The sequence below is a fragment of the Vicugna pacos genome, chromosome 22 (genome assembly GCF_048564905.1).
Source record: "Vicugna pacos chromosome 22, VicPac4, whole genome shotgun sequence".
NCBI lineage: Eukaryota > Metazoa > Chordata > Mammalia > Artiodactyla > Camelidae > Vicugna > Vicugna pacos.
The window spans coordinates 23,029,857-23,172,596 of record NC_133008.1 but is presented as its reverse complement, the minus strand read 5'-3'; the positions used below and the strand labels follow the sequence as shown (position 1 = coordinate 23,172,596).

The 142,740-nt window shown below is 44.1% G+C and overlaps 12 protein-coding genes across 12 annotated transcripts; 6 read left to right on the top strand and 6 right to left on the bottom strand.

Moving 5' to 3' along the window:
- The first annotated feature begins 6,446 nt into the window (after positions 1 to 6,446).
- LOC140688543 (olfactory receptor 10H1-like) lies at positions 6,447 to 6,890 on the top strand. The gene has a single exon (XM_072948204.1). It carries the CDS (start codon positions 6,447 to 6,449, stop codon positions 6,888 to 6,890), a length of 444 nt encoding a protein of 147 aa, XP_072804305.1.
- A 2,836-nt stretch (positions 6,891 to 9,726) lies between these two features.
- Positions 9,727 to 23,273, top strand: LOC140688450 (cytochrome P450 4F2-like). The gene is made up of 13 exons (XM_072947502.1): positions 9,727 to 9,785; positions 10,124 to 10,322; positions 12,413 to 12,557; positions 14,064 to 14,117; positions 14,211 to 14,338; positions 15,607 to 15,728; positions 16,473 to 16,743; positions 17,798 to 17,864; positions 18,047 to 18,176; positions 20,994 to 21,127; positions 21,221 to 21,285; positions 21,474 to 21,556; positions 21,980 to 23,273. Exons 2-13 carry the CDS (start codon positions 10,125 to 10,127, stop codon positions 22,155 to 22,157), a joined length of 1,575 nt encoding a protein of 524 aa, XP_072803603.1. The 5' UTR covers positions 9,727 to 9,785; position 10,124; the 3' UTR covers positions 22,158 to 23,273.
- Positions 23,274 to 35,450: 12,177 nt separating this feature from the next.
- On the top strand, positions 35,451 to 36,386 carry LOC140688451 (olfactory receptor 1M1-like). Its single transcript, XM_072947504.1, has one exon. It carries the CDS (start codon positions 35,451 to 35,453, stop codon positions 36,384 to 36,386), a length of 936 nt encoding a protein of 311 aa, XP_072803605.1.
- A 13,758-nt stretch (positions 36,387 to 50,144) lies between these two features.
- On the top strand, positions 50,145 to 51,122 carry LOC102533565 (olfactory receptor 10H1). Its single transcript, XM_031689774.2, has one exon. The coding sequence runs from the start codon at positions 50,145 to 50,147 to the stop codon at positions 51,120 to 51,122; it is 978 nt and encodes a 325-aa protein (XP_031545634.2).
- A 2,411-nt stretch (positions 51,123 to 53,533) lies between these two features.
- Positions 53,534 to 54,472, bottom strand: LOC140688355 (olfactory receptor 10H4-like). The gene has a single exon (XM_072946988.1). The coding sequence runs from the start codon at positions 54,380 to 54,382 to the stop codon at positions 53,534 to 53,536; it is 849 nt and encodes a 282-aa protein (XP_072803089.1). The 5' UTR covers positions 54,383 to 54,472.
- Positions 54,473 to 64,213: 9,741 nt separating this feature from the next.
- LOC102525774 (olfactory receptor 10H4-like) lies at positions 64,214 to 65,149 on the bottom strand. The gene has a single exon (XM_072946987.1). It carries the CDS (start codon positions 65,051 to 65,053, stop codon positions 64,214 to 64,216), a length of 840 nt encoding a protein of 279 aa, XP_072803088.1. The 5' UTR covers positions 65,054 to 65,149.
- An 11,202-nt stretch (positions 65,150 to 76,351) lies between these two features.
- Positions 76,352 to 88,817, top strand: LOC102533808 (cytochrome P450 4F2-like). Its single transcript, XM_072947503.1, has 13 exons — positions 76,352 to 76,381; positions 76,717 to 76,915; positions 79,009 to 79,153; positions 80,650 to 80,703; positions 80,797 to 80,924; positions 82,194 to 82,315; positions 83,060 to 83,330; positions 84,383 to 84,449; positions 84,632 to 84,761; positions 87,654 to 87,787; positions 87,884 to 87,948; positions 88,137 to 88,219; positions 88,643 to 88,817. Exons 2-13 carry the CDS (start codon positions 76,718 to 76,720, stop codon positions 88,815 to 88,817), a joined length of 1,572 nt encoding a protein of 523 aa, XP_072803604.1. The 5' UTR covers positions 76,352 to 76,381; position 76,717.
- Positions 88,818 to 96,883: 8,066 nt separating this feature from the next.
- Positions 96,884 to 97,837, bottom strand: LOC102534072 (olfactory receptor 10H2-like). The gene has a single exon (XM_006218341.4). The coding sequence runs from the start codon at positions 97,832 to 97,834 to the stop codon at positions 96,884 to 96,886; it is 951 nt and encodes a 316-aa protein (XP_006218403.2). The 5' UTR covers positions 97,835 to 97,837.
- Positions 97,838 to 104,490: 6,653 nt separating this feature from the next.
- Positions 104,491 to 105,441, bottom strand: LOC116285108 (olfactory receptor 10H4-like). The gene has a single exon (XM_031689775.2). It carries the CDS (start codon positions 105,337 to 105,339, stop codon positions 104,491 to 104,493), a length of 849 nt encoding a protein of 282 aa, XP_031545635.2. The 5' UTR covers positions 105,340 to 105,441.
- Positions 105,442 to 118,557: 13,116 nt separating this feature from the next.
- On the top strand, positions 118,558 to 119,535 carry LOC140688354 (olfactory receptor 10H1-like). Its single transcript, XM_072946986.1, has one exon. It carries the CDS (start codon positions 118,558 to 118,560, stop codon positions 119,533 to 119,535), a length of 978 nt encoding a protein of 325 aa, XP_072803087.1.
- A 5,103-nt stretch (positions 119,536 to 124,638) lies between these two features.
- Positions 124,639 to 125,616, bottom strand: LOC102533323 (olfactory receptor 10H1-like). Its single transcript, XM_072946985.1, has one exon. It carries the CDS (start codon positions 125,614 to 125,616, stop codon positions 124,639 to 124,641), a length of 978 nt encoding a protein of 325 aa, XP_072803086.1.
- Positions 125,617 to 133,512: 7,896 nt separating this feature from the next.
- On the bottom strand, positions 133,513 to 134,448 carry LOC140688353 (olfactory receptor 1M1-like). The gene has a single exon (XM_072946983.1). It carries the CDS (start codon positions 134,446 to 134,448, stop codon positions 133,513 to 133,515), a length of 936 nt encoding a protein of 311 aa, XP_072803084.1.
- Positions 134,449 to 142,740: the final 8,292 nt, after the last annotated feature.

Here is a 142,740-nt window from a genome sequence, read left to right as displayed (position 1 = left end):
TCCCCTAGTCAAATAAAATGTAGTAAAACTAGTAAATTATGATCAAGTGGTGTTAGTTTATCCCGCAAATGACAAGATGCTCCAGCAGCAGATTACCTGCCATGTGATTCATCACATCAACAAACTGAAGAAGAAAAATCACATAATTATTTTGATCAAAGAAGGAATATATTTTCCAAAATTCAACTCCTATTTACAATTTAAATTTTTTTCATATAATTGACTTGCAACATTGTATCAGTTTTAAATGTATAACATAATGATTTGATATATGTATGTGTATTATGACTTTTTAAAAAAGTCTTTTTGCAACATGAAATCAAAGAAGACTTCGTTAGCAAGACAAATAATATATACTACAAAACTAGCCAATCATGTACAAAGTGGGGACATTTACATGCACTATTCTATGACCAGCAAGAAGCCAAGGACAGTCACTGTCTCTGTTGTTCCTTAACATGGAGCTGAAAGTCATGAGTGGCGCTACAAGGAAAGAAAAACAAAGACGCTGTGTAAGGATGATCATCTATCCAAAAAGATAAAAGAATCAAGATATAATATGTTAGAACAGTCAGAGGGCACAGTACTGCAGAAGGCACAATCACCCTTCAAAACACATAGCATTTCTCATAGCGTTACACCAGTAGTGATCATTCAAAATATAGAATTTAAGTAAAAGTAAGGTGACACTTCCAATGATGACACAAACAATAAAGAAACAGCTCTTGAGCATTTTAATCTCAGGATCCTTTTAAGTTCAAAAATTATTGAGGCCCCTAAATGACTTTTGTCTGGGTGGGTTTGTAACTGTCACTGTTTACCATGCTAGAAGTTAAAACTGAGAATCCTTAAAAATATTTAGTTATTAGGACATTTAAAAGATTGCTAATAGACCTGTTACATGATGATATTAGTAATGTATTTATAAGACTAGTTACATTTTCAAAAAACATTTAGTGAGAAGAGTGGTTTTTACATTTTGGCAAATACGCCTAACCTCTGCCTTGCAGGAGACAACTTGATGCTTGAATCTGCTTCTTCATTTAGTCTGTGGTGACACATTGTTGTAGTTGAAGTATACTATGAAAACACACTCTGACTTGTAATTGGTAAAGTAAGGGCCTCTTGGAACCCCAGAAAGGATCTCAGAGACCCCCAGGGTTCCTCATATCAAACTCTGAGAACCTCTGTTATACAATAGCTAGAAATTAACCAAAAACATACAGTACACCCAAAACCAAAAATTTTAGCCATTAATAAAATGCAGATGATCTGAATATTTGAAGAACTCTGAGATGAGTTGAGCTAATATTGTAATGAGGTCAATGCTATATCCAAATTATATCATCAGTGCAATTGCACTTAAAATTCCAGTAAACTGACTGAATTTGATAAAACTACCCTAAAACTCCTTCTGGAAAAAAAAAAGGTCAGTAAAGAACTATACTAATCTTATGAAAATGGAGTCACCAGGAGAGATATGCCCTCCTGGGTACTGAGACACATTATTATGTCAAAATCATTTTTCAAAGTATAAGCCTAGAATAGACATAGACATAAACTAGATTGACTGGATATCTCAGAAGATATCCCTTTATTATTCAAAACCTGAAATATGATAAATGTAGCAGCACAAATCAAAGGGAAAAGATAAATTGTTTACTAGTTTGTGGTGCAAAAAATCTTCATGTTATGAAGAAAAGTAAACCTGAATTTCTGCTCAAGACCACAGGTGAACATAAATCCTGATAGATTCAAGATATAAATATGTAAGACAAAGTATAATGTTTATAGGAGAAGCATAAGAGAATTATATTATTGACTTTCAAAAGCACAAACGTTAAGAAGATTTTTTAAAACATGAAAACCCCAACATTAAGGATTTTTGTTTCACAGAGGATATCCTGGATAAAGTTATCAGGAATATGGAAAATTGGAAAAAATAATTTGCATTATGTCAAAATGACAAGGTTACACTATCTAGAAAAATGAAGACAGAGTAGGAACCTTGATACAGATATGAGCAAAGAGTATGAGGAGAGAAATCACAGAACGAGTTACAGGCAAATATAAAGATGCTCAGTAAAGAAGAGCGAGAGGGGAGAGCGAGAGAGGGGAAGGAAAAAACAGAATTTCACTGTATGCTTATTCAGTTTCCAAAATTAGAAATGCCATGTTGATTGGCCTCCTACATTACTACTGAGAATGTAGAATGGTGAAAATACAGAGTATACATGCTCTGTACACCAGCAAATTGGGTCCTAAGTATTATCTCGATATCTCAAACCTATTTATAGGGAGCATATAAGAGGGTGTTCCTTGTAGCATTGCTTTTGTGGGGGAATTGGACAAGCCTGCTTATCCAAAATTGGGGAGAAAGCAGGTAAAATGATTAGATGCAAACATTGAAGCCCCAAGCAGGTGTTAGATGTACACATTGCAGTGTAAATGGAATTTTAAATAATATTGAGTGAATAAAGCAAAAAACCAAAAACCCATGATGAACCCTCTATCATAATTCCATTTGGACACATTAAAAATATAGTGCATGAGACTATGCTACACATGCTGGCCCACAGAGCAAGCCTCGGTAAATTTTTAAAAATTGAAATCATATCGAACATCTTTTTCACCCACAAGGCTATAAGAGTAGAAATCAACTACAAGAAAAAAAAAACTGCAAAAACCACAAACATGTGGAAGCTAAACAACAGGCTACTAAACTACCAGTGGATCACTGAAGAAATCAAAGAGGAAATAAAAACATACTAGAGACAATTTCTTGAAAAGGTACAGTTTGCCAAGACTAAGTTCAGACCTCTGAACTCCTTGTCTCTGGGAAGGGCCCCCTCATAGCTGCACCTGCTCGTAGTTTGTCTAGTGCATTGTCTCTAAGTTTCCCCCACAGTAGGGCTCAGCCTGGAAATCGAAGGACTCAGAATCATCGGGACAGTGAGGAAATTCCCCAGAGTGAGGATGCTCTTTGGAGACAGGAAGATTGCATTTATGACCTGAAAAACAAATCTGAACGCCTAAGCACTCGACCCAGAAACCAAGACACTGGCATCAACTGCCTCCTGGGCTTCACCTCTCCCTTTACTCAGCACTTTCCTTCCCACCCAAGTAGTTCTCAGTTCTCCCCCTCCTCTCCATCCGTTTTCCATCTCCTCTCTCCTGGACCACAGCCTCCGGCTCCTCCCATGTCCACTCCACTGCTCCCACTCCAATCTGGCTTCCAGGGAGAATCTTCTTAAATTTGTACAAGGTATGTAGTTATCAGATCCAAGGTTCAAATCCCTGCTTCCACTGTGTCTTTGAGAAAGAACTTTTCAGTGCCAAGCCTCCTCACCCCAACTGAAAATGAGAGTACCCAGAGAACTGCCTTTGGTGGGTCCATGAGGATTCACGTAAAGGGCTCAGAATTACCTAATAAATGTTGTTATCACTGACTTTGCGACTGTGTTCCTTCTTCTGAGCTGGCTTGTTGTCATCCTTCTGCACCAGATGACACCAATTGGCCCCATTCTGAACTCATGGTCTCTGACCCCAGTGGGGCACTTGGTACCTCTGGTAACCACACAAAACAGTGTCCCCTAGAAGGCTGATCTCCTCCAGCCCCTGCCTCATCCCTGCAGTCCACCTTCCCACCTCCCGCTTGGTGGAATGGCCATGGTTCTTGAGGCTGAGATCTCTGAAATCCTCTGACAGATGGGCAGAATTCTGTCTCCTCTGGTCTCATGTAGGATGAATTGTACACAGGTGCTAAGCAAAATCACACACATCACAGAAGTGCACCCTGCTCACACCTGCCTCCCTCAGCACCTCCCCTCCAGCTTAGCAGTTGCCCCAGACTAGGACACAGCGACAGAGACATGATACACCTAGAGCAAGATTTCCCAACCTCAGCTCTGGGGATATTTGGTGTCATATCATTCTTTGGCTCTCTTTTTCATTGTGCAGTGTTTAGCAGCATCTCTGTCCTCACCCACCAGATGCCTGTAGCATCCCCTCCACACCATAAGACATGGCAATCAAAAATGTTCCAGACATATCCAAATATGAACCGTGGGACAGAGTCACACTGGGCTGAGAAACTCTGACATATAAGCTACAAAGAGCACTTAGGCTGGATGAGAATCAGGGACACAAAATGAGCAAACTCAAAAGACCCCCAGAAACCTCTGAAGTCTAAGAAACCCTTTTTCTACCCTTCTCCCGAACTGTGACCCCATCCCCAAACTGAACAGTGCTACCCACAATTGTATTATCCTTCCTTCCTACCCTCTCCCTCCTGGTCCCCCTCTGCCTGGGCTGCTTCTTCTAATAAACAGCGAGCAGGGGAGAGCAGAAGATGCTCTCCTTCTTGTTTGATGCTGTCCAGCCACAGACAAGACCTGATACTGTGAGCTTTATCACTGCTGCAGGATTCCCAGCAGGCTGTCCCCAGGAGCCTCTCCATGAAACCAACCTGAAAGGGCAGTCCTCAGGGCCTGGAGAGGCTGGAGGGACCTCAGGGGGCCTTCAGGGATCTGCAGTCCCTATTTACTCCTCCAGCTATCCACATGCAACAAAGACTCCCTGCTGCTTCTCTCTGCCCAGAGAGACACCAGCCCCTGCTGAGGGCTGAGAAGCTCTCGGTCTTGGGGGAGATAGGGCTGGATACAGATGCCCTCAACCTCCTGGGGTCAAGGTAGGGTCAGAGGGAAGGCAGGAGCTGGAAGAGCCCAGAGTGGGAATCCAGTGCTGAGCCCTCGGGTGAGGGCAGCTGGAAAGCTTCCCAAGTAAGTGTAATTTTGAGCTGGGTCTTAGAGAATGGTGCCTCTTGGGTAATATGAGCACTCAGTGTTTTCCAGCCATGCTGAGTAGCCCAACTTCTCCTCTCCGTCAATTTCTACCCTATCCCTGTTGTCCTGGTGATTCAAACCATAAGTCTGACATTACCTTACAGCTCCCTGTGATAATTCATAAATATTTGGTCTTTTTGTCTTTGTCCCTGGTTCCTGATACTCAGCTCCTGAAACTGTTAGTATCTCAGGAGCAATATGAGTGTCTTCTTTATGGTGATGAAATGATTAGTGGGCCCTTAGGTAGCTTCAAGATGGGGGCTGGTCTCCAGAAAGACCAAAGCATGATTTAGTATTAGAACTTTCAGCTCTACTCCCTAGACCTCCAGGAGAGGAGAGGAGAGGGCTAGAGGTTGAGTCAATCACCAGTGGCCAAAGATTTAATCAGCCATGGCTCTGGGATGAAAACTCCATTAAAAACTCCTCAAACAACAGGATTTGGAAAGCTTCCAGGTTGGTGACCACATGGAAGTGCTGGGAGAACGGTGCATCCGGAGAGGGCAAGGAAGCGTTTCACTCCTTCCCCAACCCCTCGTCCTGTGAATCTCTTCCACCTGGCTATTCCTGGGTTGCATCTTCTGTAATGAACTAGAAACAGCAGGTAAAGCACTTTCTTGAGTTCTGTGAGCCATTTACACCAAGTGTGGAGCCTGAAAGGGGGTGAGTTGTGTAAAATTCCAAATTTGTATCCAATTCGGACGGAAGTGTGGGTACCCCAGGCACCCAATACCTGTGACTGGTGTTGAAGTCGGAGCCGTCTTGTGGGACTGAGCCCCTCCCCTGTGGAATCTGATATTAACTCCAGGTAGTTAGTGTCAGAATTGAACTGAACTGTAGGACACCCAGCTGGTGTCCAGAGAGAACTGATCTGTGGTGTGGCAAGAAGCCACATAGTTGGTGTAATAAGAGTTATGAGTAAAAACAGTTGACCCTCTCTCCCTCTGTCTACTCTGCAACGTTGTTCATTCTCCCTCTGTAAACAGCTTCAATTCTGGACACTCAGTTCAGTCCAGGGTGCCCATACTTACCTCTCTCCACCTCTCCCTACCCATGTCTGGGTCGCCACACACCCCCCTGTGCCCTCAGCAGCTACTGGAGGTTAGTAGGAATTTGAAGGAGGGGGAAAACGAGGCAGCTTAATGGGTACAGGGTTTATTCTGGGATGATGAAAATGTTTCAGAACTTGATACAAGTGGTGGTTGTACAACACTGTGAATGTACTAAATGGCACTGAATTGTTCACTTTCATTTTATGCTATATGAATTTCACCTCAATTTTTAAAAATTATATGTTTCAGATGGGAATATTTGAGACAGTTTGTGACTCAGGCAGAGATGGGGCTTCCTAACTTAGGGAGCCGGATCCTCAGATGCAGGGAGCGCTCGGCTTGAAAATGGGAGCTACAAATGGTGTGTGTATGGGGGGGACACTGAAGCTAGGGGTCTTCAGGACAGTGTTATGGGAATTGGAACTGGGAGTGGACCGAGGAATAAGGGTTCAGGTTTGAGATGACGAATTTATCGTAGTTCATTGGTGCCCCTTTCGTGAGGGGTGAAGTCGGCGGGCCATCAGCAGCCCTCCCACCAGGAGCTGAGCTCTGCATGTCACACCTCACTTCAGGCACAGCTTCCATGCAGGGAGCCAACCTCTCAGCAGTGACTGAATTCATCCTCATCGGCTTCTCCACCTTCCCCCACCTCCAGCTGATGTTCTTCCTGCTCTTCCTGCTCATGTACCTGTTCACGCTGCTGGGCAACCTGCTCATCATGGCCACCATCTGGAGGGAGTGCAGCCTCCACACCCCCATGTACCTCTTCCTGTGCGCCCTCTCCATCTCTGAGATCCTCTGCACCTTTGCCATCATCCCGCGCATGCTGGCCGACCTGCTCTCCACCCACCGCTCCATCTCCTTCATGGCCTGTGCCAGCCGGATGTTCTTCTCCTTCAAGTTCGGATTCACCCACTCCTTCCTGCTCACCGTCATGGGCTATGACCGCTATGTGGCCATCTGCCACCCCCGCGCTACAAGGTGCTCACGGAGCTGAAACCCTCTGGGCACTGGCGGCTCTTTCTCCTGAGTGTGCCACGTCTTCACCTGGTTTATCATATTCTGACCTTGCCCACTTGACTCTGATGTGGGTGGACCTGCCAGGAGGCTAGGCCTGCCCCTGTGGAGGCTGTAGAGATTCTGCAGGGAGGGTGCACCTAATGCCTCAAATCAGTGTTGTGAGGAGGGGGCCTTGGGTTCTCCCTAGGGTCCTACCAGTGTCAGGAGGACTGTCTCTCCCCCACTCTCCTGCTCAGTAGTTCTGCCAGGAGCCCATCCTTCAAGTTCTCAGTCACCTGAGGACACACCCCAGGGAAATTCTGGACAGGATCAAGAGAGGGCCAGGAGAGGGGCTCTAGACCCGCTGGGTGGTGCATTCTGCATGTGGGAGGATGGTCCATGTGGTGACACAAAGGCCTCAGGATATCTGCCCACTGGCATCACCATATTGCCTGAGATTCCACCATTATAAATGTCCCTGGGTTAATAGGACACTTCCACCTATGAGTAGGGGAGGAGGAACATGGCAGAGGGAAAGGCACAGCTTGGTGGCATGGCAGACCTGGATGCCTTCTGATACAGGAAAAATGGGGCGCTAGAGGATGGCCATGTCCCAGGTGTCAGGCACGTCCCTGGGACACACCGTGCCAAGTGAGGGTCCTTGGCTCTGTGCAGGAAAGAATTCAAAAGCGAGCCATAGTTGAGTGAAGGTAGATTTATTCAGAAAAATACATTCTCCATAGACAGAGCGTGGGCCATTTCAGAAGGGAAGAGAGAGAGACCAAGCCCTAGAAGACACACATTCCGTAGGCAGAATGCAGGCCACCTTGAGAGGGAGAGGTGGCCCCAGAGCTCGCGGTGTCGTTCAGGAAGGTGAGATCGGCCACAAGGAGTGGGGTTGTCAGCTTTTATGGGCTCATAATGTAACAAGTGGGAGGATTATTCCAACTTTGGGGAAGGGGCCAGCATTCCCAGGAACTGGGCCATCACCCACCTTTTCACCTTTATGCTCAGCATTGAAACTATCACGGCGCCTGTGAGAGTGTCATGCAGCGTGCTCTTGTATTACAATGAGCACACAGCGAAGTGAAGGGCCTGCTGGGAGTTGACTCTTTTGCCATCTTGGTGCTAGTGGCTGTGTCATTCTTTTAATGGTTGTGCCCTGCCCCCTTTCCTCCTGTCTCACGTCCAGCTCTTGCCCTCTTTGAGCCTCCGTTTGCTCTCCTGTTATGTGGGTGTCTTCCCTCCTGCCATCACTTGGTTCTTTCTGCCTGATCCCAGGGTGCTGGCCCAGAGCACTGAGGGGAGGGTACTGTATTATCTTACTGGCAGAACATGTGGCACACAGTGGGTTTACTTTACGTAGAGCACCTGACACACAGAAAGGATTTTATGTACACTACCTGGCACACAGTAGGCATGCTTTATGTAGAACACCTGGGATATGTAGACAGGATTTGTGTAAAGTATCCAGCATATAGTAGGTACACTTTATGCAGAGTACCTGGCACATAGTAGGTATGCTTTATGTAAAGTACTTTGCACAGAGTAGGTTTACTTTATGTAGAGCATGTGACACCGAATAGGTGTGCTTTATATAGGGCATCTGGTGCACAATAGGCATACTTTATGTAGTGCACCCAGCACACAGTAAGTGTGCTTTACACAGAATATCCAGCACTTAGTAGGTGTCCCTTAGGTAGAGCACCTGGCACTTAGTGGGCATCTTGTGGAGCATCCCCAGCACACAGTAGGCATGCTTAATATAGAACACGAGATGTAGAGTAGACAGGATTTATGCACAGTACTTGGCACACAGTGGATGCACTTTCTTTAGCATACTTGGAACATAGTAGGTACTCTTTTTATAGAGTTCCTGAACACTAAAAGATGCATTTTGAGGTACCTAGCACACAGTAGGCACTCTTTACATATAGTTCTCTACCCAGAGTAGATTTACTTCATGTGGAGTATGGGCACACACTAGAACGAGTACACCAGCCCCTTTCCTTCTCTCCGCCTTTTTTGGGGGGATCCTGATCCTTCCCACCTTCCTGTGGAACCCTCCTCTGTCCTCTAAGACGCTCATCCAACAACCAATTCCCCAGATGAAAAGACTGAGCCCAGAAAGGGTCAGCACAGATAATAGTCAGAGCAAGGGCGAGGCAGAACTCCACTCAGGATCTCCCAGCTCTGCCCTCCCCTGCCTGGACCCTTTTCTCTCACAGCCCCTCACACAGCCTTACCCCTTGCCCCTCCAGTTGCCCTGTTCTACCTGGGCCCTTTATCCTCTGAACTGGTGTGGGTAATCCACAGCTACGCTGGTTTATCCAGTCCTGCTCCCAGCAGTCAAATCTCAACCCAGGCCCTGGGCTTCTTGGAAGCAGGACTTGAACTCCTGCACAGTGTTTACCCCAGAGATCGGAGGCTTCATGTCTCTGAGGTTCCTGATTCTGTGTCAAGAAATGGTGCGTGACACTTTCCTGGCTCATGTGTGGAGAGGAGCCCCAGAGATGTTTGGCCTGCTCAGCTGGCACCGGAATGTTCACGCTTACCTGCTGCACCTTGGCCTTGGAAGTGCAGGGCCAGGTCTAAACTTGGTGACCCAGAGTCACATTTGCCCCAACTTGCCCCTGGCTGAGCCCTGAGGATCCACCTTCCACACTGCGTGACCCTGGGCTGGTTCACAGGCCTCTCTCAGTAACACTACCCCCATCCCCGCCCTACCCATGGATTTGGGCAGCTACCGGATGGGGTGGAGGTAAGCAGGCTGCTGGGATTGGCTGGCTTAGTCCGGCCCCTGGCAGCTTCCCCTAGATCAGGGGCCAGGGGCAAGGACATCCCAGGAGGAGGGGAGAGGAAGTTGTGCAGGAAGAGCTGCTCCTGACAGAAGGTACCAGGCTGGGGGGCAAGGGGCTGGGGGTCCTGGCCTGGGGTGAGAATGCTGCCCAAGGCAGGGTGGCTCCAGGGAATGAGCTGGCCTGGGAGATGACTAGATCCCAGTGGGTAACTAACACTCTCTGTCTCTGTCTCTCTCCCTTGTCCTCTGGATTTCCCTGGGCCTCCCTCTGCTCTCTGGGTCCCTGTCGGCCCATCTCTGAGCTCTTCTTGTCCCATCCCCAGCACTCACTATCCCTGCCCCTCACTCCCTCCTTCCTCTCCTGCTATCTGTCTCTGCCTCACCCTCCCCACCCGCCCCTGTCCTCACCCCCAATCCTGTCCACCCCACAGAATGCTGCAGCTGAGCCTGTCCTGGCTGGGTCTCGGGCCGGTGGCAGCCTCCCCATGGCTGCTGCTGCTGCTGGCTGCAGTCTCCTGGCTCCTGGCCCGCGTCCTGGCCTGGACCTATGCCTGCTATGACAATGCTCGCCGCCTCCGGTGTTTCCCGCAGCCCCCGAAACGGAACTGGTTCTTGGGTCACCTGGGCCTGGTGAGTGTGGGCAGCAGAGTAGGTCTGGGGATCAGGGAGAGGTCAGGAATGGGGCTCAGGGGTTGGGCTGGGATCTAGGAGAGCAGAGAAGCAAGGGAGGCCAAGGGGAGCCCCCTCTTTCATCACTCATTCATTCCTTTCTCACCTCCTGTCTTTCCACCTCTAGCTGCTTTGGGATCCATTTCCTGCCTCTCTTCCACACAGCAGTGCACCTCTGAGGTCGGGCTGCACAGAGGCCGGTCCCCTGGCCTTCCCAGTCTCCGTGCCGGCTCTGGGGCCTCTTCAAGGGCTCTGTCCAGGGTCTGCTCTGCATGTGGCCCATTTCCTTGTGTCTTCTCCTTCTGGGCTACAGCTTCTCCAGAGGAATCAGCTATTACCTCTCCATACCCACTTACAGGGTCCCAGCTCCTCATCTCCTCCCCTTCCCAGGACATCTTCCTCTTATCTCCCCCCAAGATGTCCCGGTGGCCCATTGCCCAATCTGATAAAGTTGGCCACTCATTTCCCCTTTCAGAAGCCTTCTTAGACCCTCCTCCCCCACCCATCCCCAGCCACGTACCATAGACCTTGACCTTTGATTTGGCCCTGCTCATGGTTAGTTAAATAGTTAACTGTCCAATTACTTATTACCCACCTTTCTAATCTGATGGAAGCTCTGGGGTAAGGATACTACAGTGCCCAGTTCAGGGCTGGTGTACAGGAGACACTCAATATAAATGTTTGATGACTGAGGTGATGAACTTGCCGTCACCGCTCTCAGGGAAGGTCACAGGGGTGGGCATTCAGGTCCTGTGACCTCTCAGACCAGCTGAGAGATGAGCACAGCTTCCTTTCCTGCCTGGGGTGAGAACTGCAACTTGGGGGAGGACTCACTGCAATTTTACTGTTCACTACAGCAAAGTTCAGAACAGGAGGAAGGTGTAGCTCAGTTGTAGAGTGTGTGTTTAACATGCACAAGGTCCTGGGTTCAAACCCCAGTACCTCTATTAAAATGAACAAATAAATCAAATAAGCCTCATTACCTCCCATCCAAACAACTCCTCCCCCAAAACCAGAGCACGGGTGCTCTCAAACTCACCACGAGGGTTTCCTGAGATTCCGGATCTTGAAATGGCCTCAGTCAGCCCTGGGGGCTGCAGGAAAGTTACACAGTTACTGCAGTTCTGCCTTCCCCTTCAAGGGCTCAGCCATGGGGGCTGATCTTGGTCAATTTTCCTTCCTCCAGCCCGTCTTGCTGTGTGACCTCGGCTGAGTCACTTTCCCTCTCTGGACCAGTCTCATCAAGTGCTTTGAATCCTCACCTCAGGGGCCTCTCCCCTCGGGGAGAGGGGAGCAAGTCACAGAGGTGAAAAGTGACTTATGTTCACCTGCTGAGAGCACCTGGGGGTATTTGGCAAGCTTGGACAGGGCATCCTGAGGGACTGGAGAGAATGCTTCCCCAAGAGGTAACCCGCCCTCCTTCCCCTATGGGGGGACCTGGCCTCAGTTCCTTCATCTGTAAATGGCACAGTTAAGGGGCATGTCCACAGGACGCAGAGAAATAGACAGGACGCCCTGTGCAGAGAGCATGGCCAGCCGAGGGGGTTGGTAGGTCAGAGCTGCTCTCCTGATGGATGCGCAGAGTTCCTGTCTGTCCCTGGGAGTCTGTCAGGGTTGGAAGGTCCCAGGACTGGAGACCCTTTACTATGCAAGGAACTGGAGACCATGTGGACCAGCCAGAACATGAAAGAATATGCGCCCAAAACCCAGGGACAAGTCCTGAGGCCACCCCGCTACGCACGGCCCTCCCCATAGAGATCTCCTGTGGCTGCCCCTGGGGCTGGAACCACTCCCACGATGAAAAATTCTGTATTTTTGAGCCAAGTTCAGCCTCCCTGTGGGCAGAGTGCATGTCTTCTCCCAGCACCCTGGGACACACCCTTGGGAGTCGGAGAGGCCTCCAGGACCCTTCCTTTTCCAGAGGGAAGGAGCGGGAAGAAGCAGAGATTACTTCCGTCTGTGGAGAATCTGACACACCGTTCACCACAGTGGCTGCGGGGGTACCTGCTGTGGCTTCTTCTGGGAAGTGATGGCCCTTGACTTTCTTGCAGGTACAACCCACAGAGGAAGGCTTGAGGGTCTTAACTCAGCTGGTGGTCAACAACCCCCAGGGATATATGATCTGGATTGGCCCTTTCACCCCCATGGTCAGTTTCTGCCACCCTGACTTGGTTCGGAGTATCACCAATGCCTCAGGTACCCATGCACAGCTTGTGGTGGTGGGTGCGGGGGCACATCTGAGAGCTTCCAGCCCCTCTCTGCCAAATTCTATGTGGCCCTACAAGACCCCAGCCCCTCCTCCCTTTTTCTCTCAGCCACCTTCCTCTTTCCTTCACCAACCCCCTCCCACTACCTCCTCCCTCCTCCCACCCTGGTGTCCCCTGGTGTCCTGGGTGAACGATGCCCCCAGTCTTGAGGAAACACATCTGGACAGAGAAGTCCCTGACCTGGTGTGGTCAGGAATTGAGCAGAGGGAGACGGGCTGTGGCAACCCAGAGGAGAAGCAAGTTTCTCTGCTAGGGTGTGCTGGAAGGCTTCCTGGAGGAGGAGTTGCTGGAACTGGATTTGGAACGATGAACAGAATTCTTTTAAAGAAGAGAGTAGAGTGATGTAGTAGGTATCGATAGCCTCTCAGGTCCCCTGCCTGCCTGCCCCAGTCCCACTTGTCCCCAGACGATGAGTAATGAAGGCTTGTGGCTGCTGGAGGATCTGGGCTGTTATTTCCATGACATCCACCTGTGGTGGGTTGGTTTCTTTCACCCTGTCCCATGGTTCAACCAGTTCTAGTTCAGTGTCTTCTTTTTCCAGTCCCCAGGAATCTCCCTGAGGACGCTGCACCCAACCCTGACTCCCTTCCCTTGCCCTCTGCCCCTCCCACCCCCAGACAGACCAGGCAACAGGGAAACAGGTAGCATCTACAGAGACTTTGGCTCCAACACCAAAATGCTGGGTGCCTCTGGGAAGGTCCCTGGCTCTCTCTGGCTGCTGAAATCTCTTTCAGCTGTTAGTGGTGGAAATCTAACCCTGTGTGGTCTAAGCAAAGAAAGGGAATAAATTGACTGCAAAATCCAAGGAGGGTTGTCTTCAGGCACAGCTGTATCCAGGTCTCAAACAATGTCATCAGAAATCTGTCTTTACCTTTTTGTTCTGTGTTCATCTGTGATGGCTTCACTCTCATCCTGGTAATGATGAAACCCCAAAACTCAACCTTCATGGAAAAGTGACCTCATTCCAACAGTTCCAGGAAAAGCTGCTGGATCTCCTTTAATGTTTCCTCGCTTGAGTCATAGAAGTGATTCCTGAGTCACTGAGACTCTGGGTGCCCAGTCTTGGCAGGCATAGGTGGTGTCCTGGGTCCCGTGAAGGTGTTGGTAGAGTGCTGGGGTATGCTTGGGCGATTAGAACATGTTGGGCTGTGTAGGCGCTGTGTCAAGGCACGCTGGGGCAGGTTGTGTCATGTTGGGGGTGTCTAGCACACAGGGTTGTTTCTATGGCTCTGCATTTGCTCTGCTCTGTGTTGCAGCCTGTCCTGTCCCCTGTCCCTCACCGTCTCCTCCTGGCTTCCTATGCTCATGGCCACATTCCTACTATGCTGGGCTTGGAGTGGGAATGCAGACTCCTGGCTGGGAGCATTTACCATTCTCCTTCAATGTCCCTCTCCTCCCCTTCTCCATGGTCCGTGATGGTCCTCATTCTCATCAGCTACTGTTGCACCCAAGGACATGGTCTTCTACAACTTTATGAAGCCCTGGCTGGGTGAGTAACTGTGAGTCAAAGGGGTTGAGGACAATCTCGGGTGCCCAGGGAAAGGGGCAGCCCTTGCTCACTCCCCGTGGCTTTCCATGCTAGGGGATGGGCTCCTGCTGAGTGCCGGTGACAAGTGGAGTAGACACCGTCGCATGCTGACACCTGCCTTCCATTTCAACATCCTGAAGTCCTATGTGAAGATTTTCAACGACAGCGCGAAGGTCATGCACGTGAGTCTTTTCAACACACAGTCCTGGCTGGAGATTCGGGGACGATGAAGACTGAGACATCAATGCAGGAATTCTGGCCCTTCTTGGTGGCTTTGAAGGCATTTAGCTTCCTTTCTGAGCCTCGGTTTCCTTGGTTGTAAATGGATAATGTGATCCCCGCCTTGCAGGATGGTTAAGATGATGTAATGGAGTCATGACCCTGGCACACAGGTGCTCAGTGTTAATTTCTATGTTTCCGTCCCAAAGCCTTTCAGTCTTGAGACAGGGATCATGAAGATTGTGGATATTGTGTATCAGTTATTCAGGAGTAACAGGTCATTTCAAAACAACAAGGAATTAGTATTGACAAGAAGTCTGTGAGTCAGGTGACTAGTTCTTCTGGATGTAGGAGGGGTCACTCATGTATCTGTGATCAGCTGTGGGTCAGAGAGGAAGCTTAGCTGATCTGAGGTGAGTCCTCTTATGTGTTTGGGGCTTGGCTGGCTGCAGGCTGATCTGGGATGGCCTCACCTGGGGCAACTGGACCTCCTTTCATGTGATTGTCTCCCTTTAGAAGGCATCTCAGTCTTGCTCACACGGCAGAGGCAGGTTTCCAAGAGGCTGAGAGAAAGCTGCAATGCTCCTTGAGGTCTAGCATTGGGATAATCACCCCATCACTGTCACCACAGTCTACTGGCCAAAGCAAGTCCCAGGCCAGCTCAGAAACAAAGGGTGGTGAAATAGACTCCAGCCCCTAGTTTAAGTTGCTGAAAAAATCACATTGTGAAGGGTTTGGATATATACATAGGGAAGTGAAGAATTGGAGGTAAGAATTTTGTGAAGGATTTTGTGAAGTGCCTGTGAAGTGAAGTAACAAGAGAGCTTGTTACTCTTTTGTGAATTCTACTGAAGACATGATACTTGTGGGGTTAGGGACAAAGGACAGTTTATTTATTTATGAGGACATAAATTTCCTAATCAATTTATAACAGTGATGGTGATGAAAGCTAACATTTGTTGCATACTTACTTCGTGCAATAAGTTGACCAAGGGTTCACAAAGTGTAGGAGGCAGAGCCAGAATTAAACCCAGATCTCCTGACTCCCAGGCATGGAGACTTGATGTCCTGATGATAACAGCCTTGACTCCCACCCAAGCCTGGACTTCCCTGGGGATAGGTGCCCGAGACCAGGAGGCAGGGTCTTGGGTGTCCATCTTGGTGGTTGGTGTTGAGGAGAGGCTCAAAGGAGGTAGTTCCCAGCCCCAGCTCTGTCCTGTTCTCTGTCCAGGCCAAGTGGCAGTGCCTGGTCACTGAGGGCCACACCTGTCTGGACATGTTTGAACACATCAGCCTCATGACCCTGGACAGTCTGCAGAAATGCGTCTTCAGCTTCAACAGCAATTGCCAAGAGTGAGTCTTGACCCAGGGCCTGGGAACATGAGCCATTGACCCAAGGGAGTAGATTAGGGAGGGAGGACTGACCAGGATGATCAGAAAGACCTTCCTGGAAGAGGTGGGTCAGAGCTGAACATAGAAAGACAAGGAGAGGAAAGAGAGCGATCTTTTCAGGTAGGTAGAAATGTTTGATAAGGGCCAGGAGGCTAGGGCGAGCAAGGTGTGTGGAACAGTGAGGAGACACCTTGGATGTGGGGTTTGAGGAGTGCCAGACAAAGAGGACATGAACTTTATCCTGAGGTTTCCAGGGAGCCATGAAAGGTGTTTGTGCAGATGAGGGTTGCGGTCAAAGGTGAGGTTGGACATCTGACTTGACAGATAGCCAACTGTCATATAGACACTGGATGGTATTGACAATGGATGTAAGGAGACTAGGAGAGGGGCTAGGCCCATTGGCCAGTTGGAAGAGGATAAGGTCTGAGCTGTGTGGACACTTCTGGAGGCACAGATGGTGGGTAAGAGAGAGAGGAGACAAGCGTGGAATCTAAGCTGTGCTCTGGGTGCCTGGGGCATGCAGGCAGCTCACAGAGATGGGATGTAGGGAGAGGAGAGTCTGGAGAGTCACATCCGCTGGCTCCTACCCACTCTATCTGTGCACTATCTGTTCTTGGAGACTCAGTGTCCTGATGGAGGTAGCTCCCAGCTTCCTGGCTTCAGGTGTTTTAAGTTGTTGCCTCCCTTCGTGCTCTCATGCTGCAGGAAGCCCAGTGAATATATTACTGCTATCCTGGAGCTCAGTGCCCTTGTGGAAAAACGGAACCAGCAGCTCTTCCAGTACAGGGACTTCGTGTACTACCTCACCCCCAATGGGCAGCGCTTCCGCAGGGCCTGCCGCCAGGTACACGACTTCACAGATGCAGTCATCCGGGAGCGGCGCCGCACCCTCCCCGATCAGGGTGCTGATGACTTCCTCAAGGCGAAGGCTAAAACCAAGACTTTGGACTTCATTGATGTGCTCCTGCTGACCAAGGTAGGCTGCACTGGTTTCTGAGTTCAAGAAGTAGAATGGACCTTGGTTTGTTCAAAGTGCTTGGACTTGATGCAGAGGGTACTGGGCAGCCATGGAAGGTACTTCAGGAAGAGAGGCATGGGTTAGGGATAAGGTTTAGAGATGACTGTGTGGAATGCAGCCTGCAGGGGATTACTATGGCTGAAGCAGCAAACGGCCTAAGATTTTGCTCTACATCCATGTTTTTAAATTAGTCTACCATGGTGGTAGATTCTCTGTGTGTGTGTGTGTTTGTGTGTGTGTGTGTGTGTGTGTAGATATAGAACCCTGGCTCAGAGCAGCCTATTTATTACTCACAGCAGTAACAGTAGCCGGAGTAGAATGGTGGCTCCCGTTCCCCATTCCCAGACTCCTCTGAGGGCTCCATGGTGCTTTCACCTGTACCTGCAGACATGCTTGCACCACAGGAGAAGTACCTCCAAATTTGAATTGTAGAACTTATGTAGGACAGACAATACATCTGCCCCTTCTTTCCTGTGGAGGGAAAGGAGAAGGACAAAAAGTGTTAGATGAAACAGAGAAAGAGAGAGAGAGAGAGAGAGTCATGGTTCTAGGATTTAAACAAATCCTCTTCAGTGAGAAGGCAAAGTTTATAGGTTCTGCAGGTTTATAACCCATTCCGTATCTCCAGGACAGATAGGGAATCTCTGGATTTACTATCTTAGCATGTGGCTTTGGGGCAATGTTCAATCTCTAGCCTTTAAGACAAGTTACTATTCAATCATCCTGTAATCCAGGTGGCGAGTAACTTTTTTCCTCAGAAATCCCTCATCCTGTAGAAATACGAACATATTTATGGATCATTGATTTTGTTCACTAGGGACAATTCAGGAGGCAGGAAGGCCAAGGAAGAGGCCTGGGGGTGGCGCCTCTAGTGATAGTGAGCAAGGGACGTCTAGGAGTTCAGGGTGGACTTGGGTTTCTGGGTGGTTGTTGGTGCTTCAGAGAATGGCTCAGTTGAGATGCAGGGACCCTCAGAGCTAGTGTGATTCTGGGGATTTTGCTTTCTCTCCAGGATGAAGATGGGAAGGGGTTGTCAGACGAAGATATCCGAGCTGAAGCTGACACCTTCATGTTTGAGGGTGAGGGTCCCAGTGTGGGACTACAGAAGGGGCAGGGGTCTCTCCATCCCAGGGGTTTGGTGGGTGGACCCTGGACCACCCCATCCCTCCCCATAGTCCCCATGGGCCTTAATGTAAGGCTGCTGTCCATCCTCTGGTGCTGAATTAGTCGAGAGACCCAAGCCTGTCTGGCTACTCCTCAGGCCATGACACCACAGCCAGTGGCCTCTCCTGGGTCCTCTACAACCTTGCAAAGCACCCTAAATACCAGGAGCGCTGCCGGCAGGAGGTGAAAGAACTCCTGAAGGATCGTGAGCCTAAAGAGATTGAATGGTGAGTGCAAGTCCTCATGGACTTTTTCTGAGCCACTCATGGGCTCTGCTCCCCGATTGGGGAAGAGGGAAAATCTTTTTGTTGATTCTGTCATTATTGCTTAGTGGGAATAAGAGCAGAGCCCAGAGGCAGGGTCTGGTACCCAGCATGCATAGCAGGGGAAAGTTTGCAGGGTTTGGGACAGAAAGACTTGAACTTCTGAGAGAATTAGTGACAATGTGTGAAGGCAGATGATGCCACGTAGCCCATATTCAGAAAAGCAACTTCCTTCCACTGCCTTACTTTGCTTTCTGAAATCACACGTTTTTAAACATCTTCACTCCCTAAGTGTTTTCTCATCTCCTGCCCCCTAATTCCTCATGTTATTTAGTCCAGGATTCACAGGGAACAGCTGGGGATTAAAGGCATTCAACTCTAGCCCAGGAACACCTGCAGCTTCATCCATCCAGTCCCCATTCAGTAAACACTGCCACATTGCTTCCTCATCCCCAATTCTATGCCATCTCCAATTCTTCTCAGCTCCTTTCTGTGCCCTGGAGACTCAGAAAGGACCTAGACCCAGCCTTTGCCTTCTAGGAGCTCCCAGCCTGGTGGAGGAATAGTCCAAGTTCCAGACACTCCCAGTCCACAAGGGCAAGGATGGGGTTGAGAGTAAGAGAGGTGACATAGAGGGTGGACAAAAGTGCCTCAGGTGGGACCCTGAAAAATAACCAATAGATATTTTGGTGCAGTTGATGTGCAGTTAGGTGAAAAAAACAGCTGGGCAAAAATGAAGAGGTGGAGGAAGGCAAGAGAGAGACAGAAGAGGAGAAGAGGTTAGAGAGAAACGGGGATGAGAGAGAGAATGGAGAGAGAAGGGGAGAGGAAAGGACAGAGATAGAGGGAGAGAGAAAGGGACAGAAGGAGGAAGGAGGAAGGATGGAGGGAAGGAGGGAGAGGCTGACTCTTGGTGAGATGACGAGGCTGGAAGATAGATGGCAGCAGTGGTCGGTTGTGGAAGACTCTGAAAACAATGTCAGTAGCTTCAATTTAAACCCAAGGCCAAAGGGGAAGCAAGAGCAGTGTTTGAGCAGGAGGACAGGAGAGATCTGGCTACCGGAGAGATCTTTCTAGCACTAGTGTGGTGGACATACCGGAGAGGACAAGCTATGGAATGGGGGCCCGGGGAGGAGATTTTGAGACCTGAGGCAGTCCAGGGGCTGGAGGACGGTGAGGAGGCTTTGGACTGGACAGGTATTTTGGAGGTAGTGTCCTCCACTCCAAGCCTTTGCTCATCACAGCAGTCCCGTGAGGTGGAGAAACATTTTCACTCTTTTTAAACCAGGACTTCAAACAAAATTTTGCACTTGGTTAAAAAAGTACCAAAATGCTTATAATAAAGATGGACTCCTTTCTTAATCCCTTATATGTGGTCTCTCTCTCACTCCCCTCCCTATTAAGAGTTAAGGTCTGCATATTAAAATATATTTGAGATCTTTACCTCTTAAAATATGAGTTTTGGGAAATAATAATTTATGGATATAAATTTCTTGCCGAGTGCATATGGTTAGTGCTAAATATGGAGTCTCATATCAATAGGAAAAATAAAGACCATTTACTAAAAGCTCTTGGAACAACTGGGGAGCTACATGGAAAAAAGTTCATTCAACCTGCTTCTCATGTCTTATAAGAAAATAACACCCACATGAATCACATATTTAAAATAAAAAATAAAGGAGTGTTAAAGTCTCTGGAGGTGACCATAGGACATTATTTTATGGCTCCAGAGTAGGGAAGGCCCTTTTCTTGACACAAGTCCCAGGAGATGTACAAGAAGAGTTTGATATACTATTACATGAAAAAGATAAAGCAGTGTGTATAGTATATAGTATGCTACCATATCATTTAAAAAATATATTATATGATTGTATTTATATTTAGCAATATTTAGAATAGACAAATGTATAAAAACAGAGGGTACATTAGCATTTGCCTAGGGATGGGAAGGGAGAGTGTTAAAGGGGTGATAAATAAAGGTACAATGTTTACAATGTATAATTTTTTTTAACACAAAAAAGTACCTCTGGAAAGATAATAAAAAATAATCACCAGGCAGACTGTGAGGAGGGGAAATGAGTGCTGTTGGGCCATAGGGGTGGAGTTTTATATTTTTCCAATTTTGAACTACTTAACTGTATCAGTTCTTAAGAATTTTAATCAGTATACAAAGAGAAGGAGATTAAAGAAAAAGAATCCAGGCCCCGTACTAGATTTTATCTTCAGTGGTCATCAAAGTTTTCCAGTGAATTCTCTTATTTTCTAAGTATAAAATTACTGTCTGTCAAAAATGATACATTTACCCCCCCATTTCAAATGGCATTACTCTCCTTTTTTCCCCTGTCTAATTGCATTAGCTAGTATCTCTAGTGCTGTAATACATAAGAATAAACATTGAATCTATTTCTTTTTTTTCCTTGGTCGTTTGCCTCTTGATTTTGCTTTCTTCCCAAAAAGAATATTTTATTTTCATAAAAATTTGTAAACGTTTTCATGGTTGGCTTTTGAGTGTTGTGTTTTGCTCAGAAAAACTTCTAAAATATATGGCTAAATTTTGTCTGGTGCTTCTGTAATATCACTTGTCTTTCTTTTTTTGAAAACATTTTATTAAAGTATGATGGACCAAAAAATGTACATTTATATGTGACTTAATGAGTTTGAAGACAGTAGATCCATCTGTGATTTTGTTATGGGGAGAGAGGATCTTACAAGGCATCGGGAAGGCTGGGGGGTGGGGTCTCTGTTTTTGCTCCCTGGATAATTTTCATGGGGGTTCCTTAGGGACGACCTGACCCAGTTGCCTTTCCTGACTATGTGCATCAAGGAGAGTCTGCGGTTGCATCCTCCAGTCCCGACCGTCTCTCGTCGCTGTACCCAGGACATTGCACTCCCAGATGGTCGGGTCATCCCCAAAGGTTACCACAATGATTAGGGGAGGAGGTTCTTGCTCAGGAGGGGCCAATCAGGTGTGGAGAACATAGTCCTGACTGTTCCCTCCTCACCTACAGGTGTTATCTGCCTCATCAGTATTTTCGGGATCCACCACAACCCAACCGTGTGGCCAGACCCTGAGGTGCTGCCTCCTCCACCCCCCACCTCCCTCATCCTTGTCCACTCCCCTAGTGGGACCCAGGGGAAGGCACAGGGCCCAGGCTTGGCAAATCAGACATCATCTCCCCCCATTCTACACATACCTGCCTCTCCAGGGCCAGATGTCCTGGGAGATCCCACCCATTAGCATTGTCTTGTCCTTGCTCCTAGGTTTATGATCCCTTTCGTTTCGACCCGGAAAACATCAAGGGGAGGTCACCTTTGGCTTTTATTCCCTTCTCGGCGGGGCCCAGGTGAAGGCAGTGGGTATCTGAAGAGGGGATGGGGTGATGGAGGCGAGGGGGTCTGGGACTGAGATGGCAGGCATGACTGTGGGGGCAGAGAAGGGGGAAAATTGTAGATGGTCAGAATTGGGGCTCTCCTTCCCTCCCCTCCCCTCAAGGGTATGGGTAAGGGTCTGGGGAATGGGGGAGTGGGTCGAAGGAAGGGTCCGTGGTCTGTTGAGAACCCCATTCCCATCTGCTGGTCTAAGTTCAGGACTGGAGTCTGGGTTAGGATATGCAAGTCCACATGGGGGTCCCACAGCTAACCGAGGCACGGTTAGCCTCCTTCTCTTCTCCTGTGGGTGGGGTTGTGGGTTGTGGGCCAGATTCCTGGCGCGATGGGGCCAGGACGAGGGTGCCGGGCACAGCTAGAGCCCTGACTCCTGCCTGCAGGAACTGCATCGGGCAGTCGTTTGCCATGACTGAGATGAAGGTGGTCCTAGCGCTCACGCTGCTGCGCTTCCGCGTCCTGCCGGATAAAGAGGAGCCACGCAGGTCGCCGGAGCTGATCCTGCGCGCAGAAGGTGGACTTTGGCTGCGGGTGGAGCCACTGAGCGCAGGAGCTCAGTGACCCCACTGTCGCCAGACCACGGATTCAGTCTGACCCACCCCCCTTACCACTGCAGATTCCTTTGGGTAAAACTGCGCTTTCACTTCTCCCTGAGCCTCACCGCGAGCCTGCAGGGGGCGCTGGGGCGGTGGTCTGAGAGGCTTCAGCGGCTGGGCGTGGTTAAGTGGAGGCGGGGCTGGTGGCTCTGAGCCCAAGACCTTACCTCTCCAGCTGACCACAGGCTCTATGCTGATCGCAGGTCTTCCCAGAGCCCAAGCAGGAGCAATAAGAAGCCACAGGAGGTGTTTGAGCAGGAGAGGGATCAGGGTTAAAGATGGACTTGAGGAGTAGGAGATGCTTTTCATCGTATATTAGAGTCTGGGAGAAAAGTACTTTAAATCTGTGGTGCTCCAGATCTCCAATGAACAGAGAGGGAATAGAACAGAGACACCCATACTAAAACCCTAGCCTTCTCAGGTAAAGCCTCTAAAGTCAGCAATTGGAAAGGGGTTTTCAGACTGCCTACCAGTCCGCCATGCATATAACCGTCCCCCACCTCGTTGTCCTCCAGGTTCACAGCCTTCCCTACTGTCAACATCTGGCATCAGAGTGGTACATTTGTAACAAATGATGAACCTACATTGACACGTCATTATCACCCAAAGTCCATAGTTTACATTAGAGTTCACTCTTGGTGTTATGCATTCTGTGAATCTTGACAAATAGATAATGGCATTTATCCATTAGTATAGTACCACACAGAATATTTCACTGCCCTAAAAATGCCCTGTGGCCTGCCTATTCATCCATCCCTGTCCCCTAACCCCTGGCAACCACTGATCTTCTTACTGTCTCCATAGTTTTGCCTTTTCCAGAATATTACAGAGTTGGAATCATATAGTATGTAGCCCATGCAGATTGGCTTCTTGCCCTTAATAATATGCATTGAAGTTTCTTCCATGTCTTTCCATGGCTTGATAGCTCATTTCTTTTTAGTGTTTAATAATCTTCCATTGTCCGGATTTACCACAGTTTATCTATCCATTCACCTACTCCAATTTCTACTTAATCAGGTTCATATATTACTAAACAAAAGTAAATATTTAACTGTAATAATACCAAATACAAAAATATGGAAAAGAGGATGAAAATCAAATAAAAATAGAAACCTAAAAACACCCAGAAGCCTAGTGAATCTAAATTATTTCATTATGAAACAAAATTCTAAATGTAACTAACAGAGTGTAGTAACAGAATGACTAACGTTTCTTCCATGCTTTGGGACAGAGACCATAGGGACATTGATTCATCCAATAAAAGCCTTGTGTATAGAAAACTTACCTTTCTCTTATGATCATCTTTATTTGGAAGTCTAATAACCATCTCAGACTCAATATTCTTAACTAAATTCTTGATTTTCAACCCTGAACTCTGGGGAATCCTCTGATGATTCCAAAAGTGATTTCACTGACACGGTCTCCAGACATGTGCATTTAAAAAATTCATTTATGATTGTATTCTTTTAATTTTGGGGGAAGGAGGTAATGAGGTTTATTTGTTTTTAGAGGAGGTACTGGGGATTGAACCCAGGACGTCATGCACGCTAAGCATGCGCTCTACCCTTTGAGCTTTACCGTCCCGCCAGACGTGTGCATTTCTAGTTATTGTTTTGTGATTTAATTTTAGTGCAATGTAGTCAAACATATAGATAATAGAATGCTGTGGAGTTCATTCAGTTTTTTTGGGGGGGCAAATATATGATTAACTTTTTATCAATATTCCATGTGTGCTTGGAGAGTGAGTTGTATTTCTCTCGGGTGTACATTTCTCCCTCTAACTATCTCTCAATTTTTAAGATGTGGTATTTAGAGAATATATTCCTTAGCCTGAGTCTTGTCTGCTTTACTTACCTATTGTTAAGAGGGTTGAGATAAAATCTCCAAGTACTGGTGTTGATTTAGCTATGCATTTTCACTTACTGCTTTATGTATGTTGAGCTTACATCTATTTACAATCTGTCTTGGCTCTTTAAAAATGTATAAATTCTTTATGTGTCATATAAGATCCTTTTTCCTTTCATTTTATCATCTATTAATATTGAGATTGCTACCCCAGGGTTGTTTTTTAAAATGTTTGTTGGCTATTTCTTTTCTGTCTTTTAAAAAATGAGGTGATATTCACATAACAAAACGTAGTAGCTTTAAAGTGAGTAATTGTCTGTGGCATTTAGTACTTTAGCAATGTTGAACAACTGTCACCTTTGTCGAGTTCCAGACACTTTTGTCACTCCAAAAAGAATACCTGAATCTATTAAGCAGTCATTCCCTCATTTCTTCTTTTCTAAATCTAATTTTCTGTATTCTTGTTTTAAATGAGTGTCTTTATACACCATACCGAGATGTTTCTTTCTTATTTAATCGAATCTAAGAACTCTGTCTTCTAGTTGATTTTAACCCATCACATTCACTCATGTGTTAGGAGTAACTCTTACATCAGAAGTTTGCTGTTGCCTAGTTTTCATATTTTTTTAAGTCGCTGTAGTTAAATTTTTCTTTCTCCCTTCCACGTCTTTTGGATAGATCAGACCCCCTCTTCAACCCCGGCCTTGGGGGCACCTCATGTGATCCACCAGCTGAAGTTGGAGCAGAAACTGACAGGCATGAGATTTTCCCTAACAAACAACCAGGTGTGAACAGGATCAGGTCACTGGGGTGTTCTGGGGAGAGGGTAGTGTAGTGGTGAGTATTCAGGCCCTGGGGTCAGGCAGAGCTGATTTAAATCTTCGCTTTGCCCTTTATAAGGTGCATGTCCTTGGGTGACTAAAGTTCACTGAGATTCAGCTTCACCATTTGCACAATGGGGACTTTAGCTGAACCCACTTGAGAACAGTTAATGAGATGACTCATGGACAGTGTTTAGCTCCAGGACTGGCACATAGTAATTTATTGGTGAATAGCAGTGACATTTTAGTTCATATTGCCATAGTCACCTCCAAGAGAAGGGCATCAGTTGTGCAGAATATGTACGCGTTGTGGGCTTGGGGAAGTGGCTGAAAGGGGTGATGAGAGAGGATAAAGGGAGGAGAGGAGAACTTATAGAAGTAGAGGAAACAAGTATTATAATGAGAGCCACCCACAGGCCCACAGAGCTGAACCTGGTCCAGGCACTGGCTGCAGTGCCTTCCCGTCCCTCTGAGGTTGGCCTGACACCCTTTCTTGCTCTGGGTGTCTGGTTCCCAGAGGCTGGAACTTGTCCAGGGGCACTTTCTATAGTGCTCAAAAAGTGTTGGTTGGATGAATGAATGGATGAGTTTCAAGGCATGGGGTAAGGTAAATGAAGTAGCTGATTGGCTCAAATACCTACAGGACTGTACTGATTGATGAAACAATGCTACCTAGCATTTACGGAGCATTTACTGTGTGCCGCAAGTTTACATGCCATGAAGCATGTGCAGTCAGAGGCTTAGGGATGTCAGTTTGCTTTACCAAGGTTACACAGCCAGGAAGTGATGGAGCTAGGATTTGATCCCACATCTGCCTGCTGTGAGTCAGTGCCCTAAAGCAGGAAGCTATCCACTCTACTACATGTCTCCTCTTGCCTATTAGTCTGTGCTTAAGAACCTGAAGAGAAATGAACAAGTCACACTGGTGGCTAGATGGTCTCTGTTCAAACGATGAAAACGGTAAATTAAAAGACAGCAAGTCTCAAGAGAATTCAGTTGAAATGATGTCACGGGATCTCCTTAGCCGACAATTAGTAGAATTCAACTGAACTGCTGCCTCCAGCCCCACCCCATCACTCTCCGTGCCCATCAGTCAAGGCCCCTGGGCATTCTTCCTTGAGAGCACAGATAGGTTAAAAATATTTTAGACATGATTGGCATTAAAGAGCCCGCTAGGACATGCACTCAGCACAGTCTGCCAAACCCTGCTGGCAGGTAATCCCTAGAAGCCAATTCCAAGTTTTGTAGTGACCAAGTCATGGGATTTCAGTGCCGCCTGGTGCTCATTAAAAGTTGACTTGCAATTCACTGCCTCCACTTCATTTGGGCAAATTAAAGAATCCCTAAGGATCAGCTTCAGAGCTGCAGGCAGATGAGGTCTGATGCACACCTTAGGGCTAAGGTGCAGACAGAGCCACAGGTTCACTCCACTCTGGAGGCATGGTCCCCAGATAGTTTCCTCACTGAGGCTCAAGCCCAAACTTGGGCATTTGATTAGCATCAAGAGACATAAATGGGAATTGGAGGTGGTGTTCTCTTCCTTTGAGCCATGAGATTCCCAGAGCTCCAAAGAGCCAAATGCTACAGCAAGCACTGTGGTGTCCTGGACAGCAGAACTCGAAGCACGCTCAGTGCCTGGTGCTGAGCGCGACCACCACGAGTGCTCCAGGCTGCTGGGTATGCACAGAGTGAAGTCTCCAGAGCTCTGAGGGCGGCTGATGCTTCCACTTCCATCGTAATGCTCACTGAGCTGTGTTATGTTAATTACTTGATCCACACCTCCCCTCCTCCCCCACCAAAATGGCAGCCCTGAGAGGGCAGGACCTCGCTGAACTTATTCACCAAGGTGTTCCCACAGGTTGGCACCTAGTAAGTGCTCATTAAATACTTGCTGAGAAAACAGACAGATGACTTATTACAACTTTGTGGAAAGTCTGTGAACTGCAAGATCCTCCTGAAAGTGTGAGTGGCTATTCCTTTATCTGAAATTCACTTTTCAGGTGTGGTGGATATCACAGGAACCCACCTGCCCTTGTGTGTATATCATTGCTGTTATCCCCTGTATAAATGGAGTGTCATCTCATGCCTTTGGGATTATAGGGTAATATCCTTTGTAATCTGATCCCTGTCACCTTGGCCACTTTGAGCCATTCATCTCGCTCCTTTCTGCCCAGGTTCCCTGTCATATTGGCCTTCTTCCCTTCCTTGGATGGGCAATCATCTTCCTACCTCAGGTCCTTTGCACATGCTGTCCCTTCTACCTGATGCTCCCTTCCCTCTCTCTCTGTCCTTGGAGCAGAATGCTCTCAATGCAGAGAGGCAGGTATTATAATTATTTCTAGTTTACAAGTAGGGAAACTGAGGTGGGCAGTTTAGGTGGCATATCTCAGGTTTTGTGAATGGCAGTGCATGTGTGGCGAGCCCAAGATGCTGTGTCCCATAGAGGAACCAATCCTGTGCCCAGCATGAATTAATCCAACTCCTTTAATAGCCCAGCCATACACTGTGTGGTTTTGTGGTTGTATTTAATGTGATCTTCCTATGCCTACACATATCTAATGCACCCTATAGGCTGCTTCTTTAGTGTCCACAGGCACCCTACACATCTAGTGACTCTGGTTCCCAGTACAAGACTTGGGATACAGCAAGTGCACAACAAACCGTTTTGGAATAAATGAATGATGGCTGTAAACATTTGAAGAAAGATTTAGGAAGGAGGTATGGGATCATTTGACAGATGCATCGTCTATTATATGCAGACACTCAAATGCCTCACGTCTTCAGACTTAACCTCAGAGACCCAGAGGTATTAAGTCATTAGTCCACTTAAGCTTCATTTATTTTATGTATAATGCAAGATGTTGCATCAGATGACTGTGATTTTACCCCTAGAGATATTTGGCAGTGTCTGGAATATTTCTGGTTTTCATGATGGAGACGGGGTGCCACTGGCACCCAGTGGGTAGAGGACAGGGACACTGCTCAGTACCGTACAGTGCACAAGACAGCCTCTCGCAGCAAATAATATGGCTCCAATGTCAATGGTTCCCTGGTGTAGAAACTGTGTTGTAAAATAAGGCTAGGATTTTTTATTTCCTGGGATTTCTCACATATCTCCAAGGGTAGACCCTCCCCTGGTGGCTTAATCCTTTCCTGCTACCTTGCCAGTGAGAATCCTGGCTTGGCATGGCTGAGAGTCCCTTTTCCCAGCGCTGTGGGTAAGGGCCTTGGCTGATGCTTGTGTGTGTTTTCACAGCAACTGGTCTTCTGATGAATCTTATCTCTATGACTGTGTCTACGTGGGGAAGTGCAAATCCTGGTCGTCTGATTGGTACTGTTATAGTGACTATAAACGGGTCTGCGAGAAGCCAATGGCCTGCTGAACCTGCTCCCTTTCCTCTGTCTTCAGGCTTGGAAGAAACTGAATGAGGTGTAACCTGAAAACAATTGCCAAACTTCTCTGCACAACAGGGAGCCCCAGTCCTCTTAGGAACGTCTCTTTCCTCACTTGCCTCTCCTCCTAAATCATGTTGAGGAACATGTAAAATGACACCACGATGAAACAATGAGCAAAATATATCATGTAGGACTTTCTATAAGACAAAGAAACCAGTTTTTACCCTCCCCTGCAAATGACATAAATAAAGGATAAAGTAGGATTGTTAGAAATAAAAGAACCTTAAGGACATAACTAAATAAACAGGTGTACCATGTTTGGATTTTGATTTCAAACAGTCATTTTTGAGGAAATTGCAATATTTGGGTATCATTTGTATCTGGAAATATATAGCATTTTTAGTTGTTTATTTTGTGTGCTAATGGTGTGGTAAGTAGGTAGATAGATAGATAGAAAGAAAGAAAGAAAGAAAGAAAGAAAGAAAGAAAGAAAGAAAGAAAGAAAGAAAGAAAGAAATCATCCCAGTAAGCATGACCTTGTAATTTTTCCCTCCTCTCCCCTCTGCAAGACATACCAGATTTCTCTCTTGTGTCTTCACACACTAAAGAGTATGTGGGTGGTGAGCAATCTGTTGTGGTGCCCGAGGAGTGTGGAGCTGCATCACTCAGGGCAGTGTGAGTGGTGGAAGGAGGCCAGCATCCGAGATGTGGCAGGAGCATCTCACAGGGTGTTTGAAGACTGGAACTTTTTATTGTCTTTTGCCAAAAGAATAAAAGGGCTTCATCTCTATATTGAGCTGTCCTCACATAAAATCTAAATCCAAGTTTAAACTCAAACCCTCCTTGTCTCCCTTTCCCCCCACTCATCCTCCATTTTATTTCTCTAAGCTTTGTAAAATCTCTTGTCCATCTTGTTTTATAAACTTCCTCCTAACCAGGGACATCTCCTCACCCCTTTGAATTGCACAAATATTTGCAGTGCTTTACCGAATTGGCCTCCTTGCCTGTCTTTGGTTAGCAGAACACTGCCTGTAGCGATGGGAGCTTTTGGTCCCTGGCATCTCATTCCTGACAGGCTGAAAAAACAGGTTAGAAAGTGTTCCTTTAACTGAAAGACCAGCCATGCTAAAAATAAAGCAACTAAAATGTAATGACATTCTCCATACAGATTTTCAGCAGGCTAATGGACAGCCTATTTTGATCTTTTTAAAAAAATATTTTATTTTTCAAGCTTTGGAATTGTTGCAACTTATGAAAATTAGCCTGTACTGTGTTCCCAAAAGGGCCTAATAAACAGATTGCTCAGGGGCCTGGAGGCATAGGGAATAAAAATGTGTTTTCAACATGTCTTAAAGAAAATAATAGAAGACAAAGGAAAAATAAACTCTTTTAAGAAGCAATGCATTTTTCTTCTTTAGAAAAATCACTTTAGCATGATTAGGAAAAAAATTACCAGAATAAAGTGAACCTCAAGGAAGAGGCACTTACATATTTTAGGTTACATGAAAAAAAATTATAGAAACACCTGCAGTGGCAGATTTTTTGTTGTTTTGTTTTGTTTGGGGGAATTTTTTTTTTTTTAGAAAAAGCAGCCCATTTAAAATAGAGGTTTATAAGTAACTTATGAAATCCCTCACAAATCAATTCTCTGATAATTATTTGGATGTAGACGCTGGCTTAGAGTTTATATAATTAGCAGCTGTTTTTAAAGTGGACCATCTTCAGTCATGAAAAGTGTCCAAGAAGATAGGACCTTGGCCAGAATTGACAAGAGGCCACTTTCTCTTTACCACAGAGAACCAGATATTAAAAACAAAGCAAAATTTAAAAAACAAATAAAACCTCCAAAAAACAAACAACACACCAGGAAAGATAAGGGAGTTGATAGGGACTTTATTATTTTTTCTGCTTTCGTTTCATTTTATTTGTTCCAACTCTAAAATCATATCAGCAGTTGGTAGCAGGAGACAGCTCTAGTAAGACATGATTACACAGTGAGAGATACTTTTCTTTTCTTGTTTCGATGGACTTACAATGTTGAATTTACGGTGAAGTGTCTGTTTTAATTATTTTATTTTAGTGAGCATTTATTTTAATTTATAATTAGTTATGATCATTCTTAAACTCTCTCCAAGTTCATACATCTTTCAAATGTATTTGAAAGGAAATACCTTAACCTAAATGATATCTACACAGAATTAATGTACAGGTGTCATACTTAACAGTGTAGTGTTGAGAGTATTGCATTTTAGCTGAGGAACAATATATGGGTTTCCTAGTTATGACTTTTCTTCAACATTATAATAGGTGTCCTAGAGAAGGCAATAAGACAAAGCAAAACAAAACCCAAGAAATAAAAGTGTGAAAAAGTGGAAAGGAAGGTCCAAAACCATCATTTTCCACAGGTGATATTACTGTATTCACAGAGACACTGAAGAATCTACCCACGAGGGGAGGGTAGAGCTCAGTTGTCGAGTGCATGCTAAGCATGCATGAGGTCCTGGGTTCAACCTCCAGCACCTCCATTAAAAACAGATAAATAAACTTTAAAAAAGAATTTACCCACACCTTTAGTGTTTATAAGTATGTACCAAGTGCATTAAAATCATATAATGATTAATTATATTTTTATAAACCAACAACAAACTGATAGACAAAGAAATATTTAGAAAAGGTCACATTTACTATTGCAGCTGAACATTAAGTGACTTTAATAGCTGCATATATTCCAGCCTCTTTAAGTGAAAAATTTTATAGCTGTGTATGAAGATATCTAAGGGCAGATTAGGTTGTCTTGCAGGTTCTATCTTCCTCTTCTCACATTCTACGCTCTTGGCTAAATTCAGTTATTCACCATCTACCTTCTCCCCTCCACTGTAATATCCATGAGGGCAGGTATCATGTCTATCCTGGTCACTGCGGTCTCCCCAGAAATGGGCTCAGATGTTCCATAGGCGTCCGTTGAATGTGTGGTAGTTGGGGCTTGCCTTCCATGAGCTGGAGATAAATGTTATCTCAAGGCTGGCCGTGTGTATCAAACTGACAAGCCAGTGTGACTGTTCTAACTTCTCCAAGTTATCAAAGAGCTGATCAAAATGTGAAATTTCCTTCCTCTAATGTCTGGCAACCACTGGTCTCATAAAGAGGGCATCTTTTCAGCAGGGAATGGAAGCACTCGTCCACTCAAGTTCACTTTCCAATCCCTGGTTGGAAACTCACCCTAGAAATATGTGCAGCACTCCTACTGTGTGCTAGAGAGGAAGGATGACTGGGGCCCAACTGCACCTCTAAAAGAGTTCGGACAAGAGCCAGAGACCGACCACAGCATAAGCCATTCAGGTACTGGGAGGTAAATGCAACGAAGATGAGACAGACTCCTGGGGCATTTACAGCCCCTTTCCCTTCCCTGAAACCCTTCGAGGTAAAAAGATCCAAAAAGGAAATCCACCTACAATCAAATGGCCATCAACACTGACAAGTATCTGCCAGATTTCCTATGTTTGATAGTGAATTGAAAGGAGGAAAAATGCCATACACTCCCTTACTCAAGGGCACGGTACAGTGGAGGAAGTAGGTGGAGAACATTATCCTTGAGGGAGGGATGGAGATGACCCATCTCTTGTCTGCCTCTGTGAGCAGAGACCTGGCACTCAGCAGTGGGGGAGGAATGTTTGAGGGCGGGTGATGAAGCAACTTGAGCTAATAATCATTGATTATCCCCTGGGTTAAACCCAGTGGGGAAAGCCAGAAATGCACATGTCCTGCCTGAAAGAAAAGCTTTGCAAACTATAAGGCTGTGGTTCAAAGAGACGCTGGTTATTCGTCATTGTCCCTCCAGTGCTCAGCACATGATAGGTGCTTCCTTAACTGACTGTATTACAGACACATTCTGATTGATGCTCAGGGTGGTCCCAGGATGAGCAAGCAAGGCGAGCTGGGGTCAGGACCTACGATGGCTGGTAAGGAGACACCCCTGTCGACTCCTCCCATTGTGGGTTTGTCTGTGGAGACACGCAGCAAGAGGGGGCACTTAATTAAAAAAATACTGGTCTGCTCTAGAATACATCAAGAACTCTTACAATGCAACAAGAAGACATAAAATCTGATTTTAAAAATGGGCAAAGACTTGAATCAACATTTCTCCAAGAAGGTTTGTAAATGTCCAATAAATGCGTTAAAATAATGCATATATGTATATATATATACAGACACATACCTAGGAATTGAAACCAGGTGGGCTTGACCCCGAAGTCTCTGCCCTTTGGCTGTGCACTGGGCTGCATGTGGCGTTCAGAGAACAAGAATGTTGGCTTCCAATTGAAGTTCGTTTTTGCAGGGTAGATGGGCCTTATCAGTGAGTCAGAACCTGGTGTGAAGTGATTGCAAGAGGGGAAGCGTGAAGACCTTGGGCAAAGGCTTGGAAGCAGGCCTGATGGCTAATAGGAATTTAAGCTTTTATCATGTGCCTGGCCCATCTGGGTCTGTGCTAAGCAGCTGACATCTGTGGTCTCATGATATCCTCATAGGGACTGTATGAGCTTCCTGTGGCTATCATAACAACCTGGGTGGCTCAGAACCACAGAAATTTATTCTCACTCTTCCAGAGACCAGTAGTCTGATATCTAAGTGCTGGCAGGGTGATGCCACCTCTGGAAGCTCCAGGGGAGGCTTCTTTCTGCCTCCAGGCTTCTGGTGGTTCCCTGTGATCCATAGCAACCTTTGGCTTGTGGATGCATCATTCTAATCTTTGCCTCTGTCTTCCCATGGACTTCTGCCATGAGTGTCTCTTCCTCCAAATTTCCCTCTTCTTCTAAAGATACCAGTTGTTGGATTAGGGCCCTCTTAATGACCTCATCTTAATCTGATTATATCTGCAAAGACCCCATTTCCAAGTCAGGTCACTTTCACAGGCACCAGGTTATAGAACTTCAACATATCTTTTTTTTTTTTTTTGAGGAACACAAGTCAACTTACAACAGGTCCTAAAAACTAGTGGGTGTTTTCACTTACCCCAAGTTCATTGTGGAGGTCATTGTGTACTACGGCTTTGCATCTGTAAACTATCTCAAGTCCAAGAGTAGTCAGGAAGGCAATACTCTGATGGCCACCACATATATGGTCCTCAAGCCCTTCCTCAGCCCCTCAGCAGCAGCCTCAAGAACAAAAATGAAGAATGCCCCAAAGAAGATCTTTCTATTTCAGCAAACTCTATCCCTTAAGCACCTGAGGGGCTGTTGTGAAGGTGGTGCGAAAGCATGACGCACAGATGCTGTTCTGTCTTCCCGTAATTTGTGAGTTAGTAATGCCACTTTGAGATTGTGTAAGGATGTAAACATGGGTAAACAAATTGAATTGTATGAATACAACACAATATTACTCAGCCATGTAAAGGAATGAATATCTCTGTATGTGTGCCCAGGGCCATTTTTATTCATCACTTTGTCCCTGGAGCCAGTCTACCTAGATGAGAATCTTAGATCTGCCACTTCAAGCTGTGTAATGATGGGCAAGTGAGATTCTCTGTTTCCTTCCTCACCAGGCTCTTGTGAGAGTCATAGAATGTTCTATGCTCTGTACAGCTCCAACCACATAACAAATACTTAATGCACTGTAACCATTTTTAGGAATAACATATTTAAAACTTCTTCTTGGAAAAAATTGAGTACCATGCTATCCCTCTGTCAATCAAGGAGATCTGAAGAAAGGCAATGCTCTTGGGACAAAAACTTTCCCACAAGGGTGCTAGACTCAAAGGCTCCACTAGGCAAGATGAGCTAATTGTATTTGCTCTAACAAGATACTCTGGGGATCACACCTGGAGGCCAGAGAGTCTGATATAAACCTGGAGGTGTGGTTCTGCTGTGTGCTCACTGGGAAAGCGTGATCCTCCTCCACAGCTGCAAGACACATTTGAGGCAACAGCCCCAAACCCCTGGAAACAGGACACCAGGGGGCTGAGAGGTCCTGGAATCCAACAGAGATACAGTAGCCATTGGTCTCCTAAGTGACTCTGAAAGACAAGCTGCAGTGGAGCTGGTCTCAGGGAAGTTCCTCTGCACCGAACTTCCCCTCAGAGGTTGGGGGACTCTCTGCTCAGTTTCATCCACAAGGACTTAGGGTGCCTGGCATCAGAACCCCATGGGTGGGTAGGGTTATTGTGAGCTGATCAAGAGAGTGTACACTGGTTGGACCAGAGGCCCCTGCTGGATCCAAGTTCCATCCAGGTTTTAGGTTTGGAGCCTCAGCTGCCTGCTTATTGTTTGGCTGAGCATTAAATGGGATTATATGTGTCAAGTGGTTAGCTCAAATGTGGATTGCATGGAATAAATGTCTTTGTCCTGCTTAAAGTTAATCGATTAGTGCAGGTGCTCTGGGGGAGGAGAGAGTTCAGGGGAATTTAACCTAGTTTAGTGATGTTCAACTGGGAGCGATTTCTGCCACTTCACAGGGTCCTTGCTCTCAACCACTAAGAGATATTAACTCTCAGAAAAATACAGAAGGTTCAGTGTTTTACATATTAGCCAATCACATCTTCACAATAATTCTATGGTGCGAGTACTGTTATTATCCTCATTTTATTGATAAGAAAACTAAGGCACAGAGAGATTAAGTAATTTGCCTAATGTCACACAGCTCCTAAGTGGCAGAGCTGGATTTGAAACCCAGGTTGTCTGGCTTCAGAGCTGATGTTCTGAACTACGTTTTATCACTTATTTTTATTTAAAAAGTCAAATCCTAGAAATGTTTAGGCTGTTTTGGGGGGTTTATTTCTTTTTCCCTTAGCCTTAAGGAAGTATAATTGACAGAGAAAAAATGTACATAATGAAGGTATACAACTGATGTTTTGATATATGTGTATGCTGTGAAGTAATTGCAATAATCAAGCTAATTAACACATCATTCTTTATTTTGATAGCATCACTAAGAATTCCCACTAATAGAAACAGTTGTCCATATTACATGTTGAGCATAGATTTAAGCCCCTTATACAAATTTTTCCCACTTAATCATTATAATGATCCTAAGAGGTTAGAATGATTAATTTCATGTAACAGATGAGAAAACTATGGTTCACAGAGATTAAGTGAGAAGCAGCTTGAAAGATGGGTGTGAAAAAGCAATGAGGTGACTTGTTTTCACCCCAGGAATCCACCCACTGTTGATGCCCCTATTTCTGCCCTTAGAACTGCCTGGCCATGGGCAATCACACCCAAGTCTCTGAATTCATCCTTCTCGGCCTCTCTGAGCAACCACTGCACAGGCAGATATTCTTTGGTTTATCCTTCGGCCTGTATCTAATTGGGTGCATGGGGAATCTGCTCACCATCCTAGCCATCGTCAGGGACCCTCACCTCCACAGCCCCATGTACTTCTTCCTCAGCAACTTGTCTCTTCTCGACATCTGCTTTACATCCACCACCATCCCCAAGATGCTGGTAAACCACATGTGCGGGAACACCACCATCTCCTTCTCAGCTTGCCTGGCTCAGATGTATTTCTTCATCGCCTTTGGGGCAGCTGACAGCATCCTTCTCTCAGCCATGGCTTATGACCGCTACCTGGCCATCTGCTGCCCACTGCACTATGTGACAATCATGAGCATCCTTTGGTGTGCCTCGCTGGTGCTGATACCCTGGATCTCAGCCAACCTCGTCTCCATGGTCCACACTATCCTGATGATCCACTTGTCCTTTTGCACCAATAGGATCCCACACTTCTTCTGTGACCTCAATGCCTTGATCAAGCTCTCCTGCTCAGATACTCAAGTCAATGAGATGCTGGTGTTGGTCCTTGGGGGCTCAGTGGTTCTTATCCCTTTTGTGTACATCATGGCCTCTTACACACCTATTGCTGTGGCTGTGTGGAAGTTGCCCTCTGCCCAGGGCAGGTGGAAAGCATTCTCCACCTGTGGCTCTCACCTTTGTGTTGTCTCTCTGTTCTATGGGACTATCATTGGAGTCTACTTCAACCCTGCATCCACACACACCACTCAGAAGGACATGGCTGCCACAGTGATGTACACCATGGTCACCCCCATGCTGAACCCCTTCATCTACAGCCTGCGGAACCGAGATCTGAAGGGTGCCCTCGGGAGACTTCTCCGTAGGAATCACTTTGCTAAGCCTCTTTGAAGACTCTTCTTAGACACAATTGATTTTGAAAGAAACTAATGCTTCCCAATGTTAGAACTCACAGTGGGTTTTTTTTTCTTTTAAAGGTAGAAACAAAACTGTTATTAAGTGCTTTTTTTAAATCAAATAGATTTGACATATAACCTTGTGTAACTTAAAGGTGTACAAAGCATTAATTCAATACATTTATATATTCTAGTATGATTTCATGATTACATATCACTAAATATGTAGCGATATTTAGCATCTCTATCACACTGATGCTTTTTTTTTAGTTGTTGGAGTAAGTATTAGTATTTTAGCAAGTTTGAGGATTGTGGTGCGATATTGTTGTCTATATTAATTATACTGTCCACTAGATTGCTGTGGCTTATTTACTACTTGTTGCAAGTTTGTAGCCCTAAACAACATCAATCTTATCACCCCACTTCCAAACCCCCTGGTAACTATCTTTTTTTTTTACCAGTTTGATTTTTTTAGATTCCACATATAAGTGATATCACATGGTACTTGTCTTTCTCTTTCTGACTTATCTCACTTAGCAAAAATGTACTCAAGGCTATCCATTTTGTCACAAATGGCAGGATCCTCCTTTCTTATGATGGAATAATATTATATTGTGTGTGTGTTTGTGTGTGTGTGTATATATATAATATATATATAAAATATCTTTTTAATCCACTCATCCATTCATGGGCATTTAGGTTGTTTCTATATCTTGGCTATTGTGAATAATGTTGCAATAAACATTGGCATGTATATGCATCTTTGAAATCCTATTTTCATTTCCTTTGGGTATATGCCCAGAAGTGGAATTGTTAGATTGTGTGGTAGACCTATTTACAATTTTTTGAGGAACCTCTATATTGCTTTCTATAGCAGTTGGACCAGTTTACATTCCTGTCGACAGTGTAAGGGTCCCTTACACCACATTCTTGCCAGTATCTGTTGTCTCTTGTTCTTGATGATAGCCATTCTAACAGATGTGAAGTGATAACTCATTGTGGTTTTGATTTTTTGTTTCTCTGATCATTAGTGATATGGAGCATCTTTTCATGTGCTTATTGCTTATTTTGATGTTCTCTTTGGAAAAATGTCTACTTCTGCCTATTTTTAAATTGGATTGTTGGGGGTTTTTTTATTATTGAGTAGTATAAGTTCCTTATATATTTTGGCTATTAACCCCTTATCTCATAGTTGCAAAATTTTTCTCCCATTCTGAGGGTGGCTTTTCATTTTGGTGATTTTTTTGTTTTGTTTTTGTTTTTTGCTGTGCAGAAGCTTTTGAATTTGATGTAGTTTTCAGTTGCTGATTTTTGCTTTTGTTGTTTGTGCTTTTGGTGTCATATCCAACAAATGATTGTCAATACCAATGTCAAGGAGCTTCTTCCCTAAGTTTTCTTCTAGGAGGATTATGATATCAGTCTTATGTTTAAGACTTTGACCCATTTTGAATTAATTTTTGTGAGTCTTATGAGATAGGTAGGGGTTCAGTTTCATTGTTCCTCATGTGTTTTTCCAGTTTTCCAAACACTATTAGTTGAAGAGATCATCCTTTTCCTTGTTGGCTTCCTTGTTGAATATTACTTGAAATTGAAAGAAGGGCACAACATTAAATAACACCAAAAAACCCCCACTATTCCCTTTTTTAATTCTTTCCATCTTTCTGATTATATCCCGAGGACATTCTGGTTCCATACTACTACGTCTTTAACACTTCTCACATAACACCCCCTTAAAAAACAAGAAGAGGGGTCTTGGGCTTGAAGACTTCAGCAGCCAACAATCACTTGCTAAAATTTAAACAATGTTCTTTCATTTTCTTGATATTCTCTCTTTTTTCCCCCTAGTGACAAGAATTCTTTTTTAAAAAATATATGATGTTCCCTTTGTACTCTACTTTTTCAGCTGGGGTTCAGGTGGGAAAATGGAAAACAAGCTCTGGCTGGCTTATTTTTCTATGTCAAGTGGTTTTGGTTTTCTATTTATGGTAAATCTCCTCACTTATAGTTAAAAACATTGCAGGCTTATAAAACATTTAGTCGACAGAAATCTACTAAGTAAATAATAGTATTGCTGTGCTCAGATGTGGCAAAATTCGCCTCAAATAACTGAGGAATGCGGGGTACTGGATTAAACAGATTGCCTTGCTGAATCAAGAGGAGGAAGCCTGGAATGTCATGATGGTTTTGGGGGCTCTGGACTTAAAATATGACAAACTTTGGTTCAAATTCTCCCTTTGCCCATGAGTAGGCTGAGTGTTTCTTATCTATACTCCTTTCCGTTTGATTGTGCGTTTTCTTCTTTATAAAGGGAAAGCTACTCAGTCTTCTAGCCTGTTGTTGCAAGTCAGCTAACCTCACGTCTCAGGGATACTGCTTTCTGACCTGTAACCTGGATTTAGTGATGGTCCAGTCACCTCAGGTGGTTGTGAGAATTACATTAAGTATAAATAACATGAATCACTTATGAAAGGACTCAGTACGTAGTAAGCAATGGATGAATCAGACTTCTGTGTCTCAGAAAAGCTAGACACCACATGTTCAAGAAGGTAAAGACCGTCCTTAACAATCTTTTTCCAAAAAAAAAGAAAACACAAGAGTTGCAAAGTTATTTTAAAATGTTTTCAACACTTTTTTCTTTCAACGGAAATGCAAGGCACTGAAAAAGCTCCCAGAATTTGAGGTTTTGATAATTCATGAGCTGTAGCAGAACTCTGGACAGAAGAAAACATTAACACTGTGAAAACAAAGATTGTATGGTGCTTCTGAGAATTAATGCCTACCTCTGTGCCCAGCAGAGATGTAAAGTATTTACTTTTACAGAGAGGACTTAGAGAAAAATAATAAAGCCCAAACTCACTGAGTGTAACTTTTGCTACAAAAAACTTACCTGTTTTTGTTATTTCCCCCCATTTACAGTTATTACAAAACATTGGCTCTATTCCCTATGTTGTACTGTTCACCCTTGAGCCTGCCTTTCACTCAAGAGATTGTACTTTTTTTTTTTGAGGTAGTTCTTTCTACAAGTTCAACCTCATCTGTAGATATTTTGTTTTATTGTCTTACTGGACTTTGGAAAATAAATGATTAGCCAGAACTGAACTTTGGTGACCAAATTCTGTCCTACTTACCATCTAGATCTCTCCAAGGTAATGATGTTCCTTGTCTCTATTTCCAAGTCTCTCTCAGTGAGCTTGTCCTGCCTCTAGGCTCACCTCCATTGGTATGCTAGCACCTGCCAATTTCTGTGTTGTAGATACACTCTCTGTGGCTGAAGTACCTAAAGCACGTGTGGCAGCACAACATTATATACTATTTCCACAATATACATACATAATACTTGTGAAGACCCTCAAGAATACAGATAATAGTAAAACATAATAAAATAATTGAGGTGATAGATTTTGAGCCTTATTATTTTTAGGTTCTAGGTTTTATTACTTCCTCACCTGTTTCATCTTTAAAATAGAAATAAAATAATCAGAAAGAGATGGATGCTGATCACTTGTTATCTTTCTAGAGTTTAGTTTCTAGAATGTATTACTTTCTGACTTGCTGAATCTTTAAGCAAATTATTTGTCTCTAAAAACTTCTGAGAATTTCAGATAGAAGAATCAACCTCTATTCTACAATTTTAAAATCCCAGTCTATCCCTTCCCACCCTCCACCACTGTATAGCACAGGGAAATATACACAAAATGTTATGATAACTCACAGAGAAAAAAATGTGACAATGAGTGTGTATATGTCCATGAATGACTGAAAAATTGTGCTGAACACTGGAATTTGACACAACATTGTAAAATGATTATAAATCAATAAAAAATGTTAAAAAAAAGAATCAATCTCCTTGTAATTTGTATTTTTTATAAGACCTGTCATCCACTGGTTTCAGTGCTAAGAACATCACATTAGTCTTCTTGACAGTGAGAAAAAACATAATTAAGAAGATGGGGCTCAGTACTAGATTGTCCTAATATATTTAAATTTATGTTATATAATTTACTTTTAATAGCAGCCATATTTAACAGCCAGCTTGCAAAATTCCGGAAGATTTAACCATTGGCTCTTGTGAAGGGTTTTGACCCTTTCCAAGCATGTCACTAGCCATCTCCTTCTAATCCATCCTCTTTCAGGACACCTGAATATGTCACCCCTAGGATTAAAACACTAGGATGACTCTCCCAGACTACAGGAGAAAGCTATTGCTCCTTAGGCCAACATTCACAGTTTCTTAAGCTTGCCTTGACAAACTTCCCTGTTCCTCTTTGATCTTTGCCCTCCTCCTACCCCATGTCCCTCGTCTACCAGAACACATTCAGGTTTCCAATCCTACCACTGCCTCTTCAAGCCATCTTCAAGGCTTGGCTCAAAAACATAGTCATTAACAACAAGAATGGTTAAGAACACCCACTCTTAATATAAGCATATATCAAATCACATCTATATGTGATATATATATATATGTGTGTGTGTGTGTGTGTGTGTGTGTGTGTTGTATATCAATTATATCTCATTAAAAAAAAAGAACACCCACTCTCGTTACTTCTCTTCTGCATTGTGTTGGACGACCTAGACAATGCACTAAGAAAACAAAACAAAACAAAAAAAGAGGTATAAGGATTAGACAGGAAGAGATGATATTGTCAATATTTGCCAATAAAGATTATCTAGGAAAGATTTGAGAATCAACTAAAAATATAACTTCTCTATATAATTAAACTCATGAACATAAAAAAATAGAAAAGAGTCCCATTCACAAAAACAACAAAACTTATGAGGCATTTAGGTATAATACAAGTAAGAAGTGTGTAAAAAATTTATAGGGGGAAACTATACCATTTTATTGATAGACATAAAAGAATTTCTAAATAAATAGTGAAAGGTACCAAAGACATAATAATGTAAAAAAAAAAAAAGCTCCCTAATCCATGAATTGATGAAAGCCTAATAAAAAGGTTAATATGAACGTGAAATGACAGTTCAAAACTCACATGAACAAGTACATGGGCAAGAATATCTGATACAAATATGGAAAAGAAGCAAGAGGAAAGAATGATAAAACTAGAGAAGAGAATAATATGGGGGGTTCAAATATCCACTTTTTGGGGTGATGTCAGCAATATGGTGGAGTGAAAAACTGCCTTTGTGTCTTACAATCTACAACCAGTAAAATAGTCACAACACAACAAAGGTGCCCTGCCCAAATTATCAGGACTCTGGAGAATTCCACACATCTTACATCTAAAGGTGGGTGGACTGGAACACATAAAGGAGGCAGAACAGAGGGATCAGCTGAGTTGATGTCTGAAATACTGTCCCTCCAGCCATGGAAGCTGAGCCCACAGCTCCAGAGAACCCAGCAGCATCAGAGGAGGCTACGCACACAACTCCAGTCTACTGGCTGGAGCAGCACCTGTGGCCACAGATAATGGGGCAGCAGTGGCATTAGATTCTGGGACCTCATCCCTCCAGCTGCTAAGGTGCCCACAGTTCTTGCCCCTGCCCTCCCAACCAGAGTAGTGGAGTCCTTGAGTCTTACAACACTGGACCCAGTGGCTCCCCTGCCCACACTCATACCCCTGCAGCAGTGGAGCCTGTAACTCAGGGGATCCGCAATGTAAGGAAAGAGCCCACCATCCCAGTACACCAGGCAGTGATGACAGCAGCATTGGCAGAAGCAAAGCAGCATGACCCCTGAGGCGTAAGAAGGGATAAGGAAGGCAGGAAGTCATGGAGCTCACCTCACATGGTGCCTTACCTCTTATGTAGTCATTGGAGGGTGGAAAGTGTCAACTCAAGTACAACCAGAGGCAGCTTAGGTAAGAAAAATGAAAATATTTTGATATAATGCCTCCTACTTAAAAACAAACAATAAGTCCTCTAACTTATAACCTATGACTACTTCAAATGCACCAGAAGAGGAACAATTCACCAAGCATCATGAATAGCCAGAGTAACACTATACTGCAAAAGGACAATGACAATTCTCCAGAGATCAGACTTAAAGTCAAAGAATATTGTGATCTAAATGATAGAAAATTCAAAATAGTTGTCATGAAGAAACTCACAGAGATATAAGAAAACTAAGAAAGGCAGTTCAATGAGCTCAGGAATAAAATTAATAAACAGGGGAAATAATTTACCAAAGAGCTTGAAACTAAAAAAGAACCAAGCAGAAAGTCTGGAGCTGCAGAACTCAATAAACAAGATGATAAATGCATTAGAAAGCCTTGGAAATAGAGCAGACTATATAAAGAGAGAATTAGTGAGCTCAAAGATAGAAACATAGAAATGATACAAGTAAAAGAGAAAAGAAATAAGCTATTAAAAATGAGGAAATTCAATGAGAGCTATCCAACTCTTTTAGTAAGGGCAACATTACGATAATGAGTATCCCAGAAGGAAAAGAGAGGGAGGAGGGAGCAAAAAAAATTATTTAAAGAAATTATAGTTGAGAACTTCCCAAACCTGGGAAAGGAACTGGATATATAAGTCCATAAAGCTAAGAGAACACTAATTCATAATGAGCTAATTATCTCAATGCAAAAAGACCTTCTATAGGACATACTATATTAAAATTGTCAAAAGTCAATGACAAAAAAATTTTAAAGTCAGCCAGAGATAAAATGATGGTAACCCACAAAGGAACCCTCATTAGGCTATCAGCAGCTTTCGCCGTAGAATCTCTGCAGTCCAGGAGAGAGTGGAATGACATACTCAAAATATGAATGAAAAAATACTCCTCCAAAAATACTCCATACAGCAAAGTCATTTTTCAGATTTGAAGCACAAATAAAGACTCCGCAGACAACAAACAAAAGCTGAGGGCGTTCATCAATCCTGGATCTGCCTTAGAAGAAATGCTAAAAGGAGATCTTCTGTTAGAAACAAAAAGGCAAAAGTACACAAAACTTTGAGCCAGGTGATAAATCAAATCAGAAAACCACAACTCTTATTACAGCATAAAGGTTAAAGGGAGGAAAAGCAAAAAATAACTATAGCTACTTCAATTCTGTTAACAAACTCACAACATCAAAAGGGATAATTTTGAACAACAAAAACACAAAAAGTGTAGAAGAGAAGGTCAGATTCTGTCTAGGTAAAAGAACAGAAGATGCTATCATTAGAAACAGGACTATTTTATCTACAAGATGTTATGTACAAACCTCAAGATAACCACAGCACAAAATCTAGAGGAGACATGAAATATAAAAAAAGAAGAAATGAGAAAAATATCATAGAAAACCACCAATCCAAAATGGCAAACAGAAACACAAGGAAAAAGAAATAATGGAGATACAGAGCAACCAGAATACAAAAAATAAAATGGTAGTACTAAGTCATATCTATCAATAATGAAACTAACCATAAATGGATTAAATTCACCAATCAAAAGGCACAGAGTAGTTAGATGGATTAATAAATAAGACCCAACTACACGTTGTCTCCTGGAGACTCAACTCAGCCCTGAAGACAAACATGGGCTAAGTGTGAAGGGATGGAATCTGATATTCCAAGCAAACAGTAGCCAAAAGAAAGCAGTTGGATCCATACTCATATCAGACAAAATAGACGTCAAGTCAAAAAAGATAACAAGAGACAAATATGGACAATATATATAATAAAGGGGATAATTCATTAAGAAGATATAACAGTGATTAATATATATGCACCTAACATAGGAGCAACAAACTATATAAAGGAATTATTAACAGACCTAAAATGAGAAATTGACAGCAATGCAATAATATTAAGGGTCTTTAACACCCCACTTACATCAATGGATAAATCATATACACATAAAGTAAACCAGTAAACAGCAGCCCTAAATGAAATATTAGACCAGATGGATACATTGATGTGTACAGAACATTTCATCCAAATGCAGCAAAATACACATTCTTCTCAAGGGTACGTGGAATTTTCTCAAAGATAGACCATATGTTGGGAGACAAAACAAACATCAATACATTTAAGAAGACTGAAACCATATCAAGCATCTTTTCTGATCACAGTGGTATGAAACTAGAAATCAACTACAAGAAGAAAACTGGAAAAATCACAAATCTGTGGAGACTGAACAACGTGCCACTGAATAACTATTGGGTCAATGAAGAAATCAAGGTAGAACTTAAAAATACCTGAAGACAAAAGGAAATGAAAATACAACATAATTAAATTCCATGGGATGCAGAAAAAGCAGTACTAAGAGGGAGGTTTACAGCAATCAGGACTATCTCAAAAAACAAGGGAAAAAAACCTCAAAAATCCAACATTGCACGTACAGGAACAAGTAGAGGAAATGAAGTCCAATGTTAGTAGAAGGAAGGAAATAATACAGATCAGAGCGGAAATAAATGAATAGAGACTAAAAAGATAATAGAAGAGATTGGGTTAAGAGGTCAACAACATGGTGATAGAAACAATTTTTGGTGGTAAGCACACTGTAAGTTACACAGAAGTAGAAATAATGTTACACACATGAAACTTATATACTGTTAGAAATCAATGTTACCTCAATAAAAATAAATTTAAAAAATAAAGGAGACATAAACATTGTAAAAAAAAAAACTTAAATCCACTCATTCATGGTCGAATAGCTTGGCTAAGTTATTTAACACCAAATGACGACACTAAATGCTGACAAGGATGTGGAACAACAACTCTCATTCATTGCTGGGAATGCAAAATGGTACAGTCACTTTGGAGGACAGTTTGGTGGTATCTTACAAAACCGAACATTTCACCTCACAAATAAAACCAAAACAAAAAACCAAAAGCCCAACAAAACTCCACAATAGTATTCTTATGTTATGGCTTTGTATTGTTCACTTGCCCCACCTGCAAGGACGCCCATCGAATTCATCATTGTGATGGCATGCCCAGACATTGCATGATTTTCAGTCTTATTTGTAGCATTTCAGTTATTTAATAGGAAGAAACATATCTGTGTGCTGATTTTAAAAAATTAAAATGACATTTAATCGGATAAATGATCTGAACTGGGAAGAATGAAGATTGAGAGGCAAGTCAGGCAGCCTCCTCAGCTCCAGTGGGCAAAGGCAGGGCTGCTTTCCTGCTGATGTCAGCAGTCAGGATCCCAAGTCCCAAATTTGTGAAGCATTAGACTGTTCAAGCCTGTGAGAAGCTCAGGTAATTGGCTCACCCCTGGCAGGCAGGGAGGGAGGGAAAGTGATGACAGTTTCTCTGAGGTTGCCCAATGCCTCGCAGGGTCCCCAGGGGTCCCAGCATCCCTGTATCAGGGCCAGAGGCAGAGGGACCACAGCAAGAGAAGGCAGCAGGCAGGGAGCAGAGGCAGCATAAATAATGGAGATCAGGCTCAGGTAAACTCCCCATGCAGCCGGCATGCTCAGGGTGGCAGGCTCCTTGCCTTGCAGCCCTCACCTGTACAGCCTTCACCAGCAGGGAAATACCAAATTAGGACCTCTTGTTGGAGTGAGGCAGAATTAGGTGCAGAGCCTGGAGCCCCAGGTGAGTCATCTTCCCTTTCTCCCACTTGACCAGGAAAGACTCAGGGCCAGCATCTGGAGAATTGGAGAAGACACCCTGTTTGTAAAACTCTTTGTGTAATTTGAGTCTTTTGGGTGGGGCAGTAGGCAAAGCTCCACTTCCTAGCTTCAAGGTAGTGTGATGATTGCTTTGCAGGACAGGTGAGGAAACTGAGGTGCAGAGAGAGAAGAGCTACCATTCTAAGTTAGCCAGCACACCTGTCTGAATTTTAACCTCTCTCCCCTCTGTGTCCTGGCCAAAATCCAATGGTAAAAGGATTGAAGGGAGGCAGAGAAAAGAGACAGACAAGAGGATTCAGGATTTAGAGCCTCCAGTCACTCCCAAGGCTCTATCAGGAAAGTACCTGGGTGGACAGGTGCAATGATGGTAAGGAGTCAAGGATGAAAATAGGGAGAGAAAAGGGAATCAGGAGGTGGCTGAGACAGGAGGGAGGATGCAAAGAGGGAACCTAAACAGCTTCACTGAGAAGACAGAGCCAGGATTGGGGGCAGACAGGAAAGACAAGCACAGCAGCACAGACCTCGCTTGTGGTTCTTAACCAGGGGCAGTTCTGCTCCCCAGGGCACATGAGACAATGTGTGGGGATACTTTTGATTGTCACAATTGGGAGATGCTACTGGCATTTAGTGGGCAACAGGGATGCTGCTCAACATCTTATACTGCACAGGACAGCCCCCAACCACAAAAACTATCAGCCCCCACAGTCCCTAAAGCTGAAGCTGGAAAACCCTGCTCCAGGGCTATGTGTGAACATGGACAGCCTTTGCCCCTAGTTCCTTGGTGGGGAGCTGGCCCCACTGTATCTTCCTCTAAGTGCCAGACAGCCAGATCACACACTCTCTCTGAGGCTGTTCAGTTTACTTACAGAGGAACCCACTAGGTATTCTCCTGGTAGATCAGTGCCAGGAGGTTTCAGTCTACTTCTCTACCATCCTGAACCCACACCCACCATGGTTCTAAGGCTTTTTTTTTAACTTTAAAAAGTTAACAGATTTTACTTCTTAGAGCAACTTTAAGTTTACAGAAAATTGAGCAGATGGCGCAGAGGATTTCCACATACCCTCTCCCTCCCCGACCAGAGCTTGCTCTGTCATTAACATCCTGCATTAGAGAGGTAACTGTGTTACACTTCCTGAAACCAATTTGGACACACTATTATTAACTAAAGCTCACAGTTTACATTAGGGTTCCCTCTTGGTGCTGTACATCCTATAAGTTTTGACGAATGCAGAATGTCATGTATCCACTACTATAGTATCATACAGAATAGTTTCAGCACCTTAAAAAATCCCCTGAGTTCCACCTATTCATCTCTCTCTCTCTCCCTCTGTGTCCCTGACAACCCCAATCTTTTTACTGTCTCCATAGTTTTGCCTTTTTCCAGAATGAACAGGCACCAATCTTAACTGCATTGTACATCCCCATCTTCCCAGAGGGTATACATGAAGTCCTAGGCCACCTCCCCCAGGACATGGTGAGCTCTTGTCTTCTTATAGTTCCTCTCTCTTTCTTGCTTCCGGATGTGATTTTTTGTGTGTGTGATCTTAATTAATATGGGCAGGGAGTGTGTGAATGGTCAGTATGGTGAAGCTAATGAATCCCTGGTCCTGGGAACGGCCATTCCTTAATAGCCAGCAATATGGTGAGTATAACAGAGAGGTTAGGAAAAGATAGGTTTGGGGAATGTTCAGATGTAGGTTCAGATTCAGGCTCCCCACCTCCAGAGACATGGTCCTTTGGGCAAGTAAGGTGTCCTATGTGGGATTCATCTACCATATCTATAAAATGGGGATCATAGCAAGTGTTCATAATATTGGGGTACAAACTTAATAGGAAACACAGGTGCTGTATCCAGTAGTGTAACTATTCTCATCAAGAAATCATAATCCACTGCCAGAGATGGTTGCATCTCCAGCCTGACACATTATAATGATGGTCATGACCAAGTTAGGAGCAAGGACTTTAAAGCTCATTCTGAAGTTGTTTTGGAAGTTCACAGGAATGCGTGACTAAATGTACTTTGGGAAGAGATGTCCAGGAAAGCTGCACAGAGTAGGTGACGTCGACACTGAGTCTTAAAGATAAATAGGTGTTTATTGATTGGATAAGGGGACGAACTGAGATCTGGGCAGGTAGAGCAGCTGAGGAATTATAATCGTACTCTCTAGATCATTGGTTCTCAGTTGGGGATGACTTTGCCCGCCATGGGGACACTGGCAATGTCTGGAGACATTTTTGTTTGTTACTAGTGAGCAGGGGCAACTGGCATCCAGCTGGTAGAGGCCAGGGATGCTGCTAAACACTCTATAGTACAAAGGACGACCCCCTATAGCAAAGAATGATCTGACCCCAAACATTGAGAAACCTTGTGCTAGACATTTGAAAGCCTGGAAGATTGTGAGCACAGCCCACAGGATCCTGTTCTTACCCATACAGCTTCTTACTGGAGATGCTTGTTTCCAGTCTCTGACTTTGATTTGTCCCTCTAGGATCTTAGAGTCTCAGGGCTGTGTGGGGCTATTGAAACTATCATCCTGGGGACCTACAGGCAGGTGCTGACACAGAAGTGAGGGAGAGATGTAGATGACTACAAAAGAAGAGAGGCCAAGAAACTCTGGAAATCGGTGATGTTTGGGGAATGCAGCCTCCAGTCACTAAATTGTCTGGGCCTCTCTTCATGTCTTTATCAACCTGGGTTAGGGTTTGATCCGGGACCTGAACCCACTTAAAATGGTATATACTACTTTTCCCCTATTTTTTATCGAAGTAAAATAAATATAACATAAAAATTACCATTTTAGCCATTATATAGTATACAATTCAGTGGCATTAAGTACATTCACATGTTATTCAACCGCTATTTCTATCTAGCTTCAGAATTTTCTCATCACCACCAAAGGAGACCCAAAACCCATTACAGTTCTCCCCATTCTCTCCTTCCCCCAGCCCCTGGCAATCACTTCTACGCCTTAAACTCCTACATGAATGATCATAGCTGCATGATTCACAATAAATGGAAAAAGTGGAAACAACTTAAATGTCCATCATGGGTGAATAGATCAACAAAATGTGGTCTGTCCACACAATGAATACATTCAGCCATGAAAGGGAATGAAATATTGACATAAGCTACAACATGGATGAACCTTGAAAACATGCTGAGTGAAAGAAGTCAGACACCAAAGGCCACAGGATGTATGTGCCTACTTAGATGGCATGCCAGAGAAGGAAAATCCATAGAGACAGAAAACGGATTAGTGATTTACTGCCTTTTAAACGTGACATAGCTTAATAAAAAAGATCACTTAATATAGTTATTTATAAAGAGAGGTTGAAATCTCATTGTATTGAAGTTATTGACTGAGCACAGACCATGTACATTTGCTCACTTAGTGTACTGATTTAATTACCACAGGCCGCACCTACTGTTTTCCAAGTCACAGTCCAAGAATAGCTCATTTAGTTCCCACAACAGTTCTTTGAGGGAGGTAGAGAGAAATGGAGATGCAGAGAGGTGAAGAAACTGGCTCAGGTTTACACAGTGGGCAGAGCAGGGATCTGCACCCAGTGGACTGACTCCCATGTCCCTTGGTCTGATGGCTACGTTGCATTGCCTCAGGAGGGGCAGGTGGGCCTCACAGGAGCTGGAAAATAACCAGAACATTATTTCTACACAGTGCCTTCCTTTAATTTCTTGCATGGATAACTCGAGAGTAAGAATCTGCTTGATTCATATGAAGTTAGAGGTGCACACTACAAAGTGTTGTAGACCCCAGGTAGGGATGTCTTGTGGTATCTGAAGCTCTGGGAGGATCAGAATTTATCAGAAGGGAGGAGAGGAGCAGAGTAGCAACAGCTGGAAACTCAGTGAAGGAACAATTTCATGTTTGGAAGCAAAATCCCTAGAGGGATGAAGGATAGAGTCTTTGGGGACAGCCAGCCATGGGTTCAGGTTTTGGATCTGCCATTTTGACGGCTTCATCTTAAACAAAAAGCTTAGCTTCTCTGCACCACAACATTCTCAGTGAGTATTCTAAGGTTACTCAGAATGGGGTGATAAAAACAACACCTCCTCTACTACACTATGAGAGGATTAATTAATAGGAAGCACAGAATAGGAACTCTACCAAAACCTCCTGTCATTTACCAGGAGCACCACTTTGGGCAGGGCCAGCAGTGGTGGAAGCTGATGGCCGTCCTCCACCCACGAGCTGAGCTCTCCATGTCACACCTCACTTCAGGCACAGCCTCCATGCAGGGAGCCAACCTCTCAGCAGTGACTGAATTCATCCTCATCGGCTTCTCCACCTTCCCCCACCTCCAGCTGATGTTCTTCCTGCTCTTCCTGCTCATGTACCTGTTCACGCTGCTGGGCAACCTGCTCATCATGGCCACCATCTGGAGTGAGCGCAGCCTCCACAACCCCATGTACCTCTTCCTGTGCGCCCTCTCCATCTCTGAGACCCTCTACACCTTTGCCATCATCCCGCGCATGCTGGCCGATCTGCTCTCCACCCACCGCTCCATCTCCTTCATGGCCTGTGCCAACCAGATGTTCTTCTCCTTCACGTTCGGCTTCACCCACTCCTTCCTGCTCACTGTCATGGGCTACGACCGCTACGTGGCCATCTGCCACCCCCTGCACTACAACGTGCTCATGAGTCCCCGTGGCTGTGCCTGTCTGGTGGCCTGGTCTTGGATTGGAGGCTTAGTCATGGGACTGGTGGTGACATCAGCCATTTTCCAGCTCACCTTCTGTGGACCCAATGAGGTCCAGCATTTTGCTTGTCATGTGCCTCCACTATTGAAGTTGGCCTGTGGAACTGATGTACAGGTAGTGGCCAAGGGCGTGGGCCTGATGTGTATCATGGCCCTGCTGGGATGCTGTCTCCTCATCCTCCTCTCTTACGCCTTCATTGTGGCCACCATCTTGAGGATCCCCTCTGCAGAGGGCCGGCACAAGGCCTTCTCCACCTGTGCGTCCCACCTCACCGTGGTGGTCGTGCACTATGGCTTCGCCTCTGTCATCTACCTCAAGCCCAAGATTCCCCAGTCTCTGGAAGGAGACACGCTGATGGGCATCACCTACACGGTCCTCACTCCCTTCCTCAGCCCCATCATCTTCAGTCTCAGGAGCAAGGAGCTGACGAATGCCATGAGGAAGACCTTCCTCAACAAGCTCTACCCAGAAAAAATGTGATTACTGAGAGGAATTCCTTGGACGTAGCTAAACTGGGTTACCAGATGCTACCATTAAAGATGGCCCCCTGTAAACATGTAATACCATACCTGTCTGATGCTTTAAGGCTTATAAGGACCCTTGTCTGCAACATCCAAAGGTGCCCACAATGGTTAAGCAGCATCATGTCTGTACTCAGGGTGGAAAGCTGTATGAAGCGATCGATCACTCAGAGAAAATACGATTCGATGATTCCTATCTGTTGCAGGACACTTTGTCAGGTAGCAGTAAAGCCGGAATCTGTTCTTCTTCTGCCAGAAGCAGGGGTGGTGTGATTCCTCCCATCCCAGAAACCCACACTGCAAAGAGCAATGGAACACACCAGACCTTCCCCCTGTGCTAGGCAGCACCAGGTAGCTACAACACAGGTTTGGCAAGGCTGCAGGAGACTAACCCAGGTTACAGGGGAGGAGAGCAAAGCACCATAAACCCTAGCATTGCTCATCTCTGTAATAATCAGCCTCAGAAAAAGTTGAGAAAACCTCCACATTTTCAGTGTGAATCTTGAGCAGCTGCAGAGAGACAGGGAAGTCGCTATACTTAGGTCAAGGAAAGAAGTCCCACCTTGGAAATGGCCTGCTGTGTCAGACTGACTTGGCTCATGGGCCAGTGGTGAATTCTTTGGTCTCACTAATGAGTGCAGAATCCAGAATGAAGGTGTATCCCATGGTCACACTGATTCAATGTTCCCCCTTGGTGCGAGGGGGGATTTAAGGTTCATCACACTTCATAGTGCTTATAATCTTTTGAAAATACATGTACTCGAGACAATGACAAATATGGTGTGATATCCCTTAAAAGTGGGATCAAAGAAAGATAAACTCATAAAAACAGATTGCAATGGTTGTTGCCAGAGACTGAGGGGTGGGGGAACTGGGGAGATTTTTTTTAAGGGCACAAACTTTTAACCAGTAGATCAACCAGTAGATGAGTAGACCTGGAGTTCTGATGCACAGCCTATAGACAATAACAGTATGTTATAAACTTCAGAGTTGCTAAGAGACTAGATCTTAATTGTTCTGACCACAAGAAAGATGTGATGGTTATGTGACATGATAGAGGTGTTGCTAATACTAACTGTTAGCTAACACTGTAGTGGTCATCAAACTGCAAATTATAAATGTATCACATCAGCATTTTATATATATTAAAGTTACACATTGGTATATGTCAGTTATAACTCAATTAAAAAGTTTTCTTGACAAATGTATAATGTTTCAGCATGTGGATTCATCCATTTATTTTAAAATAGCAATTTATAAAACTTAATGGGCACTAGTTGATGGTGGTACTGTTGTATACAACAATGAACATAATTAAAACACACAAGCAATAAATTAATCACACTAACTCTTTCACAGTGAGCCACAGTAATGAGAAAGTAACACTACCTAATGTTATGTGTAGGAGAGGGGGAAAGGGATTTGCAATCATCTAGACACACCCTTTAAGCATGCTTTTTGTTCTTACTTAAGCGATGATCCCTCTTCTTTTTTCTCTCCCTCTCCTGTCTCTCTCTTTCTCACTATCTTTCCTTTCTCTCACTCACTCTCTATTTCACTCCCTCACCCTCTCCAGCCCCATTTCTAACTCCCTTACATTTCTTCTCTTTCCTCTTTTTCCTATGCAAATAGACCTATTATAGACAGCCTCCTTCTACTTTCCTTTCCCAGATGTTTCCCGATTTCTTACTTTATCCAATTTACTTTACAGATCAATTTTAAGGATTTCTGTCTCACTAGCTCATTATCTTCCAGTCTTTCTCTCTCCATTTGCATTCTAACATCCTTCACTCAACTCCACTCAGCATAGAAAACCCCGCTTCGGTTCTATCCCTTCCAGAGGCAGTTAGGAACTGTAAATAATAAACCATTATCTTGAAACAAATACTTTCCTTATTTTATATTTATTACAACTAAGATGATAATAATTAAAAAACATTCGACACAGTGTTTCATACATAAAGCTACTCAGTATTAGGGTGGTATTTATTATATTTTATGTTATTCTTTTTATTCTTATATGGGGAAGAGGGAAATAAAATATACTCTTGCTTGTCTATTCGGAAAGAACCATGGGCATCAGTGCCTAGACACATCCATCTGGGGCACCCCACCTGCCTATAGACAGACAGCAATTCCAAGGCACAGATAATAAGATGAAGTTCGCCACACCAGGTATAAACAAGAGTTCATGATAGTTCAGGTCTATGCAAAAAAGAGATAAACAAGTTGAGGATAAAGAAATAGCTAGTATGCATCAAACTCCTATGGGGTGTGGATAGATTCACACACCTGAATCTTTACAACAGTTTTGAGACAGATTTATTATTGTAGGCTTTCTTTCATATTTCTTCATCACCAACCTGGCCATCAGGAGCTTAGAGGAGAGAATTTTCTGTGGAAGGTTCTCTTCACGGCATTCTTCAGCTCCTTATTCCTGAGGCTGAAAATGATCGGGCTAAGAAAAGGGGTGAAGACTGTATAGGTGGTGGCCATCAAAGTGTTACTGTCCATGGAACGGGGGCCCTTGGGCTTCAGGTAGATGATGGAGGCAAAACCGTAGTGCACAATCACTATGGTGAGGTGGGATACACATGTGGAGAAGGTCTTGTGCCGGCCCTCAGCTGAGGGGATCCTCAAGATGGCAGCCACGATGAAGACGTAGGAGAGGATGATGAGAAATAAACACCCCATCAGGGCTGTGACACAAACCAGGATGACACCCATGGTGACAGATGATGTCTCCTTCCCACAGGCCAACTTCAAGAGGGCAAGCACATGACAACCAAAATGGTGAATCTCATTAGACCCACAGAAGGTGAGATGAAAAACTATCAACGTTAACATCATCCCCATGACTGAGCCACCAGCCCAGGACCAGGACACCAGACGAGCACAACCACCAGGGCTCATGAGCACGTTGTAGCGCAGGGGGTGGCAGATGGCCACGTAGCGGTCATAGCCCATGATCATGAGCAGGAACGAGTGGGTGAAGCCAAAAGTGAAGGAGAAGAACATCTGGCTGGCACAGGCAGTGAAAGAGATGGAGTGGTGGGTGGAGAGCATGTCGACCAGCATTCGAGGGGTGACAGCAACAGTGAACAGAATCTCGGAGATGGAGAGGGCACACAGGAAGAGGTACATGGGCGTGTGGAGGCTGTGCTCCCTCCAGATGGTGGCCATGATGAGCAGGTTTCCCAGGAGTGTGAACAGGTACATCAGCAGGTACAGCAGGAAGAAAGTTGGCAGCAGCTTTGGCGGGAAGTTGGAGAAGCTGACGAGGATAAACTCAGACACTGTGCTATAGTTCTGACCGTTCGTGGAATCTGCACCTGATAAGATCAGAAACAGAATGAAGGCGCAGTTGTTAAAGCAGAGGCTTTAACCTAGATTAAATGCCAGTTGGAGACCTCTATATAACTATTAGAAGAAGACTCTACAACTATTTGTTAAACTTATCTAGTTATCACAATCTTCATCAGTAAGATGGAGTCAATCATAATTGTTCTTATCATTCAGTAATGTGATAAAAAATAAAATTAGATCAGTATTTTAAATGCTTAAGATACAGTTTGGCTAGTGGGTTTTTATTAATTACAGTGACTAAAAAATGAATATTTACCATTTTTGGAGGCACTGAAGACAAACATAGATGATCAGGGTTATATTCTCTTGAATAGTGTTCTTGTTCTAGGAAAACTTTATGTGGATCTTGGGGCTCTAAAAATTTTTCCTCTAAGAGACTTTGTCTTTTAACTGATGATTTAACACATTTATATTTATTTTAATACTGTTTTAGTGGTACACTTTTTTCCGATGTTGTTTCATATTTATATTTACTATTCTAAATTAACTAAATGGAAAGCTTGAAAATAAAAGGGTGGAAGAATATATGCCAGGAAAATATAAATCAAGTGAAAACTGAGGCAGAACTCTTGAAAACAGACAAAAGTAAATGCAAGGAAAGAAGACATATAACATCTCCATTAACATTTGTCACTCAAAAACATCAGGCTTCTTTGGAAATATGGTCTAGGGAAGGAAGTAAGCTTAGGATATCTTGTACCAGCATGAAATGAAACTTTAAAGTGAGTAATGGATTAATGTTAAGTGGATGCCAGGATCAGATTGCAGATATGCCCATTCACTAAAGCTGATTGCCAAAATGAAGGGTTATTTTACAAAGGATGGAAGAGCAAGCTAAATGACTCCATAAGGAAGCAATCAGACAAATGCAAAGATGGAACATGCTGCAGAACAATTGGTCTTGTCTCATGGATACCAGGATGATGGAAAGAATAAGGAGAATTTCAGGGAATATAACAACCAGACGCAATATAGGATACTAGCTTGGATACTGACTTAGATAAACTAGGGCAAACTAATTTTAAGGCAGTAAAAAAACTTTGATATGGTTTGTATGAATAAGTAGATATGAACAATATGAGATTATTATTAACTTATTTATTAATTTTGAATGTTAACTTGTTATAAAAACAAATTTCTTCTGTATAGCATGGCTCAATATCTTGTCATAACCTTTAATGGAAAAGAATATGAAAACAAATATATGTGTATATATATGTGACTAACACTATGTGGCACACCGGAAATTGACAGATTGTAAATGACTATACTTTAATTTAAAAAAAGTATCTTGTTATTTTGACTGTAAAGAAAAAAATTCTTAGTTTAAATGCGTACTGAAATTAAATATTACACAAACACACACATGCATTCATACTCTGAGAGACAAGTAAGAATATTTTATTAAGCACAGAAGAAATTGTAATGATTGGCATATCATTAATCTATGTAACAATATACCCTGGAATAGTAAGTAATATATAATCAACACAACCTCAATGAAATGGCTATAAGTAGAAAGAAATAAATCAATACTAGATAGGTAGATGAAACTTGTAGTTAGATATTTTCACAGAGTTTAGAAAGGCAATTTATGAATTATTATAATGCAATTTATAATATTTAGACATTAGCTATTGGACATACTCAGACTCTACAGCAAAGAGAGATTAAACATTTTTTAAGCCTACAGGGGACTTTTTTTTTTCAAAAATTGATCTTATATAAGGACATAAAAACATTCTCCATTCCAAGTATAAATATAATGTAAATTATAGTGTACTAAAAGTAGAAATTGATAGAGGAGTAACTTTTTAAACCCCTTGTGTTTAAGAGCTAAATGTAGCATTAAATAATCTTTTGTTACATTAGTAAAACATAAGAATCTGAAAAAAAATGAACATAAATACAAAACAGAAACAAACTCATAGACATAGAATACAAGCTTGTGGTTGCCAAGGGGGGTGGGGGTGGGAAGGGACAGACTGGGATTCCAAAATTTATAGATACTAACAGGCATATGCAGAATAGATAAACAAGATTATACTGTATAGCACAGGGAAATATATACAAGATCTCGTGGTAGCTCACAGCGAAAAAAAGTGTGGCAATGAATATATGTATGTTCATGTGTAATTGAAAAATTGTGCTCTACACTGGAATTTGACACAACATTGTAAAATGACTATAACTCAATAGAAATTGTTAAAAAATTTTTAATACACTTATAATTAAATAATTCAAGCATCTAATGTCAAATATTAAGCTAATGGTACTATGAAAGATCTACATCGTTTTATAATACATTTATCAAGAAACTTTATCAAGAAGGAAGTCATGCATAATAAAACTAAAATCAGGTTGTTGGAAAAGATTAATAAGATAAAAACAAAGAGAAAATGCCTATAAGAAAATACAAAAATTAAAATTGAGAAATAACTACAGAATTAATGGATATTTTTAAATTAATAAAAATTGTAAGTAAAATACAAGTTGGTAAATTTGAAATAGTAGATTAAGTAAGTTCTTAGAAAACTATAAAATTCCAAACCTCATGCAAGAAAAAAATAGGAATCCTGGAGACTCAAGTAAATTTTAAAGAAATTAAAAATGTTAATGAAATGCTGTCCCTTTCCAATATCCTTGGCCCCAGTAGGTTTACAGGTGATCTGCCTTAAACTTTTGAGGAACAGTTGATGAGTATCTTATACTTATTCTTAAAAACCAGAAGAAACATATGAAATCTGCTCACTTCATTTCATTGGGTTAATGCAATCTTGATTTTAAACCAGGTAAAATGTTAATAAGTAAAAAAAAATTATAGGCCCACCATCTCATCTATCCATGCAGATTTTTAAAGTCATAAGAAGACATAACCTACTAAAACCCAATGGTTTTTCAAAAATGGTATATTATAAGCAAGTGGTTTTGGTTTCTCTCATAAATGACAAGGATGGTTCAGCATCAGAAAATCTACCATGTGACTCATCAGGTGAATACATTAAAACAGAAAAACTATAAAATTATTTCAATTAAGGCAAGAATACAATTTTTAAAATTCAAGTCATATTTATGATTTGAAACATTGGTGTGCAATACTGTTTTAGTTTTATACCTACAACATAATGATATGATAGATGTACATCTGCTATGCTTTTTAAAAAAGCCTCTTTGCAACATGTTACGGAAGAGGATTTTCTTAACTAGGTGAAGAATACATACTACAGATAGTAGCACAAAAACAGACACATAGATCAATGGAACAGAATAGAGAGCCCAGAAATAAACCCACACACCTATATTCAATTAATCTACTACAAAAGAAGCAAGAATATACAATAGAGAAAAGACAATCTCTTCAACAAGTGGTGCTGGGAAAACTGGACAGCTGCATGTAAAAAATGAGATTAGTACATTTCCTCACAATATATTCAAAAATAAACTCCAGATGGATTAAAGAGTTAAATGTAAGACCTAAAACCATGAAACTCCTAGAAGAAAGCACAGGCAGAACACTCTGACATAAATTGTAGCAATATTTTTTTGGATCTGCCTCTTAAAGCAAAAGAAATAAATGCAGAAATAAATGGGATCTAATTAATCTTAAAAACTTTTACACAGCGAAAGAAACCTCAACAAAACAAAAAGAGAACCTATGGAATGGGAGAAAATGTTTGCAAAGATTATGACCAACAAGGAGTTAATATCCAAAATATATAAACAGCTCATACAACCCGATTTCAGAAAACAATCTATCAAAAATGTGCAGAAGACAAGAATAGATTATTTTTCCATAGAAGACATACAAATGGCTAACAGGAACATGAAAAGATGCTCAACACTGTTAATTATTAGACAAATGCAAATCATAACAACAGTGAGATACCACCTCATACCTGTCAGAATGGCTATCATCAAAAAGTCTACAAATGAAAAATGTTGGAGATGATGTGGAGAAAAGGGAACACTTGTACAGTGCTGCTGGGAATGTAAATTGATGCAGCCACTATGGAAAACAGTGTGGACGTTCTTCAGAAAAATTAAAAATAGAGCTACCATATCATCCAACAGTTCCACTCCTGAGTACTTACTTGGTAGAAATGAAAACACTAATTTGAAAAGATACATGCACCTTAGTGATCATAGCAGTACTATTTACAATAACCAAGATTTGAAAGCAACCCAAGTGCCCATCAGCAGAAGGATGATTGGCTTAAGAAGATGTGGTATATATAGTATTCAGCCATAAAAAAAGAATAGAATTCTGCCATTTGCAGCAACGTGGACGGACCTAGAGAACATTATGCTAGTGAAATAGACAATGATAAATACTGTATGATATCACGCATATGTGGAAAATGTAAAACAGTGCAAAAGAGTGTATATGCAAAACAGAAGCAGACTCATGATATAGAAAACAACTAGCAGTTACCAAAGGGGAGGAAGATAGGGAACAGGAAAATTCAGGATATGGGATTAAGAGATACAAACTACTATGTATAAAATAGATGTGCAGCAAAGATGTATCGTATAGCACAGGGAGTTACAGCTATTATCTTGCAATAACCTTGAATGGAGTATAATTTGTAAAAATACTGAATCACTATGCTGTACACCGGAAACTAATACAACATTGTAAATCAACTATACTTCAGTTTAAAAAAAAAACCTTAAAAAAGAATATGTGCTACAAAACTAGCAGGTAGCTTACTAATGGGGAACTTTTGACGCATTATTTAGGATCAAGAATCCAAGGTTACTTACTGTCTAGGCCGTTCTTTAAAATTGAACTGAAAGCCATGAGCAGTGCTCTAAGGAAAGGAAAAGAGAGAAGCTATATAAGGTTGGGAGGGAAGAAACATGGTCAGGTACCAAGAAAGGGTGAAAGAATCAAGATGTAATATGTTAGAACAAAAAAAAGCACAAAGCTGCGGAAGGCAAACCGACTTCCCCAAAACATAGTATTTCTCGTGGTATTACGCCAGCAATTATCTCTCAAAACATAGAACTGAAGTTAAGCAGGCGAAGACTCTTAAGAACGACACAGACTGTGAAGTAAAAGCCCTCAACCATTTGCTCTTAGGATCCTCTCACAATAAAACATTGAGTTCCCAAAGGGCTTTTGTTTGAAGGGGATCAGAACTATCAATCTTTCCCATTTCAGAAATCGAACCTGAGGATCTTTTAAAGGATTTGTATTAGTGTATCTAAAAGAACAACAATAAATCTATTACATTTTAATATAGTGACATTTTAAGGAAAGTAATCACATTTTCAAATAATAAGTAGTGATAATAGTGGTCCTGTTCTACATTTTCGCAAGTACGTTCCTCGTCTGGCCTGGTGGTAGACGACCTAATGCTGTGTCTGATTCTCTGTCAGCCTGTGACGGTATGTCGTTTTACTAGACGCATGTGACAAAAATATATCCTCACGTGTACTGCCAAGGTAGGGACCTGGTGGACCCCCAGAAAGAGTATCAGGGAACCCCAGGGGTCCTCATATTATATTTTGAAAACCTTTGCTATGAAATATCTAGGATTCAACAACAAACATGCAATACCTCCGAAGACAAAAAGGTTAGCGAACAATAAAAATGTGGAGGATGATCTGAATACATGGAAGCTGTTTACTTTCCTGGATGGGATGATCTAATATGATAATGGTGTCACTTCTTCCCCCAAATAACACCATCAGTCCAATTGCATTTACGACTCCAGTGAATGGACTGTAAATTTAGTAACTATCCTAAATTTCCTCTGAAAAATAAAGTCAGTGCAAAACGATACTCATCTTATCATTATTACTGTGAGCAGGAGAGATTTGTCTTCCCAGGGATTATGGCACATTCTAGAGTCGTAGTCACTTTTAAAAATGTGAACCAGGAACAGGCATAGACATCCATTAAATTGACTGGATATCTCAGAAAATATCTCATTATTATTCATAATGTAATATGTGATAAAGGTGGCAGCACAAATAATGGAAAAGACGCATTGTTTCCCAGTTTGTGGTAGGAAAACTGTTCATTTTATGAAGCAAAGTAAATCCGAATTTCTGCCAAAGACCACATGCAAAGGTGGAATCCAGATGGATTCAAGACATAAATGTGAAACAAAGTATAAAGTTAATATGAGAAAGTGAAAGAGAATTACTTTGTGGATCTTAGTAGTGAAGAAGGACTTCCTAAACCAAACTTCTAAAGCACAAACGTTAAGTTGATTTTTAAAAGACATGAAAATGTCAACGTTAAGAATTTCTGTTCCTGCTAACTACTATACGTAGGCTAGATAAACAAGTTAATCCTATATAGCTCAGGGAACTATATTCAATATCTTGTAGTAACCTATAATGAAAAAGAATATGAAAAGGAATATATGTATGTATCCGTATGACTGAAACATGATGCTGTACACCAGAAATTGACACAACATTGTAAACTGACTATACTTCAATTAAAAATGGAAGAAAAGGAGAATTTCTGTTCCCCAAAGATATCCTTAATAAAGTTAACAGGCAAATGGAAAACTGGGACAAGAGCATTTGCAGTGTGTAAAACCGACAAGAGAACACTCTAGAGAAGAACAAACAAGAAGAAATAGGACCCTCAATACAGATGTGAATGAAGGATATGAGCAGAAAAGTCGCAGAAGGATTTACTCAGGCAAATGAAAGGATGCTCAAAAAAAAAGTTGGGGAGATGAATAAAAGCAATGAAATTTTACTGTATATGTATTCAGTTCCCCAGGTTAGAATTGCCTTCTTGATGTGCAAATGGGGAGAAAGGAATCCTCCTGCATTGCTGGTGAGAATGTAGAATGGTGAAAATCCAAACTACACCAGCAAATTCATACCATATCATTAAAAATTGGTTAAAATCCACAGAAATTACAACACAAAAAGTGAGCCAGAAGGTAAGCTATGGACTTCAGTAATAATAATAGATCTATTTTCTATATAGTAGTGTGTATCTATATAATAATACTAATACTAATACTAATACTAGTACTACTACTACTAATAGTAATAATAATAGTAATAATAATAATAATCTGTAACGGTTCATCAGTTGGAACAAATGTACCACGCTAACACAAGTTTGTACTATATTTAACAGCATCCCTGACATCAGCCATCAGATGTCTGTAGCATCCCCTCCCTCCCACAATCATGACAAGCAAAACTGCCTCCAGACATGTCCAAACATCCACTGTGGGGCAGAATGACCCCAGGCTAAGAACCCCTGACGCAGAAGCTGCAAAGGGCACCTAGGCTTGGTGAGAACCTGGAAGTCAGAGGGGTAAACAGAGAAGACCCCCAGCTGCCTCCCAAGCCTGAGATCCTCTCTTCTGGCCCTTCTCCCCAGCCCTGACCCCATCCCCAGGCTTGGCGGTGCTGCCCACAACCGTATGGTGCTTCCTTCCTACCCTCTCTGTCCTGGTTCCCCTCTCCCTGGCCTGCCTCTTCCATGAAGTGCCCAGCAGGAAAGGGCAGAAGAAGCTCTCCTGCTGGATGCTGTCAGCGGTACCCACAGGCAGGTGTGGGATTGGACCTAGGGGCTCCTAGAACTCATCCTGTGTGCTTTATCCCTGCTGCAGGCTGCCAGCAGGCTGCTCCCTAGGGCCTCTCCAAGACAGCAACCTAGAAGATCTGTCCTCAGGGTCTGGAGTGGCTGGGAGGGACCTCAAGGGGCCTTTGGGAACTTGCAGCCTCTACTCCTTCCTCCAACTGTCCACACACAACAAAGGTCTCTGGTGTCACCTCTTCCCAGAAAGAACCCAGCCCTTGCTGAAGTCTGAGGAGCTCCCAGTCTAGGGGGTGGGGTTGGAGGACAGGGCTTGAAATAGATGCCCTTAGTCCCTTGGGGTGTAGGGATAAGGTTAGAGGGAAGGCAGGAGCTGGAGGAGCCTAGAGTGAGATTCCAGGGCTGGATGGCTTTTCAGAATAAGAGTCATTTGGGACTGGGTCCTGGGGACTGGTTTCTTATGTGCAATGTGTCTTCTGGCCAAACTAGACGGCCCCACCTCTCTTCCCAAATTCTGCTCTATTCCTATTGTCCTGGTGATCCAGGGAGACAGTCTGACATTCGCATGTGCCTCCCTGTGATAAGATGTAACATAAAACAAACATAAAAGAATTTGGTCTTTTGGTGGTGTCTTTGGTTCCTGACCCTCTGGAAAGAGTGTCTTTTTATGCTAATGAGATGACTGATGACTATGGGTTTATCTTTATAAAATCACTTTTGCCTCCAACTCAAATATTTGGTCTCATCTTTGAGTTAATAGTTAACATGCCACAAAGGGCCCCCTTCCTGGATCCTCAGTGACATATATTCTCAAACACCAGTGTGGGAGTCAGATAGACCTAAACCTCCTTGTGACTCCCTTCATTCACATTTGTGTGACCTCTGCCAACGCTTCTCATCTTCATAATGAAGGGACCATCTCTGACCTCTCTCTGTTCCATATTGAGATAGCACTCTGCCTTTCAACTCACTCCCCAAACAGCTGCAACTTTAACACAGTAATAAAAATGGATGTTTTATTGAAAATTATGTGTGGGAAAAATGGAAAGGGATTTCAATAAGATGACAGCAGCAGGGGGGGAGGGTTTAGCTCAAGTGGTAGAGTGTGTGCTTAGCATGCATGAGGTCCTGGGTTCCTTCCCCAGTATTTCCTCGAGAATAAATAAAATAAATAATTTAATTAATTAATTAATTAATTAACCTAATTACCGTCCCCCCCGAAACATAACAAAACAAAACAAAAAGATGTCAGTGGCACACTTTTACATGCCTGTGTTCTTACCTAAGCACTGACCCCCTCTTCCCTTTCTCTCTCCTCCCTTTCTTTGTTCCCTCTTCCCTTCTTACCTCCATCCTCTTCCCTTCTTCCCCATCCTCATATGCATATTGCCTTAGTACCAACCTCCTTCTCCTTCCTTCCATCTTGCCCAGATTCTGCCCCATATATTTTTTAAATGATCAATTAAATAATCAATTAAATGGTCAGATCTCTTTAAAGGACTTTATTCCCCCTAGCCTAGCACTCTCTTGTCTCTCTCTCTCTGTCTCTCTCTCCCTCTTGCTCTCTCTTCACTTTGCATTCTAACTTCCTTCACCCAGTTCAGCACAACAGAAAAACTTGCCTTGCAGTCTATAGCTCCAAAACCTAGCACAAAACTGTAAAGAACACACCATTTTCTCTAAGGCAAGAACTTTTTTTTGTACATTTGCTGTAATTAAGATATAATAATAATAAAACATTAGGCACAGTACTTTATACATAAAGACTCAATTCTGGTGGCACTTATCACTATCCTTGTAATTTTATTCTTATTTTGAGGGGTGGGGGAATGAAGCCTTCTTGCGCTAGTCCATTCAAGAAGAATCATGTCCATCAGGGGCCTGACACTTCCCTGTGATGCTCTCCACCTGCCTATAGATAGATAATGCATTCTAAGGCACAGATAATGTGATGGAATTCATCTCACTGGGTATAAGTAAGAGACTTTGATGGCTTGGGCCTTTGCAAGAGGGGAAAGCAAGTTGGAGAAAAGCAAACATCTAGTACACATCTAACTCCTATGGAGTGGAGGTATTTTCGGCGACCTGAATCACCACAAGAGCAGTATGGACACAGACATTATTAAACCCAAATCATCTGTCACATTTCCATGCCACCATCAGGAGCTTGAGGGACAGAATGTTCTGTGGAAGGTTCTCTTCATGGCATTCTTCAGCTCCTTATTCCTGAGGCTGAAAATGATCGGGCTAAGAAAGGGGGTGAACACTGTATAGGTGGTGGCCATCAGAGTGTTGCTGTCCATGGAACGGGGGCCCTTGGGCTTCAGGTAGATCATGGAGGCAAAGCCGTAGTGCACAATCACTATGGTGAGGTGGGACACACATTTGGAGAAGGTCTTGTGCCGGCCCTCAGCTGAGGGGATCCTCAAGATGGAAGCCATGATGAAGACGTAGGAGAGGATGATGAGGAATAAGCACCCCATCAGGGCTGTGACACAAACCAGGATGACACCCATGGTGACAGATGATGTCTCCTTCCCACAGGCCAACTTCAATAGAGAAAGCACATGGCAGAGAAAATGGTGAATCTTGTTAGAGCCACAGAACGTGAGATGAAAAACTATCAACGTCAACATCATCCCCATGACTGAGCCACCAGCCCATGACCAGGACACCAGACGGGCACAGTCACGTGTGCTCATGAGCACGTTGTAGCGCAGGGGGTGGCAGATGGCCACATAGCCCATGATCATGAGCAGGAAGGAGTGGGTGAAGCCAAATGTGAAGGAGAAGAACATCTGGCTGGCACAGGCCACGAAGGAGATGGAGCGGTGAGTGGAGAGCATGTTCCCCAGCATTCGAGGGGTGACGGCAACAGTGAACAGAATCTCGGAGATGGAGAGGGCACACAGGAAGAGGTACATGGGCGTGTGGAGGCTGTGCTCCCTCCAGATGGTAGTCATTATGAGCAGGTTTCCCAGGAGTGTGAACAGGTACATCAGCAGGTATAGCAGGAAGAAGGCAGGCAGGAGATGCTAAGGGAAGTTGGAAAAGCCAATGAGGATGAATTCAGACATTGTGCTATAGTTCTGACCAGACAAAAATGCTGCATCTGGTGAGATCAGAAACAAAGTGAAAGCACAGTGGTTAAAAGAGAGGTTCTAACATACATTAAAGAGCAATTGAAGACCTCCATACTATATAACTATTTGCTTATCTTGTCTGGGTCTTACAATCTTCATCAGTAAGATGGAGTAAATCATAGCAGTTCTTATCACTCAGCATTGTGATAAAGATAAAGTGAGATCAGTATATTAAATACTTAAGACATAGTTTGACTCCTGGGTTTATTATTAACAGTGATGAAAAGAAATAAAGGATCCATGTTTGTAAACTTGAAGAGAAGATGCAGATGGTCAAGCTCACATTCTCTTGAATAGTGTGCCTGTTCTCAAAAACATGTATTTGGATGTTGAGGTTCAAATTTTTTTTTCTCTGAGAATCTTTGTCCTTTTAATGAGTAACCCATTCATATTTATTTTAATTCAGTTTTATTGGTACTCATTCCTACCATCTTATATCATGTTATGTATTTATTCTTCTAAAGGAACTGAAGAGAATGTTTGAAAATAAAAGGTTGGACAAATGTATCCCAGGCAAATATGCACCAAAGGAAAGCAGAGTCAGCAATCTTGAAAGCAGGAAAAAAATGTATTTTAAGGAAACAAAGATCTTAATGTCTCTGTTGCCATATGACAGTAAAAGGAACCAAGTTACCTAGAGAAATGGTCTGGGAATGGAAGCAGCGTAGAAGATCTCTGTAACAGTGAAATGGAAATTTCCCTGAACAAAGTGTTAATTTTAAAGAACACCAGAACAGTATGGAAGGTCCTCATGAAACAAAAAATAGAACTACTCTATGATCCAGAAGTGCATTTATTTTAAAAATAAAATCACTAATTTGAAAAGCTACATACTCCCCAGTGATCATTGCAGCACCATTTACAATAGCTAAGACATGGAATCAACCTAAACGTCATCACAGAAGAATGGATAAAGATGTAGTCATATATATGAATAGCATTCATCTAGTAAAAAGAATGAAATCTGCCATTTCCAATGGCATGGATGGACCTGGAGAATATTATTCTTGATGAAATTTCAGGTGGAGAAAGAAATACTGTATGATATCACTTTTATGTGGAATGTAAAAAACAGTATAAATGATATGCAAAACAGAAACAGGCTCACAGATGTAGAAAACAAACTAGTGGTAATTGAAAGGGGAGAGGGAAGGGAGGAGGGGAAAATTAGGTCTATGGGATGAAGAGATACAAACTACTATGTATAAAAAAGATAAGCAAGAAGGATATATTGTATGGTGCAGGTAATTACTGCCATTATTTTGTAATAACTTTGAATGGAGTATAACTTGTAAAAATACTGAATCACTATGCTGTATACTTGAAACTAATGTAATATTGTAAATTAACAATACCTCCATTAAAAAATAAAAATAAAATTACAACCAGTTGCATACACCAAGGGATATCCCCTAGTCAAATAAAATGTAGTAAAACTAGTAAATTATGATCAAGTGGTGTTAGTTTATCCCGCAAATGACAAGATGCTCCAGCAGCAGATTACCTGCCATGTGATTCATCACATCAACAAACTGAAGAAGAAAAATCACATAATTATTTTGATCAAAGAAGGAATATATTTTCCAAAATTCAACTCCTATTTACAATTTAAATTTTTTTCATATAATTGACTTGCAACATTGTATCAGTTTTAAATGTATAACATAATGATTTGATATATGTATGTGTATTATGACTTTTTAAAAAAGTCTTTTTGCAACATGAAATCAAAGAAGACTTCGTTAGCAAGACAAATAATATATACTACAAAACTAGCCAATCATGTACAAAGTGGGGACATTTACATGCACTATTCTATGACCAGCAAGAAGCCAAGGACAGTCACTGTCTCTGTTGTTCCTTAACATGGAGCTGAAAGTCATGAGTGGCGCTACAAGGAAAGAAAAACAAAGACGCTGTGTAAGGATGATCATCTATCCAAAAAGATAAAAGAATCAAGATATAATATGTTAGAACAGTCAGAGGGCACAGTACTGCAGAAGGCACAATCACCCTTCAAAACACATAGCATTTCTCATAGCGTTACACCAGTAGTGATCATTCAAAATATAGAATTTAAGTAAAAGTAAGGTGACACTTCCAATGATGACACAAACAATAAAGAAACAGCTCTTGAGCATTTTAATCTCAGGATCCTTTTAAGTTCAAAAATTATTGAGGCCCCTAAATGACTTTTGTCTGGGTGGGTTTGTAACTGTCACTGTTTACCATGCTAGAAGTTAAAACTGAGAATCCTTAAAAATATTTAGTTATTAGGACATTTAAAAGATTGCTAATAGACCTGTTACATGATGATATTAGTAATGTATTTATAAGACTAGTTACATTTTCAAAAAACATTTAGTGAGAAGAGTGGTTTTTACATTTTGGCAAATACGCCTAACCTCTGCCTTGCAGGAGACAACTTGATGCTTGAATCTGCTTCTTCATTTAGTCTGTGGTGACACATTGTTGTAGTTGAAGTATACTATGAAAACACACTCTGACTTGTAATTGGTAAAGTAAGGGCCTCTTGGAACCCCAGAAAGGATCTCAGAGACCCCCAGGGTTCCTCATATCAAACTCTGAGAACCTCTGTTATACAATAGCTAGAAATTAACCAAAAACATACAGTACACCCAAAACCAAAAATTTTAGCCATTAATAAAATGCAGATGATCTGAATATTTGAAGAACTCTGAGATGAGTTGAGCTAATATTGTAATGAGGTCAATGCTATATCCAAATTATATCATCAGTGCAATTGCACTTAAAATTCCAGTAAACTGACTGAATTTGATAAAACTACCCTAAAACTCCTTCTGGAAAAAAAAAAGGTCAGTAAAGAACTATACTAATCTTATGAAAATGGAGTCACCAGGAGAGATATGCCCTCCTGGGTACTGAGACACATTATTATGTCAAAATCATTTTTCAAAGTATAAGCCTAGAATAGACATAGACATAAACTAGATTGACTGGATATCTCAGAAGATATCCCTTTATTATTCAAAACCTGAAATATGATAAATGTAGCAGCACAAATCAAAGGGAAAAGATAAATTGTTTACTAGTTTGTGGTGCAAAAAATCTTCATGTTATGAAGAAAAGTAAACCTGAATTTCTGCTCAAGACCACAGGTGAACATAAATCCTGATAGATTCAAGATATAAATATGTAAGACAAAGTATAATGTTTATAGGAGAAGCATAAGAGAATTATATTATTGACTTTCAAAAGCACAAACGTTAAGAAGATTTTTTAAAACATGAAAACCCCAACATTAAGGATTTTTGTTTCACAGAGGATATCCTGGATAAAGTTATCAGGAATATGGAAAATTGGAAAAAATAATTTGCATTATGTCAAAATGACAAGGTTACACTATCTAGAAAAATGAAGACAGAGTAGGAACCTTGATACAGATATGAGAAAAGGGTATGAGGAGAGAAATCACAGAACGAGTTACAGGCAAATATAAAGATGCTCAGTAAAGAAGAGCGAGAGGGGAGAGCGAGAGAGGGGAAGGAAAAAACAGAATTTCACTGTATGCTTATTCAGTTTCCAAAATTAGAAATGCCATGTTGATTGGCCTCCTACATTACTACTGAGAATGTAGAATGGTGAAAATACAGAGTATACATGCTCTGTACACCAGCAAATTGGGTCCTAAGTATTATCTCAATATCTCAAACCTATTTATAGGGAGCATATAAGAGGGTGTTCCTTGTAGCATTGCTTTTGTGGGGGAATTGGACAAGCCTGCTTATCCAAAATTGGGGAGAAAGCAGGTAAAATGATTAGATGCAAACACTGAAGCACCAAGCAGGTGTTAGATGTACACATTGCAGTGTAAATGGAATTTTAAATAATATTGAGTGAATAAAGCAAAAAACCAAAAACCCATGATGAACCCTCTATCATAATTCCATTTGGACACATTAAAAATATAGTGCATGAGACTATGCTACGCATGCTGGCCCACAGAGCAAGCCTCGGTAAATTTTTAAAAATTGAAATCATATCGAACATCTTTTTCACCCACAAGGCTATAAGAGTAGAAATCAACTACAAGAAAAAAAAAAACTGCAAAAACCACAAACATGTGGAAGCTAAACAACAGGCTACTAAACTACCAGTGGATCACTGAAGAAATCAAAGAGGAAATAAAAACATCTAGAGACAATTTCTTGAAAAGGTACAGTTTGCCAAGACTAAGTTCAGACCTCTGAACTCCTTGTCTCTGGGAAGGGCCCCCTCATAGCTGCACCTGCTCGTAGTTTGTCTAGTGCATTGTCTCTAAGTTTCCCCCACAGTAGGGCTCAGCCTGGAAATCGAAGGACTCAGAATCATCGGGACAGTGAGGAAATTCCCCAGAGTGAGGATGCTCTTTGGAGACAGGAAGATTGCATTTATGACCTGAAAAACAAATCTGAACGCCTAAGCACTCGACCCAGAAACCAAGACACTGGCATCAACTGCCTCCTGGGCTTCACCTCTCCCTTTACTCAGCACTTTCCTTCCCACCCAAGTAGTTCTCAGTTCTCCCCCTCCTCTCCATCCGTTTTCCATCTCCTCTCTCCTGGACCACAGCCTCCGGCTCCTCCCATGTCCACTCCACTGCTCCCACTCCAATCTGGCTTCCAGGGAGAATTTTCTTAAATTTGTACAAGGTATGTAGTTATCAGATCCAAGGTTCAAATCCCTGCTTCCACTGTGTCTTTGAGAAAGAACTTTTCAGTGCCAAGCCTCCTCACCCCAACTGAAAATGAGAGTACCCAGAGAACTGCCTTTGGTGGGTCCATGAGGATTCACGTAAAGGGCTCAGAATTACCTAATAAATGTTGTTATCACTGACTTTGCGACTGTGTTCCTTCTTCTGAGCTGGCTTGTTGTCATCCTTCTGCACCAGATGACACCAATTGGCCCCATTCTGAACTCATGGTCTCTGACCCCAGTGGGGCACTTGGTACCTCTGGTAACCACACAAAACAGTGTCCCCTAGAAGGCTGATCTCCTCCAGCCCCTGCCTCATCCCTGCAGTCCACCTTCCCACCTCCCGCTTGGTGGAATGGCCATGGTTCTTGAGGCTGAGATCTCTGAAATCCTCTGACAGATGGGCAGAATTCTGTCTCCTCTGGTCTCATGTAGGATGAATTGTACACAGGTGCTAAGCAAAATCACACACATCACAGAAGTGCACCCTGCTCACACCTGTCTCCCTCAGCACCTCCCCTGCAGCTTAGCAGTTGCCCCAGACTAGGACACAGCGACAGAGACATGATACACCTAGAGCAAGATTTCCCAACCTCAGCTCTGGGGATATTTGGTGTCATATCATTCTTTGGCTCTCTTTTTCATTGTGCAGTGTTTAGCAGCATCTCTGTCCTCACCCACCAGATGCCTGTAGCATCCCCTCCACACCATAAGACATGGCAATCAAAAATGTTCCAGACATATCCAAATATGAACCATGGGACAGAGTCACACTGGGCTGAGAAACTCTGACATATAAGCTACAAAGAGCACTTAGGCTGGATGAGAATCAGGGACCCAAAATGAGCAAACTCAAAAGACCCCCAGAAACCTCTGAAGTCTAAGAAACCCTTTTTCTATCCTTCTCCCGAACTGTGACCCCATCCCCAAACTGAACAGTGCTACCCACAATTGTATTATCCTTCCTTCCTACCCTCTCCCTCCTGGTCCCCCTCTGCCTGGGCTGCTTCTTCTAATAAACAGCGAGCAGGGGAGAGCAGAAGATGCTCTCCTTCCTGTTTGATGCTGTCCAGCCACAGACAAGACCTGATACTGTGAGCTTTATCGCTGCTGCAGGATTCCCAGCAGGCTGTCCCCAGGAGCCTCTCCATGAAACCAACCTGAAAGGGCAGTCCTCGGGGCCTGGAGAGGCTGGAGGGACCTCAGGGGGCCTTCAGGGATCTGCAGTCCCTATTTACTCCTCCAGCTATCCACATGCAACAAAGACTCCCTGCTGCTTCTCTCTGCCCAGAGAGACACCAGCCCCTGCTGAGGGCTGAGAAGCTCTCGGTCTTGGGGGAGATAGGGCTGGATACAGATGCCCTCAACCTCCTGGGGTCAAGGTAGGGTCAGAGGGAAGGCAGGAGCTGGAAGAGCCCAGAGTGGGAATCCAGTGCTGAGCCCTCGGGTGAGGGCAGCTGGAAAGCTTCCCAAGTAAGTGTAATTTTGAGCTGGGTCTTAGAGAATGGTGCCTCTTGGGTAATATGAGCACTCAGTGTTTTCCAGCCATGCTGAGTAGCCCAACTTCTCTTCTCCGTCAATTTCTACCCTATCCCTGTTGTCCTGGTGATTCAAACCAGAAGTCTGACATTACCTTACAGCTCCCTGTGATAATCCATAAATATTTGGTCTTTTTGTCTTTGTCCCTGGTTCCTGATACTCAGCTCCTGAAACTGTTAGTATCTCAGGAGCAATATGAGTGTCTTCTTTATGGTGATGAACTGATTAGTGGGCCCTTAGGTAGCTTCAAGATGGGGGCTGGTCTCCAGAAAGACCAAAGCATGATTTAGTATTAGAACTTTCAGCTCTACTCCCTAGACCTCCAGGAGAGGAGAGGAGAGGGCTAGAGGTTGAGTCAATCACCAGTGGCCAAAGATTTAATCAGCCATGGCTCTGGGATGAAAACTCCATTAAAAACTCCTCAAACAACAGGATTTGGAAAGCTTCCAGGTTGGTGACCACATGGAAGTGCTGGGAGAACGGTGCATCCGGAGAGTGCAAGGAAGCGTTTCACTCCTTCCCCAGCCCCTCGTCCTGTGAATCTCTTCCACCTGGCTATTCCTGGGTTGCATCTTCTGTAATGAACTAGAGACAGCAGGTAAAGCACTTTCTTGAGTTCTGTGAGCCATTTACACCAAGTGTGGAGCCTGAAAGGGGGTGAGTTGTGTAAAATTCCAAATTTGTATCCAATTCGGACGGAAGTGTGGGTACCCCAGGCACCCAATACCTGTGACTGGTGTTGAAGTCGGAGCCGTCTTGTGGGACTGAGCCCCTCCCCTGTGGAATCTGATATTAACTCCAGGTAGTTAGTGTCAGAATTGAACTGAACTGTAGGACACCCAGCTGGTGTCCAGAGAGAACTGATCTGTGGTGTGGCAAGAAGCCACATAGTTGGTGTAATAAGAGTTATGAGTAAAAACAGTTGACCCTCTCTCCCTCTGTCTACTCTGCAACGTTGTTCATTCTCCCTCTGTAAACAGCTTCAATTCTGGACACTCAGTTCAGTCCAGGGTGCCCATACTTACCTCTCTCCACCTCTCCCTACCCATGTCTGGGTCGCCACACACCCCCCTGTGCCCTCAGCAGCTACTGGAGGTTAGTAGGAATTTGAAGGAGGGGGAAAACGAGGCAGCTTAATGGGTACAGGGTTTATTCTGGGATGATGAAAATGTTTCAGAACTTGATAGAAGTGGTGGTTGTACAACACTGTGAATGTACTAAATGGCACTGAATTGTTCACTTTCATTTTATGCTATATGAATTTCACCTCAATTTTTAAAAATTATATGTTTCAGATGGGAATATTTGAGACAGTTTGTGACTCAGGCAGAGATGGGGCTTCCTAACTTAGGGAGCCGGATCCTCAGATGCAGGGAGCGCTCGGCTTGAAAATGGGAGCTACAAATGGTGTGTGTATGGGGGGGGACACTGAAGCTAGGGGTCTTCAGGACAGTGTTATGGGAATTGGAACTGGGAGTGGACCGAGGAATAAGGGTTCAGGTTTGAGATGACGAATTTATCGTAGTTCATTGGTGCCCCTTTCGTGAGGGGTGAAGTCGGCAGGCCATCAGCAGCCCTCCCGCCAGGAGCTGAGCTCTGCATGTCACACCTCACTTCAGGCACAGCCTCCATGCAGGGAGCCAACCTCTCAGCAGTGACTGAATTCATCCTCATCGGCTTCTCCACCTTCCCCCACCTCCAGCTGATGTTCTTCCTGCTCTTCCTGCTCATGTACCTGTTCACGCTGCTGGGCAACCTGCTCATCATGGCCACCATCTGGAGGGAGTGCAGCCTCCACACCCCCATGTACCTCTTCCTGTGCGCCCTCTCCATCTCTGAGATCCTCTGCACCTTTGCCATCATCCCGCGCATGCTGGCCGACCTGCTCTCCACCCACCGCTCCATCTCCTTCATGGCCTGTGCCAGCCAGATGTTCTTCTCCTTCAGGTTCGGATTCACCCACTCCTTCCTGCTCACCGTCATGGGCTATGACCGCTATGTGGCCATCTGCCACCCCCGCGCTACAAGGTGCTCACGGAGCTGAAACCCTCTGGGCACTGGCGGCTCTTTCTCCTGAGTGTGCCACGTCTTCACCTGGTTTATCATATTCTGACCTTGCCCACTTGACCCTGATGTGGGTGGACCTGCCAGGAGGCTAGGCCTGCCCCTGTGGAGGCTGTAGAGATTCTGCAGGGAGGGTGCACCTAATGCCTCAAATCAGTGTTGTGAGGAGGGGGCCTTGGCCTCCCTAGGGTCCTACCAGTGTCAGGAGGACTGTCTCTCCCCCACTCTCCTGCTCAGTAGTTCTGCCAGGAGCCCATCCTTCAAGTTCTCAGTCACCTGAGGACACACCCCAGGGAAATTCTGGACAGGATCAAGAGAGGGCCAGGAGAGGGGCTCTAGACCCACTGGGTGGTGCATTCTGCATGTGGGAGGATGGTCCATGTGGTGACACAAAGTCCTCAGGATATCTGCCCACTGGCATCACCATATTGCCTGAGATTCCACCATTATAAATGTCCCTGGATTAATAGGACATTGTCCCCTATGAGTGGGGGAGGAGGAGCATGGCAGAGGGAAAGGATTCAGCTTGGTGGCATGGCAGACCTGGGTGCCTTCTGATATAGGAAAATTGGGGCGCTAGAGGATGGCCATGTCCCAGGTGTCAGGCACGTCCCTGGGACACACCGTGCCAAGTGAGGGTCCTTGGCTCTGTGCAGGAAAGAATTCAAAAGCGAGCCATAGTTGAGTGAAGGTAGATTTATTCAGAAAAATACATTCTCCATAGACAGAGCGTGGGCCATTTCAGAAGGGAAGAGAGAGAGACCAAGCCCTAGAAGACACACATTCCGTAGGCAGAATGCAGGCCACCTTGAGAGGGAGAGGTGGCCCCAGAGCTCGCGGTGTCGTTCAGGAAGGTGAGATCGGCCACAAGGAGTGGGGTTGTCAGCTTTTATGGGCTCATAATGTAACAAGTGGGAGGATTATTCCAACTTTGGGGAAGGGGCCAGCATTCCCAGGAACTGGGCCATCACCCACCTTTTCACCTTTGTGCTCAGCATTGAAACTATCACAGCGTCTGTGAGAGTGTCATTCTTGTATTACAATGAGCGCACAGCGAAGCGCAGGGCCTGCTGGGAGTTGACTCTTCTGCCATCTTGGTGCTAGTGGCTGTGTCATTCTTTTAATGGTTGTGCCCTGCCCGCTTTCCTCCTGTCTCACGTCCAGCTCTTGCCCTCTTTGAGCCTCCGTTTGCTCTCCTGTTACCTAGGTGTCTTCCCTCCTGCCATCACTTGGTTCTTTCTGCCTGATCCCAGGGTGCTGGCCCAGAGCACTGAGGGGAGGGTACTGTATTATCTTACTGGCAGAACATGTGGCACACAGTGGGTTTACTTTACGTAGAGCACCTGACACACAGAAAGGATTTTATGTACACTACCTGGCACACAGTAGGCATGCTTTATGTAGAACACCTGGGATATGTAGACAGGATTTGTGTAAAGTATCCAGCATATAGTAGGTACACTTTATGCAGAGTACCTGGCACATAGTAGGTATGCTTTATGTAAAGTACTTTGCACAGAGTAGGTTTACTTTATGTAGAGCATGTGACACCGAATAGGTGTGCTTTATATAGGGCATCTGGTGCACAATAGGCATACTTTATGTAGTGCACCCAGCACACAGTAAGTGTGCTTTACACAGAATATCCAGCACTTAGTAGGTGTCCCTTAGGTAGAGCACCTGGCACTTAGTGGGCATCTTGTGGAGCATCCCCAGCACACAGTAGGCATGCTTAATATAGAACACGAGATGTAGAGTAGACAGGATTTATGCACAGTACTTGGCACACAGTGGATGCACTTTCTTTAGCATACTTGGAACATAGTAGGTACTCTTTTTATAGAGTTCCTGAACACTAAAAGATGCATTTTGAGGTACCTAGCACACAGTAGGCACTCTTTACATATAGTTCTCTACCCAGAGTAGATTTACTTCATGTGGAATATGGGCACACACTAGAACGAGTACACCAGCCCCTTTCCTTCTCTCCGCCTTTTTTGGGGGGATCCTGATCCTTCCCACCTTCCTGTGGAACCCTCCTCTGTCCTCTAAGACGCTCATCCAACAACCAATTTCCCAGATGAAAAGACTGAGCCCAGAAAGGGTCAGCACAGATAATAGTCAGAGCAAGGGCGAGGCAGAACTCCACTCAGGATCTCCCAGCTCTGCCCTCCCCTGCCTGGACCCTGTTCTCTCACGGCCCCTCACACAGCCTTACCCCTTGCCCCTCCAGTTGCCCTGTTCTACCTGGGCCCTTTATCCTCTGAACTTGTGTGGGTAATCCACAGCTACGCTGGTTTATCCAGTCCTGCTCCCAGCAGTCAAATCTCAACTCAGGCCCTGGGCTTCTTGGAAGCAGGACTTGAACTCCTGCACAGTGTTTACCCCAGAGATCGGAGGCTTCATGTCTCTGAGGTTCCTGATTCTGTGTCAAGAAATGGTGCGTGACACTTTCCTGGCCCATGTGTGGAGAGGAGCCCCAGAGATGTTTGGCCTGCTCAGCTGGCACCGGAATGTTCACGCTTACCTGCTGCACCTTGGCCTTGGAAGTGCAGGGCCAGGTCTAAACTTGGTGACCCAGAGTCACATTTGCCCCAACTTGCCCCTGGCTGAGCCCTGAGGATCCACCTTCCACACTGCGTGACCCTGGGCTGGTTCACAGGCCTCTCTCAGTAACACTACCCCCATCCCCGCCCTACCCATGGATTTGGGCAGCTACCGGATGGGGTGGAGGTAAGCAGGCTGCTGGGATTGGCTGGCTTAGTCCGGCCCCTGGCAGCTTCCCCTAGATCAGGGGCCAGGGGCAAGGACATCCCAGGAGGAGGGGAGAGGAAGTTGTGCAGGAAGAGCTGCTCCTGACAGAAGGTACCAGGCTGGGGGGCAAGGGGCTGGGGGTCCTGGCCTGTGAGAATGCTGCCCAAGGCAGGGTGGCTCCAGGGAGTGAGCTGGCCTGGGAGATGAGTAGATCTCAGTGGGTAACTAACACTCTCTGTCTCTGTCTCTCTCCCTCGTCCTCTGGATTTCCCTGGGCCTCCCTCTGCTCTCTGGGTCCCTGTCTGCCCATCTCTGAGCTCTTCTTGTCCCATCCCCAGCACTCACCATCCCTGCCCCTCACTCCCTCCTTCCTCTCCTGCTATCTGTCTCTGCCTCACCCTCCCCACCCGCCCCTGTCCTCACCCCCAATCCTGTCCACCCCACAGAATGCTGCAGCTGAGCCTGTCTTGGCTGGGTCTCGGGCCGGTGGCAGCCTCCCCATGGCTGCTGCTGCTGCTGGCTGCAGTCTCCTGGCTCCTGGCCCGCGTCCTGGCCTGGACCTATGCCTGCTATGACAATGCTCGCCGCCTCCGGTGTTTCCCGCAGCCCCCGAAACGGAACTGGTTCTTGGGTCACCTGGGCCTGGTGAGTGTGGGCAGCAGAGTAGGTCTGGGGATCAGGGAGAGGTCAGGAATGGGGCTCAGGGGTTGGGCTGGGATCTAGGAGAGCAGAGAAGCAAGGGAGGCCAAGGGGAGCCCCCTCTTTCCTCACTCATTCATTCCTTTCTCACCTCCTGTCTTTCCACCTCTAGCTGCTTTGGGATCCATTTCCTGCCTCTCTTCCACGCAGCAGTGCACCTCTGAGGTCGGGCTGCACAGAGGCCGGTCCCCTGGCCTTCCCAGTCTCCGTGCCGGCTCTGGGGCCTCTTCAAGGGCTCTGTCCAGGGTCTGCTCTGCATGTGGCCCATTTCCTTGTGTCTTCTCCTTCTGGGCTACAGCTTCTCCAGAGGAATCAGCTATTACCTCTCCATACCCACTTACAGGGTCCCAGCTCCTCATCTCCTCCCCTTCCCAGGACATCTTCCTCTTATCTCCCCCCAAGATGTCCTGGTGGCCCGTTGCCCAATCTGATAAAGTTGGCCACTCATTTCCCCTTTCAGAAGCCTTCTTAGACCCTCCTCCCCCACCCATCCCCAGCCACGTACCATAGACCTTGACCTTTGATTTGGCCCTGCTCATGGTTAGTTAAATAGTTAACTGTCCAATTACTTATTACCCACCTTTCTAATCTGATGGAAGCTCTGGGGTAAGGATACTACAGTGCCCAGTTCAGGGCTGGTGTACAGGAGACACTCAAAATAAATGTTTGATGACTGAGGTGATGAACTTGCCGTCACCGCTCTCAGGGAAGGTCACAGGGGTGGGCATTCAGGTCCTGTGACCTCTCAGACCAGCTGAGAGATGAGCACAGCTTCCTTTCCTGCCTGGGGTGAGAACTGCAACTTGGGGGAGGACTCACTGAAATTTTACTGTTCACTACAGCAAAGTTCAGAACAGGAGGAAGGTGTAGCTCAGTTGTAGAGTGTGTGTTTAACATGCACAAGGTCCTGGGTTCAAACCCCAGTACCTCTATTAAAATGAACAAATAAATCAAATAAGCCTCATTACCTCCCATCCAAACAACTCCTCCCCCAAAACCAGAGCACGGGTGCTCTCAAACTCACCACGAGGGTTTCCTGAGATTCCGGATCTTGAAATGGCCTCAGTCAGCCCTGGGGGCTGCAGGAAAGTTACACAGTTACTGCAGTTCTGCCTTCCCCTTCAAGGGCTCAGCCATGGGGGCTGATCTTGGTCAATTTTCCTTCCTCCAGCCCGTCTTGCTGTGTGACCTCGGCTGAGTCACTTTCCCTCTCTGGACCAGTCTCATCAAGTGCTTTGAATCCTCACCTCAGGGGCCTCTCCCCTCGGGGAGAGGGGAGCAAGTCACAGAGGTGAAAAGTGACTTATGTTCACCTGCTGAGAGCACCTGGGGGTATTTGGCAAGCTTGGACAGGGCATCCTGAGGGACTGGAGAGAATGCTTCCCCAAGAGGTAACCCGCCCTCCTTCCCCTATGGGGGGACCTGGCCTCAGTTCCTTCATCTGTAAATGGCACAGTTAAGGGGCATGTCCACAGGACGCAGAGAAATAGACAGGACGCCCTGTGCAGAGAGCATGGCCAGCCGAGGGGGTTGGTAGGTCAGAGCTGCTCTCCTGATGGATGCGCAGAGTTCCTGTCTGTCCCTGGGAGTCTGTCAGGGTTGGAAGGTCCCAGGACTGGAGACCCTTTACTATGCAAGGAACTGGAGACCATGTGGACCAGCCAGAACATGAAAGAATATGCGACCAAAACCCAGGGACAAGTCCTGAGGCCACCCCGCTACGCACAACCCTCCCCATAGAGATCTCCTCCTGTGGCTGCCCCTGGGGCTGGAACCACTCCCACGATGAAAAATTCTGTATTTTTGAGCCAAGTTCAGCCTCCCTGTGGGCAGAGTGCATGTCTTCTCCCAGCACCCTGGGACACACCCTTGGGAGTCGGAGAGGCCTCCAGGACCCTTCCTTTTCCAGAGGGAAGGAGCGGGAAGAAGCAGAGATTACTTCCGTCTGTGGAGAATCTGACACACCGTTCACCACAGTGGCTGCGGGGGTACCTGCTGTGGCTTCTTCTGGGAAGTGATGGCCCTTGACTTTCTTGCAGGTACAACCCACAGAGGAAGGCTTGAGGGTCTTAACTCAGCTGGTGGTCAACAACCCCCAGGGATATATGATCTGGATTGGCCCTTTCACCCCCATGGTCAGTTTCTGCCACCCTGACTTGGTTCGGAGTATCACCAATGCCTCAGGTACCCATGCACAGCTTGTGGTGGTGGGTGCGGGGGCACATCTGAGAGCTTCCAGCCCCTCTCTGCCAAATTCTATGTGGCCCTACAAGACCCCAGCCCCTCCTCCCTTTTTCTCTCAGCCACCTTCCTCTTTCCTTCACCAACCCCCTCCCACTACCTCCTCCCTCCTCCCACCCTGGTATTTTGGGTGAAGGATGCCCCCAGTCTTGAGGAGACACATCTGGACAGAGAAGTCCCTGACCTGGTGTAGTCAGGAATTGAGCAGAGGGAGACGGGCTGTGGCAACCCAGAGGAGAAGCAAGTTTCTCTGCTAGGGTGTGCTGGAAGGCTTCCTGGAGGAGGAGTTGCTGGAACTGGATTTGGAACGATGAACAGAATTCTTTTAAAGAAGAGAGTAGAGTGATGTAGTAGGTATCGATAGCCTCTCAGGTCCCCTGCCTGCCTGCCCCAGTCCCACTCGTCCCCAGACGATGAGTAATGAAGGCTTGTGGCTGCTGGAGGATCTGGGCTGTTATTTCCATGACATCCACCTGTGGTGGGTTGGTTTCTTTCACCCTGTCCCATGGTTCAACCAGTTCTAGTTCAGTGTCTTCTTTTTCCAGTCCCCAGGAATCTCCCTGAGGACGCTGCACCCAACCCTGACTCCCTTCCCTTGCCCTCTGCCCCTCCCACCCCCAGACAGACCAGGCAACAGGGAAACAGGTAGCATCTACAGAGACTTTGGCTCCAACACCAAAATGCTGGGTGCCTCTGGGAAGGTCCCTGGCTCTCTCTGGCTGCTGAAATCTCTTTCAGCTGTTAGTGGTGGAAATCTAACCCTGTGTGGTCTAAGCAAAGAAAGGGAATAAATTGACTGCAAAATCCAAGGAGGGTTGTCTTCAGGCACAGCTGGATCCAGGTCTCAAACAATGTCATCAGAAATCTGTCTTTACCTTTTTGTTCTGTGTTCATCTGTGATGGCTTCACTCTCATCCTGGTAATGATGAAACCCCAAAACTCAACCTTCATGGAAAAGTGACCTCATTCCAACAGTTCCAGGAAAAGCTGCTGGATCTCCTTTAATGTTTCCTCGCTTGAGTCATAGAAGTGATTCCTGAGTCGCTGAGACTCTGGGTGCCCAGTCTTGGCAGGCATAGGTGGTGTCCTGGGTCCCGTGAAGGTGTTGGTAGAGTGCTGGGGTATGCTTGGGTGATTAGAACATGTTGGGCTGTGTAGGCGCTGTGTCCAGGCACGCTGGGGCAGGTTGTGTCATGTTGGGGGTGTCTAGCACACAGGGTTGTTTCTATGGCTCTGCATTTGCTCTGCTCTGTGTTGCAGCCTGTCCTGTCCCCTGTCCCTCACCGTCTCCTCCTGGCTTCCTATGCTCATGGCCACATTCCTACTATGCTGGGCTTGGAGTGGGAATGCAGACTCCTGGCTGGGAGCATTTACCATTCTCCTTCAATGTCCCTCTCCTCCCCTTCTCCATGGTCCGTGATGGTCCTCATTCTCATCAGCTACTGTTGCACCCAAGGACATGGTCTTCTACAACTTTATGAAGCCCTGGCTGGGTGAGTAACTGTGAGTCAAAGGGGTTGAGGACAATCTCGGGTGCCCAGGGAAAGGGGCAGCCCTTGCTCACTCCCCGTGGCTTTCCGTGCTAGGGGATGGGCTCCTGCTGAGTGCTGGTGACAAGTGGAGCAGACACCGTCGCATGCTGACACCTGCCTTCCACTTCAACATCCTGAAGTCCTATGTGAAGATTTTCAACGACAGCGCGAAGGTCATGCACGTGAGTATTTTCAACACACAGTCCTGGCTGGAGATTCGGGGACGATGAAGACTGAGACATCAATGCAGGAATTCTGGCCCTTCTTGGTGGCTTTGAAGGCATTTAGCTTCCTTTCTGAGCCTCGGTTTCCTTGGTTGTAAATGGATAATGTGATTCCCGCCTTGCAGGATGGTTAAGATGATGTAATGGAGTCATGACCCTGGCACACAGGTGCTCAGTGTTAATTTCTATGTTTCCGTCCCAGAAGCCTTTCAGTCTTGAGACAGGGATCATGAAGATTGTGGATATTGTGTATCAGTTATTCCGGAGTAACAGGTCATTTCAAAACAACAAGGAATTAGTATTGACAAGAAGTCTGTGAGTCAGGTGACTAGTTCTTCTGGATGTAGGAGGGGTCACTCATGTATCTGTGATCAGCTGTGGGTCAGAGAGGAAGCTTAGCTGATCTGAGGTGAGTCCTCTTATGTGTTTGGGGCTTGGCTGGCTGCAGGCTGATCTGGGATGGCCTCACCTGGGGCAACTGGACCTCCTTTCATGTGATTGTCTCCCTTTAGAAGGCATCTCAGTCTTGCTCACACGGCAGAGGCAGGTTTCCAAGAGGCTGAGAGAAAGCTGCAATGCTCCTTGAGGTCTAGCATTGGGATAATCACCCCATCACTGTCACCACAGTCTACTGGCCAAAGCAAGTCCCAGGCCAGCTCAGAAACAAAGGGTGGTGAAATAGACTCCAGCCCCTAGTTTAAGTTGCTGAAAAAATCACATTGTGAAGGGTTTGGATATATACATAGGGAAGTGAAGAATTGGAGGTAAGAATTTTGTGAAGGATTTTGTGAAGTGCCTGTGAAGTGAAGTAACAAGAGAGCTTGTTACTCTTTTGTGAATTCTACTGAAGACATGATACTTGTGGGGTTAGAGACAAAGGACAGTTTATTTATTTATGAGGACATAAATTTCCTAATCAATTTATAACAGTGATGGTGATGAAAGCTAACATTTGTTGCATACTTACTTCGTGCAATAAGTTGACCAAGGGTTCACAAAGTGTAGGAGGCAGAGCCAGAATTAAACCCAGATCTCCTGACTCCCAGGCATGGAGACTTGATGTCCTGATGATAGCAGCCTTGACTCCCACCCAAGCCTGGACTTCCCTGGGGATAGGTGCCCGAGACCAGGAGGCAGGGTCTTGGGTGTCCATCTTGGTGGTTGGTGTTGAGGAGAGGCTCAAAGGAGGTAGTTCCCAGCCCCAGCTCTGTCCTGTTCTCTGTCCAGGCCAAGTGGCAGTGCCTGGTCACTGAGGGCCACACCCGTCTGGACATGTTTGAACACATCAGCCTCATGACCCTGGACAGTCTGCAGAAATGCGTCTTCAGCTTCAACAGCAATTGCCAAGAGTGAGTCTTGACCCAGGGCCTGGGAACATGAGCCATTGACCCAAGGGAGTAGATTAGGGAGGGAGGACTGACCAGGATGATCAGAAAGACCTTCCTGGAAGAGGTGGGTCAGAGCTGAACATAGAAAGACAAGGAGAGGAAAGAGAGCGATCTTTTCAGGTAGGTAGAAATGTTTGATAAGGGCCAGGAGGCTAGGGCGAGCAAGGTGTGTGGAACAGTGAGGAGACACCTTGGATGTGGGGTTTGAGGAGTGCCAGACAAAGAGGACATGAACTTTATCCTGAGGTTTCCAGGGAGCCATGAAAGGTGTTTGTGCAGATGAGGGTTGCGGTCAAAGGTGAGGTTGGACATCTGACTTGACAGATAGCCAACTGTCATATAGACACTGGATGGTATTGACAATGGATGTAAGGAGACTAGGAGAGGGGCTAGGCCCATTGGCCAGTTGGAAGAGGATAAGGTCTGAGCTGTGTGGACACTTCTGGAGGCACAGATGGTGGGTAAGAGAGAGAGGAGACAAGCGTGGAATCTAAGCTGTGCTCTGGGTGCCTGGGGCATGCAGGCAGCTCACAGAGATGGGATGTAGGGAGAGGAGAGTCTGGAGAGTCACATCCGCTGGCTCCTACCCACTCTATCTGTGCACTATCTGTTCTTGGAGACTCAGTGTCCTGATGGAGGTAGCTCCCAGCTTCCTGGCTTCAGGTGTTTTAAGTTGTTGCCTCCCTTCGTGCTCTCATGCTGCAGGAAGCCCAGTGAATATATTACTGCTATCCTGGAGCTCAGTGCCCTTGTGGAAAAACGGAACCAGCAGCTCTTCCAGTACAGGGACTTCGTGTACTACCTCACCCCCAATGGGCAGCGCTTCCGCAGGGCCTGCCGCCAGGTACACGACTTCACAGATGCAGTCATCCGGGAGCGGCGCCGCACCCTCCCCGATCAGGGTGCTGATGACTTCCTCAAGGCGAAGGCTAAAACCAAGACTTTGGACTTCATTGATGTGCTCCTGCTGACCAAGGTAGGCTGCACTGGTTTCTGAGTTCAAGAAGTAGAATGGACCTTGGTTTGTTCAAAGTGCTTGGACTTGATGCAGAGGGTACTGGGGAGCCATGGAAGGTACTTCAGGAAGAGAGGCATGAGTTAGGGATAAGGTTTAGAGATGACTGTGTGGAATGCAGCCTGCAGGGGATTACTATGGCTGAAGCAGCAAACGGCCTAAGATTTTGCTCTACATCCATGTTTTTAAATTAGTCTACCATGGTGGTAGATTCTCTGTGTGTGTGTGTGTTTGTGTGTGTGTGTGTGTGTGTGTAGATATAGAACCCTGGCTCAGAGCAGCCTATTTATTACTCACAGCAGTAACAGTAGCCGGAGTAGAATGGTGGCTCCCGTTCCCCATTCCCAGACTGCTCTGAGGGCTCCATGGTGCTTTCACCTGTACCTGCAGACATGCTTGCACCACAGGAGAAGTACCTCCAAATTTGAATTGTGGAACTTATGTAGGACAGCCAATACATCTGCCCCTTCTTTCCTGTGGAGGGAAAGGAGAAGGACAAAAAGTGTTAGATGAAACAGAGAAAGAGAGAGAGAGAGAGAGTCATGGTTCTAGGATTTAAACAAATCCTCTTCAGTGAGAAGGCAAAGTTTATAGGTTCTGCAGGTTTATAACCCATTCTGTATCTCCAGGACAGATAGGGAATCTCTGGATTTACTATCTTAGCATGTGGCTTTGGGGCAATGTTCAATCTCTAGCCTTTAAGACAAGTTACTATTCAATCATCCTGTAATCCAGGTGGCGAGTAACGTTTTTCCTCAGAAATCCCTCATCCTGTAGAAACAGGAACATATTTATGGATCATTGATCTTGTTCACTAGGGACAATTCAGGAGGCAGGAAGGCCAAGGAAGAGGCCTGGGGGTGGCGCCTCTAGTGATAGTGAGCAAGGGACGTCTAGGAGTTCAGGGTGGACTTGGGTTTCTGGGTGGTTGTTGGTGCTTCAGAGAATGGCTCAGTTGAGATGCAGGGACCCTCAGAGCTAGTGTGATTCTGGGGATTTTGCTTTCTCTCCAGGATGAAGATGGGAAGGGGTTGTCAGACGAAGATATCCGAGCTGAAGCTGACACCTTCATGTTTGCGGGTGAGGGTCCCAGTGTGGGACTACAGAAGGGGCAGGGGTCTCTCCATCTCAGGGATTTGGTGGGTGGACCCTGGACCACCCAATCCCTCCCCATACTCCCCGTGGGCCTTAATGTAAGGCTGCTGTCCATCCTCTGGTGCTGAATTAGTCGAGAGACCCAAGCCTGTCTGGCTACTCCTCAGGCCATGACACCACAGCCAGTGGCCTCTCCTGGGTCCTCTACAACCTTGCAAAGCACCCTGAATACCAGGAGCGCTGCCGGCAGGAGGTGCAAGAACTCCTGAAGGATCGTGAGCCTAAAGAGATTGAATGGTGAGTGGAAGTCCTCATGGCCTTTTTCTGAGCAGTCTCATGGGCTCTGCTCCCGACTGGGGAAGAGGGAAAATCTCTGTTGATTCTGTCATTATTGCTTAGTGGGAATAGGAGCAGAGCCCAGAGGCAGGGTCTGGTACCCAGCATGTATAGCAGGGGAATGTTTGCAGGGTTTCAGACAGGAAGACCTGGACTTCTGAGAGAATTAGTGATAATGTGTGAAGGCAGATGATGCCACGTAGCCCATATTCAGAAAAGCAACTTCCTTCCACTGCCTTACTTTGCTTTCTGAAATCACACGTTTTTAAATATCTTCACTCCCTAAGTGTTTTCTCATCTCCTGCCCCCTAATTCCTCATGTTATTTAGTCCAGGATTCACAGGGAACAGCTGAGGATTAAAGGCATTCAGCTCGAGCCCAGGAACACCTGCAGCTTCATCCATCCAGTCCCCATTCAGCAAACACTGCCACATTGCTTCCTCATCCCCAATTCTATGCCATCTCCAATTCTTCTCATTTCCGTTGTGTTTCCTGGAGACTCAGAAAGGATGCAGACCCAGCCTTTGCCTTCTAGGAGCTCCCAGCCTGGTGGAGGAATAGTCCAAGGTCCAGACACTCCCAGTCCACAAGGGCAAGGATGGGGTTGAGAGTAATAGAGGTGACATAGAGCGTGGACAAAAGTGCCTCAGGTGGGACCCTGAAAAATAATCAGTAGATATTTTGGTGCAGTTAAGATGCAGTTAGGTGAAAAAAACAGCTGGGCAAAAATGAAGAGGTGGAGGAAGGCAAGAGAGAGACAGAAGAGGAGTGGAGGTTACAGAGAAATGGGGGTGAGAGAGAGAAGGGGAGAGGAAGGGATAGAGATAGAGGGAGAGAGGGAGGGAGGGAGGGAGGGAGGAAGTAGGAAGGATGGGAGAAAACAAGGGAGAGACTGACTTGGTGAGATGATGAGGCTGGGAGATAGATGGCAGCAGCGGCTGGTTGTGGAAGACTCTGAAAACAATGTCAGTGGCTTCAAATTTAACCCAAGGCCAATGTGGAACCTAGGGCAGTGTTTGAGTAGGACAGGTCAGATCTGTCTATTGGAGAGATCTTTGTAGCACTAGAGGGGAGGACATGCCGGAGAGGACAAGCTACGAAATGGCGGCCCAGGGAGGAGATTCTGAGGCCTGAGCCAGTCCAGGGGCTGGAGGATGGTGAGGAGGTCTTGGACTGGACAGGTATTTTGAAGGTAGTGTCCTCCACTCCAAGCCTTTGCTCATCACAGCAGTCCCGTGACATGGAGAAACATTTTTACTTTATAAACCAAGACTTTAAACAAAATTATGCGCTTGAAAAAAAAAGTATTGAAAGATTATAATAAAAATGAATTCCCTTCTTAATCCATTCTCTAAGAGTAACTCGCATCAATGCAGTAATTTCCTGTGTGTCCTTTTAGAAGGGCATTTATCCTTATACCCACATTTATATGTGGTCTCTCTCTCACTCCCCTCCCCCATTAAGAGTTAAGGTCTGCATATTAAAAATATATCTTTGAGATCTTTGCTCCTTCAAACATGAGTTTTGGGAAATAGTTATTTATGAATATACATTTCTTGCCCAGTGAACATAGTAAGTGCTAAATATAGAATCTTATATAAATAGGAAAAATAAAGACCATTTAATAAAAGCTCTTGGAACAACTGGGGAGCTACATGTAATAAAGTTCATCCAACCTGCTTCTCATATCTTACAAGAAAATAATACCCACATGAATCACATTTTTAGAATAAAAAATATAGAAGTGTTAAAGGCTCTGGAGGTGACCATAGGACATTATTTTATGGTTCCAGGAAGGCCCTATTTTTGACACAAGTCCCAGGAGATGTACAAGAATTGTTTGATATACTATTACATAAAAAAGATAGAGCAGTGTGTATAGTATATAGTATGCTACCATATAATTTTTAAAATATATTATATGATTGTATTTACATTTAGCAATATTTAGAACAGACAAATCTATAGAAACAGTGGGTACATTAGCGTTTGCCTCAGGATGGGAAGGGAGAGTGTTGAAGGGGTGATAAGTAAAGATGCAGTGTTTACACTATATAATTTTTTTAATGCAAAAAGTACCTCTGGAAGGATACATAAAAAATAATCACCAGGCAGACTGTGAGGAGGGGAAATGAGTGCTGTTAGGCATTAGGGGTGGTGTTTCATAGTTTTCCAACTTTGAACTATTTAACTGTATCAGCTCTTCAGAATTTAAATCAGTACACAAAGAAAGGGGGTTAAAGAAAAAGAATCCAGCCCTCTTACTGGATCTTATCTTCAATGTTCATAAAAGTTCTCCAGTGAATTCTCTTATTTTCTAAGTATAAAATTTCTATCTGCCAAAAATAACACATTTACCTCCACATTTTAAATGGCGTTACCCTCCATTTTCTACCCACTGTCTAATTGCATTAGCTAGTATCTCTAGTGCCATATAAAATAAGAATAAACATTGAATCTGTTTCTTTTGTTTGTTGGTCATTTGCTCTTGATTTGTCTTTCTTGCCATAAGGAATATTTTCTTTTTATATAAATTGGTAAACGCTTTTATGGTTGGCATTTGAGTGTCGTGTTTTCCTCAGAAAAACTTCTAAAATATATGGCAAAATTTTGTCTGGTACTTCTATGATATCACTTTTGTTTCTTTTTAAAAATCATTTTATTGAGGTATGGTGAAAAACAACAACAACAAAAAACTTGTACATATATAAAGTATGTGACTTAATGAGTTTGGAGATATTAGATCCATCTGTGATTTTTGTTATGGGGAGAGAGGATCTTATAGGGCATCGAGAAGGCTGGGGTGGGGTCTCTGTTTCTGCTTCCTGGCTAATTGTTATGGGTGTTCCTTAGGGACGACCTGACCCAGTTGCCTTTCCTGACCATGTGCATCAAGGAGAGCCTACGGTTGCATCCTCCAGCCCCGACCGTCTCTCGCCGCTGTACCCAGGACATCGTTCTCCCAGATGGTCGGGTCATCCCCAAAGGTGCTCACAATGAGTAGGAGAGGAGGTTCTTGCTCAGAAGGAGGGGCCAATCAGGCGGGGAGAACCTAGTCCTGACTGCCCCCTCCTCTCCTACAGGTGTTATCTGCCTCATCAGTATTTTCGAGATCCACCACAACCCAACCGTGTGGCCAGACCCTGAGGTGCTGCCTCCTCCACCCTCCACCTCCCTCATCCTTGTCCACTCCCCTAGTGGGACCCAGGGGAAGGCACAGGGCCCAGGCTTGGCAAATCAGACACCATCTCCCCTCATTCTACACATACCTGCCTCTCCAGGGTCAGATGTCCTGGGAGATTCCACCCATTAGCCCTGTCTTGGCTTTGCTCCCAGGTTTATGACCCCTTTCGCTTCGACCCGGAAAACATCAAGGGGAGGTCACCTCTGGCTTTTATTCCCTTCTCGGCGGGGCCCAGGTGAGAGCAGCGGGCATCTGAAGAGGGGATGGGGTGATGGAGGCGAGGGGGTCTGGGACTGAGATGCCAGGCATGACTGTGGGGACAGAGAAGGGGGAAAATTGTAGATGGTCAGAACTGGGGCTCTCCTTCCCTCCCCTCCCCTCAAGGGTATGGGTAAGGGTCTGGGGAATGGGGGAGTGGGTCGAAGGAAGGGTCCATGATCTGTTGAGAGCCCCATTCCCATCTGCTGGTCTGAGTTCAGGACTGGAGTCTGGGTTAGGATATGCAAGTCCACATGGGGGTCCCACAGCTAACCGGGGCAGAGTTACCCTCCTTCTCTACTCCTGTGGGTGGGGTTGTGGGTTGTGGGCCAGATTCCTGGCGCGATGGGTCCAGGCTCAGGGTGCCGGGCGCAGTCAGAGCCCCTACTCCTGCCTGCAGGAACTGCATCGGGCAGTCGTTTGCCATGACTGAGATGAAGGTGGTCCTAGCGCTCACGCTGCTGCGCTTCCGCGTCCTGCCGGATAAAGAGGAGCCACGCAGGTTGCCGGAGCTCATCTTGCGGACAGAAGGTGGACTTTGGCTGCGGGTGGAGCCCCTGAGTGCAGGATCTTAGTGACCTCACTTTGCCAGACAAGAGATTCAGTCTGACCCAACCCCCTTACCACTGCAGAATACTGCGGATAAAACTGCTTTCACTTCTGCCTGAGCATCACCGTGAGCCAGCAGGGGGCGCTAGGGCGGTGGTCTGAGAGGCTCCAGCGGCTGGGCGTGGTTAAGTGGAGGCGGGGCTGGTGGCTCTGAGCCCAAGACCTTACCTCTCCAGCTGACCACAGGCTCTATGCTGATCGCAGGTCTTCCCAGAGCCCAAGCAGGAGCAATAAGAAGCCACAGGAGGTGTTTGAGCAGGAGAGGGATCAGGGTTAAAGATGGACTTGAGGAGTGGAGGATGTTTTTCAACGTATATTGGAGTCTGGGAGAAAAGTGCATCAAATCTGTGATGCTCCAGATCGCCAACGAACAGAGAGGAAATAGAACAGAGACACCCATACTAAAACCCTAGCCTTCCCAGGTAAAGCCTGTAAAGTCAGTAGTTGGGAAGGGGTTTTCAGACTGCCTGCCAGTCCTCCATCCATATAACCCTCCCCAACCCCGTTGTCCTCCATGTTCACAGCCTTCCCCACTGTCAACATCTGGCATCAGAGTGGTACATTTGTAACAAATGATGAACCTACGTTGACATATCATTATCACCCAAAGTCCACAGTTTACATTAGACTTCACTCTTGGTGTTATGCATTCTATGAATCTTGAGAAATAGATAATGGCATTCATCCATTAGTATAGTACCACATAGAATATTTCACTGCCCTAAAAATGCCCTGTGGCCTGCCTATTCATCCATCCCTGTCCCCTAACCCCTGGCAACCACTGATCTTTTTACTGTCTCCATAGTTTTGCCTTTTCCAGAATGTTATAGAGTTGGAATTATACAGTATGTAGCCTGTGCAGATTGGCTTCTTGCCCTTAGTAACATGCATTGAAGTTTCTTCCATGTCTTTCCATGGCTTGATAGCTCATTTCTCTTTAGTGTTTAATAATGTTCCATTGTCCGGATGTACCACAGTTTATCTATCCATTCACCTACTCCAATTTCTACTTAATCAGGTTCATGTATTACTAAACAAAAGTTTAACTGTAATATCAAATACAAAAATATTGGAAAGAGAAAGGAAGTCAAATAAAACAAAAAGCTAAAAACACCCAGAAAGCCAGTAAATCTAAATTATTTACTAACAAAACAAAATTCTAAATGTAACTAAAAGAGTGTAGTAATAGAATGACTAACATTTCCCCTGTGCTTTAGGACAGAGAGCAGAGGGACATTGATTCATCTAATAAAAGTCTGGTAAATAGAATATTCACTCTTCTCTCATGGTCATCTTTATTTGGAAGTCTGATAACCATCTCAGACTCAATTTAGCCAAAGTAAATTTTTGATTTTCACTCGCAGACCTCTGGGGAATCCTCTGATGATTCCAAAAGTGATTTCATTGATGCGCTCTCCACACATGAGCATTTTAAAAGGTTTTTTGATATTTAATTTTAATGCAATACAGTCAAACACATAGATGATAGATTACTTTGGAATTCATTCAGTTGTTTTGGAGGGCCAAATATATGATTAACTTTTTATCAATATTCCATGTGTGCTTGGAGAGTGAGTTGTTTTTCTCTTGGGTGTACATTTCTCTCTCTGCTTAATCTCTCAACTTTTAAGATGTGGTATTTGGAGAATATATTCCTTAGTCTGAGTCTTGTCTGCTTGACTTAGTGATATTTAAGAAGGTTGGGATAAAATCTCCAAGTATTGGTGTTGATGTAGCTATGGATTTTCATTTGCTGCTTTATGTATGTTGAGTTTGCATCTATTTATAATCTGGTTTGGCCCTTGAAAAATGTATAACAGCTTTATTTGTAACATAAGATGCTTTTCCCTTTAATTTTATCAGATACTAATACTGAGATTACTATTCCCAGGGTCGTTTTTCTAAAAAACATTTGTTAGCAATATTTTCCCACCCTTTACAAAATGAAGAGTTATTCACATAATGTAAATTAATCATTTTAAAAGTGAGCAATTTTCCTTATCATAGGATCCAGCAATCCCACTCCTGGGCATGTACCTGGAGAAAAATATAATTCAAAAATACACATGCATCCCAATATTCACAGCAGACTATTTATAATAGTCAAGACATGGAAACAACCCAAATGTCCACTGACAGATGACTAGATAAAGATGTGGTAAATAGAATGGCATACTACTCAGCCATAAAAAAGATTAAAATAATGCCATTTGCAACAAAATGAATGGACCTGAAGATCATCATTCTAAATGAAGTAAGCCAGAAAGGGGGGGGGGGATGCCATATGGTATTGTTTATATGTGGAATCTAAAAAATAAAACACAAACAAACTTACCTACAAAACAGAAACAGACTCACACACATAGAAAACAAACTTATAGTTACCATGGGGTAAGGAGGGTGGGGAAAGATAAATTGGGAATTAGAAAATTTCACCTCTTGGGGAGTGATGGAAATGTTCCCTATCTTGATTGTCGTGATGGTTTCATGGGTGTATACATCTATCAAAATTCATCAAATTGTACATCTGAAATATGTGTAGTTTATTGTACAGGAACCATACCACAATAAACGTTAAAAAATAATAATAAACTCATTAAAGTCAAGGTGGTAGAGGAAGCATTGTAGAAGGACAATATCATTCTTGAGGTTGCTTATATTGCATTTGGTAATTTCTGTTTCATTAGCTATTTTCTATTATTTACCATTCACCTATTACTTAAATTATTGTAAAATATTATAATAAAGTTTTATTTCTGGTGTTTTGAGTGAAAAAATCCCACAATTTTCTAAAATACATATGATGCAACAAAAACAGTGCTAAAAGAGAAGTTTATAGTGACATAGGCCTACCTCAAGAAGCAAGGAAAATCTCAGATAAACAACTTAATTGACCTAAAAGAACTAGAAAAAGAAGTACAAACAAAACCCAAAGTAAAAAGAAAAAAACAAAGTAAGCAGAAGGATGGAATTAACAAAAATCAGAGAGAAAATAATTGAAGTAAAGACCATAAAAACTATAGAAAAGATCAAATAAACCAAGAGCTGCTTTTTTTCTAAAGAGAAGCAAAATTGGTAAGACTTTAGTCAGGCTAATCAAAAAAACTAGAGAGGACCAAAATATACAAAATGAGAAATGAAAGAAAAGAAATAACAACCAATATCACATAAATACAAAAAAAGTAACAATAGATTATTATAAACAGTTATATGCCAACAAATTGCACAACCTAGAAGAAACAGATACATTTCTAGGAATATACAATCTTCCAAGGATGAAACATGAAGAAATAGACAATATGGAAATATCAGTCACTAGTAGTAAAACTGAATTATAACTCTAAAAACCCTCCCAGAAAATGAAAGTCCAGGACCAGACAGCTTGACAAGGGAATTCTACTAAGCAAACATATAAACCAGAGCTAACACCTACACTTCTAAAGCTATTCCTCAAAATTGAAGAAGACAGAGCATGCCCAAATTCTCTCTGTGAGGCCACTATTACACTGATACTAAAATCAGACAAAAACACTACAGAAAATAAAAAAAATACAGGCCAATAACTCTGATGAATATAGATGCAAAAATCCTCAAAAAAACTTAACTGAATTCAACAATGTATAAAAAAGGGTTATACACCATGCTCAAGTTGGATTTACTCCAGAGATAGAAGGGTATTTCAATATCTGCAACTCAATCTATGTGATACACTATACTAACAAAAGGAAGGATAAGAATCACATAATCATCTCAATAGACACAGAGAAAGCATTTGACAAAATTCAGTATCCATTCATGGTAAAAACTTTCATCAAAGTTGATACAGGGGAACATAGCACAATATAATAAAGGCCATTTTTGACAAACCCACAGCCAACCTAATACTCAGTTTTCAGAAGCTGAAAGCCTTCCCTCTAAATTCAGGAACAAGACAAGGATGCCCACTCTCGCCACTTCTATTCAACACAGTATTGGAAGTCCTAGCCACAGCAATCAGACGAGAAAAAGAAATAAAAGTCATCAAAACTGGAAAGTAAAAGTAAAACAGGCTCTATTTGCAGGTGACAAGATACTATATATAGAAAACCCTAATACAATGTAAAAGGTGAAACACGTTTTCTCTGAAAAATATAATACAGTGGTGAAGGATATGGAAGATGACACAAAGAAGTGGAAAATTATCCCATGTTTGTGGGTTGGAAAAGTTAATATTGTTAAAATGTTCATGTTGCCAAAAGCATGCTACAGGTTTAATACACTCACTATCAAAATACCCATCACTTTTTCCAAAGAACTAGAACAAATAATTCTACAATTTATATGGAACCACAAAAGACCCTGAATTGCCAGGGTAATCTTGAAGGAAATTATAAAAAACAAAAACAAAAACAAAAACAAACAGAGCTGGCAGTATCACATGCTCTGACTTCAGACTATACTACAAACCTACAGTAATCAAAACAGCATACTACTGGCACAAAAACAGACCTGTTGATCAACAGAACAGAATAGAACCCAGAAATAAACCTATGTACTTAGGGTCAACTAATCCACAGCAAGGAGGAAAGAATATACAGTGGAGACAAGGCAACCTCTTCAGTACTGTTGCTGGGGAAACTGGACAGCTACACGTAAAAGAATGGAATTAAAATAATTCTCTACATCATATACAAAAATAAACTCAGAATGGATTAAAGATCTAAATGTAAGAATTAAAACCATAAAATACCGTGATCAGAACGTAGGCAAAACAATCTTACATAAAGTGTAGCAATACTTCTGCAATATGACTCAATAAGCAAAAGAAATAAAAGCAGAAATAAACAACTGGGATCTAATTAAGCTTAAAAGCTTTTGTGTAGCAAAGGAAACCGAAATGATACAAAGCAAAAAAAGTCATTTGTTCCTGAAACTTTTGTTCCCTTAAGATCATCAATTACTGAGACTTATTCAAGGGCAATAGTTGTGGCCAGGCTTAGATCACAAAATGGCTTAGTCCAAAAATGGCTTCTCGTATGTCAAGAATGCAGGCCTGGTTCTCCATCTTCAGGGACCCTCCTACCCTATCTACTTATAATATGAGGAGGAATAGACCTCAAGTGGGGAGACTATTTCCTCTTGTGCCCACTTTGAAGTAAGATCGAACATTAAAACGGTCACCAAATAAATTCAGCTTGGAAAGGTAATGACTGACATATTACCAGAGGTTTCATAGTAAGGTAGGGAAGAAGCTTTACAGCTGATGTTGTGTGGAAACTCTTTTTACAACTACTTTCAACGCCTGTATTCTTTGCATCCAATTTTTCACCAAGCTCTGAGCCATCATATTCTCTCTCTTTCCCTAAAGACAGCATCACTCCAGTAATCGGATCTTCATGTCTTTTTCCAATTCTTTCCTTCCCCACCAAGCAAGCATGTGACCCGATCATGTGCAGCCACACCCTTACCTTTTCTCTTTCCTGGGTACCTCTCTCTATTCCACTGCTTATATAGAGAAATCTCTCTCCCTCTGTCTCTCTCTCTCTCTCTCTCTCTCTCTCTTTCTCACTCCCGGCCCCCCTCTTCTCCATCCTCATGCTCAATGCTTAGTTCAGAAACAAGTCTATTCCTAAGATTTCAAGGCAGTGGGAAATTGTAGATAACCAGCCATTCATTGCTGGCACATTTTGGATTTTTTCCCTTCACAGGGCTTGAGAAATAAAAAGGTACTCTATTAAAAGTACCAAATATAATATACTGCTCAACAGATAGTATATACTCATTTTTTCTTTTTTACTATTGCTTTATCAGCATCAGTCGCAGCAGCTTAATACCCAGGAATAATGTTATTGCTTTTCCATGGCCTTGGATTAAGAAATATATCATTAGAAGTGATATCAAATGCATAAGCAACAACAACAACAAAAAATACATAAATTGGATGCTGTCAAAATTAAAAATCTTCTGTACTGCAAAGAATGTCAACAAGGGAATGAAAAGAAATCTCACAGAATGTAAGAAAATATTTGAAATATCACATAGCTCATAAGAAACTTGTAACTAGAAAATATAAAAAGTTATTAGAACTCATATGGTATTTTTCTTTCTCTTTCTGGAATAGAATAACATTCTCCAGGAAAATCCATGTTGCTGCAAATGACGTTATGTTGTCATTTTATGGCTGAATAGTATTCCATTGTATAAATATACACATCTTCTTTATCCAGTCATCTGTTGATGGACACTTAGGCTGTTTCCATGTCTTGGCTATTGTAAATAGTGCTTCTATGAACATTGGGGTGCAAGTGTCTTTTTGAAGTAAGGTTCCTTCTGGATATATGCCCAGGAGTGGGATTACTGGGTCATATGGTAAGTCTATTCCTAGTCTTTTCAGGAATCTCCATACTGTTTTCCACAGTGGCTGCACCAAACTGCATTCCCACCAGCAGTGTAGGAGGGTTCCCTTTTCTCCACATCCTCTCCAGCATTTGTCATTTGTGGACTTTTGAATGATGGCCGGTGTGGCTGGTGTGAGGTGATACCTCATCATAGTTTTGATTTGTATTTCTCTGATAGTTAGTGATACTGAGCATTTTTTCCCATATGAGATCGCTCATATGTGGAATCTAAAAAAAGTTAAAAAATGAACATAAATACAAAACAGATACAGACTCATAGACATAGAATACAAACTTGTGGTTGCCAAGGGGGCAGGGGGTGAGAAGGGACAGACTGGGATTCCAAAATTTGTAGATACTGAGAGGCATATGCAGAATACTTAAACAAGATTGTACTGTATAGCACAGGAAAATATATACAAGATCTTGTGGTAGCTCACAGCGAAAAAAAGTGTGGCAATGAATATATGTAAGTTCATGTGTAATTGAAAAATTGTGCTCTACACTGGAATTTGGCACAACATTGTAAAATGACTATAACTCAAAAAAATGTTTAAAAAAGTTATGAGAACTCAACAACAACAAAACCCAATTTTTAAATGAGTAAACTGTATCAATAGCATTTCTCCAAGAACATATAGCAATGGTCAACAAGCATGTGATAAGATGCTCACCATCACAACTCATTGGAGAAATGCCAACCAAAACCACAATGAGAAACCACCCACTAAGATAGCTATAATCAACAAGACTGATAATAACAAGTGTTGGCAAGGATGTGGAGAAATTTGAATACTACTACATTGCTGGTGGGAATTTAAAATGATCCAGCACTTTGGAAAATAGTCTGGAAGTTTCTAAAAAATTAAATGTAGATTACCATTTGACCTAGCCATTCTACTCTTTGGTATATACAAAACTGAAATGAAACTATATATTCAAGGAAAAACTTGTACACAAATGTTCATAGTAGCATTATTCAAAATAGCGAAAAGCAGAAATATGGAAATGCTCATCAAATGAAGAGTAGACAGATGAAAAGTGAGCCTTCTGTACAATAGAATATTATTTGGCAATAAAAAAGAATGAAGTTCTGATACATTTTACAACATGGAAGAACCTTGATCATGGGTGCTAAGTGAAAGAATCCACTCAAGAAGACCACATAATGTATGATTCTATTTAAATAAAATATCTAGAATAGGCAAAGTAGACAGAAAGCAGATAAATGGTTCCCTAGGGCTCAGAGGGTACAGGGTTGGGAGAAAGTAGGAAGAGACTGATAAGAAAGGAAAGCATATGGGTTTCTTTTTTGGCTGACAAAAATATTTTTAATTCATTGTGATGATGAGTATATAGTGTTTTGAATATACTAAAGACCAATTGAATTGCATACATTAAATGGGTAAATTATATGGTATGTGGATAATATCTCAAAAAATCTGTTTGATGAAAAAATAAAACTAACATCAGACGCACAGGCCAAGGGAAGAAGAAAAAAAGCTAACATTTATTGAGCACCTACTATGTGATCAATGCTGTCACACACAAATCTTTACACCAATCTTACAAGACAGTCATTATTAACCCCGTTGTACACATGATGGTATGATCATCCTTCTTACCATATTTTAAAACCTCCTCACACTGGCTACTCAGATGCTGGAAGGATAGAGTTTGCTGAAGAAGGTCTTCTTCATGGCATTCTTCAGCTCCTTGTTCCTGAGACTGAAGATGATGGGGCTGAGGAAGGGAGTGAGGACGGTGTAGGTGATGGCCATCAGAGTATTGCCTTCCTGAGAGTAGAGACCCTTGGGCTTGAGGTAGATGACAGAGGCGAAGCCATAGTGCACAATGACCACAGTAAGGTGAGAAGCACACGTGGAGAAGGCTTTGTGCCGACCCTCAGAGGAAGGTATCTTCAAGATGGTGGCCACGATGAAGGCATAAGAGAGGAGAATGAGGAGAAGGCAACCCAGCAGGGCTGTGATACACACCAGGCCCACCCCCAGGGCCACACTCGGTACATTATTTCCACAGGCCAGCTTCAATAGTGGGGGCACATGACATAAGAAGTGGTGGACCTCATTGAGCCCACAGAAAGTGAGGTGGAAAATGACCGATGTCACCAGCATTCCAATGACTGAGCCACCAGCCCAGGACCAGGCAACCAGGCAGGTGCAGCCACGGGGGCTCATGAGCATGTTGTAGCGCAGGGGATGACAGATGGCCACGAAGCGATCATAGCCCATGACAGTGAGCAGGAAGGAGTGGGTGAAGCCAAACGTGAAGGAGAAGAACATCTGACTGGCACAGGCAGTGAAGGAGATGGAGCGATGGGTAGAGAGCAGGTCAGCCAGCATGCGCGGGATGATGGCGAAGGTGTAGAGGACCTCGGAGATGGAGAGGGCGCACAGGAAGAGGTACATGGGGGTGTGGAGGCTGCGCTCGCTCCAGATGGTGGCCATGATGAGCAAGTTCCCCAGCAGTGTGAACAGGTACATGAGCAGGAAAAGCAGAAAGAAGGCAGGCAGGAGATGCTTCGGGAAGGTAGAGAAGCCAATGAGGATGAATTCAGACACCGTGGTGTAGTTTGACCGCAGCATGTTGGCCGTATCTGGTTGGGGAGAGAGGGAAGAAAGCCCAGTGGAAATAATCTTAGAGTTTCTAGTGAACCCTACCTGGGAGGACTTCCTGAAGAGGCTCCCTCACCTTTCCAAGCCATGGTTAATCCATCTGCAAAATGTTGTTCATAACAATGTGCTGAAATTTAAATAAAATCATGGGTCCTAAGTGCCATAGCACACATAGTAAGGCACCATAGTAAGAACTCAATAAAAATAATACTGATAATAATAATGATTATGATTACAACTCTTAATATTATTAACTCCATGCAGGACCAACCCCACTCTGCTTTGCTGTCTTTGAGCTTGCTGGTTCCTCTATGCTTCTCTCCAGCTCCCAATCCTTCCTGAATTTTAAAGATGAGCTACTCCCTAATTGCTTACTCTCCCCTACAGCATGGAAAGCATTTCAGCTGTTTGTTTCCAGCACCACTTTTTACTAGCTCATCAGGAAAAGGAATAGTATTCCTTATTCCACAGGGCTACTGTGGTGTTTAAAGGAGGTGATGCCCCTTATAGCCCTCAGTTACTACTGTTGTTGTGTGGTCTAACTTGCATGAGTCCCTCACAATGATTTGGCACTAGCACAGTAGAGTTCTGTTTTTGACCCCAACTGGGCTCTCCATCGCTGGTCACTCTCCGGTGCCGTTCTCTGAGTCTCTTCCCCTCATTCTACCCCACTTTTCTATCCCCAGTCTTCTGCTTCATGGAGAAACCAAGACTTTCAGCTGTGGGCTCTCTCATCTCCTTCCCTGAGTGGCTGTAGGGTCACATCTGCCCCAGCTCCCTGTGAGGGCAGCTCTCTTTCCAGGTACCTGCTCCATCAGGAGCCTAGAGCTCTCTCGCTCCCCCCCCCCACATTCTTCTCTTTCTCTGCCACAAACAAGCCTAATGCAAAAAGTACAACATTTTAAAAATACAAAATGAGTTAACAGATGAATGGGTAAACAAAATATGGTATGCCAGTTAGACATACAAGGAAATAAAGTACTTATAGATGGTGCAATATGAATGAATCTCAAACACATTATACTGAGTGAAAGGAGCCCACCACAAAAGACCACATATTGTATGGTTTCATCTACTTGAAATATCTTGAATAGATAAATATATCAAGATAGAAAACAGGCCAGTGGTTGCCAGGGAATGGGAGTAGGTTGGAATGGGGAATGACTGTTAATGGATTCAAGAGCTACTTTTGGGGTGGTGAAATGTCTTGGAATTAAATAGAGGTGATAGTTCCACAACATTGTGAATGTCCTAAATGACACTGAATTGTGCCATTTAAAATGACGAGGATGTGGAGAAATTGGAAAACTTGTGCCCTGTTGGTGGGACTGTAAAATGGTACAACAGCTGTGGAAGAAAGTCGGAATATTGCTCAATACTCAATATATTGAAAATAGAACTACCATATGGTCTCGTAACCCCACTTCCGGGTCTGTACGCAGAAGCACCAAAAGCAGAATTTGAAGAGACACTTGCACACCTCGGTTTATAGCAGCATTAATCACAATAGCCATGAGGTGGAAGCAACTCAAATGTTCAACGTTGGATGAATGTGGTCTCCTCATTCAATGAGAGACCACTGAGGTTTAAAAGGAAGGAAACCCTGTGATATGCCACAACATGAATGAACCCTGGGGACATTATGCTAAGTGCAATTAGTCAGTCCCCAGAAAGAGAAGTCTTGTATGAGACCACATTTTCTGAGGTATCTAAAATAGTCAAATTCATGGAAATAGAAAGTAGAATGGCAGATGCCAAGGGTGGGCTGGAGAGGGGGAAGTGGGGAGTTATTGATTAATGGGTGTAGGAAGATGAAAAGAGTTTAGGAGATCTCTGTACAACAGTGTGCATAGACTTAACTCTACGAAACCTCATGCTTAAAAATGGTTCAGCTGGTACATTTGATGTTATACGTTTTTTATACACATGGAGAAGTAGTGATGACACATGCTACAACATGGGTGAACCCTGAAAACATGCTATATGAAGAAAGCCAGGTGCAAAATATTGTCTGATCCCATTAATGGGAAATGGCTAAAATAGGCAAATCCGTAGGGACAACAGGCAAATTATTGGTTGCCAGAGGCTGGGTTCAGGGAGCTTGGAGAGTGGCTGCTAATGAAAACAAGGCTTCCTTTTGGGGCGATGAAAATATTTTTCAACTAGGTAGAGGTAATAGTGGCACATTGTAAATGTACCAAATGCCACCAGAATGTACATATCAACATGGTTAATTCTATATTATGTGAATTTTACCTCAACTTTTTAAAAAACAAAATCATCCTCCTTCAGCCCTCGTCTACTTCTGCACTGTCTCTCCCCTGGTTCACAGCCCAGACTGGCCCCAGAAAGGGAGGGGAGTCTCAGACTGCCCAGGGTCAGCCCTGAGCAAGGCAGGGAGAACACAGTGTCTCGGGTTCAGCCTCCCCGCCCTTGCTGTGGGCGCCTCTGAGCCCCCACCCAGGTGTGTGTGAGAACAGACCTGGAGGCACCCGAGGACAGCTCTCCTCAGGGGTGGGCGGCCTCCTGTTCCTACAGACTGGGACCCGGCTGCCCATTGTGTCTCACATATACCTACACGCAGGTGTTCCCCACTCCTTCACATCGCCCCACACACAGGTGCGTTAGGTACTTACTTCCACCAGATATGCACCAGCATTACCGCTGCACTAGGGCCCCCGCTCAGACCTGTGCACTTACACTGATACAGAGACCCCACCCGCGAGGATGGACACACATCTGTAGAGAGTCCCAGCCTCAGGCACACCTGGTGGACACAGACATATACTCTCACAGCACGACACACCTGTAAAGTGAAGAAGATGACTAACACCAGTGTCCCTGGCTGGCAACTTTCACTCTGCGATACGCAAGACAACCACAGTGCACACAAACGTGCAGAGGTGTGAGCGCCCAGCAGAGCCGGGGTTCAGCGTTCAGGAATAAGGAGCCTCTGCTCAGACACTCCTTGCCAGGAATTTTGTTCGGCTGGGTTCCTGATCCTAAGATCCACAGGCAACACTCCTATTATCCACATCCCTTCCCCCTATCCCGTGTTTGCATCACCTCCTCCAGGAAGGCATCCAGGCCTCTACTGACTGCCACAGGGAGAGCTCTAAGGGGGCAGCAGAGGAGGACCTGGGCCCCCTTCACTCACAAAGAAGCTCAGAAGGGGGTGGCGGGGCCAAAGGCTGCATCTTCACTTTATCCCTTTCTTCTGCAGAAGCCTGTTCCAAAGGCATCTCTGGGGATTCAGGTGCAGGGTTCCCCAGGGCAGCTCCAGAGCTGAGTCAAGTGGGGCCTTGGGGAGACTTCAGGGCACATGAGGCTTCCCCAGGATCAGCCCTCAGTGGTATAGGCAGCCATCAAACCTTCCCTCTGGGCTCTGATGGGACCCAAGCTATTCTGTGGCACCTAAGAGGAAGGTTAGGTTGGAAGATGGAGGTAACAAGACTGCTCCTGCTGGGTCAGGGGGGAAATAAAAAAGGAGGCCTGTGCCCCTCCCTTATTCTCTCACCCCTAGGGGCTCTTTCCCTTTCTGAGAGGGTCCAGTGTGGACATTGACTCTTGAAAGCCCAAGCTCCACCCATACCCCATGAACAGGCAACCCTGGGCCAACCCACAAGGCTCCCAGACCAGGGCCGCACCCACTTCAGTCTGGAAATCCTGGCTCCCAGCTACTGGGAGTGTTCTAGCAGAGGGGTTGAGCCAGAGATGGAATCTCTAAAGCACAGCCCTGCTCTGGACCCAAGCTGTTGATGCAGAAGGACTGGGGAGGTAAGGAGGAGAAGATGCCCAGCCGTTAACAGCCATGAACAGCAAGGCTTCCAGGCTCTTGGAACAAAATGCAGCCCAGTGTCTACTTTCCTCCCATTCTCCATAAGCTCATCTCCAAGAGCCCAGCCTGGTGCAGGTACTCATGACCTGGAAGTAAGCATCAGCCCCTGTATTAGATTCACAGGAATGATGAAACTAGTTACCCCAAACTGAGCAGATTAAAACAACAGACATTTGTTCTTTCATGATTCTGGAGGAAAAAGTCCAAAACCAAGGTGTGAGAAGGACTGGTTCCTTCTAGAGGCTCTGAGGGAGAAACTTTTCTATGCCTCCCTCCTGATGGCCACTGGCAACCCTTGACCACATCACTCCAGTCTCTGCCTAAATCCTTACATGGACTCCTCCTTGTGTCTCTGCAGTGTCTTCTCCTCTCATAAGGACACTAGTCATTGGACACCAGTCATTTAGGGCCCACCCAGAACCCAGGAGGATTTCATTTTGAGATCCTTAACTAATTACATCTGCAAAAACGCTATTGACAAATAAAGTCACATTCTGAGGTTCCAGGTGGACATGAATTTCGGAGGGACACTATTGTAACCCACTACAGCATCCTTCCTGATACAGTTCTCTGCCTCATCTCTCACCTCCACATCCACTTTCTACACAACACCAGATTGATCCTGTTAACAAAACCGGATTTGACCTTTCCCCTGCTTAGAACCAGCCATGGCTCCCTAGTGCCCAGAGCCTCACTGCATCCTGCAAGCTCTGTGCAGTCTGTTCCTTGTTAGCCTCTGCCATTTCCAATCTCAACTCCCACTCCCTCTTCCAATGCAGCACTCCCACTTTGTTATCTCTAGTCTAAAATGAGAAGGGAGTGTTTTCTGACTCCTAGATTCCCCTGGGTCCCCTATCTTAAGGTATAGCATAAATATGCATAGGATAAAATTCCCACTAAGGATTGAATGGGTGAGTGGAGTTGAAGGACTCTTCAATTCCTTGGACACTGACTTGCTCAGGTGCCCTCTTTTCTGAGGCTGTGCAGTGGTAAATAGAAAAAGGCAACCTCACACTTTTTTGCCTCAGGGGACCTTTAAGAACTTGCAGCCTCTACTTGTTCCTCCAACCATCCATACATAGCAAAGAACCCTGGTGTCTCCTTTGTGGAGAAAGTTCTCGGCTCCTTTTGAGGGCAGAGGAGCTCCAGTCTCTGGGTGTAAACAGGGCTTGATACAGATGCTTTCAATTCCTTGGGGTCAAGGTATGGTCCGGTGGAAGACAGGAGCTGGATGAGCCCAGAGTGGGATTCCCAGGCTGTGTCCTGGGATGAGGACAGCTGATGGCTCCTCAAAATAAGAGTAGTTTTGAGCCCTCTCTTGAAGAGCAGATTCTCTTGTGCAGAAAGTCCTCTAGCCAAGCAGGATGGCCTGACCTCTCTTCCCTATCAAATTCTACCCAATTTCCATTGTCTTGGTGATCCAAGCCAGACAGTCTGACATTTGCTTATGCCTCCCTGTGATATCATAACATAAATATTTCGTCTTTTGGTGTTATCCTTCATTCCTGACCCTCTGATAAGAATGTCTTTTTGATGCTAATGAGATGACTGGTGGCTGTGGGCTTATCCCTATAAAACGTCTTCTGCGTCCAACTCAAATATTGGCCTCACTTTTGAGCCAATATTTGACATCCCACCTAGGGACCCCTTCCTGGATCCTCAGTGATATGTATTCTCAAACACCAGCATGGGAGTCAGATAGACCTAAAGTTCCCCATGACTCCCTTCATTGACATTTGTGTGACCTCCGCCAACCCTTCTCATCTACATAACAGGTAGCCTCTGACCTCTTTTCATGTCATCTTGGGATAGCACTATTCTGTTAACACACTTCTCAAACACGTACAACTTAAACATACTGATGAGAAATTAGTGTTTTACTGAAAGTTACATGTGGGGGGAAGGGGAAAAGATTTCCATAAGATATGAGATAACGACCCCCTTTAGGATGCTTACATTCTCACCTAAGCACTGATCCTTCTTCGCTTTCTCTCTCTCCCCTGCTCCCTCCCTTCCTCCATCATCCTCCCTTTCTTCCCCTTTCTTATATGTGTTTTGCCCTATTCCCAACATCCTCCTTCCTCCTTTCTTTCCCAGATTTGCCCCGTATTTTAAAAATCCAATTGAACAATCAGTTCTATATAAATGACTCCATTCATATTAGCCTTCTCTTTCTCTCTCTTGTTTGCATTCTGATATCCTTCACTCAATTTAGCTCGACATGAAAACTTCCCTTAGGACCTATTGTTCCAAATGCAGTGAGGAACTGTAAATGGCAAACCATTTTTGCAGAGACAAATGCTTTATTTTCTTTTGTACATTTGTTAGAACTAGAAGATAATAATGATAAAACACTAGACTCAGTAATTTATACATAGAAAAGTCCCAATTCTGGTGGATTAGTATCTTTATGTTACTTTGTTTATTCTTTGTTTGGGGGAAGGGGGAACAAAGTCTTCTCTTCCTAGTCCATCCAAGAACCATGTGCATCAGGGTCCTGACACAGCCTTGTGATGCTCCCCACCTGCTTATAGATAGATAACACATTCAGATATAGGTATAGATAATGGGATGTAGTTCATCAATCAGTTATACGTAAGAGATTATGATGGCTTGAGCCTAAGCAAAAGGAAGAAAAAATGGAGGAAAAAAATGGCTGCTGTACATCAAAATCCTGCAGAGTGTGGGCATTTTCATTTACCTGAATCACTTTAAGAGTCAGTTCTATGAAGACAAATGTTATTAACATTATTATCCCCAACACATCTGTCACATTTCCATACCACCATCAGGAGCTTACGGGACAGAAAGTTCTGTGGAAGCTTCTCTTTATGGCATTCTTCAGCTCCTTATTCCTGAGGCTGAAAATGATTGGGCTAAGAAAGGGGGTGAAGACTGTATAGGTGGTGGCCATCAGAGTGTTACTGTCCATGGAATGGGGGCCCTTGGGCTTGAGGTAGATGATGGAGGCAAAACCGTAGTGCACGATCACTATGGTGAGATGGGACACACATGTGGAGAAGGTCTTGTGCCGACCCTCAGCTGAGGGGATCCTCAAGATGGTGGCCACAATGAAGACATACGAGAGGACGATGAGGAATAAACACCCCATCAAGGCTGTGACACAAACCAGAATCACAACCATGGTGAGAGCAGATGTTTCCTTCCCACAAGTCAATTTCAAAAGAGAAAATACATGGCAGAGGAAATGCTGAATCACATTAGAGCCACAAAAGGTGAGATGAAAAACTATCAATGTCACCATCATCCCCACGATTGAGCCACCAGCCCAGGCCCAGGACACCAGACAGGCACAGTCACGTGTGCTCATGAGCACATTGTAGCGCAGGGGGTGGCAGATGGCCACATAGCAGTCATAGCCCATGATCATAAGCAGGAAGGAGTGAGTGTAGCCAAATGTGAAGGAGAAGAACATCTGGCTGGCACAGGCAGTGAAGGAGATGGAGCGGTGGGTGGAGAGCATGTCCACCAGCATTCGAGGGGTGATGGCAACAGTGAACAGAATCTCGGAGATGGAGAGGGCGCACAGGAAGAGGTACATGGGCGTGTGGAGGCTGTGCTCCCTCCAGATGGTGGCCATGATGAGCAGGTTCCCCAGGAGCGTGAACAGGTACATCAACAGGTACAGCAGGAAGAAGGCAGGTAGAAGATGCTGAGGGAAGCTGGAGAAGCCGATGAGGATGAATTCAGACACTGTGCTATAGTTCTGACCAGACAAGGATGATGCATCTGGTGAGATCAGAAATAGGGTGAAGTCACAGCGGCTAAAACATAGGCTCTAACATAGATTAAATGGCAATTAAGGACCTCCATACTATATGATCTGGCACTATATAAATGTGCCCATAGGCCACAGCTGAGCACCAAAGAGTGATAATATGTAGAGGATGGAGAAACTAGCTAGATGACACCATGAAGAAAAATTAGAAAATCCAGAAGGCAAAATGTTCTATAGAACACCTGGTCTGGTCTCATCAAGTCAGGACGAAGAAGAGGGTGAAGAGGAATTCAAGGGACATAACAACCATGTGCAATATTGGGAATCAGATATTTAGATAAGCTAGTTGTTAAGTAGTTTTAAGGAAATAGGTAAGATTTTGATTGTGGTATGAATGAATGATGAGTTAAAAATAATATGAAGAGATTATTCTTAATCTAGTTGTTAATTTTAAGTGTGATCTTACTATTTTGGCTTTGAAGGAAAATATTACTAGCTTAAAAGCATATTGAAATTTAAAATGTACACACACATGCACACAACAAGAGACGAAGAAGACCATTTTATGAAGATTATTGGAACATTGTAGAACCTGTATGAATATAATTAACCTGTAGAACAATATACCCTAGATTATTAGTAATAAATAAAGAACACCACTTCTGTGAAACAGATATGAGATAGGAATAGCTAAATCAATACTAGATAGACAGGCTAAAAAGTTGAAATCACAAATTTTAACAGAATTCAGAAATGTAATTTGGGAATTATCAGTTATAATGCAATTAATAAGATTCAGAAATGAGTCAAATAAAATGCTGTCATAAAAATAGTAAATTATGATCAAGTGGTATTGGTTTAGCCCATAAATGACAAGATGGTGCAGCATCAGATGACCTGTCATGTGATTCATCACATCAACAAACTAACGAAGAAAGATCATAGAGTTCTTTTGATCAAGGAAGGAAGATATTTTCCAAAATTCAACTAGCTTTTGTGATTTTTAAAGTTTTATATAATTTGACATATAACACTGTGTCAGTTTTAGGTATACAATACAATGATTTCATATAGATACACCTATTTATGATTTTTTAAAAACCCTTTTAATAAAATCAAAAGGGAATTTCTTAGCTACTCAAAGAATATATACTACAAAACCAGCACATAGTATCTGAGAGGGGACGTGTACATGCATTATTTTACGATTAGGAACAAACCAAGGTTACTCACTGTCTCTGCTGTTCTTTGACATGGAGCTGAAAGTCATGAGTGGTGCTACAAGGAAAGAAAAGGACTAAGTTATATAAGGATTGGAAGGGAAGAGACTGGAGCATCTACCTAGAAAGATAAAAGAATCAAGATGTGATATGTCAGAACAAGAGGGCACAGTGCTGCAGAAGGCAGGGTCAGCCTCCGAAACTCACAGTATTTCTCACAGTATTTCTCACGCTAATACACCAGTAATAATCACTCAAAATACAGAATTTAAGTACAAGTAAGATAACATTTCCAATAATGGCCCAAACTATAAAGAAACAGCTCTCAAGCATTTTGGCTTCAGGATCCTTTTACACTCAAAAAACTTTTGAGGCCCCTACAGGGCTTTAGTTTGAGTGGGTTTGTAACTATCACTTTTTTAAAATCATATTAGAAATTAAAACTGAGGTTCTTTAAAAGTATTTAGTAATTGGCATAATTAAAAGAATAATAATAAACCTATTACATGTTCATATTAGAAACACATTCATATGGGAGTAACTACATTTTCAAAAAACATTTAGTGAGAAGAGTGGCCTTATCTTAATTTTCACAAATATGCCTAATGTTTGCCTCGATAGAAGATAAACTAAGCTCATACCCGCTTCTTCACTTAGTCAGTGGTGATATGTTGCTTTAACTGAAGTGCATGATGAAAACACACCCACACGTGTAACCAGAAAAGTAAGGACCTGATGGACCCCCAGGAACGCATCTCCAGGACCCCGAGTGCCCTCATATCACACTTTGAAAACCCCTATTATAGAATACTAGGAGGTAACCAAAAACTTCATGACCTCCAAAGACAACAATTTTAACCACTAATAAAAACGTAGAAGGTGATCTGAATATATTAAAATAGTCTACGATTTTGGATGAGTTGAGCTCATATTGTAATGGTGTCAGCTCTTCTACAAATTATACCATCAATGCAACTGCAGTTACGATTCCAGTGTATTGGCTGTGAACTTGATAAAAACTCCTTCTGAAAATAAAGTCAGTACAAAAGTATGCTAATTTTACAAAAATGAAGTAAACGGGAAAGCCGTGCACTCCCAGGTAGTGAGACATATTATAGAGTCATGGTCATTCTTTAAAGTGTGAAAATGGAATAGACACAGACACTGTTTAAAATTGACTGGCCATCTCAGAAAGTATCCCTTCATTATTCAATGCCTAATATATGATAAAGGTGGTAGCACAAGCCAAAAGGAAAAGATGGATTATTTACTTCTTTGTGGTGGGAAAGGTGTTCATTTTATGAAGCAAGATCAATCTGAATTTCTGCCCAACACCACACGCAAAGGTGAAAACCATTTGTTCCAGGACATAAATAGGAAATATAAACTATAAAGCTAATAGGAGAAAGTGTAAGAGAATTATTTTGTGGATTTTTAAAAGCACAAAGGTTAAGGTGATTTTTAGAAGGCATGAAAACATCAGCACTAATTTTGTTCCACATTATCAGGTAGATAGAAAGTTGGGGGAAAATAATTTGCATTGTGTAAAAGTGACAAAGGAATACTGTCTAGAAGAATAAACAAGAAGCAGAAATCTTAATACAGATATGAGCAAACGATATGAGCAGAGAAATGACAGAAGAAGTTACCCAGACAAATGAAAAGATGCTCAGTAAAAAGGGCAGTGGAAAGCGTGGGGGTAGAATAGAAAACAGTAATGGAATTTTATTGTATACGTATTCAATTCCAAAAATTAGAAAATGCCATCTTGATTGGACTATGGGCTGAAAGAATTTTCTTATACTGCTGTTGAGAATGTAGAATGGTGAGAATTCAGAATATACATGCTCTGTACACCAGCAAATTGGGTCCTAAGTATTACCTCGACTTAAACCTATTTATAGAGGAGAACAGAAGAGGATGTTCCATGTAGCATTGCTGTAGTGGGGAAACTGGATAAGCCTGCTTCTCACAATTGGGGAGAGCACAGGTAAGAGGGGTTGGATGCAACATTGGAGCCCCAGACAGGTATTAGGTGTACACATAGCAGTGTAAATGAATTTTTGCAACAATATTGATTGAATAAAGAAAAACAGGGCACCGTAACGATATAGCACATGAAACCAGTCTGTACTAAACTGGAACAGCAGATACATGTCATTACACATTCGTCAAAACCAATAGAATGAGTGGAATACTACTCAGCCATAAAAACTGACAACATAACGCCATTTGCAGCAACATGGATGCTCCTAGAGAATGTCATTCTAAGTGAAGTAAGCCAGAAAGAGAAAGAAAAATACCATATGAGATCGCTCGTATGTGGAATCTAAAAACAAAAATAAACAAACAAACAAACGAAAAAAAAAAACAAAGTGTAAATACAGGACAGAAACAGACTCATAGACATAGAATACAGACTTGTGGTTGCCAGGGGGGCAGAGGGTGGGAAGGGATAGACTGGGATTTCAAAATTGTAGAATAGATAGACGAGATCATACTGTGTAACACAGGGAAATATACACAAAATCTTATGGTAGCTCACAGAGAAAAAATTGTGACAATGAGTGTGTATATGTTCATGTATGACTGAAAAATTTTGCTGAACACTGGAATTTGACACAACATTGTAAAATGATTATAAATCAAGTAAAAATGTTATAAAAAAAAACCCAATAGAATGTACCACACAAAGAGTGGAGCTTAATGTAAACTTGGACTTCAGTTAATTACAACGCATCTGTATTGACTCATCAGTTACAACAAATGTACTACACAATGCAACATATAAATCATAGAGGAAACTGTGTGCAAGGAGAAGAGGTAAGTGGGAACCTTCTGTACTACTTGATTGATTTTTCTGTAAATCTAAAACTTCTCTAATAAAATAACGTCCAGTAATTTTTAAAACTAAACATTTATTTTAAAATATATGCATATAGAAACAATGCATAATGTGCAAGAACACATACAGATCTAAGAGTACACATGAAGTATTTTAAATGACTGTCAGAACAAAAAGGAAATGAGGTGAAAGAAAGGGAATGTATTTATGAAACAAGAGAAGGACCTTGTGCAAACCAATGATGAGCAAAAGCTGCAAGCTGGAAATGTCATTGACTCAAACCTCTGCATCTGAAGTCCTTCATAAAATTAAAACTATATTCCTATGAATAACTTGAGGAAAACTGCTGCCCACAGGTCCTGAACTTTCTGTCTCTGAAACAGGGCCCCCTCATAATTGCACCCATTGCATTGCCTCTAAGTATTCTCCACAGTAGGGGTCAGCCTGGAACTTGGAGGACACAGATCTCCAGGACAGTGAGGACATTTGCAGGACTGAGGATGCTCTTTGGAGAGAGGAAGGTTGCATTTATGACCTGAAAAACAAATGTTATGAACACCGAAGCACCCCACCCAGAAACTAAGACACTGGCATCAACTGCTTTTTATGCCTCATCTCTCCCTCATCTCAGCATTTTTCTTTCCAAATTAACAGTTTCTGGCTCTTGCTTCTCGACATCCATATGACTCCATCTCCTCTCTCCGGGACCACTGTCCCAGGCTCCTCCCATGTCACCTTCTATGCCCCCTAACCACTCTGGCTTCCAGAGAGAATTTTCTGCAACATACATAAAGAATGCAGTCATCACACCCAAGGTTCAAATCCAAACGACTTGTAACCGCTGAGCCTCCTCACCCCAACTGAAAATGGGGTTACACAGAGAGCTGCCTTCAGTGGGTCCATGAGGATTCCTGTAAAGGGCTGAGGGTTTGCCGAATAAATATCACTGACATTGAGGTTATGCTCCTTGTTCTGATCTGATTTAGTGCCTTCCTTCTGTTCTAGATGACAGCAGCTGGCCTCAGTTTAAACTCATGGTCTCTGACCGAGATGGGGCACATAGTACCTCTGGTAAGCACACAGTGCAGTTTCCCCCCAGGAAGCTGATCCAACCTCCGCTCTCTCCTCCAGCCCTTGCCTCACCCTTCCAGCCTGCCTTCCCACCTCCTGCTTGGTGGGATGTCCGTGATTCTTGAGGCTGCGCTCTCCCATCTCCCTAGCAAGTGGACAGAGTTCTGTCTCCTCTGATCTCACGGAGGATGGCCCCACACACATACTGAGCAAACATCCCACACATCACCAGAGTGCACCCAGTTCACACTTTGTCTCCCTCAGAGCCTCTACTCCAGGTTAGCAGTGGCCACATTTGCCCCAGACCAGAACACAGAGGCTGAGACAAGACGCACCTAGAGCATGATTTCTCAAGCTCAGCACTAGTGACATACAGGGCAAGATCATTCTTTGTCTCTCTTTTTCATGGTATAATGTTTAGCAGAATCCCTGGTCTCAACCTACCAGATGCCTGTAGCATCCCTTTCCCGAAATGAGTCAGGGAAACCTAAAATGATCAAGACATGTCCAAATGTCCACTGTGGTGCAGAATTGCCCTCGGCTGAGAACCACTGATATAGAAGCTGCAAAGGGCATTTTGGGTTGAGGGGTGGAGCGTGAAAACTATGGACCCAGAGTGAACAAACTAAGAAGACCCCAGGCAGCCTCCCAACAAGGCTGAGATCTGCTCTTACTACCCCTTGCCCCAGCCCGGACCCCATCGCCAGGCTGGGCAGTGCTACCCACCCACAGCTGTACAACTCTGCCTTCCTACCCTCTCTCTCCTGGTGCTCCCCTGACTGGGGTGCCTCTTCCATGAAACAGCCAGCAGCAGAGGGCAGAAGAATCTCTCCTGCTTGCTGCTGTCAGCAGCAGCCACAGGCAGGTGTGGGGTCAGACCTAGTGCTTCTTGGATCTGATACAGTGTCCTTTATCCCTGTTGCAGGCTCCAACAGGCCTCTCTAGGAACCAACTGGAAAGTATGGTTTTCAGATTCTAGAGAGTATGGGAGGGACCTCAAGGGGCCTTCTGGGATCTGCAGTCTACTTTTCCTCTTACTATTCACATGCAACAATGACTCCCTGCTGCTTCTATCTATCCAGAGAGACACCAGCCCCTGCTAAGGGCTAAGAAGCTCCCGGTCTTGGGGGAGACAGGGCTGGATACAGATGCCCTCAACCCCTTGGGGTCAAGGTACTGTCAGAGCGAAGGGAGGAGCTGGAGGAGCCCAGAGTGGGAGTCCAGGGCTGTGCCCTTGGGTAAGGGCAGTTGGAAGGCATCCCAGAATAAGGGTAATTTGCAGCTGAGTCTGGGAGAATGGTGTCTCTTGGGTAATGTAAGTGCTCAAATTCTTCTACCCAAACTGGGAAGCCTCACCTCTTCTTGATTAAGTTCTACCAGATCCCTGTTGTTGTGGGATACAAGCCAGAAAGTTTGACATTACCATATGCTTCCCTGTGATGAAATATAAATATTTGATAGCTCAGTCTTTGTCCCTAGCTCCTGACACAGCTCCAGAAACTGAGCCTCCTATTCCAGGAGTGATAAGAGTGTCTTTATTATGCTGATGAGATAACTATTGGCTGTGAGCTTCTAGGCAGCTTCAAGGCACAAGAAAGAGAAGGCAAAGCAAAAAGGCTGGTAGGAAAAATTAGTATTTAGAACCTCTAATAACATGCCTGCAAAGCAGTAAGAACAAAAGAAACTTTAAAAAAAAGAGCAATGGCTTTAAATGGGCATATCAAAAAGGCAACCCATATGGCAAATGAACAGTAGAGATTTTCCAATCCCACTAGTAATTAGGGAAATGCAACTTAAAGGACAGTGGGAAACCACTCGGCAACCTTATTGGCAAAATTAAGTTTCACACTGTCAAGTGCTCTTGAGGGCATGGGGAACAGATCTCCTGACACAGAAGTGCTGAGTGACCAGCTAGTTGGGGGTTGAATTTGACTATTCTCCTTATAGTTAAGATTCACATTTCTTACAACCTGTTCATCTCACTACTCATTTTGTGTTTGAATCAGATAGTGCCTGTTTGTAGTAGAAAACATACAAGGTTATGTATTGTATTATTCCTAATAATGGAGAAAAATTGGATGCAAACTGAGATGTCTAACAGTTAAATGTACCCTATATATATTTATAAATTTGAATATTAAATTGATTTTATAACAATGAGGTGTTTCTATGTGGTTAGAAACCTAGGTGTGTTTTGCCTCAGAAGGGACATTTGGCAAATTCTGGAAACTTTTGTCATGGCTGGTGTGGGGAGCCTACTGGCATCTAGTAGTTGAGACCTGGGATGCTGTTAGACATCCAGCAATGTTCAGACAGCCCCCACCACAAAGGAGGATCCCACCCTAAATGTCAACACCGCCAAGGCTGAGAACCTTTAGTCTGTATAAACCAACATGAATATCACTCCAAAATGATGACTGAAAAAGCCAAGTTGCAGAAAGGTACCTACAGGACAATCAGATCTGTGTTAAAACACAAAGTATGGAAAACAGTTTGATGGTTCATCAAAAATTAAAGATAGCATTATTATATGACCCAGCAATTTCACTCTTAGGTGAATTGAAAGGATTGAAAGGAATTCAATCCAATCTTTGTACACAAATATTCATAGCAGCACTATTCACATAGCCAAAAGATGAAAACAATCTAAATGCTCATCAATGAGTGAACGAGTAAACAAAAGTGGTCTATCCATTCAGTGGAATATTACTCAGCTATCAAAAGGAATGAAGCACTGATGCATGCTATATGACAGATGAATCTCAAAAATATTATGCTGAGTGAAAAAAGCCAGACCCCATAGGCTACATTTTGTATGATTCCATTTATATGAGATGTCCAGATCACGTGAATCTGTAGGAACAAAAAGCAGATTGTGCTTGCCACTAATCTAAAGCTGGGGTTGGAGGGAGGACTGCTAATGAGATGTGATCTCCCATTTTGTGGGGGATGATTAAAATGTTCTAGACTTAGATAAAGATGGTGGTTGAGCAACATTGTGAATGTGCTAAATGCCTCTGAATTTAAAGTGCTTAATTTTATGTTATATGAATTTCATCTCAAAAATAAAACAAACCCACAAAAAAGCACAATCAAACCCCACGACAGTATTCTTATTTTATGTCTTTGTTCACTTGCCCCATGCATACAATGGTCTGCAACAATGTCCATCAAATTCCCCATCATGATAGCATGGCTGGTCAACACATAGCTTTTATCCTGATTGGTAGAATTTCAATTATTTAATAAGAAAAAACAAATATATGTGTGCTGATTTTCAAGAATTTTAAAGATATTGAATTAGACAAATGACCTGAACGGGGAAGAAAGAAGGTGGACAGGCAAGTCGGGCAGCCTCGTTAGCCCCAGTGGCCAATGGCAGGACTGCTTTCCTGCTGATGTCAGGAACCAGGGCCCCAAATTCCAGATTCGCTAAGCATTAGACTCTGCTCCAGTCCCTAAGAAGCTCAGGTAATTGACTCAGCCTTGGCAGGCAGGGCGGGAGGGAAAGTGAGGACAGATTCTCCCTGAGGTTGCCCAATGCCTCGAAGTGTCCCCAGGGGTCCCAACATCCCTGTAGCAGAGGCAGAGGCAGAGGGACCACAGTGAGAGAAGGCAGCAGGCAGGAAGCAGAGGCAGCATAAATAATGGAGGTCAAGCTCAGGCAAAGGCCACCACGTGGCTGGCACACTCAGGGTGGCAGGCTCCATGCCTTACAGCCCTCATCTGCAAGGAAACATCAAATCAGGACCTCCAACTTGAGTAAGGCAGAAGTAGGTGCAGAGCCTGGAGCCCCAGGTGAGTCATTGTCCCTCTCTTCCACTTGACCAGGAGAGACCTGGGGAACCAGCATCTGCCACAGACTCAGAGAAGCCATCCTGTGTATATAACTCCTTGTGCAATTCGAGTCTGTGGGATGGGAGCAGAAGGCAGGGCTCCACTTCCTATCTTCAAGGTGACGGGATGATTGCTTCTCAGGACAGGTGAAGAAACTGAGGTGCAGAGAGGGGAGCTACTGCTCTTAGTTACCCAGAACACTGCTTGCATTTTAACTTCTCTCCCCTCTCCATCCTGGCCAAAAAAACAGAGGTAAAAGGATTGAGGGGAGGCAGAGAAAAGAGACAAGAGGATTTAGGACTGAGAGGCTCCAGTCACCCACCAAGGGTGTAATGTATCCAGGGGCACCAGGGCGGACAGGTGTGGTGACGGTAAGGAGTTAGGGATGAAAATGGGGAGAGGAAAGGGAGGCGAGGGTGGCAGAGATGGGAGGGAGGATGCAGAAGGGCATCCTAAAGAACTCCACTGAGAAGAGAGAGCCAGGATGAGGGCAGAAGGGTAAGGCAAGATGGAGACAACACAGACCTCGCTTGTGGTTCTCAACCAGGGGCAGTTCTGCTTCCCAGGGGACATGAGACAGTACGTGAGGATACTTTTGATTGTCACAATTGGGAGCAGCTACCAGCATGTAGTGCAGGACAAGGATGCTGCTCAACATCTTATACTGCACAGGACAGCCCACAACCACAAAAATTATCAGCCCCCAAAGTCCCTAAGGCTGAGGTTGGAAAACCCTGCTGCAGGGGTATACGAGAACAAGATCTGTCCACAGGTGGCCTTGGCCCCTGTGTTCCTTGGTGGAGAGCTGGCCCGCTGTGGATTCCTCTAAGTGTCAGACGGCCAGATTGCACTCTCTCTGGGGCTGTTCAAATGCTTGCAGAGGAACCCACTAGGTATTCTGGTGGACCAGTGCCAGGTTTCAGTCCCTTTCATCCAAACCCACACCCTCCATGGTCCTAAGGCTCTTTGTTTACTTTAAAAAATTGACAGACTTTACTTTTCAGAGCTTTAGGTTTACTGAAAATTGAGCAGATAACGCAGAGGATTTCCACATATCCTCTCCCTCCCCGACCACAGCTTCCCCTGTTATTAACCTTCTGCGTTCCAGAGGTAACTGTGTTACAGTTGCTGGACTTATATTGACATGTTCTTATTAACCACAGCCCACAGTTTACATGAGGGTTCACTTTTAGTCCGTACATCCTATGAATTTTGACAAACGCACAATGTCATGTAGCCACCATTATAGTATCACACAGAATTGTTTCCACCCCTTAAAAAACCCCGAGTTCCACCTATTCATCTTTCCCTCTCTCTCCTCCCGAGGTCCTGACAACCACCTATTTCTTTACTGACTTTACAGTTTTGCCTTTTTCCAGAATGAACAGACACCAGTGTTAGCTGCCTTCTGCATCCCTGTCATCCCAGAAGATGGATACGCAGCCCTGGACCACCTCCCCCAGACATGGTGAGCTCTTATGTCCTCACAGTGCCTCTCTCTTTCTTTATTCATGGCTGTGGAGTTTTGTGCTCTTAATTAATACAGGGAGGGAGTGTGTGGATGGTCTGGTATGGTGAAGCTAACAGCTCTTTGGTCCTGGGAGTGGCTCTGACATTCATTAACAGCCACCAGTAAGTGGTGAGTGTAACAGAGAGGTTAGGAAAAGGTAGGCTTTTGGGTCATTCAGGTGTAGGTTCAGATCCTGGCTCCCCCACTCAGAAGCCACGGTCCTCTGGGCAAGTAGTGTGTCCTGTGTGGGATGCAGCTGCCACTTCTATAAAACAGGGCTCAGAGTAGTGCCTCACAATATTGGGGTAAATACTTAATAGGAAACATATGAGCACAGGTGCCATGTCCAATAGAGGGTAGCCGTTCTCATCAAGGACTCAAAATCCAGTGCCAGAGATAGTTGAATCTCCAACATGACACATTATTATATTGGTCATGAAAATGTAAGATGCTAGGACCTCCAAACTCACTCAGAAGTTTGGAAGAACACAGGAATGAGTAACTAAATCTATTTGGAGAAGAGATGTCCAGAAAGGCTGCACTGTGCAGGTGACATTTAAATTGAGTCTCAAAGATGAACAGGTGTTTGCCAGTTGGAGAAGGGGAAGAACTGAGATCCTGTCAGATAGAACATGCTGACTGTACTCTCTAGACCATTTTTTCTAACTGGGAGCTTTGCTCCCCATGGGCCATTGGCAATGTCTGGAGACATTTTTGGTTGTCACTACTGAGCAGCGGCGACTGGCGTCCAGCTGGTAGAGGCCAGGGATGCTGCTAAACACCTTCAGTGCACAGGACGAACTCCCACCCCCACAGCAAAGAATGACCTGGCCCCAAATATTGAGAACCCTTGCACTAGAAGGTGGAGAGCTATGGGGAGCTGAGAGCACAGCCCACAGGATCCTGCTCTCCCCATTCAACCTTTTCTTGGAGGTTCTTGTTTCCATATCATTGACTTTGACTCACCCTCTGCAAGATCTCTGAGTATCTGGACTGAGTGGGGCTTTTGGAGCTACCACTCTGGAAACCTAGGGCAGGTACTGACCCAGAAGTGAGGGAAAGAAACAAGGGACTCCAAAGGAGGGAGGCCAAGGAACTCTGGAAACTGATGACATTTGGGGAATGCAGCTTCCAGTCACCAAACGTCTGGTTATGTCTTGTTCTCAAACTGTCAGGGCTTGATCAAGGTCAAGAGCACACTTAATAGGGTATTCATTACAGTTTCCTTTTTTTTTTTTTACTGTGGTAAAATACACAGAACATAAAGTTGACTATTTTCTCCTTCTTATAACAATTCAGTGGCATTAAATACATTCAATGTTCTGCAACCAACACCTCCACCTAGTTCCAGAACCTTCTCAGCACGTCTAAAGGAAACCCAACAACTATTAGCAGTCACTCCCCATCTCCCCTTCCCCCAGTCCCTGGAAACCGCTGCTATGCTTTAAACTCCTACATGAATGTTCATAGCAGCGCGATTCACAAGAGTGAAAAATGCAAACAACCTCAATGTCTATTAGGGGGTGAATGGATAAAGAACATGTGGTCTATCCGTAAAGGAACATTGATTGGCTGTGAAAAGGAATGACGTTCTCATGCGCACTACGACATGCAAGAGCCTCAAAAACATCATGTTGAGTGAAAGAAGCCAGACCTCAAAGGCCACAGATTAGTGGTTTACTGCCTTTTAAAGTTACCTAATAAAAATCACTTAAAAATAGTTACTTATAAAGAAAAATTGAAATCTCATTAAAACGGAAGTTATTGACTGAGCACAGACCATGTGCATTTGCTAACTTAATGTACTGATTTCATTATCACAGGCCACACCTACTGTTTTCCATGTCACAGTCCAAGAATAGTTCATTTAGTTCCCACAACAGTTCTTTGAGGGAGGTAGAGAGAAATTGAGGTGCAGAGAGGTGAAGAAACTGGCTCAGGTTTACACAGTGGGCAGAGCAGGGATTTGCACCCAGTGGACAGACTCCCATAACCCTTGGTCTGAAGGCTATGTTGCATTGCCTCAGGAGGGGCAGGTGGGCCTCATGGGAGCTGGAAAACAACCAGAACATTATCTCTATACAGCGTCCTTCCTTTAATTTCTTGCATGGATGACTCCAGAGGAAGAATCTGCTTGATTCATATGAAGTTAGAGGTGCACACTACAAAGTGTTGTAGACCCCAGGTAGGGATGTCTTGCGGTATCTGAAGCTCTGGGAGGATCAGAATTTATCAGAAGGGAGGAGAGGAGCAGAGTAGCAACAGCTGGAAACTCAGTGAAGGAACATTTTCATGTTTGGAAGCAAAATCCCTAAGAGGATAGAAGGGTAGAGTCTTTGGGGACAGCCAGCCATGGGGTCAGGTTTTGGATCTGCCATTTTGACAGCTTCATCTTAAACAAGCTGCTTAGCCTCTCTGTACCCCAATATTCTTAATAAGTATTCTAAAAATACTCAAAACAAGGTGAAAAAAACAGCACCTCCCCCACTATATTGATGAGAGGATTAAATCATAGGAGGCACAGAGTAAGAACTCAACTGATGTTACCTGTCATTTACCAGGAATAGCCCCTTGGGCAGGGCCAGCAGTGGTGGAAGCTGATGGCTGTCCTCCACCCAGGAGTTGACCACTCCATGTCACACCTCACTTCAGGCACAGCCTCCATGCAGGGAGCCAACCTCTCAGCAGTGACTGAATTCATCCTCATCGGCTTCTCCACCTTCCCCCACCTCCAGCTGATGTTCTTCCTGCTCTTCCTGCTCATGTACCTGTTCACGCTGCTGGGCAACCTGCTCATCATGGCCACCATCTGGAGCGAGCGCAGCCTCCACACCCCCATGTACCTCTTCCTCTGCGCCCTCTCCATCTCTGAGGTCTTCTACACCTTCACCATCATCCCACGCATGCTGGCTGACCTGCTCTCCACTGATCACTCCATCTCCTTCACCGCTTGTGCCAGCCAGATGTTCTTCTCTTTCATGTTTGGCTTCACCCACTCCTTCCTGCTCACCGTCATGGGCTATGACCGCTACGTGGCCATCTGCCACCCCCTGCGCTACAACGTGCTCATGAGCCCCCGTGGCTGTGCCTGTCTGGTGGCCTGGTCCTGGGTTGGAGGCTCAGTCATGGGGCTGGTGGTGACATCAGCCATTTTCCAACTCACCTTCTGTGGCTCTAATGTGATCCATCATTTTGTCTGCCATGTGCTACCTCTCCTGAAATTGGTCTGTGGAGTCAATGTCCCCACAGTGGCCATGAGCGTGGGCCTGGTGTGTATCATGGTCCTGCTGGGCTGCTGTCTCCTCATCCTCCTCTCTTATGCCTTCATTGTGGCCGCCATCTTGAGGATCCCCTCTGCTGAGGGCCGGCACAAGGCCTTCTCCACCTGTGCGTCCCACCTCACCGTGGTGGTCGTGCACTATAGCTTCGCCTCTGTCATCTACCTCAAGCCCAAGATTCCCCAGTCTCTGGAAGGAGACACGCTGATGGGCATCACCTACACGGTCCTCACTCCCTTCCTCAGCCCCATCATCTTCAGTCTCAGGAACAAGGAGCTGAAGAATGCCTTGAAGAAGACCTTCCTCAACAAGCTCTACCCAGAAAAAATGTGATTACTGAGAGGAATTCCTTGGACGTAGCTAAACTGGGTTACCAGATGCTACCATTAAAGATGGCCCCCTGTAAACATGTAATACCATACTTGTCTGATGCTTTAAGGCTTATAAGGACCCTTGTCTGCAACATCCAAAGGTGCCCACAATGGTTAAGCAGCATCATGTCTGTACTCAGGGTGGAAAGCTGTATGAGGCGATCGATCACTCAGAGAAAATACGATTCGATGATTCCTATCTGTTGCAGGACACTTTGTCAGGTAGCGGTAAAGCCAGAATCTGTTCTTCTTCTGCCAGAAGCAGGGGTGGTGTGATTCCTCCCATCCCAGAAACCCACACTGCAAAGAGCAATGGAACACACCAGACCTTCCCCCTGTGCTAGGCAGCACCGGGTAGCTACAACACAGATTTGGCAAGGCTGCTGGAGACTAACCCAGGTTACAGGGGAGGAGAGCAAAGCACCGTAAATCCTAGCATTGCTCACTCATCTCTGTAATAATCAGCCTCAGAAAAAGTTGAGAAAACCTCCACATTTTCAGTGTGAATCTTGAGCAGCTGCAGAGAGACTGGGAAGTCGCTATACTTAGGTCAAGGAAAGAAGTCCCACCTTGGAAATGGCCTGCTGTGTCAGACTGACTTGGCTCATGGGCCAGTGGTGAACTCTTTGGCCTCACTAATGAGTGCAGAACCCAGAATGAAGGTGTATCCCATGGTCACACTGATTCAATGCTCCCCCTTGGTACGAAGGGGGATTTAAGATTTATCATACTTCATAGTGCTTATAATTTGTTGAAAATATGTGTACTCGAGACAATGACAAATATGGTGTGATATCCCTTAAAAGTGGGATCAAAGAAAGATAAACTCATAAAAACAGATTGCAATGGTTCTTGCCAGAGACTGAGGGGTGGGGGAACTGGGGAGATGTTGTTTAAAGGCACAAATTTTCAACCAGTAGATCAACCAGTAGATGAGTAGACCTGGAGTTCTGATGCACAGCCTATAGACAATAAGACTGTATCATAAACTTCAGAGTTGCTAAGAGACTAGATCTTAATTGTTCCAACCACAAGAAAGATGTGGTGGTTATGTGACATGATAGAGGTGTTAGCTGATACTAACAGTTAGCTAACACTGTAGTGGCAATTATACTGCAAATTATAAATGTATCACATCAGCATTTTATTTATCTTAAAGTTACACATTGTTATATGTCAATTATTACTCAATTAAAAAGTTTTCTTGACAAATGTATATTGTTTCGGGATGTGAATTAATCCATTTATTTTAAAATAGCAATTTATAAGACTTACTGGACACTAGTTGATGGTGATACTGTGGTGTACAACAACGAACATAATTAAAACACATAAGCAATAAATTAATCACACTAACTCACAGTGAGTCAAGATGCTCCCCTCCTCTGACAGCAAATCCTGTCTGGACAAGAATACAACTAAACTCTTTCATTTTTTTCATTAAAGGCAAACTTGGCCTCTGCTCCTACTAACATCCAAATGGAAAGAGAAGCTGGAGTATTACTGGGGATCCACAATAGGTCCGGCACCCCATGTCTTATGCTAGCTTATTCCTTCAGCTGTCATTTCCTGAGGTCAGGAAGTCTGTCCATTTTGCTCACCATCGCACCCAGTGCCAACATGGCACTTGGAAGATATAATTGATTAACAGATATTTCTTGGGTGGACCAATATAATCCCAATCATAGTGAACAAACCAGAATGTTGGCTTATAACGTTTACTGTGAGAAACTTTAGTGCCCCCAGAGAAGTGGGAAACAGTGTGTGGGAGGCTGTGTTGAGGTCAGGCTAACCTGGGTTTAAATCTTGCCTCTTATTTTTCCACCTAATTAGATGGACATCTTAGAGATACATTCTGCATCTATGTAAATAATAAGATGTTCAGAGCTGTGACAATACATCACATTATTTATTTATTAATAAAGGACTGTTAAACAAATGTTGGTTCATTCATTCATGGATCACAAGGCAGCCATTAAAGCCATTCAATCCTTGGACTTCATCAGTGTCCTCTCTCTTTGGGGCTACCCTCAAATATCATGGCTTTATGTACCTTGCGCACACAAGTGATCCCAAAATTCCTATCTTTATCCCTTTCGACTGCCTACTCAGTATCTCCAGGTAGGTATCTTGGAGGCACCTCAAACTGAATGTGCCCAAATCCTTGGATATTCATGTCGACATTATCATCCTTTCACTCTATTTCTCCCTCCCTTGGTCTGTCCCTCTTTTGCTCCTTCCCTTTGTCTTTCTCTTGCTCTTTTTCTCTTTTCCTCTTCCACTCTCTCTCTCTTCCCCTCTCCTGCTCCCCCCACCCTCACACCCACCCACACACACACACACACAAACACACACACTTCATTCTCCTACGGTCTTTCTTACCCTCGAGACGTTTCTACTCATATATCACAGAGCCCTTCCGTGACCATACTACAGAAAATAGAAACACTTCTGACCGTGTCTTTTCTGCCTTGATCTGCTTTCCCTTGTCTCTCATATGCTTATTACCACCTGCCATATCTGCTTGTTGGATACTGTCTGTCTCCACCCACTGGAATGTTCCTTTGAGAAGGTCAGGGACTCTTGGTCCATTTTGTCCACTGCTGTATGTCCACAAAGCATATAGTATGCTCTCAAATATTTGTTGAGTAAATTAATTCAGAAGAATGAGGGTAAATGAAGGTAACTGCGAGGTGATATTTCTGCCCATCCAATTGGACGTGCAAAAAAATTTTCACGTATGTTAACACTGTTGGAGTGGGTGTGAGGAAATTGGCTCACATGTAATTCTGTGTGTCCTTAGGTAGGTCACATCCACTCTCTGTGCCTACCTTGTAGGAAAGAAAAAGCACAGGGCTTCTAACACATTAAGAGACTGGAGTAAAACAATGTTTGTGAAGGGCTTAGCATGGTGCCTGGCACATGGATCCACTCAGTAATCAGTAGTTAGGATGATATTATAATTTCAATTTTTGTTTAACGTGTTTGGGAACAGAGAAAAGCATCGGTTGAGAAACTGTTCAATTGGAATCACCAACTTTGAATGGTTCAGCCACTTTGGAAAAGTGTCTAGCAGTTCCTCACATGCTTAAATATAGAGTTACCATATGGTCCATCCATTCTACTCCTGGGTATATACCCGCCAAAATGAAAACATTGGTTCACCCAAAAACTTGTACATGAATGTTTATAGCAAAATATTCATGAGAGCCAAAATGTGGCAACAACCAGAAAAAAGTATCAGCAGATGAATGGATAAACAAAATGTGGTGTATCCAAACAATGCAACATATTCAACCATAAAAAGGAATGAAATTAGTGATACATACTACAACATGGATAAACCTTGAAAGCATGCTAAGATGAAAGAAGCCAGACACAAAAGGGTAAATATCACAGGATTCCATGTACATGAAACGTCCAGATAAGGCAAATCTATACAGGCAGTAGATTAGTGGTGTCTTAGGACTGGAAGGAAGGGAGGAAAGAGAGGTGTTAAAGGGCACAGGTTTCTTTTGGAGGTGATGAAAATGTTCTAAATTGACTGTGATGATGATTACACGTATCTTTATGTGGGTGTGTTCTATGGTACGTGAAGTGCATTTCAATAAAATTATTTTTTTAAAAAACAACCTAGCTGATGTTAAATGATCAAAAAAATGGGAAACTGTTATCTTCATAACTATTAAAAAGAAAGGAAGGAAGGAGGGAGGGAGGAGAGAGAGACAGAGAGAGAGAGAATATGTTACTTATGTCTCTAACTCAAATATGTGGCTTTGTCTTTGAGTTAAGGATTCTTTAGAGCAGTGGTTCGCAAAGTGTCATCCTCAGCTGTACCATCACCTGGGAGCTTGCTAGAAATGCAGATTCTAGAGTCGTCCTTCCCCCAGACCTGCTGAATGACACACTCTGAGGTGGGGCCGAGCATCCTGACTTAACCAGTTTTCCAGGTGATTCTGATGTGCCCTCAGGTTGGAGACCCACTGCCACAGAGGACTCACTTGGCCGACCCCATTCTGCATCCCTGAACCTAGCTGACTTCTTGATTCTGGGCAAGCACCAAACCTCATTTAAAAATGGGTTGTAACCCAAAGGGGCTAGTGACTCTGCCTGAGCACCTTCCTTGAAGCAGGCCCAGCCCCTTCCCCCACCCCAAATCTGTCTGGCTCCACAACCCATGAAAGTGCAACAGATTTTTACTGAGGATTTCAAGGGAGTCAGGAAAGGCAATTTATATCAGGTACTTTATGGAAACCTTATTAACCTTATAAAACGCCAGCTTATGTCCCTGCTTTTCCCCTAAATTTCTTCACCAGCCACCAAGCCCGTCATCTCCCCTAGCTCCCTGTCAACTGCCAGCAATCGTGTTTTCTACCTGTTCCTCCTCATCCCTCAAACCTGCCACCACTTCCTCTTCCCTCTCTCACATCTTTGCCCCAACACTTTCCATATTTCTTATCTTAGAAGGAGAAGTACAGATCCCCTTTCTCTTCTTTCTTTAATTTGTATCCTTAGACCCATCATTTGGTTCAGTCACCAAAAGCAAATCATAGGAGAAGACCTCCAAAAATGTGAAGACTCAAAATGGAAAACCATTACTCCAACAATGCTTTCCTTCCCTCAATATGATAAAATGAGAGAGATGAAGTGTCCAAATCATGGAACTTGGTGCTTGGTGCACAGCAGGCTCCAAATCACTGTTGCTGTTTATGTCATCACTGGGGCAGAGCAAGCATCCCTCGCTCACACGCTGAGGACAAACTATGCACGTAGTCTCCCCAACACGAAGTGCGGGTCTCTTCCTTCGTGCTGTTCTCAGGCTGACACACAGCATCAAATTGGGGGAGGTTGTGACCCCACTGAATTCAGGAGGAATGAGGGCCAAGCAGATTGGGGGAAAGGAGAGAAAACAAACATCTAGAATTTATAGAGCAGTCGCTGAGAGGGAAGGATGGGAAATGCACAGACAGGAATCATCACCAGTGCATCATGATTGTTCCCATTTTACAGACGATGGACTGAAGTGCCTCTGCCTGCCACATCCCCTGTCACAAAACCAGCCACTTCAGGAGCTTCGGAGAAAGAGCTTGCTGAGGAAGATCTTCCTCATGGCATTCGTCAGCTCCTTGCTCCTGAGACTGAAGATGATGGGGCTGAGGAAGGGAGTGAGGACCGTGTAGGTGATGCCCGTCAATGTGTCTCCTTCCAGAGACTGGGGAATCTTGGGCTTGAGGTAGATGACAGAGGCGAAGCCATAGTGCACGACCACCATGGTGAGGTGGGACGCACAGGTGGAGAAGGCCTTGTGCCGGCCCTCAGCAGAGGGGATCCTCAAGATGGCGGCCACAATGAAGGCATAAGAGAGGAGGATGAGGAGACAGCAGCCCAGCAGGACCATGATGCACACCAGGCCCACGCTCATGGCCACTGTGGGGACATTGACTCCACAGACCAATTTCAAGAGAGGTGGCACATGGCAGAAGAAATGGCGGACCTCATTGGGTCCACAGAAGGTGAGTTGGAAAATGGCTGATGTCACCACCAGCCCCATGACCGAGCCTCCAACCCAGGACCAGGCCACCAGACAGGCACAGCCACGGGGGCTCATGAGCACATTGTAGTGCAGGGGGTGGCAGATGGCCACATAGCGGTCATAGCCCATGACGGTGAGCAGGAAGGAGTGGGTGAAGCCAAACATGAAGGAGAAGAACATCTGGCTGGCACAAGCGGTGAAGGAGATGGAGTGATCAGTGGAGAGCAGGTCAGCCAGCATGCGTGGGATGATGGTGAAGGTGTAGAAGACCTCAGAGATGGAGAGGGCGCAGAGGAAGAGGTACATGGGGGTGTGGAGGCTGCGCTCGCTCCAGATGGTGGCCATGATGAGCAGGTTGCCCAGCAGCGTGAACAGGTACATGAGCAGGAAGAGCAGGAAGAACATCAGCTGGAGGTGGGGGAAGGTGGAGAAGCCGATGAGGATGAATTCAGTCACTGCTGAGAGGTTGGCTCCCTGCATGGAGGCTGTGCCTGAAGTGAGGTGTGACATGGAGAGCTCAGCTCCTGGGGGGAGGACGACCATCAGCTTCCACCACTGCTGGCCCTGCCCAAGGGGCTGCTCCTGGTAAATGACAGGTGGCATTGCTGTAGTTCTTACTCTGTGCTTCTTGTGAGTTAGTCCTCTCCTAATGTAGTGGGGGAGGTGCTGTTTCTGTCACCTTGTAGTGAGTATTTTGAGAATACTCACTGAGAATGTCGGGGTGCAGAGAGGCCAAGCAGCTTGTTCAAGGTGAAGCTGTCAAAATGGCAGATCCAAAACCTGACCCCATGGCTGGCTGTCCCCAAAGACTCTACCCTTCTATCCCTCTAGGTTGCTTCCCCAAAATGAAAGTTCCTTCACCAGAGCTTCCAGCCATTGCTCCTCTGCCCTCCTGCTCCCATCTGATATGTCCTGTTGTCCCCACAGATGTCCCCTGGTGTCCTTCAGATACCACAATATGTCCTTATCCCAGGTCTGTAAATCCCTGGACCTGTGTGCATCGTTAACTTAACCTGCATCAATCAGATTCTTCCTCTGGAGTTGTGCAATGAATCAGAGGCAGGAGACCACATAGCAGTAATATCCTGGTTGTTTCCCAGCTATCCTGAGGTGCATCTGCACCTTCTGGGGCAATGCAACATAACTGTCCAACCAGAAGTTGTGAGGAGACAGATGATTTGAGTTAGAACCCCTGCTCTACCTGCGGTGTAAACTTGAGCAAATTTCTTTGCCTCTGTGTACCTCCATTTCCCCCTACCTAACCTAAATAGTTACTGTGAGAATTAAGTGAGTTTTTCTTGGACTGTTACTGGAAAACTGTAGGTGCTACCTGTGATAATTAAATCAACACGCGAGCAAATGTACATGGTGTGTGCTCAGTAAATAAGTTCAATTCAATGGGTGTCCAATGACTCTTTACGAATAACTTAAGTATTTTTAAATAGGCTATGTCAAGTTTAAAAGGCAGTAAGCCACTAATCTGCTTTCTATCTGTATGGACTTGTCTGCTCTGGACAAGTCGCCTAAGTGGACTCATACACCGTGTGGCCTTTGGGATCTGGCTTCTTTCACTCAGCATCACATTTTCGAGGTTCATCCATGTTGTAGCATATGTCAATATTTCATTCCTTTTTATAGATGAACAGTATTCATTGTGTGGACAGACCACATTTTGTTGATCTGTTCACCCACTGATAGACATTTAGGTTGTTTTTCACTCTTGTGAATAGAGCTGCTGTGAACATATCATGTAGGAGTTCAAGGCATTTCAGTGGTTGCCAGGGGCTGGGGGTGAGGCAGAAGGGGTAGTAAACATAATGGGTTTCGGGTCTCCTTTTGGGGTGGTGAGAACGTTCTTGAGCTAGATAGAAGTGGTGGTTGCACAACATGTGAAAGTACTTAATGCCACCGAGTTATATGCTATAAAATGGCTAAAATGGTAAATTTTATGTTATGTATATTTTATCACAATAAAAAAATAGGAAAAGTAGTAAGTGTCCTCTTAAGTGAGCTCATGTCCTAGATCAATTCCTGACAGGAGGAGAAAAAGACACAGTGGGGGAAACAGACACTCGGAGAACCAGCGGCTGCATTCCCCAAATATCACCATTTCCCAGAGTTACTTGGCCTCCCTCCCTTGGCGTCACTTGTGTTTTTCCCTCACTTCTAGTCAGCACCTGCCCGTAGGTCCCAAGAATGATAGCGAATGATAGCTCCAAAAGCCCCACTCAGCCCTGATACGCTGAGATCCTGGAGAATATGAGTCAAAGTCAGTGACTTGGAAACAAGAGCCCCCAAGAAGAGGCTGAATGGGTAAGACCAGGATCCTGCGGGCTGTGCTCTCAGATTCCACTAGCTCTCCAAAGTCTGGTGCAAAGTTTAGCAACTTTTGGGGCCACATCTTTTTTGTTGTTTTTTTATAGGGAGTCAAGCTGTTCACTGTATCCCCCAACTGTGAGCCAATGATCTAGAGAGTAAAAGTTGCAATTCCTTAGCCATTCCTCTGCCTGAATATCAGTGCCTCCTTTTCTCCAACCAGCAAATTCCTGTTTATCTTTAAGACTCAGCCTTCTTGGACATCTTTTCCCGAAACAGATTTAGTCACTCGTTCCCATGTGTTCCAAAACAACAATGCCTGACTGGGTTTAAAAGTTCTTTATCTTATTTTTTCATGATCTTCATTACACTGGTCATGTTGGAGATGCAGCTGTCTCTGGCACTGGATTTTGAGTTCTTGATGAGAATAGCTACCCTCTATTGGACATGGCACCTGTGTTCACATGTTTCTTATTAAGTGTTTACCCCAATATTATGAGGCATCTGCTATGATATCCGTTTTACAGAAGTGGCAGCTGCTTCCCACAGAAGACACATTATTTGCCAAAGGGACCATGGCTTCTGGGTGCAATAACCAGGATCTGAACCTACATCTGAATATTCTCAAACCCTGTCTTTACTTAATCTCTCTGTTACTCTCACCACTTACTGGTGGCTGTTAATGAATGTCAGGGCCACTCCCAGGACCAGGGAGATGTCAGCTTCACCATAGCAGCCCATTCACACACTCCTCCCTGTATTAATTAAGATCACAAAAGCCATAGCCATCAAGAAAGAAAGAGGAACTGTAAGAAGACAAGAGCTCACCATGTCCTGGGGAAGTGGCCCAGGGCTGCATATATACCTTCTGGGGTGATGGGGATGCAGAACGCAGCTAAGAGGGGTCTCTGTTCATTCTGGAAGAAGCAAAGCTCTGTGACAGTAAAAGTCTGGTGGTTGCCAGGGGCTCAGAGGGAGAGAGGAATGGATGAATAGGTGGACCTAGGCTTTTTTTCTTAAGTAGTGAAACTATTCTGTATGATGCTGTATGGCGAATATATAACATTCTGCATTTGTCAAAACTCATAGGAGATACAGCACCAAGAGTGAACTCTAATGTAAACTGTGGGCTTTAGTTAATAATAATGTGTCATTATTGGTTCAGCAACTGTAACACAGTTACCTCTCTAATGTAGGATGTTGACAATAGGAGAAATTGAGGTCAAGGAGAGAGGGTATCAAATTTCTGTATTATCTGCTCAATTTTTTGTAAACCTAAATCTACTCTTAAAGATAAAATCGATTAATTTTTTTAAAAAGTAAGACAAAAAAAACCCAAACATAGAACCATGGTGGGCATGGAACCAGGACAGCAGAAAGGTAGGCAGAAGTCTCCTGGCAATGTTCCACCAGGTGAACACCTAGTGTATTCCTCTGTAAAGAAACTGAACGGCCCTAGAGAGAGTGTGTGACCTGGTTATCTGGCACTTAGAGGAACCCACAGTGGGGCCAGCTCCCTACCCAGAAACTCAGGGCCCAAGCCCATCTGTGGATAGGTTATGTCTGCATATATTCCGAGGGGAGAGTTTCCCAGCGTCAGCATTAGGGACAATTGGGGATGGATCTTTCCTTGTGGTGGGGCTGTCTTGTGCATTGTAAGATATAGAGCAGCATCCTGGCATCCCTTGATACCAGTTGCATTTTCTCAGTTGTGACAATCAAAAGTGTCCTCACACATTGTCTAATGTCCCCTGGGGAGCAGAACTGCCCTGGCTGAGAACCGCAGACAAGCTCTGTGTGGTCTCCATCTTGCCTTACCTGTCTGCCCCCATCCTGGCTCTCTCTCTCCTCAGTGAAGCTGGGTTAGTTTCCCTCTCTGCATCCTCCCTCTCATCTTGCCACTTACTCCCTCCCTTTTCTCTCCCTCTTTTGTCCTTGACTTCTTACCATCACCACACCTGTCAGTCTGGTGCCTTCCTGATTTTTTCCATCCCCCTGGGGTGGGTGGGTGACTGAGCCTCTCAGCCCTGAATCTGCTTGTCTATCTCTTTCCTCTGCCTCTCCACATCCTTTTCACCATTGGTTCCTGGCAAGAACAGAGAGGGGAAAGAGGTTAAAATTCAGGCAGGTGCTCTGGGTAACTTTAAGTGGCAGCTCTTTTCTCTCTGCATCTCAGTTTTCTCAGCTCTCCAATGAATCTACCCCTTAGGTAAAGTGAGTTCCAAAAAGGGTAATGCCAGCAAAGCAATCATCCCATTACCTAGAAGCTAAGAACTGGAGCCCTGCTTCCCTCACCCCCAGACTCAAATTGCACAAAGAGTTGTGTGAACAGGGTGGCTTCTCCTAGTCTGACAAATGCTAGTTCCCCAGGTCTCTCCTGGTCAAGTGGAAGAGAGGGACAATGACTCACCTGGGGCTCCAGGCTCTGCACCTGCTTTTGCCTCACTCCAGTTGGAGGTCCTGGTTTGATGTTTCCTTGCAGGTGAGGGCTGCAAGGCAAGGAGCTTGCCACCCTGAGTGTGCCAGCCACGTGGGGGCCTTTGCCTGAGCTTGACCTCCATTATTTATGCTGCCTCTGCTTCCTGTCTGCTGCCTTCTCTCACTGCGGTCCCTCTGCCTCTGCCTCCTCTGCTACAGGGATGCGGGGACCCGTGGGGACACTTCGAGGCATTGGGCAACCTCAGGGAGAATCTGTCCTCACTTTCCCTCCCTCCCTGCCTGCCAGGGCTGAGTCAATTACCTGAGCTTCTCAGGGACTGGAGCAGAGCCTAATGCTTAGCGAATCTGGGATTTGGGGCCCTGGTTCCTGACATCAGCAGGAAAGCAGTCCTGCCATTGGCCACTGGGGCTGACAAGGCTGCACAACTTGCCTGTCCACCTTCTTTCTTCCCCATTCAGGTCATTTGTCTAATTCAATATCTTTAAACTTTTTAAAAACCAGCACACATATATTTGTTTTTTCTTATTAAATAATTGAAATTCTACCAATCAGGATAAAAGCTATGTGTTGACCAGCCATGCTATCATGATGGTGAATTTGATGGACATCGTTGCAGACCATTGTACGCATGGGTGAACAAACACATAAAATAAGAGTACTGTTTTGGGGGTTGGTTGTGCTTTTTTGTGGGTTTGTTTTGTTTTTGAGATGAAATTCATATAACATAAAATTAAACACTTTAAAGTGAACGATTCAGAGGCATTTAGCACATTCACAATGTTGCTCAACCACCATCTTTATCTAAGTCTAGAACATTTTAATCATCCCCCACAAAATGGGAGATCACATCTCATTAGCAGTCCTCCCTCCAACCCCAGCTTTAGATTAGTGGCAAGCACGAATCTGCTTTTTGTTCCTATGGATTCGCCATATCTGGACATCTCATATAAGTGAAATCATACAAAATATAGCCTATGGGGTCTGGCTTTTTTCACTCAGCATAATATTTTTGAGATTCATCTGTCATATAGCATGCATCAGTGCTTCATTCCTTTTGATAGCTGAGTAATATTCCACTGAATGGATAGACCACTTTTGTTTACTCGTTCACTCATTGATGAGCATTTAGATTGTTCTCATCTTTTGGCTATGTGAATAGTGCTGCTATGAATATTTGTGTATAAAGATTGGATTGAATTCCTTTCAATCCTTTCAATTCACCTAAGAGTGAAATTGCTGGGTCATATAGTAATTCTATCTTCAATTTTTTGATGAACCACCAAACTGTTTTCCATACTTTGTGTTTTAACACAGATCTGATTGTCCTGTAGGTACCTTTCTGCAACTTGGCTTTTTCACTCATCATTTTGGAGTGATATTCATGTTGGTTTGTACAGACTAAATGTTCTCAACCTTGGCGGTGTTGACATTTAGGGTGGGATCCTCCTTTGTGGTGGGGGCTGTCTGAACATTGCCAGATGTCTAACAGCATCCCAGATCTCAACTACTAGATGCCAGTAGGCTCCCCGCACCAGCCATGACATCAAAGTCTCGAGACATAGCCAAATGTCCCTTCTGGGGCAAAATCACATCTAGGTTTCTAACCACAAAGAAACATCTCATTGTTATAAAATCAATTTAATATTCAAATTTATAAATATATATAGGGTACATTTAACTGTTAGACATCTCAGTTTGCATCCAATTTTTCTCCATTATTAGGAATAATACAATACATAACCTTGTATGTTTTCTACTACAAACAGGCACTATCTGATTCAAACACAAAATGAGTAGTGAGATGAACAGGTTGTAAGAAATGTGAATCTTAACTATAACGAGAATTGTCAAATTCAACCCCCAACTAGCTGGGCACTCAGCACTTGTGTGTCAGGAAATCTGTTTCCCTATGCCCTCAAGAGCACTTGACAGTGTGAAACTTAATTTTGCCAATAAGGTTGCCGAGTGGTTTCCCACTGTCCTTTAAGTTGCATTTCCCTAATTACTAGTGGGATTGGAAAATCTCTACTGTTCATTTGCCATATGGGTTGCCTTTTTGATATGCCCATTTAAAGCCATTGCTCATTTTTTAAAGATTCTTTTGTTCTTACTGCTTTGCAGGCATGTTATTAGAGGTTCTAAATACTAATTTAGCCTACCAGTCTTTTTGCTTTGCCTTCTCTTTCTTGTGCCTTAATACTGTTTCTACCAGAAACATTCGTTTTGGTTTCTTCTAAAGATTTTATATTATAGGTTTAGTGGTGAAAACTAGAGCATATGGGTCCACTGCCTGTTCTTATGAATAAAGTTTTATTGGAACACAGTCATGCCTGTGTGACGTATTATCTATGGCTGTTTTTGTGCTACAATGGCAGAGTTGCATAACTGAGGCAGAGATAGCGTGACCTGCAAACTTGAAAATATTTACCAGCTGGGCATTTACACAAGTTTGCCAAACTCTCAAATATTAATCTACAAAAAGCATTGTGCAAATATTTCAGGTTGGGTTTTAACTCATTTTTCTAAGACTTGATTTTTTTTAGAGAACATCAAAATAGCCAACAGGCACATAAGAAGATGCTCAGCATCACTAATCATTAGGGAAATGTAAATCAAAATCACAAGGTAATAACACCTCACATCTGTTAGAACTGCCATCATCAAGAAGACAAGAGGTAACAGACACTGGCAAGGATGTGGTGAAAGGGACCCTTACACACTGTTGATGGGAATGTAAATTGGTCCAATCACTGTGGAAAACAACATGGAGATTCCTCAGAAGATTATAAATATATCAGTACAATCCAGCAGTTCCACTTTTGGGTGTATACTCAAAGGAAATTAAAACAGAATTTCAATATATATATATACTCCCATGTTTATTGCAGCATTATTCATAATAGCCAAGATACAGAAATGATCTAAGTGCCCATCACTGGATGAATAGATTAAAAAGATGTGATATATATCTATAATTGCAGACATATTTATATTTTATATATATATGTATATAAATACATATATACATATATATATATAAAATGCTGTCATGGGAAAGGTGGATAGCCTGTCATTTGCATCAACATGGATGCAACTTGAGCACATTTTGCTAAGTGAGATAAGTCAGAAAGAGAAAGGCAAGTACTATGTGATATCACTTGTATGTGGAATCTAGAAAAGTCAAACTGGTGAAATATAGAATGGTAGTTACCAGGGAATGGGAAGTGGGGTGAAAAGATTGATGTTGTTTAAGGGTACAAACTTGCATTGAGTAGTAAATAAGCCATGGAGAGCTAATGCACAGTACAGTTAACATAGACAACAATATTGTACTACAATCCTCCAACTTGCTGAAAGACTAAAACTGAATTATCCCATCCAGTAAAAAGAAAGAACAAGTATGTCATGTGATAGAGGTGCTAAATATCACTACAATGGAAATCATATTATAGTGTATAAATGTATTGAATTAATGCTTTCTACACCTTAAAGTTATTCAAGGTTATATGTAAATATATTCAATAAAAATAAATTACATGAATAATAAAAGTTTTGTTTCTCCTTTTAAAAGAAAAAAGAAAAACCACTGGGAGTTCTAACTTTGGGAAGCATTAGTTTATTTCAAAATCAGTTGGGTCTAAAAAGAGTCTTCAGAGAGGCTTAGCAAAGGGATTCCTACTGAGAAGTCTCCTGAGGGCACCCTTCAGATCTCGGTTCCGCAGGCTGTAGATGAAGGGGTTCAGCATGGGGGTGACCATGGTGTACATCACTGAGGCAGCCATGTCCTTCTGAGTGGTGTGTGTGGACGCAGGGTTGAAGTAGACTCCAATGATAGTCCCATAGAACAGAGAGACAACACAAAGGTGAGAGCCACAGGTGGAGAATGCTTTCCACCTGCCCTGGGCAGAGGGCAACTTCCACACAGCCACAGCAATAGGTGTGTAAGAGGCCATGATGTACACAAAAGGGATCAGAACCACTGGGCCTCCAAGGACCAACACCAGCATCTCATTGACTTGAGTATCTGAACAAGTGAGCTTGATCAAGGCATTAATGTCACAGAAGAAGTGTGGGATCCTATTGGTGCAAAAGGACAAGCGGGTCATCAGGATAGTGTGGACCATGGAGACGAGGTTGGCTGAGATCCAGGGTATCAGCACCAGCGAGGCACACCGAAGGATGCTCATGATTGTCATGTAGTGCAGTGGGCAGCAGACGGCCAGGTAGCGGTCATAAGCCATGGCTGAGAGAAGGATGCTGTCAGCTGCCCCAAAGGCGATGAAGAAATACATCTGAGCCAGGCAAGCTGAGAAGGAGATGGTGATGTTCCCGCACAGGTGGTTTACCAGCATCTTGGGGATGGTGGTGGATGTAAAGCAGATGTCGAGAAGAGACAAGTTGCTGAGCAAGAAGTACATGGGGCTGTGGAGGTGAGGGTCCCTGACGATGGCTAGGATGGTGAGCAGATTTCCCGTGCACCCAATTAGATACAGGCTGAAGGATAAACCAAAGAGCATCTGCCTGTGCAGTGGTTGCTCAGAGAGGCCGAGAAGGATGAATTCAGAGACTTGGGTGTGATTGCCCATGGCCAGGCAGTTCTAAGGGTAGAAAAAGGGGTGTCAACAGTGGGTGGATTCCTGAGGTCAAAACAAGTCACTTCCTTGAAGATGCATCTCACTTAACCATGCTGAGCCTCAGTTTCCTCATCTGTACATGGGGTTAATACTTCTAAGATTTGATTTTTTTAAATAAAAATAAATAATATAAAGTGATTAAAGACAAGAACTCTGATGGCAGACAGCCTGAGTTTAAATCCAGCTCTGCCACTTATTAATTAGCTGTGTGATTTGGCCAAGATACTTAACCTTCTGTGCCTTAGTTTACTCATCTATTAATTAAAAATAATAATAGTACCTGCTCCATAGAGTTGTTGTGAAGATGTGATGGATTAATATGTAAAAGGCTGAACCTTATGTATATTTCTGAGAGATTAAATCTCTTAGCAGTTGAGAACAAGGGCTGGTCAGACAGACCCTGTTTGAATGATATCTCTGACCTTTATTAGCTGTGTGAGCCACTGACCGAAACTCCCAAAGCCTCAGTTTCCTGGTACAATTAATTAGACAATAGTTTGGAGCTCTATAAAAGGAAATTTTAAAAAAGCACTGCTCTTATAATGGCAGGTATCTTTTACATCAGTCCCCTCGTGGGGCGGTGGCAGCATGTACAGATTAATTAAATACTGAGATTGACAGTCTTAATATGTCCACAAATTCTGGCCCTATGTCCTAGCTGAGGCTTGTGTTATCCTGAGCCTGGCCTCCGCTGGGCAGCCCACTGCCTCATATCCATCAATTTAGGCTAAATCATGGTGCAGTAATGTACAAGCCCAAATCTTGGTGGCTGGCAGCTATGAAAGCTTGTTTCTCACTTAAGCTACATGTCCATCACAGGTTTGCTATGGCTGGGCTGCATAATGACAACACTCCAGGACTCAGGCAGTTCCATAAATCTTTGTCTGCGATATTGCCAGTTATTGCAGCAGCAGGAAAGGTGAATTGTATGTCGGCTCCTAAGGGTTGCCTCTTCCTCACTCACAATTCATCAGCCAAACCTGGTATCGAGGGGCTTGGACAGGTAGAAATCTCTCCCTGCAGTAAATATCTGTGGAAAATAATAGACTCTCCAAAGTTTCCACTCACTTTTCTCTTCTACTTAAGGCTGAGGAGAAAGAGTGCATGCGTTTCTCTGTGAGACAACCTGCCTGTTTTTGTATCTCTGGACCCCCAAGCTCAGAACTCAGGAATGCTGTTTATCCTACAGTCCACTCATGGTATGCCACCATTTGCTCAGGGTACACCTGAGGTGTGAAATATTAGACGGCAGGTGTCTTGAAGAACCTTTCATTCAGTGGCTCTGAAATTCTGGCTCTAGCACCCACCCTCTCCAGTCTTCTACTTGACTATCTTGTTGCTTCCCAGACATCACTTCCAGAACCCGCCCCAGGCACTCCAGTCTCACGAAGTCCAAAAGAGGTGTCCTCCACCAGGGTTGCTGAGGTTGGTCGTGGGAATCAAGCACTGCACAATTCCTTAGAGCACACAACTGACACAACCCCAGCCAGCACCACCAAGACGAAGACTAGGCATTGCTCTCAACTCCTCCCTCACCTCTCACATCTCATCAGTTCCTAATTCATGCATTTTCAGCATTGTCTTCACCTCTTGGACAGAAAGATCATTCATCTTCAGAATGAGTACACTAATCCAGGCCACCGTCTAATCTCACCTGGATTGTCCACCTTCCCTGGTCTCCCCATGGCGACTCTCACCCCCTGCAGTCCATTCTACACACTGCAGCCAGAGCAACCTAATGAAAACGCCAATGGGGATCTTGTCCAAGTTCACTATTTCATGGCTTACCACTGCTCTTCTTATTCCCAGGCATCTTCAGTTTCCATCTTCCTGGTTTTGCATCCTGCCTTAGGTCCTTTACATCTGCTTTCACTCCTGCCTTGAAGCCACTAGACTCCAGCTCCACATGATTTATGTTGCCTTCACTTCTGCAAGGATCACTTTCCTGGTTCCCCTCCCTACTGGGTGGAGCCCAGGGGTTCTAAACCTGGGTACTACTGACATTTGAGGCAAGATCATATGTCTGTGTGTGGTGGGGACTGCCTTGTATATTACTGTAGGATGTTGAACAGCATTCCTGGCCTTGACCCACTGGATGTCAGTTGTACCCTTCTTGTCCCCAGTTGCAATGATCAAAAACATCTTGAGACTCCTCGGGGAGGAGTAGAAATCACTCCCAGTTAAAGATTACTGATCTTGATTAAACCCCACTGAACTCTCTTCTCTCCACAGCAACTGTACAGATCCGCTAACTTTGAGCAAGACAGTGACATTTACTCAGCGTAATTCACAATGAGCTAATCTCTTGACATATATCATCCCATTTAGCCCTCAACCATATCATGAGCAGACAGCAGAGGCTCCAAACCTAACTCCTGCATGGAACTAGGATCCAGCCCAAGCTCTGGTTCCAGCATCCACTCTCTTGACCAGCTCACTATGACCCTACCCACCCATGAGTCTCTGATGCCAAGCATCCTAAGTCCTTGTGGATAAACTGAGCAGAAGATCCCCAACCTCTGAGGGGAAGTTCAGGGATTGTTTCCTCTGAGACCAGCTCTGCTGCAGCTTGTCTTCTAGACTCACTTAGTCAACCAATGGCTACTGTACCTGTTGGATTCCAGGACCTCTCAGTCCCCAGCTGTCCTGTTTCCAGGGCTTTGGGGCTGTTGCCTCAAATGTGTCTCTCAGCTGCGGAGGAGGATCATGCTTTCTCAGGGAGCACACAGCAGGAACACCATCAGCAGGTTTATACCAGACTCTCTGACTTCCAGGCGTGATCCCCAGAGAACCTTGTTAGAGCAAATACAATTAGCTCATCTTCCCTACTGGAGCCTTTGAGTCTAGCATCCTTGTGGGAAGTAGTTTTTTCCTAAGAGTATTGCCTTTCTTTAGATCTGTCCATCTTGGTTGATGGAAGAAAAGCAAGATACACAATATTTCCCATGAAGAAGCTTTTAAATGTTATTCCTAGTAATAGCTCCAATATATTAAGCATTTGTAATGTGACTGGAGCTGTGCAGAGCACGCAATATTCTATAATTCTTAGAAAAGCCTGATGAGGAAGGTAATAGAGAATTTCACTGGTCCATTATTCACCCAGCTTAAAGTGGTAGATCTAGGATTCAAATCTAGGTAGACTGGCTCCAGGGATAAACTAATGAACACAAATGACTCTGAGCACACCTAAAGAGATATTTATCCCTTTAAAAGGCTGAAGAATATTGCATTGTATTTATACATCTTAATTTGTTTATCCATTCATCTGTTGATGGACATTTGTGTCGTTTCCACCTTTTGGTTATTGTGGATAATGCTTCTGTGAATATTCATGTAGAAATGTTTGTCTGAGTCCCTGTTTTCAATTCTTTCTGTATATATCCAAAATGGAATTTCTGGGTCATATAGTAATTCTGTTTCACTTATGAGGAACTGCCTATTTTTCGTAGTGGCTGCACTGTTTTGCATTCCTACCAGCAATGTATAATGTTCTGGGATAGCACTGAAATGTCCAGATAAGGCAAGCAACAACCCATCTCCCCTTCCTCTCAGCCCATGGCAATCACCCTTCTACTCTCTGCTTCTATGAATTTTACTATGTTAGATTCTTCATAGAAGGGAAACTAAATAGTGTATTTGTCCTTGTGTGACCAGCTTATTTCACTTAACATAATGTCCTCAAGGTTCATCCACATTCTCTCATATGGAAGGATTTCCTTCTTTTTAAAAAATTATTTATTTATGTATTTCTTTATTTAGTTTTTTGAGGGGGTAATTATTTTATTTATTTATTTATTTATCTTCCACCAATGAAATCAGGTGATGCTCTGCCATCTGGATATCTTGTATCCTGGGCCCCGTGCTGAATCTAGGAAGGGTAATGTGTGAGGCTTATGGAAGCAGGACAAGGTAGTCTGTGTTTCCTTCCAAAGGTTGAGAAGAGTCTCCCAGAATACTGCTGTGAGGTTTGAGCAGCTCAGACTCCAGAACGAGCTGCTGCTATGGCTGAAAACAGGTCCAGTGTCCAGGAAGAGCTTGGAGAGATGCAGCCCAGTCTTCCAACAAGGCTTCATGAAGCTGGTGAGATGAAAGCCAGAGCCAGGAGCTCTTTCAAACACTCACATAGGCTAATTCTGATTTATGTCCCAGCTCTGAACAGGAGGAGAGGGTGGTGGAAGCTGAGGGTCCACTTGGTCTGAATGGCATTCCTGTGAACAACTAGTACACGCCCTTTGGGGACAATACCTATGTGGTGTTGGGCTGGCTCTGGACCTAGAAGTATAATTGCTGAGTCATAAGAGAAATCTATGTACATCTTGAATAGATACTGCCAAAACGTTTTCCAAAGTGGTTAAACCAAAGAGCTGGTTTCAAGCACAGGCAGCATGGTCAGATTCTTGTTTGTAGGGAGCTCTTTCTGACTGCTGTGAGAGGAGCAGGCAGCTGAGGGCAGGGATGGGTGTGGGGAGACCCAGGAAGTCGTGGGGAGAGGTTGGGAGAGGTAGGTGAGGGCATCCAGGACTGAGATGAGTGGTCAGATTTGAGGCTGATTACAGAGGTGGAACAGACAGTGTTGCTGAATACATATGACACCAAATATATGGTTTCTTTCTACACCAAGGATCAGTTCTCCAACTCTCTGGGCACCAACTCGGTGTCCTACAATTCAACTCTGACCCTAATTATCTGGAGGTGGTGTCAGATTGCACAAGTAAAGGGCTCAGGCCCACAAGACTGCCCCCACTTCAGACACCAGTCACAGGTATTGGGTGCCTGTGGTAGCTACATTTCTGTCCTAACTGGCTACCGTTTGGAAGCTTCTACAACCCAGCCTCCCCTCCTCCAGCCCCTTCAAGTTCTATGCTTTGCTAAAATGACTCATAGACTTCAGGGAAGTGCTTTAATTGTTATTGTTACCAAATCTGCTTGTCTATGCCCAGTAAAGCTAGTCAACTGACAGCAGGTTGTGGTGAAGAAAAGTGAAGCATTAATTGCAGGGCACCAAGCAAGAAGTCCCAGAAGTTAGTGTTCAAAAGACCTGAGCTCCCTGAAGGCTTTTAGTGAAAGGTTTTGAAGACAGGGTGAGGGAAGGGGATTGTGGAGTGCATGATCAGCTTCTGGACAGTCTTCTGATTGGTTGGTGTTGAGATAATCAGGAGTCAGCATCATCAGCCTTCTGATTCCAACTGGTCTGGGGTCTACCTGCTTGTGGAGAGCACACAGTTCACTTATTTCACCTGGCGGGGGTTTCAGTATCTGCAAAACAGCTCAAAGGGTATGGCTCAGCATATTATCTACAGCCCTTGAGGAGGAACTAAAGGTCTTTGACTTTGTTTAATAGCAAACCTATTTTTTTTTCTTGCTTGATTGTTTCGGGTTCTGTATTTTCTCACTTCTCTGATTAAATTTACTCGTTGGAACTGGGGAAGCAAAAGTTTTTCTACAGACAAGAGGCAGGTGAAGGACATGACAGAGGGGAGGGGTCTGCTGCAGGAAGTCCCCACGAGGTCCTACTTGATTAGACTATTACCAATTTACTATAAAAGATACATTTCAGGAACAAATGGAAGGGATGCATAGGGCATGGGGTAGAGGAAGGAGTAAGGAGCTTACATACCCTTTTGGGATGCATCACTCTCCAAGCAACTTCATGTGTTCACCCACCTAGAAGTTCTCCAAATCCTGTTGTAATCCTGTTGTTTGGGGGAGTTTCTATAAAGATTCCAACACAAAGCCACGATTGGTTAAATCATTGTCGATAGGTGATTAGCTCAATCTCCAACCTCTTTCCTTTACGTGGAGGTCTAGGGAGTGTGGCTGAAAGTTCCAAACCTTTATCATGCCTTGGTCTTTCTGTAGACCTGCCCCCTTCCTGATGCTACCTAGAAGCTCCCAGCCAATAGTCAACTCATCAGCATAATAAAGACACTTCTATCACTCCTGAAATAGGAAGCTCAGTTTCTGGAGCTGTGTCAGGAGCTAGGGACAAAGACTGAGCTATCAAATATTTATATTTTATCACAGGGAAGCATATGGTAATGTCAAACTTTCTGGCTTGTATCCCACAACAACAGGGATCTGGTAGAACTTAATCAAGAAGAGGTGAGGCTTTCCATTTGGGTAGAAGAATTTGAGCACTTACATTACCCAAGAGACACCTTTCTCCCAGACTCAGCCGCAAATTACCCTTATTCTGGGATGCCTTCCCACTGCCCTTACCCAAGGGGTCACCCCTGGACTCCCACTCTGGGCTCCTCCAGCTCCTGCCTTCGCTCTGACAGTACCTTGACCCCAAGGGGTTGAGGGCATCTGTACCCAGCCCTGTCTCCCACAAGACTGGGAGCTTCTAAGCCCTTAACGGGCTGGTGTCTCTCTGGGCAGATAGAAGCAGCAGGGAGTCATTGTTGCATGTGAATAGTAAGAGGAAGAAGTAGAAACTGCAGATCCCAGAAGGCCCTTTGAGGTCCCTCACAGCCTCTCTAGGATTTGAAAACCATACTTTAAGTTGGTTCCTAGAGAGGCTGTTGAGATCAGCCTGTTGGAGCCTGCAGCAGGGATAAAGGACACTGTATCAGATCCAAGAAGCACTAGGTCTGACCCCACACCTGCCTGTGGCTGCTGCTGACAGCAGCAAGCAGGAGAGATTCTTCTGCCCTCTGCTGCTGGCTGTTTCATGGAAGAGGCACCCCAGTCAGGGGAGCACCAGGAGAGAGAGGGTAGGAAGGCAGAGTTGTACAGCTGTGGGTGGGTAGCACTGCCCAGCCTGGCGATGGGGTCCGGGCTGGGGCAAGGGGTAGTAAGAGCAGATCTCAGCCTTGTTGGGAGGCTGCCTGGGGTCTTCTTAGTTTGTTCACTCTGGGTCCATAGTTTTCACGCTCCACCCCTCAACCCAAAATGCCCTTTGCAGCTTCTATATCAGTGGTTCTCAGCCGAGGGCAATTCTGCACCACAGTGGACATTTGGACATGTCTTGATCATTTTAGGTTTCCCTGACTCATTTTGGGGAAGGGATGCTACAGGCATCTGGTAGGTTGAGAACAGGGATTCTGCTAAACATTATACCATGAAAAAGAGAGACAAAGAATGATCTTGCCCTGTATGTCACCAGTGCTGAGCTTGAGAAATCATGCTCTAGGTGCGTCTTGTCTCAGCCTCTGTGTTCTGGTCTGGGGCAAATGTGGCCACTGCTAACCTGGAGTAGAGGCTCTGAGGGAGACAGGGTGTGAACTGGGTGCACTCTGGTGATGTGTGGGATGTTTGCTCAGTATGTGTGTGGGGCCATCCTCCGTGAGATCAGAGGAGACAGAACTCTGTCCACTTGCTAGGGAGATGGGAGAGCGCAGCCTCAAGAATCACGGACATCCCACCAAGCAGGAGGTGGGAAGGCAGGCTGGAAGGGTGAGGCAAGGGCTGGAGGAGAGAGCGGAGGTTGGATCAGCTTCCTGGGGGGAAACTGCACTGTGTGCTTACCAGAGGTACTATGTGCCCCATCTCGGTCAGAGACCATGAGTTTAAACTGAGGCCAGCTGGTGTCATCTAGAACAGAAGGAAGGCACTAAATCAGATCAGAACAAGGAGCATAACCTCAATGTCAGTGATATTTATTCGGCAATCCCTCAGCCCTTTACAGGAATCCTCATGGACCCACTGAAGGCAGCTCTCTGTGTAACCCCATTTTCAGTTGGGGTGAGGAGGCTCAGCGGTTACAAGTCGTTTGGATTTGAACCTTGGGTGTGATGACTGCATTCTTTATGTATGTTGCAAAAAATTCTCTCTGGAAGCCAGAGTGGTTAGGGGGCATAGAAGGTGACATGGGAAGAGCCTGGGACAGTGGTCCCGGAGAGAGGAGATGGAGTCATATGGATGTCGAGAAGCAAAAGCCAGAAACTGTTAATTTGGAAAGAAAAATGCTGAGATGAGGGAGAGATGAGGCATAAAAAGCAGTTGATGCCAGTGTCTTAGTTTCTGGGTGGGGTGTTTCAGTGTTCATAAGATTTGTTTTTCAGGTCATAAATGCAACCTTCCTCTCTCCAAAGAGCATCCTCAGTCCTGCAAATGTCCTCACTGTCCTGGAGATCTGTGTCCTCCAAGTTCCAGCCTGACGCCTACTGTGGAGAGTACTTAGAGGCAATGCAATGGGTGCAACTATGAGGGGGCCCTGTTTCAGAGACAAGGAGTTCAGGAGCTCTGGGCAGCAGTTTTGCTCAAGTTATTCATAGGAATATAGTTTTAATTTTATGAAGG

Excerpts from the sequence above, each read along its gene's own strand:
- LOC140688354 (XM_072946986.1), top strand. The coding sequence starts at position 118,558 with ATGTCACACCTCACTTCAGGCACAGCCTCCATGCAGGGAGCCAACCTC.
- LOC140688355 (XM_072946988.1), bottom strand. The coding sequence starts at position 54,382 with ATGTACCTGTTCACACTCCTGGGAAACCTGCTCATCATGGCCACCATC.
- LOC102533808 (XM_072947503.1), top strand. The coding sequence starts at position 76,718 with ATGCTGCAGCTGAGCCTGTCTTGGCTGGGTCTCGGGCCGGTGGCAGCC. Across the intron at positions 79,154-80,649 it reads GAGTATCACCAATGCCTCAG|CTACTGTTGCACCCAAGGAC; the intron begins GTACCCATGCAC and ends CATTCTCATCAG. Across the intron at positions 80,925-82,193 it reads ACAGCGCGAAGGTCATGCAC|GCCAAGTGGCAGTGCCTGGT; the intron begins GTGAGTATTTTC and ends TTCTCTGTCCAG.
- LOC140688450 (XM_072947502.1), top strand. The coding sequence starts at position 10,125 with ATGCTGCAGCTGAGCCTGTCCTGGCTGGGTCTCGGGCCGGTGGCAGCC. Across the intron at positions 16,744-17,797 it reads ATGTGCTCCTGCTGACCAAG|GATGAAGATGGGAAGGGGTT; the intron begins GTAGGCTGCACT and ends CTTTCTCTCCAG. Across the intron at positions 21,286-21,473 it reads CCGTGTGGCCAGACCCTGAG|GTTTATGATCCCTTTCGTTT; the intron begins GTGCTGCCTCCT and ends CCTTGCTCCTAG.
- LOC140688353 (XM_072946983.1), bottom strand. The coding sequence starts at position 134,448 with ATGGGCAATCACACCCAAGTCTCTGAATTCATCCTTCTCGGCCTCTCT.
- LOC102534072 (XM_006218341.4), bottom strand. The coding sequence starts at position 97,834 with ATGCTGCGGTCAAACTACACCACGGTGTCTGAATTCATCCTCATTGGC.
- LOC116285108 (XM_031689775.2), bottom strand. The coding sequence starts at position 105,339 with ATGTACCTGTTCACGCTCCTGGGGAACCTGCTCATCATGGCCACCATC.
- LOC140688543 (XM_072948204.1), top strand. The coding sequence starts at position 6,447 with ATGTCACACCTCACTTCAGGCACAGCTTCCATGCAGGGAGCCAACCTC.
- LOC102533565 (XM_031689774.2), top strand. The coding sequence starts at position 50,145 with ATGTCACACCTCACTTCAGGCACAGCCTCCATGCAGGGAGCCAACCTC.
- LOC102533323 (XM_072946985.1), bottom strand. The coding sequence starts at position 125,616 with ATGTCACACCTCACTTCAGGCACAGCCTCCATGCAGGGAGCCAACCTC.
- LOC140688451 (XM_072947504.1), top strand. The coding sequence starts at position 35,451 with ATGGGCAATCACACCCAAGTCTCTGAATTCATCCTTCTCGGCCTCTCT.
- LOC102525774 (XM_072946987.1), bottom strand. The coding sequence starts at position 65,053 with ATGTACCTGTTCACACTCCTGGGAAACCTGCTCATAATGACTACCATC.